The sequence below is a fragment of the Pelecanus crispus genome, chromosome 1 (genome assembly GCF_030463565.1).
Source record: "Pelecanus crispus isolate bPelCri1 chromosome 1, bPelCri1.pri, whole genome shotgun sequence".
Classification (NCBI taxonomy): Eukaryota; Metazoa; Chordata; class Aves; order Pelecaniformes; family Pelecanidae; genus Pelecanus; species Pelecanus crispus.
Window position 1 is genome coordinate 38,703,065 of NC_134643.1, and position 119,956 is coordinate 38,823,020.

General features: G+C 41.5%; 4 protein-coding genes, 1 long non-coding RNA gene and 1 other non-coding gene across 9 annotated transcripts; 2 read left to right on the forward strand and 4 right to left on the reverse strand.

The window, feature by feature from the left end:
* Nucleotides 1-3,869: 3,869 nt before the first annotated feature.
* Nucleotides 3,870-13,099, reverse strand: KICS2 (KICSTOR subunit 2). Of its 2 annotated transcripts, none has more exons than XM_075718533.1 (3): nucleotides 13,024-13,099; nucleotides 10,413-10,701; nucleotides 3,870-5,517 (listed from the first exon to the last, which is right to left on the reverse strand). In XM_075718533.1, the coding sequence occupies exons 1-3, from the start codon at nucleotides 13,097-13,099 to the stop codon at nucleotides 4,701-4,703; spliced, it is 1,182 nt and encodes a 393-aa protein (XP_075574648.1). In that variant the 3' UTR covers nucleotides 3,870-4,700. The 2 variants fall into 2 exon arrangements, with proteins under 2 accessions (XP_075574648.1, XP_075574638.1); XM_075718523.1 differs by having other exon boundaries at nucleotides 12,865-13,099.
* A 1,590-nt stretch (nucleotides 13,100-14,689) lies between these two features.
* RPL18A (ribosomal protein L18a) lies at nucleotides 14,690-18,361 on the reverse strand. Its single transcript, XM_075713975.1, has 5 exons — nucleotides 18,314-18,361; nucleotides 17,701-17,880; nucleotides 16,962-17,091; nucleotides 15,266-15,375; nucleotides 14,690-14,832 (listed from the first exon to the last, which is right to left on the reverse strand). The coding sequence occupies exons 1-5, from the start codon at nucleotides 18,329-18,331 to the stop codon at nucleotides 14,740-14,742; spliced, it is 531 nt and encodes a 176-aa protein (XP_075570090.1). The 5' UTR covers nucleotides 18,332-18,361; the 3' UTR covers nucleotides 14,690-14,739.
* LOC142597208 (small nucleolar RNA SNORA68) lies at nucleotides 16,156-16,287 on the reverse strand. The gene has a single exon (XR_012832025.1). It is a non-coding gene; the product is annotated as a small nucleolar RNA SNORA68 (small nucleolar RNA).
* Nucleotides 18,362-19,936: 1,575 nt separating the features above from the next.
* Nucleotides 19,937-49,157, forward strand: XPOT (exportin for tRNA). Of its 2 annotated transcripts, XM_075727780.1 has the most exons (25): nucleotides 19,937-19,972; nucleotides 23,525-23,658; nucleotides 25,452-25,534; nucleotides 26,670-26,726; nucleotides 28,289-28,358; nucleotides 29,535-29,753; nucleotides 30,321-30,505; nucleotides 30,874-31,042; nucleotides 32,354-32,590; nucleotides 32,915-32,953; nucleotides 36,167-36,229; nucleotides 37,218-37,342; nucleotides 38,227-38,371; nucleotides 38,526-38,645; nucleotides 38,825-38,919; nucleotides 39,721-39,790; nucleotides 40,237-40,475; nucleotides 40,967-41,252; nucleotides 43,118-43,307; nucleotides 44,525-44,641; nucleotides 44,727-44,842; nucleotides 45,343-45,390; nucleotides 46,888-46,959; nucleotides 48,074-48,130; nucleotides 48,620-49,157. In XM_075727780.1, the coding sequence occupies exons 2-25, from the start codon at nucleotides 23,599-23,601 to the stop codon at nucleotides 48,644-48,646; spliced, it is 2,889 nt and encodes a 962-aa protein (XP_075583895.1). In that variant the 5' UTR covers nucleotides 19,937-19,972; nucleotides 23,525-23,598; the 3' UTR covers nucleotides 48,647-49,157. The 2 variants fall into 2 exon arrangements, with proteins under 2 accessions (XP_075583895.1, XP_075583896.1); XM_075727781.1 differs by lacking the exons at nucleotides 19,937-19,972; nucleotides 23,525-23,658; nucleotides 25,452-25,534; nucleotides 26,670-26,726 and having other exon boundaries at nucleotides 28,299-28,358; nucleotides 29,656-29,753.
* On the reverse strand, nucleotides 43,651-50,307 carry LOC142597166 (uncharacterized). 2 transcript variants are annotated; one of them, XR_012831992.1, is made up of 3 exons: nucleotides 49,660-50,307; nucleotides 47,718-47,853; nucleotides 43,651-43,997 (listed from the first exon to the last, which is right to left on the reverse strand). It is a non-coding gene; the product is annotated as an uncharacterized LOC142597166 (long non-coding RNA). The 2 variants fall into 2 exon arrangements; XR_012831991.1 differs by lacking the exon at nucleotides 43,651-43,997 and adding an exon at nucleotides 46,941-46,969.
* A 6,766-nt stretch (nucleotides 50,308-57,073) lies between these two features.
* On the forward strand, nucleotides 57,074-88,362 carry TBK1 (TANK binding kinase 1). Its single transcript, XM_075717106.1, has 21 exons — nucleotides 57,074-57,128; nucleotides 60,872-60,992; nucleotides 62,625-62,765; nucleotides 63,568-63,697; nucleotides 64,298-64,479; nucleotides 65,309-65,469; nucleotides 67,985-68,095; nucleotides 69,903-70,082; nucleotides 71,600-71,796; nucleotides 73,034-73,092; nucleotides 74,271-74,362; nucleotides 74,791-74,892; nucleotides 78,363-78,441; nucleotides 79,321-79,442; nucleotides 79,570-79,646; nucleotides 80,000-80,039; nucleotides 83,365-83,466; nucleotides 83,556-83,652; nucleotides 84,547-84,653; nucleotides 84,961-85,032; nucleotides 85,802-88,362. Exons 2-21 carry the CDS (start codon nucleotides 60,906-60,908, stop codon nucleotides 85,851-85,853), a joined length of 2,190 nt encoding a protein of 729 aa, XP_075573221.1. The 5' UTR covers nucleotides 57,074-57,128; nucleotides 60,872-60,905; the 3' UTR covers nucleotides 85,854-88,362.
* Nucleotides 88,363-119,956: the final 31,594 nt, after the last annotated feature.

Below are 119,956 nucleotides of genomic sequence, written 5' to 3' on the forward strand. Positions count from 1 at the left end.
GCACTGGACTCAAACAGGCAAACTCTCCCAGGAAAGCTCCAAAGCAATTACAAAAATAAGTCAGGCAATGTCTTGAAACCACGCAGGCACCAGAGAGGACAAGAGGCAGTTCCTGGAGGAAAATGATCAAGTACTTAAACAATTTCATGGCAAAAGAATCCATTACCTTTATCCTCCAAAGGAGACTTTATCTTTAAATCAGCCCCTTGCTAGCAGGAAAAGGAAATCAAAGTCCATTTCCATCTTGCATTTGACTACTTTATTTCGTGTGCCTGCTCTGCAAAGCATTACGCTATTGCTGTCCTTTGTCAGCACTCTTATTTCCAGAGCCTCTCCTGCTTTTCCCAGAAACAGCTCCTGCCTTGACACAGTCGCAGCCCAAAGGCCATCCCTGCCGAGCAGCACAACAGTTGTCCCCAGCAGGCAGGACACTGACTTACTACTCCTGAGGCTCAGGCAGAGCCCGAGCAAACAAGCAGTGCTGGCCTCAGCTGCGTCCACCCCGGCAGGGCTGGCTTACATCTCCAGGAGTCTGAAAAGAGGATTTCTGGAGAAAACAGGGCAGAAACACCAAAGTTTCAGCCAAGCTAGTTAGCTGAGTGCCAGCGCTTCTGGAAGCAATCACAGAGCTAACCACAAGCCCAGGGCCAGCCACGCTGCATGACACTCTTCTTACTACAAGATGAGGGGTTGTAGATATTGGGACAAAAAACGGGACTTGAGGAATGAAGCATAGCACATTGCTGATTTTCTTAAGCAAAGCTGGGTTACAAGGAGATCGGGACCCAGCGCAGTAAAAGGCAGCAGGCGTCACAGGCATGTGCGCAAGGAAGCCTCAGATAACTGATGTCAAACAAAGAACAACCACTACAGCAATCACAAGTGTCTCAGAAAGCTCATCTATGAAGAGTGGACCAGAGCAATAATTAACTGGGAGAGTGCCATAAAATTATTTCCACTTACAGCACAGACTTCTTTTTTTTTTTTTTTTTTAAAGTGAATTAGATAAACATTGAGTGTTAGTATTCAAATAGATACCAGGAACGTATGTTACTTTTAGATCATTAAAACCTGAATATTAGGTGCATTGTGCATATGTTGCAGTCCTTTGCAGCACAATACAAAATATATTAATAGTTTCCACTCCCTGAGTTATGTCTTCATGCAAAGGGGGGAGAGAAAAGGAAAGATGTTTTATTCAAGAAAAAAAAAAAACCAAACTACTGCAAGTAAAAGAAAACAGCTTACAAGACATAAATATAAAATATGTAAGAGATCTGAGAATACATTTGCTGTCAAATTCATTTCCAGGCAAAGGATACTAAATGAAATGTTCTGCCAAAATCCTCACGGACTCAAGTGATGAGGTATACAAAATTTGCTACAAGATAAGCTTCCACATTGCTATTCTATGCAATCTGAGCAGTAACCAAGAACATTAAATCACAGTACCTGTTTTAAAAACTTTTAAATATGTCTGGAAGTGTTGGTTTTCATTATGTTCTCATAAACATCTTTACATCTTGCATTTAAAGCAGTCATTTATACAAGACTTTTAAAGTGCATTAGTACATTCTATCTTGCTTATCTAAATTGGTGGAGAGGAAAAGCTGGCAGACAGAATATCACCAGCTCAGCAAAAGTGCATTTGTTCTCCAATTTTTATGGTAAAGAGACTGATCAATCTTTCCAGTACTGAAGTTATTAATGAATATATTTTTTCCAGTTACTGAGTTTCTGGCCACCTTTACTTACTCCACATACACGTTCCCCCCACCCCCTTAATTTTGCAGGTTTTCATTACTGACCTAGCCAATTTTACATCGTAGAGAGCTCATTTTTCACTTCAAACATAAACTCCTCAAAGTATCAAATAAGAAACTGTGCCATAAGTCTGCATGGAGCTAACAAATCTGCAAATATTAATTCCTCACACATGTACTCACAGCCCCCACACACTCAGTTTTTGGTCATAGCACACCTCAATTCTGCAAAACTATTTGATACTGATTCTAGTGTATTTACCTCTCTTTAGCTTCACCCCTGCAGCTTTCATCCAAGCCGCTTCCTACGGCATGGATTTTCTGCTCCCCACCTTGTATTAATTTAAGGCTGAGATTTTGCAAGGAGGGCCTTGGGGACAGGACTCTCAAACAGCTCCACAAAAGTTTCTCTCTCCAGCACCCAATTCTCTCCCACGGTTTGCACATCTCTCCCATTCCCTCCTTTCTCACACCATGGGACAGTGACGCTTATGGGTCCCTTTGGTTCTTCATCAGCCTAAATATTCAGAAATTCGTACCCACAAGTCAGATGGCTCCTCTGGCTGCCTCCCCAGGAGCCTCTGGAGAAAACTGCAGCAAACCACCCCACCACTGGCAAGGGACAAAGCAAGTTTCACCTCCTCCTGCACAGAAACATCACCTAGCATCCCTTCCCCATTCCCAGAGACAGTACTTGCCAAGAACAGCGGCAGAAGCATGCAGCAAACCACCAGGTCTGATGAACAGAGTTGTCTCCTTTTCCTCGCCCCATAAAATCCACCAGGAACAGCCTCCAGCCTTTTCAGCAAACTGTAAAAGCTGTTGGTTTTCCAACACGCCCCCTGCAACTCAGGAATCAGCAAGGTATCTGTACCCACACGCGGTCTCTCCCCCCAGCCTCCTCTCCCCCTTCCCACAGACAGCTAGTACAGCAGGGAAATACTGTAGAGGCAGGCAGACAGAATTTGTGCAACACTTTATTACACTGCTGAAGACTGGGAATCAGTTCTGGTGACAGCCTCTTTTCTGTTACTCGGGCTGAGGAAGTCAATAGTACAATGTGATTACAAGGTCACTGTCCCGCAGAAGGAAGCACACAAACTCTCTCAATACTGTAATTTGCAACTTTATCCTGTTAAAAGGACAACTCAAGCTGCAAAGTGTAACACTTAGAACCAGGTGCCCTTCAGTTGCTAGCATATTTGCAACTCCTGTTATTTTCCAAAGGCAGAGAGCAGCCTCTAAACTTTTGAGAGTGATACTGCAGTCAGACTAAGACTTCAGGTGAAAGGCAGCAGCACACATACTCGCAACAGACAAATGTCATTATAGCAAAGCATGGAAGGCTCTATTTGGCACAAAGTGGAAAGTCAGAACTTACATCTCAAGAACAGAACATGCTTATGTGATTGTAAAGAAATCAGTACGTGCAGTAAAAGGCAAGACAAGTTACCATAACCTTTTTTGGGAGAGAAAGGGAATCAGTAAAAGCCATGTCCACAATGGCATCTTTTATATTTCAGTCTTAACAGAAACCCACAGTTTGACTTAAAGTCCCTTTTAAAACAAACCTGATGATGTACTTCACACAGTGTCAACTAAGGATCTAACTTTACTACACATTTACATCATACAGCAGACCCATATCAGTCCTCCTGAACTCCCATGAAAGTGCTTGCACAACTGCATAGCTAATGGTCAGAAGAATCATGCAATACAAGGCTACAGGTACAGCCAAATTGCCCCTTTTATTGTATTTGGAAATATTGATTTCCAAAATAAAGCACTTTCAGGGTAACTAGCAAACATACTTTTTCCAAACCTGAAGCCTAGAAGTTAGTGGTCAAAGAGACATATTAGAATGAGGTAAACATACTGCATAGGCTAGATATTTAAATCCAAATTCCAAAAGTGATTTGGCTTCATTATGAAATTATTTCAAACTGAACAGAAAGAAAAAGCTATATACTTACAAAAACCTGAAAACAAATCCAGGTTGACCCTAACAGCAAATTAGAAAATAACTCATTTACAATGGGCATGTCCTACGGGGTTTTTTTTTTGGGGGGGGGGGGGGGGGTTGGGTTTGTTTGTTTTTTTTTTTTTAAAAGATAGCTAGACAAAAGCACAATTTGAAAAGAGCTTTGCTTTTTCCATGGAGCTGTTCTTTCTAGAATACCTGCACAACCTCAGCTTGTCTCCTTCAGTTAATTCGAGCCAAGCCTGGTACTGGACACACAATGTCACAACACTCAGTGAATACTGGCCTTCCAGCCCATGCTGCAGCTTTCCTTGCCCCAGCCTGCATTCTGGACCGATGACAAAATTTTACGACACAAGGTGTTCAGAATAGAGACTGGCGCTTAACAGAAAGTGTCAGAGACCTTAGTTATAATTTTAAACCATTTGAAAACTAAGTTATAATTAACAATAGTGCCTTTTAGGATTCTTGCATTTTTATTTAAAATTGGTTCTTGCAGGTTCACTTTTCTAATATTCCCTTGTATCAGTGTATAATTCCCAGAAATAATTCCTGTCAGGCAATGCAGTTTTCTGAAAAGATAGTATCTTCCATCCTCACCACATTTTCAATAAACTCTGCAGAAGTCAGTCAATGATCAGACTGTAATAAAGTGCATATATTCCTTTCTGATACAGGCAACAAAGTTGTGGACTGAAAAAATAAATCATACTGAAACCACACAAAGAAAAAATCCTACATTTAGCACCCCACAAGTAAGTTGTCCCACTGAGTACTGCCCAAAAATACTTTTCTTCAAGTGTCTGTTAGCTTAAAAAAAAAAGGAACTTACAACATTAAAAATAATGGTTCCTTTTTAATTAGACTCTGAGAATCATGAATTTATGTAATCCTTGAAAGCTACAGCTCCCCCAAGGCTGGCATACTGCCTTGACAACTTGTAAGTAGTTTGTATTTTACCCTTTGGATCCAGGCTTCAAGCTTGCAAAAGCTTTGGAGTTTTTAAGGGAATGTGAAATTTCATTGAGAAAAGAAATAAAATGATAGTCCCTTTCTGACTTCTTGGACTCAAAAATAACTACAATGGTAAAGTGAGGTTCAGGGCGAGTCAGAAAGTACGTGCTTTGGACTTTGTCATCATAGAAGTGAACAACCTTCTCCAGACTGTTGAGGTCAGAGGTTCTGTCAGTCATAATCATGATTACATTGGGCCAGTGCATAACAGGCCTGTCGCTGGGCAGAGACACCACTGCAGGGTACTGATCCACTCCTTTGGGGGCTTCCCTGTAAGAGTGAGGATGATGATAACCGTGTCCCTGAAAACTCTCCGATCCACGATTGTCAAAAATTAGGGAAACATTGACGGCATCATACTTCCGGATGAAGCTGGAAATTTTCCCAAAGTAATCAGGATTTGTTTTAGCAGTCAAAGTTTTCATTTCAGATGCTGTTGTTTGTCGACTAAGGGCCTCGTGAAAGTAAAAGCTAAACTTGGCAAGGAGAATGTTTTTGAGCTTCATCAGCCAGAGGAAGAGGTGCGGAGGTTGTACAGCCTTCTGAGACTGCCCTCCAAACAGATGCTTCTTGGTCTCTCGTTGCTTCTCAAAAATTTGGCCCCAAGTCTGTAGTTTTGTGTGAGCAGTGTGCAAGTTGACCAGGGATGGAAGGAACTTCCACTCTGAGATCTGAGCCTGAGCCTTTAAGAGATGTGCAAGCACATCTACTTCCAGCTGGAAACTGCTTTCAAGAGGACTGAGGATTGGATGATGAAATCTAGAAAACATAACATTATTCAAGACATGAGAACTGCTGCACACAACAGCGAAATAATCAGATAGTATTTGTCAGTTCACAGACAGAAGACCAAACAGCAGAGTAAAGTGTAAATCAAAAAATAACCTTGTTAATTTTAAAAAACATTTTTCAACATAATTAGGGAAAATACTTTAATAAGCATACAGCACTCTGTATTTGACAAAACCACCTGTCAGACATTTCTCTATCAAAGCAAGGGAGTTATATTTGATCAGTTCAACAATAATCACTGTTCATCTTGATCCATGAACTACTATAGCACCATTTCTCTTTAAATTCAGGTGGGTTTGTTCCAATTTGAAATCCCTTCTGGTGGTAAAATATGTCTGATAGTTCTGGAATAGCAGTAAAACATTAAGTTAAATCAAAGGAATTATGTTATAAATTTGCTGTTTGTCTAGGGAAGCTATGGGGAAGCCAAGCTGAGCTTTTTTTTTTTTTTTTAAACTCACAATAAAATTGTGATGGGAAATTAGTCAATAGAACCAAGAGTAACTGTATTTACCAATGAATCAGGTCTCAAACTCCAAAGCTTGGTGTACTAAAAGCAATGAAGGGGAAAAACATTTGGCAGGATTTCATCATATGTAACAACCAATTTCTCTCCCACTAAAAATTCAGGTCAAGATCAGCTCTCAATTTAACAGATTTAAAAAAAAAAAAACAAACCAAAACAAAAGAAAACAAACCAAACAAAAAAAAAACACCAAACCAAAACAAAAAAACCCACCAAACCAAAACAAAAAAAACCCACCAAACCAAAACAAAAAAAACCCACCAAACCAAAACAAAAAAACCCACCAAACCAAAACAAAAAAAAACCCAACCACCCCATCTACCAGGTAGAAATGCCACTGCACATCTTATTCACAAGAGTGGTCCTACTACTAAAACAAATCTTGATGAAATGGAATTTTATAGATCCATTCTATAGCTTTCCCCTCTCACTTTATTTTTCTAAATGTCAGGAAAAAAGACAGATCCAGCCTACCACCCTTCCCTTGATATTCAAATTACTTGTAAATTTATAACATCATCATCAATAAATACATACTTAATTCAAACTGTGCAAAACTGTTCCAGTTACAGAAGCTAAATGTGTAACTTTAGAAAGAATTAGTCTTCAGCAAAGACAGAAGTGGCCTTTTTAGTAGATGCGTCCCCTAATAGGCATTTAGGACTCTTTAAGAGGTCTCCAACAAAGAACAACCAATAGTTCAAAGACAAGATTTGATGAGGTTACCACTTAAGCAAAGACAGATTTATCCCTTCACTACAGAAAAATATCCTGGGTCTTGTTATTGCTTTAAAACAAAGACGTTTATACTGAATCCTTCCAACCTTTAACAGCTCATCTTCAGTCAAAGTGGAAGTGACTCCATTATTCACTTCAGCTTCCAGAACACAATACATATAATCAGTTTTGGAAATACTTGGTTCAAAACGAAAACACTTCATTTTGTTGTGGACCAGAAGAGAGAATGAGAATTTTAGGCTTTTCATCCCCTCTCCTTTGACTATTTTGTCTTTGACTTTCCATCGAGCTCTTGCCAAAATATTAATTCTTAGGCTTGTGAAAATTGTCTAAGAACTTTCTCACTATTTCTAAGCGCCTCTTTTTTTGACAGCCACAGGTTTTGCTATTAAGACGCAAGTCCAAATTTATTTGAAGAAAATGAAGTGATGAATATCATAAATCAGTTGATGCACCATGTTCTGCAAACAGGCTAGGCTGGGTGCCCAGCCACCTTCTGTACACAGTACATGTCAGCAACCATCATATCTACCTGCTATAGCACAGACACAGCAATTACTGGCTACTTTGGTGAGCTGAGAAGTCCAGAGTATATTTACATTTCTTTGAACAAACAAGAGTCAATTAAAAATAATATTCTGCTAACAGTCAACATTATCTATTTCCAATGGTTTTGGTATTCAGCAGAAAACCAGTTTTGTTGCCATGTATTAGAGTGGGGAAAAAAAAGCATTATGCAACATTATTTATTCCAAATATTCCCATCAAGTGCACACTTAGCACAGCGTATTCAACACACCTGCAGTCAGACCAAGAAGGTTATTCTTCAACCTTAAAAGCAATTAAAAAATTCCTACTAATGCAGCACTGCCAAGTCTCCTGGATTAACATTATGATGTATGGCTTCCCACTTCTACTTTGCTTCATGGCTCATAGCTATTTTCATGTTCCACTGCACAGCAGGATTTGCGAAACTGTTTTCATCCAGAAATACACACCTCAGCCACAGCTGAGAAGCTTGATATGGTCACAGAGTAAAATAACAGGTTATGTACTCAGTAGATCTGCTGCAATTAACTTTCATAACACAGAAGCATCTGACTGAGCTCAGTATCACTTAGACAGGTTTTTACAGTATTTCAAGAAGCCAGTGTTAAGAACTTAAAAACACACTGGAAATTTTTTTTTTTCCCCCCCAATCATTCTCAAAAGCAGAGGGATGCTAGAGTTTTGTTTTGCAGACTATGAGGAGGCCTCATTTTTCTACAAATTTTTATTTCCTTCCATAGGTCACACATGCATGCATTTACAAAATGCTGGCTAGATGAAAAACATTTAACACTTAAAAATAATTACATCAAAATAGGTTTACTTGTTACTTATTCATTTTATACTAAGCTTTTAAAGGATCCTGCTGTTTTAATTATTTCAGTTAAGATTCCACCCAAACCAACAGTTAAAAAATTCAGGAAAAGTTACCTCTACAGCTGTGTTCTATAGAAAAACAGAGTAAAACACCCTAGTATTGGCTGTGTACAAGTCAGCAATAAGTAGCAACAAAATAGCTTTGAACTGTTCAAGAGTTAATGATTTTTCAGATACAGACAATATGACTTGACTGTTGACAGTCAATTAATTCTCTCATTCCTTTACCAGCAAGCACTTACTTGCTCTACATTATCTGAACAGCTATTTTTAGATGTAAAGGAAAGAAACCAAGGCCAGAACCTATCTACAAAACGGATGCCCTGTCTGGCCTTAGCACAGCTAGCTGAAATAATGGCACGCATCCTCAACTACAAATGAGAATATATTGACAGAGGGAAGAGACTGGGTAAAGACAAGTTTATTTGACCTTTCACCTGAGAGGGTCAACAGACTGTAAACCAGAAATGCCTTCCAGCCAGCACACATCAACATAACAGCCCCCAGAAACTGATCTGAGATATGAAGAAACTAAAGGAAGGACTAAAGGAAAAGATCATTCTCCCCACCTTTTTCAGAAATGTTCTGTACATGACTGGGGAGGACCACACAGCAGCTACTGAATTAGCTCTAACAGCATCTTAGAATGTCTCCATCTTAAAGCCTGCTCATTAACCCAAAGCACAATTATCAGTACTTTTCCCAGGGAGACATTCTGCTTATTGTTTTTAAAGAGGTTATAATAATGCCTTAGAAGTACAGGCATGTCACTGAAATTTATTAGCGTAGTAAAACATTCCATATGTAACAGTCTCCAGTCACTTTGTCAAGGTATCAGTTTTGGTTTTCAGATTTTTAACAGTACTGTTGACTCAGGACACGCTCAGAACAAATGGCAATGGTTAGTGTACAACCTAAGTCAACTTTTCAAAAAAACCAAACAAACACACACACAAAAACCCCCCCCAACCAACCAAAAAACCCACAACAAACCACCACCTTACCTCCCTTTACTCTTTAATGTTTATCACACCAAGGAAAAAATATGTAAGTTTCATTTTTCATTGGACTAACAACCCTGATATTGTAAGGATTCACAAACCAAGAACTGCAAAACTATCACTAGTAAGACCATATCGACTAGTTTTGATTTTCAAATAGCAAAATTATGTAGCAATTCACCTAAGTTATTCCTAAAAAAATAAGGGAGTCACCTGTAGTGCTTAGATTTGGAATGTCAGAGAGCAGCACTGAATTCTTCTGATTTTTCCTAGGTGTACACTTTAAAAGTCATAACTGAAAAAAATAAGAGCTCAGAATATTCTCCCTAAATGTCGTCTTAGACACTATTTCACCATGAAAGATTTAAAATATTAAACTACATTTGAAAGTTATCTTCCTACAATGGCTACCTTGTTTTGCTTTATTTTAAAGAGCTAGAATTTGAGTCTGTTGACAAGCATTCAAAAATTCTCTCTTTTTTAAACTGCCATCACTTTCAAGGCTCATGTGTTAGGTGTGAAATATCCACCCCAGAGTCATTTAGAAACATCCTAGGATTCTTGTAACAGGAACTATTAGATCTGAACTTCAAGAAACCACAATGGCAGGGACCAAAGGCTCCTTCTACTGGCTCCAATACCTCTCAAGAGAAGCGATAACAGAGTAAAACCCTACTAGGTAGGCCAAATAGCGATGGTGTAACTTTTAGAATTAAGCAGACATATATTCTAGTCAAAGTAAAATTGTCACACAAATATCTGTTTTATTTACATATCAATTTTACTGAAGTCCATAAGGATTTAAGTCTCGTTTCCCCTCCACTCCTAACGAAAAAGCACAACAAGTCTTACATCTTTTATAAGGAAAATGACCCCTCCCCGCTGATGAATATGAATGTGCAGAGTATTAATTAAGGAATAGGGAAGATGGCTCCTAGAACACGATGAGCAGAAACACTCTCCCTTTTTTATTTTTCTTCTTCTTGAGAGTCATATTTTGAGACTTCACACATCTGATGCGGCTGACCAACGTTGACTTCATGCATGAATTCATGCAAGGGGCTGTGCTGCTCAGCAGTCAAAGGACAGCAAAGTAGGCTTGCTCTGAACCTCAACATAATTTATTACAGATCATATGTCTGAGTACTTACTGCCAGCAAATAAGCACTGACCTTGAGCTGTATTTCTTTAAGATGGATTCCAAAATGTTTACCAGTTCCTCAGAGTTAATGAACTTTTGGGTGCTGAGCGTGTACATTTTTTCATAGAAGTCAGCAATTTCCATCCGAGCCTGAACAAAAAAACAGAGCTGTTCAGACAGGTGAGAAAGCAGCTCTTCCAAGTGAGGAGCTGTTCCTCCTAGTGCATTGCGACCCGTCGCCACCACCTTCTTCAGCTCATTATGCAGAGATGTGTAGATGGTTCGGATGGAGTCCTTTCGGCTGAAGAATGACTGACCACCTGTTCAGATAAATATGGAGGTATTACCAAAATCCAGGGACAGCAAAGAGAGACAGCAATACTGGAAAATTGTATATAGCCACGCTTGTTTTCCCCTAGGTGTTCCTAAGCACTGTTTGATCACAGCATTTTTTTTTTAAATCAAGAAACAGATTTCAGTGTATTATTTTGCAAGTAAATGAACTACACATAGCATATACTCAGAAGCACTTCATGTAATTTCACCGAAGTTACAGTTGTCCCAATTCATCTCTCAGCAGCCAATGACTGCTGCAAAACTTCAACTCCCTCACATCTGCCTCAGTTATGGCATGACCTTTCAGAAAACAAGGGTTCAGCTAAATTTGTACATGTACTATGACACATGATCTGGAAATACTGATACCTGTGGAAGTCAGAAGAATCAAGCCATCGCAAAATTTTAATAGCCTCCACTCCTATTAATAACTCTAGATCTTTTCAAGAGAATTCCCCTAACAATCCCTCTTCAATCATGAGGCACTCAAATTTGCAAAGCAACCTTTAAATGGGAACCATGTGACATCTGTGTGCACAAACCAAATGTTTCCAGTCCCTACACAATCTTAGTATAAACCAGAATTCAAAGGGAAAACAATCACAGTTTATCTCAGTGAGACCACAGCACAGGTTAATCCGTAACTAAAACTGAGGGGAAGAAAAGAAAAGAAAAAAAAAAAAAAGTAGTCTCTGCTTCTCTCTACCTGCTCAACACTATGAGGAATTTAAAAAAGAAAAAAAAAGAAAAAAAAAAGACAAAAGTAGAGGGTCAAAGTACAAGATATTTAACTTTGATGCTACCAAAAGACTGTACAAAGGTACTAACCTTACTTCATAATTTCTATTTACAAATGGCCTTATGTGCTGCTGTGGCACTCAACAGCTGCAGTAGAGCAAGAATCACAGGGACTGAATCTGCAGAACTTCTAAAGAGATTCCAAATTTAGGTTCCACTTTGAAACTGCTTACAAATTTTGTAATGGTGGATAGTCTTTTTCACATCCATTTTACACATATAATGTTCAAAAGCAACCTTAGCAATTTGAGGCAGAAAGGCAGAGAACTGGTTATCATGGTGAAACAGCTACCTTCCTAAGCCAAGAGTTGCCCCCAGGTCGTGGGCAGGATGAATAATCATCTACTGTTGTTGTTCATATAGTATATAAACAAACAAAACTTTGTCCCTTCTGTTGTCAATTTTATCCTTTCTGCAAGCACCAAATTCACTTTTTAAAGTCAGTCTTACAGCATTTTGTCTGTAAAGATCTTATAAAATAGTTTCAAGTCACTACTTAAACACCAAAGCAGAATTTTCTTGATGCTTTACTGCATTACACATCAGACTCATATCCCTTGATCCATTTTCCATGCCAGTCTGCAGTTCAAAGAGAAAATAAGCAGCTTTGCCCAGAGGGCAACATGATGACAGCTCATCCTGTGCCAGTTTGGGATTTTTCTATTCACGTACTGAAAGAGAGAGAAGCGGCCAAGATTTTGGCCAAAACTTCCTGAGATCCTGCGGAGTCTACATGAATAACAATTCTTGGGACACTATCTCCAGCCCTGAGTACTTACACACATGCAGCTCTAATATTAGGCTGTGGAACTGTGATGTGAAAAAGCTTTAACCCTCTGAGCTCACCTTTGCCGGAATCTCAGCCAGAGCATCCCAGCATAGAAACACCTCTGGCTAAGTCATGGGAACGGTACGTAGGTAGCCTACCAGCCAACACAGAGATGCACCTATTTGCACAGCCATTGTGCCACCTGCACGGCACCTGCGCTCTTATTTATTCTTTAGGGGTAACCCAAACGGCACAGCCGGTTTCTCACCGGGCCCACGGACACTTGCTGACCCAGCACCTGTGTTTCAGACACGCCGGCACGCACCTCACCGAGGCCAGGGTCCTCAGGTACCTAGCACCACGCAGCTACCGGCTGACCGATTACCTCCCAGGGCTGCGGCAGCCGCCCGTTCCCTACCGCGCCCGTTCCCTACCGCGGAGCTAAATCCGGGGCGGGCCGTGAGCAGGCACCGCCAGCAGCGACCTCAGGCGTGAGGGAGGGGCGGCCCGGAGAGGGCCGGGGGGAGCAGAGAGGGATCCCCCCCTCCCCGTGGCGCGATGGGCGGCGGCCCAGCGGTACCTAGCTTCTGGCCGAGGAAGGTCATGCTGTGGTAGGCCTTCTCGGCGGCGGCCAGGTGGGCCAGCCCGGCCAGCAGGGCCAGCCAGCTGGCCCCCGCGCTCTTGTTGGCCTCCCGCTCCTTCTCCACATTGTCCTTGGCCTTGTCGTAGGAGAAGATGCCCAGGTGGGAGAAGAAGGTCTCCAGCACGGCCTGCTCTACCGGCACCGGCGCGCCCAGCGGGATCGACTCCCCCATCCCGCCCGGCGCCGCCGCCGCCGCCTCCACAACGGCCGCTACTTCCGGGTCCGGCGCCGCGGCCGCGTGAGGGAAACGAGCTCGCGCCGCCTCTCCCCCGACGCGCCTGCCCTCGTCACGTGACAAACGAGGCGGGCGGAGGGGCGGGGGGAGCCGGCTCCGGGTCACGTGAGGGGCTGGGTCTCGCGCGGCGCCGTTAACGGCCCGGCTAACGGCCTGCCTCGCCGCCAGCTGTGGGGCGTTCCGGCGCCATCCCCGCCCGGCGGAGCGGGCGGCCCCGGGCCCTGGAGGCCCCGAAGGCAGCGGGCAAAAGTGGAGACTCGCAGCCGCGCCCGATTCCCTGCTGGCGGGGCGGCCGGTTCCCTGAGCCGCCTCCATGGTGTTTTCAGGTCGGCCACGCTGGCAGCGGTTCCCGTAAGGAGTTTTCCTCCGCCCTGCCGCGCTGGTTTTTACGAAACTTCAATCTGGAGCCCGTTTTCCTGCCTAATCGTTCTTTCAATTAAAATGTTCCAAAATGCACGGTCTTGCAGGTGACCTGGGTCCCACCCTGCAGCCGCGGAAGGGGGGCTGCGGCGGCAGTGCTGGGCCAGCTCTGGCCAACAGCCCCCCCCCCCCCGCCTTACGCTGAGCAAGGCTCTCCCCTGACACGGAGAGGCAGTTCCTCTCCTGGTCGAGTTGCAGCTCTCCAGCTGCCCCAAAACTAAAGCATCCCCAGTTTCCTCTCTAGACAGGATATCCCTGCACTCTACTCGCAGTTGCATTTGGTCTTAAGCTGACACCTAGACAAAACACGGCATCAGTTCTCTAACTCTGGGCAAGACCCCTATACTCATTAAACTAGCTGCCTACCCCTTGCCCAGCAAACACTCAAAACATGCCAATTTAAAATAGGTACCAGATGCAAAAAATTGCTTTAGGTGTGAGGCAGCCTTTTTAACCTTAACTACACAGCATCTGCAATGTTTTGGTTTTTCTTTTACTGTAGCATTATATTGTACATAGGGTAGCCTAAGGATTGGGTTTAGATATAAAAATTAGTTTTCATCAGAGCAACTGCTCTACTATCAAAGATAAGTCTGCCAAGCCCTGCATCACTTTTCATTCCCAAGCGCAGGCACCTCTGCATGCATACATGAATTAATTCAGAATGGTGCATAACATCCGTGAAAAGGTTCACATTACAACTACAGTTTTGGCTTTAAATGCTTAAAAAACTTGAAGTAGCTTAACTGAAGTTAGGAGGTCTTTATTCTTACAGCTGACAAGTTTGAGTTCTGCAGGCACAAAAAAGCTGCCTTCTTCCTGAATTCTACTATGTTTACCTAGCTGCCTAAGGCACAAAATGAATGTAGGATTTTATAGCTGCTTGACAATAGACTTGCTCTGACCTGGAAAGCTGGTTATTAAAATTCTGGTTTATTGATGGGATATTTCAGTAATTTAAGTCAGCACCTGAAACATTCACCTGTTTCAAGGCAATCACAGCTGTAAACAGTAGGCTGCCAGTAGTTTACAGAAAACAAAGAATAGGAAGGGGGGGCTCCTAGGTATCCAGGACACTGTTTCCAGAAGACAAGTGGGAGTCAAAGGTTCAAATAAGACCTTTATTACAACACAATGCTGATAGCATGTTTTTGTATTTAAAAGAAAGTGTTTGGTCTCTTGGTGGTGAAACGTGGTTTGTGCTGGCGACGCAGAACTCTGTGTGGCAGAGGGAACTTGATTTTGGAATCCTGCAAGAAAAATGTTTCCACATTAACTGGTACTAGATGAACAACAGAAAAGAATTTGCAATAAATAGCTAAGCCACATTCAACTGCTAACTTATGTGTAGAGAAGTAATGCATCCACAGATTAGCTATACTTCATAGGAGCTAACAGATGCCTTAGTTTTGCAATTCTTCTCAAAAGAAATGCCAGTTAAAGGCAAGTTTTCTGCAACATGGTACATACTTGGTTTAGTTTGACTTTCTTTCAAACGGTTCTAGCATTAAAAGTCTTGATTGTAATATAACATAATTGTAAACCCATGCATGCAAGTTTGGTTCCCTATTTTTGCCTGTATTTTTGCCTGCAAAGCAAACCCGTACTGGACAAGAGAGCTCCCCGCTTCCAGTCCCAAGTTAGACCAGGACACACCAGCCCCTGCAACATCCCTTCACTTACATGGAACTGCTTGACTGCTGGTCTACGGCACTTGCTAGCAGCAATTTCCTCAACTTTCATGATCTGAATAGAGTGAGCACGGGCACGATGACGGGCTCCCATATCGCGGTCTGTAACAAGGGAACTCATTAAAAATAAATCTTAACACATTTTCAGTTCAAAAAAATCTCACCACCACCTTTTCAGGAAATGTTTATAGTACCATCTACAACTTTTAACTCTACTTCATCACACTGGTTTTAGTACCTAAAGTGATGGCAGAAATATCACAGAACCAACATGCAGCAGCAAATTCTTCCTGGAACTCATAACCGAACTCCTCCAAGAAAGTGCCATCTTATTCTTCTTGAGCGATTTCAAGAAGGTACACAGGTACAGAAGTAATCTACGTGGGACTATTTCATTTTTTGCACACGAAAACTGTGATTCAGAATCAACACTGAAATATAATTACTGGAAAGACATGTGAACTTCAAAAAAATTTCCCTTTGAAAGGAAGGTGTAAGTAGAGGTAGGATCTGAGATTGTCTTTACTTTTCTTAAAATTGACAAGTGATAGAAACGTGAACTGATATTAAGTCCACATATTAGGCTCTCAGAACAGGAGAAAGCCATTTGTACATGGGCTACCTGAAAATTCTTCCCTGCGGCTGTGACAATCACTGCCTTCAAATCATGATGTCCATAGCTAGTTCCACACGATATGCCTGTTGAAATACTATTGTGCTTACAATGCTTCCCATGAAGATCTAAATATACCTATTAAAAACTTACCTGTCAAAAGTATTCTTGAACACAGAGGTATCAAAGTCATTGCACCATGACAAATTAAGTTTTCAGGTCTCTTAAGCAGTCCTTCAGTATGTCAATTAACAGGCGTTATTGTAAATTAATGTAGAACCTTAAATTTCACTTTCAACAGCACTTCAGCTTTTGAAAGGCGACAAGATACATTTAATATTTGCACACATGACAAGAATATCATTATTAAGAACAATATTCTTTGGGTTTTTATGTGCATTCTGTAGTGTTACTAACACTTCTGGATTCAAACATCAACAGCATCAGCTATACAAATGGTCTACCCCTCAAGTACTTCACATAACAGACTGAAATTAAAGGTCTTCAATTCTCCCTGAACAGAGGCAATGAGATCCTGGAGCAACATAGATTATTTTTACCTGCGAGGTTTTGGTTTTGTTTTTTTTTTTTTTCCTTTTTTACTTGTTCTCCAAAGGACAGATGCTAGTTATGTTCCACATGATATCCAAACTATTCCCTCCACAGGACTTAGGAAGATATACTCCATTATTTTAAAACAATAAATATAGTGCAAGAAATATATACAGCACCTTCCAGTCATGAAACTCTCAAGTCTGTATAGCAAAACTCATTACTAGAATTGTAGAAAGTCACACCCAGATGAAGTGGGAATATTTTCAGCTAGAGAAACTGTATAAAGAATGGTAACGAATATCACACACATCATACATAAACATCTATGGACTTCTCCAGGAACTCCCCACTTTATTTTTTCAGCGTGTCAGTTATCTTATCATGGATCAAGTCAGCACGCTTTATGCCCAGTTTAAGATTTAATTTTGTGCTCATATACTGATCCTCGCATATATATAAATGTGTGTGTATATATATATTTTTATATATATAAAAAAACCCCTCAGTCACATATACTTACAGCACTGAGTGACAGCACCAGCCGTGGTCAAATCCCTGTACTCCCTGTACATGTTGTGAGTTCCACTACGAGAATCGTAGCGCAACCAAATACCAAAATTTTTTACCCGCAGAGGGGACTTCTCATACACCTGGAATTACACAAGAGCACAAAAGTAGTTAGAGACAGTACCTCATCAGCATTTTACAAGCTTAAGAATAAATATTTTAGAGCCCTAATGAAACCACTGTGGTAAGTTTTATTGTCAAAACCAACTATTTACTCTCTTTTCCCACACCAACATAGCTACATTCAAGTCATGGTAATTCAGAGTGAAGAGTTTTAGTAATACAGCGCAGGAAGTAAAACACACACAAGATTTCAGCTCTAAAGAATGTCCTTTAAGCATCAAGGCAGAAGAGTGTAAGCATACAAATATCTACTTTCCAAGGATTATGAATGTCCAGATGACTCTTAAAAGGTATATTCCACAATGAAGCACACATAAGAACCAGGGAACAACACTGACTAGTAGCATAGTTCATAACTCTGAAGCGCTGGGAAGTTAAGTTTCTTTTTAGTTTACTGGACATATACTACCACTTTGAGAAACTAATTTGTCACTCAACTTCACAGCAACTGAAGGATAAATTCATTTCAACCTCACTCCCAATAACAGCGCTTCATATAAATTTGTTCCACATGTACCAGCTGGAATTCCTTACAAATCTCCCACTTTTTTAGGTTTCTAATCCCGCACCTGGCCACAGTACACAATCTCTCCAGAAGACTTCTTCATCTTCTTCAGCTGAGAAACGAAGTACCAGAACCGGGACTTGGCGACAACATGGTTCGGAGCGAAGATGCGCATGCGGTACAGAGGAGGGGTCGTGCATTTCGGCGTGGGCAGGCATCGCCCGACCACCTTGTACTCCCGCAGCTGGAGAGACACGAAAGGCAGGCCGCCCGCAGCGTGAGCCCCTCCGCGCCAGCCTGACCCCGCCCTGCCGCGGGCCGACCCCCTGGAAGGCACGGCAGCTCCACGTACGCACACGGCGGCGAGAGCAGGCCAACCCAGGGGAAGAGAGAGCCCACCGGCCCGGGCGGACCGCCCCGCGGGCCCAGCTGCGCCGCCCGCCGATCACGGCCCCCCGCCCAGGGGCGGCGCGGCCTCCTCACGCGTCTTGCGGGAGCGGCGCCGCCGCCATGTTGGCCGCTCACCTCCCTCAAGGGCCGGGCAGGGCCGCTGGGGCGCGCAGAGGCCGCTCTCTAGCGCCGCAAGCCCCCGCCACCGCCCTCCCCACAACCACCGTCTCGGCCTGGGTCCCGGTCCTGGTCCCGGCCGTGCCCGCCGCGCCCCGGCCTTCACTCACGGTGCCCGACGCCTTCATGGTGCTGCCTCCTCCGCGGCCCGCAGGAAAGGAAAGGCCGCGTGCGCCGCCGCCTCCCGTCACCCGCCCGCCGGAAGCCCCGCCCTCAGGCGTCCTCTCCGCCCATTGGCTGGGAGGAGAGCTCGATTGGAGGAGGCAGCCGTCAGTCTCGGCCCGCGGCGGCCGGCGCTGGGTTCCGGTCCGGCGGGGGCCGCGTGGCCTGTTCCGGGCCCGGCGGTCGGACAGGCCGGCCGCAGAAGCTCGTCCTCCCTTGCGTACCGGAGCCAGCGGTGCCGCGGCCTCCTCTCTTCGTTATCGTGGCCGCGGACCCGCTTGGTCCCGGTACCGGTAGGAAGAGGGCCAGCCTTGCGTTGCCGCGGAGGACGTGGCGGGGAGGCCCCAGGCGGAGGCAGCCAGCTCCGCGCTCCCGTCGGGGCGGTAGCCAGGCACGGAGGGCTACCGGAGGAACATTTCTCACCCGTGGTGCCGTGGGAGACCGGGGTTGCTGGCTACCGTGAGGTTGCCCCTGTGCGTCCCCCTACACGCTCGGTTTGGTGGGATCCTCCTCTTCACGGCTGGCCCTGAGTACTTGCACCCCTGTGCACCACGACTGGGAAACGGTTCTGCAGTAATGACGGGCTAAGGTGTCCCAGGTGGTGTGCGCCTCGTGCTTTTGAACGCTGCGCTGCCGTTGCCGTGAGATGTGAATGTTTTTTGCCTCGCAAGATACTGTAACAGCAACGCTGCTGTAACGATGGTGTACATAGCCGCATCTTGCTGCTGCAGCGATTTGCGTTTAGTCTTGGTTCTTTAAGCCTGATCCTACAGACGCGCAGGCGTCGAAGCACGCAAAAACCCCCGCGTACGTTGCTTCGTTGCAGAACAACCTGCGGAGGAGGCGAATGTCGCGTTTGCAGCCATCAGCTGCCTTACTCCTCACAGACACGCCCGTGCCGATGCTTCTGCCGCGCGTAAGCCCGGGCCCGTCCCTGTGCCAGTCGCCCAACAGGCCACTCCGGTCGCCACTGCGGAGCTCGCACCAGCGGCACCGAGCGTGCGGCCGGGCCCCCCGCCTCCCTGCTGCTGACAAAGCACCGTTCCCGGATCCCGGAGGGCGTTTGCGGGCGGAACGGCTCCAGTGCCGGTTTATTCAATCGGTGCAACTGTTTTTACGGTGCTGCTGGTAGCAGCGAGGAGCAGCCACGGCGGCAGGCTGCGCCGCGGTCCCGGCGGGGCCGGGGCGCTGGGGGCGGGACGAGGGCTGGCCGGGCGCCGCGGGGCCGGGGAGGCGGCACGTCCCGGCGCGCCCTGCGGCTGCCCGGGCCCGCGGGGAGGAGGAGGAGGAGGCGGCGGCGGCGACGAGGGCGGGCGGTCCCGCGGCACGCCGGGAGCCGTAGTCGTGCGGCGCGGCGGCCCCGCGGAGGGGCGGGGGCAGCGGTTGCGTCCCTGCCCGGGGGCCGCTCCGCACGCGCGAGGGCCGCGGCGCCTCCCCTGGGCGTCTTCCTCCTCCTCCTCCTCCTCCTCCCCGCTCCTCCTCCTCCTCCTCCTCCTCCCGCCGAGGCGGCGCGGCCTGGCCCGGCCCGCTCCCTATGCTCGTGGCGGCCGCGGAGCTGCGGGGGTGGGAGCCGGCAACGCCGCCGCGATGGAGGAGTGACCGGGAAGGTAACGGCGGGGGGCCGGGGCCGGGGCGCGGCGCGGGGTGACTCAGCCCGGCGGTGGCGGGGCGGGGGCTGGGCCTGCCTGGCCGTCGGCGGGGAAGGGGCGGTGTGGGCGCCCGCGGGCGGCGCCGCTGAGGTGGCGGCGGGCTCCCTCGGCTCAGCCGGCCGGTTCCAGTCAGCCCGGCGCCGCCGCCTCCGCAGCTGTGAGGCTCCGGGGGAGCGGGGGAGACGCCGCTGCCTCCCCGGCCCCGCTGCTGGGGGAGCGGGGTTGCCGCAGTGGAGCGGCCCTCCGTGAGCCGGGGAGGGGCCGGGGGTGCGTGCGTGCGGCCGCGAAAAACACGGGGATTTTTTTTTTTTCCTCTCGTAATGCGCGCCGTAGCTTGCGGTGCGCTTATGTTCGCGTTGCGGCGGGAGCTGCTCCGGTGGGGGAAGGAAGTAACCGTAAGCCCTTGGGCTGCAACGTGAGGGGAGGGCCCTCCCCCGCACCTCCATATTCCGCTGCTCTGGGCGTGCTTCAGTGCGGTGGTTCCCCGCCGCCGCCGCCGGAGGAGGAGGGAGTGCTTTGTCACTCTGCGGCGGCCCCGGGCAGGCCCCGAAGGGGTTAAGCTGGAGCCCCGGTGCCGTCGCCGCGGCTGTGGGGGCGGCGGGGCGAGAATGGCCGCGCACCCTCCCGGGCCCCGCCGTGGGGTCGGCTCTGCGGCCAGGGCGGGCCGGGCTCTGCGAGCCAGGCCGCGGCGGGGCAAGAAGGCCTGACCCCTCACGGGGAGTTCCTGGCCGGTGAGAACGTGGCTGAAACGAAGGCCTGAGATGCCAGTCGCAGAAAGAAAAACTTTCTAGGCCGGTGGAAAAGTTCTCGAAGTAGCTGCAATTGCGTAGCTGTTCGTTTTAAGCGCGTGTTAGGTCAGTGTAAAAGCTCTAGAGCCTAAGAGTCTGTAAATACATTGAAGATTTGCAGCAAGCAAAAGAGAGATCAAAAAAGAACGTGGAAGATGATCTTCTGCTGTCTTTATTAGAGAGAAAACAGAATTAAAATGAAGCATGTCACTGGCTCCTCGTGTGTTCTCAGGATCTTGTAAATACCTAAAATGAGTGCTGTAAATGAAGTATTCTTTCCATAGTAGTTAATAATTGCGTCGGCATCTGTAGTTAAAAGTGCTCTGAATGCTTTCATTATTAGGGCATATGTGGACCCAAGTCACACACCTCTGACAATATTAGTATTGTTAAACTGGGCAATCTTCCCCACTTGAAGTGTGACTACCATTTTTTTCCCCCTGCTTTCTTGTATGAAAGCAGTCTCTAGTGTCAAATGCATTTATAAGTATTTAATATGTAAAAGGGAATAAACTACCCCGATGAGAGGTACGTATACCTGTATGACTTCACTGCTAAGGAACTGCACCCTCCTAATTATAGTAAGATCAGTTTGCCACCCAACATGGTGCACTGCTTAACAAACAGAGCGTCCCTACATAAATCAGACAATACTTTCTACGCAGCTGCATATTAACTATTAATGTTATTGATTATTTTTATAAATAAAACTTGCTTTAATGACATACTTCATGTTATAGCTGAGTACATCTGCAGTAGATTTTGCGAACTGTAAGTACTATTAAAATTGCAGTTCGATTTTGCTCTTGAAGTGTAACTGGCTGGTAAAATAGATCTGTGGTGGAAAAGCTACCTGCTTAACTAACATACAGCATGAGAAGCTATTTTGTTAGCTTTCTCAAAAGGCTCATTCAAATAGTCTATCTCATTAATTGTCTTCTAGAGTTGGCTAGTCAAGCTGAAACTCTTAGAAAAGGATATATGGCAGAAGATGAAATTTTAAGTATGCTCACGTAGCATATACAAAATTAGTAGAACTGGTTAGTATTGCTGTTAGCTAAACAAGTGGAGAGAATACATGTTTGAGACAGGTTATTTTTAATAGCAAAGCTTGTCACCCAGCTATAGAAGATTACTACCTTTTGGCCAGATAATGTACTGGTATCAGCAGGAAAAGATGCCAAAAATATGCTTCTGTATATTAAATTGTTTTACTTGTATAACTCTGGACCAGACCCTAATTGAAAGATGCTGTTAATAAAAAAAAAAAAATTTCCCCACAGCATTTTACCTTTATTTTAATCTGGCTGGTTTGGATGTTGAGTGTGGGGAAAACAAGCTGGGGGCTGGGGACGCAGACAGAGAAGACTCAGCAGAGCAACTTTAATCCCTAAAGGTTTAAACCCTGAGCGGGATTGCTCTGTGTCATAAGGCAGCATGTGAAGCTTGTTTTGCCACGAGTCATCGCTTTGTTCCAGATTTTCTGGTTTCTATACTGCCACAGCCTGCAATTTTTTTTGGTACGAACTCAATTTTTCTTACTAAATTGCTTTTCATGATGCATTTTGTTATAGTGTGTTCCTTGACAAGTTTTATAGAAATGTCTGCCTGTTACCATGTTAAATTTTGGGCTCTCCTTTTCAGGCATGCTTGCTCTCAGTTGTCACTGTGCCACCTTTCTTCCAGTGGGGGAGGGTGAACATAGAGCATGCACAAGACACGCAATACTAAGAAATCAGAAGTTCTACCTATAGGCATGTAGGCAGCTTCAAACCACAGCTCCTTTGTATTTCATCTCTTCCTCTTGTCTATCTTCCTTTCCCCTACCTCCTACATACTTATGTAACGAGGCCTTATTTCAGGCCTAATTAACTGTGTTACCAAGGTGGGGGGAGGGGCTTTGAAGGATAGATGGATTTTTGTCCCCTCTTGCTGTTTAAAACCATCGTAGTATTTGACAAAGATTTTTTTTTTTTTTTAATCCACTGTGTTTTAGCAGAGCATTGCAGAACAGCCTGTAGAGGTGCATCATCTTTAGAACATTTGTCTAGCTTGCTTGTTAATTTTACGATGAATTTTCTAAATAAAAATCATTGCTAGTAAATCAGCACCCATTAGCAGGAACAGAAAACTTTGTTAACAACTCAGTACGATGTATTTTGTGGTTAATTTCTAAGACACTTCTCTTGTGTGTGCTTGCTTTAGAAGAAAGACCTCCTAATGGCTTTGCCCCCCTAGGGGAAACACTTCGTAAATGGGTTTATGAAGCATCTTAACAATATTAGAGATTTTTTTTTACAGTTGTGAAGTTTGTGGTGGGAAAAAAAATACAGTGGTCTATCATTTAAATAGCAGATTTATGCTTATGTCATATCTTGCTGAAACCTTCTCTGCATGCTTGAAATTTGAGTTCAAGCCTTTCAGTTGAATAGTACACATCATGCCATTTCTCTGTTAAGATTATATTAGCTCTTTTCAAGAGAACTGAAATATATGGACACTTCAAATTTTCCTTATTAAATAAAAAGTTTAGTACTTTTAAAAACTGATTAAAGGACTTGGAATTCTGATAATTTGTATCGGAAGTATGCACATTCATGTTCTGGTGGAGTACATACTATGTGTTTGAGGTTTGTGGGCAAACTTTTGTGGCTGTTGCTGTCCTGCTTTTAATTTTTGTTGTTCTGCTGAGCAAATACAGTTTCTCTTTCTCTATTTGCAGATGATCGTAGTTTCCCCTCTTGAAGAAGTGGGCAAACCAGTTGGGAGTAGGAAGCAAAGAGTATAGCAATAGAGATGGATGAGCAAGCCCTTTTAGGGCTAAACCCAAATGCTGATGCGGACTTCAGACAAAGAGTATGTAATTAACTTGCTTATCTCTCTAATAATTGGGGGTGCAGTTTCAGTGCAAAAGTATCATATTGTCTTGGGGGGGGGGGGTTCGGTTAACCAATACATAGGGTTCATGGTGGCAAGTACAAAGCAAAGTCATGTTGCAAGTATGTAAGCTGAAGGTTGTGTGCCACCAGTTCTGTGAAATTACACTTAACGTGCATAGTATTTGTTTTTCTGGGCTCTGACTTTTTCAGTCCTTTTGATTCTTTGTACTGTTGCTCAGCTCCTTACATAGGTTCCCATAGAATGAAAAGCAGGACTACAAACAATGAGTTGCTTGCAATTGCCCTTTTAATTCTTGGGGGGGGGGTGTGTGGTATTTCAATGGATTACCTACCTTTAGTGTCTTTTAATGAAATGTGTGGTTTTTAACTGTAGTGAAGCTCGTATTAGTGTAGAGTAGGTTAAGAAGGTAATGGTATGTGGTTAACAGTTACTTCATAAGAGAGAGATGTTCCTATGAAAAGACATTACAGTTTATATAACTACTTAAAGAGTAAATATTTATTCTTACTGAGTGATTATCAAGTCGATTCAACTGTCTACAAGATAACCTGCAGCAAAATCTTTCAGAAATGAGGGTGTTAATACCTTGGTTCTGTGTTCATAAAACAAATCCTGGAATGTATAAGAAAGTTAAAAATGCAGTTTGATGCAGCCTAATATTGCTAAGCAGCCTGTTAAATGCCTTGGTTCTGGGTATTTGTCCTTTTTGAAAGGATGTATATAGCTAATCTTTAGTGTTCTGTTAGTAGAATATCACTAAAATTGGAACTTACAGATTTATTGACCTTTTAACGATGCAGTCTGCAATATTTTGAAATATTTTATAGTAAAAGGTGGCTTACCTTTCACTAATCATGTAAGATGTAACATGTAAAGGAAGTATCAAACAATTTCTAGTAAAACTGTTCAGTATAAGAAAATTACCAGTACAACCTACAGGAAATGAATTCTTGTTTTAAGAACTTATTTCAACTCACTGAATAATTACTTTGGTGAATGGAAACAATTATGAACTAATGCAAAAAACAAACCCCCAAAAAACCCTCTTGAAATACATGCATTCTTAGAATTGAAATAATGTTGTTAATCTAATCTCTGTTTCAAAAGTTATTTTACTGTTTTGTATAGCAGGCCACACTAAATCGTAAAGCAATTAGATCAAGTTAACTCTTGTCAAAAAGCTATTTAGAAGTTCTGATAAGCAACTTGATTATCTAAAATTTGATAGAAGTTTTTTCCAGTCTCTGCAATAGATTCATAAACTGACAATTGTCAGGTGATCATTGTTTGAATGTTTCTTGAGCTTGAGGTGTAGACTACAGCCAAAGTGGTGCAACAAAAATAGTGAGTCGTTTTCAGTGAAGAACTTTTTCTCTTTAGAATTTGTGGAAGGGATTTTAACTTGAATGTGAACTTCCACCCAAATGAAAAAGCCCTGAGCAACTTCCTTGAGTCAACCCTGTCTCCAGAGGTCCCTTCTAGCCTCAACATTTCTGATTTTGGCTTTTATATTCCAGTAAAAAAAACTTTTTATTGAATGTAAAGTGGAAATGGGAACTTATGATACTAGCATTTGAAGAAACACTCTTGTGTTATGGTAATTAGGGAGTCATACAAATACTTGGATGTATCCAAATAGTTTGGTTTTTTGAAGGAGAGCTGTTTAAATGTGAGTGTTAAGTGTGAATGAGATGTTTTGCTGTGTGGTTTGTTTTTTTTTTTAATGAAACTTACTTGGATGTTTGTAGGCACTAGCCTACTTTGAGCAGCTGAAGATATCTCAGGACGCTTGGCAAGTCTGCGCAGAAGCGTTAGCTCAGAGTATATACAGGTAATGTACATAAGAATCATTGCTTATTTTCATTAGTAATATGTTTGGGTCTGGTTTTAGCTCTACAGCATATTAGGCAAACTAAATTGCTGAAAGTTAATATGGTCTTCATACTATTTTTAGTATCGTAGTTGATCTGTGGCTTCTGTATAATGCCTTTCAAGGAAGAGCAAGGTATAAATAAAACTCTATATTAATTTAGTAGCTAAAGATTGCTGCTTTATGAAATCCAGGGAAAAAGAAGGAATTCCAGTGCTATTTTGGGGGGAGGAGTGCTGAAAATTCCCTATTGTGAGACTACAGGCTTTATATGCAGTAATCGCAGTAGTTCCTTGCCCCTGTTCTGTGGAGTAGGCCATCCCATTTTTCAAGATGCAAAGAGCGTGTAGTCACCACTGTTTTTGCACAAAGTTGTGTATTTAGATCTCAAATACTAGGCTGTTGCTGTATCACAGAATAATTTAGGTTGGAAGGAAACTGAGGGTTGTTTATCTCCTGAATAACCAGTGATTTATAGTGAATGCTTTTTTGTAAATTATTATCAAAACTTCTGGCTCCAATGGAGTATGCAGTAATTAACAAAAACTCACAATTTGAAAACAGCATTTTATAATCTTTACCAAAATAAATTATGATTGTTACAATTTTTAGATAATAAGATAAAAAAACTCGTGTAGGTTATATTGCATGTGGAATGTCCTTTCCTAATCTATACCTCGGTTTGTCTTTAGCTTTGCACTTTAAGACACAATGTACAACTTGCACTTAGCATACTAATGGACTCCGAACGTATTATTGGAGCCTGACAGATTTTTATAAAGGCAGGATAGAATAGGTATTATAGTTTTGTATGTTCAATACTGAAATCAAAGCATAAAAAATTGGCGGCTATAGAAAAAAAGATCATAATATCAAACATAAATATTAGTTTAACAGTTGCTCACTTCTAGCAAATGAACTGCTTGCGTATTGGTCGGTTTTGCTTTGAAGTAATAACAGTAGCATTTTTCTCTGGTGCACAGTAATTTTTGATTTGCCAAAGGGACGACCTGGTTGTAATATTTGAGGAATTTTTTTCTTCCCAGAGAAGTGTACCATATTGCCACTAGTAACGGAATTTTCTTTCCTTTTCTAGTGATGATCACATCAAGTTCTTTTGCTTTCAAGTTCTGGAACATCAAATTAAGTTCAAGTGAGTAATCTTTCTTGACACCAGCCATATACATCCCTTTAATTTTCCCTTTTTATTCTGCTTGCAAAGAAACTTAAAATGGTATCTGTCCTCTCGGTGTGGTTGATGAGGTGGCTTTAATCCGGTCCAGAGGACTTTCTTGTATTTCTTCACTTTTTCCTGGGACAGGAGTAGTTGGGTTTTGAGCAGCATGCTCTACTTAGCTAGTCTCACACCTGTGTATGGCCCAACACAGACCGGATTACCAAGGATTGCTTGAAACTTACTTAGTCATTCCTTTCTGGAGACTCAAGCCTTACTCTGTAGTCTCACTGATTTTTGCAGAAGAGAGCCCTGCAAGCAGTAGCCTTGCTCAGTGCAGAGTCCTGGACTTCAGACAAAGCCCTATTCATTCAGTAACCATGGCAGATGTTAAGAAAAAGTAGTCTTTTCACCAAGTGGTGTTTTCATAGAATCATAATTTTAGGAAAAAATACTTTGAAATAATATAAGTTTCATTGCATGGAACTGTATTTTTTTCACACTTTGGGCTCCTTTGGTCTGGACTCGAACATCCTGGTAGAGGTGTCCGCCTCTTGGAATACCATTGTGACTGGTTGCAATACACTGAACATGTGGGTCAGGCTTTAGATAGGAGTAAAGATGTATTTTTGCGTCTGATTTTCACAATTATTCATCAGAGTAAAAATGAAAGACTTAAATTTCTGTGATTTTATTTACCTGATCTTACCTCATTGTCTGTTTTCCCCTGCTTGTCCACTCCTGCCACCTGCTTCCTGCAGTATGTTTTCTCTTGTTTTCCTGCTTCTTATTTTCTTTGAGTGTTTCCAGCGTGGTTGCTTTTTTCTTCTCCTTAATGAATAGTTACTTGTGACAGGAACACTGGAGTCACATTCAGCAGTCATTCCTGTTAAGTGCTGTACCAAACCTATAGCTAGCTCTATTGCAAGGAGAGTGTTCTCAGCTTAGCTAGTCTTGGGAAGGAACGTGTTGTGTGGGTAGTATTTGAGGTGGGCTGGGTATAATGTCAAATTTTGCCAAGACTATATGTATGACATAAAGCAGAATTACTTGGTTGCTTTTTTTGTTTTGACATATGTCTGATAATAAATGTACTGTAGGTCAGATCACTGAAGGACTTCCTTGTGCTCACTATTGACAGTCTTCAACATGTAGTAAACAAGTTTGAGCATATACAGATGTCTCTTCCTTCTCCCCATGGCTTGTGGTCAAATGTGTATTTTTATCAGGGTCGTAAGTCCTGTCCCCGATAGAGCAGCCTTCCTGCAAAATTTCAAGCTCCTACTCCAATATAGGAGGCAGCGATGCTTCAATATGTAATCCATTAACGTGAGCAAAATGTTTTTCTTTTATGTCTTTTATGTTATTTTTATGTCTGATTCAAAATTTTACCATGCAAATAGCTGTGTAAATTTGTTTTCTAGGAACCTTTCATTTACATTAATGTGCAGTATTATGTGCAGTATTAGAAGAGTTTTTGCCTTACTGAATGTTGCGCTTGTCATGAAGCAGTTGTATCTTGATCTCATGTTTTGTTTCAGATACTCTGAACTTACTGAAGTCCAGCAGCAGCTAATTCGGGAAACGCTCATAACATGGCTGCAAGCACAGGTAAGTATGTCCCTTCACAGCAGTCTTGCTTGTTAGTAGGCTAACATGGGGCATTGAATGTGGGCTAAATGTTTAATTGGTCATTTTAGTTTAAAGGTGGCTTCCTGAAGGTATAAGGTATCTGATGGTTAAAAGCTTTTAACGTGCTAATCTTTATTACAACATCTGATTTAAAGAATTTCTAAAGAAGTCTGTGCTTGAACTTATTACTAAATATTACTCTTATGTCAGATGATGATTGTGGTCTAATCAGTTGTGTGTGAAATAAGGAGTATTAAAAGTTTCCCTTTAGAGAGAGATAATCCAGATTCCTGATGTTCCTGAGTGTCTAGAGGAGGAGCAGTAGTTCTGTTTTTAAGACCCTCCTGGCCTAACTCCTGGTTATGAATGAACAGCATCACTCCTCTGTTAATACTGTGGCACTGTTGGCCACTCTTTCTTGTGAATTAGTTACTGTAGCTGAACATGTATCAGCTGGACCCAAGAGTTTGCAATCGCCAGAACCATCAAGTGGGCTGATACAAGTCTTTGCCATTATCTAGTTATCATTCTGCTTCTGCACTGGCAATTAACATAGTTGCTTTGTTTGCAGAAAACTTAACAGTAGGAAATGGAATAAAATACAACTTGAAAAAGAGCAGATCATTGTGAAATGGATTAAATTGCTTTTAATTTGTTTTTGTGACAAGCTGTTTCATTTAGGAGGAGTTTACAGAAAACGGGAAGGAGAGAGAGAGGGAGATTTTTAGTGACAGATTCCCACCCCACCCCCCGCTCCCAATGAGCTTAGATTTAGAAACTTCCTTTGCTATTCTTAAAGCTAGCATCTAACGTAGGCACAAGCTAGCTACAAGAGCACTGTAACTTGTTTTCTGGAAGTTCTTGTTTACTCCTTTCACCAAACTGACAAATTAGCTTTTAGTCTTCGAATAGTACACTTAATGTCTTAGTAATGAATTAAAGGCTTAGGACTGTATCACCCAGAGAGAATGTTTTCCATGTTTCATTACAATTTAGCTAAATTTTTCTTCAAAATCCTTGGAAAGGTAAGGCGCTTTATTGATCTCAACCAGGAAGAGAGGTAGTACATTAATCACTATACAGAGATCAACAAGCACATACAATGCTTCTCTAATGTAGTAAGAATATAGAAATAAAATATTTTGTTTCTACCAGATGCTGAATCCCCAGCCCGAGAAGACTTTTATTCGCAACAAAGCAGCACAAGTCTTTGCATTGCTTTTTGTTACCGAATATCTCACAAAATGGCCCAAGTTTTTTTTTGATATTCTATCAGTAGTTGACCTTAATCCACGAGGTGTGGATATGTACCTCAGAATCCTGATGGCTGTTGATGCTGAGCTGGTAGACCGGGATGTTGTTCATACATCAGAGGCAAGTTACTATTTTGCATTAACGTTTGTTTTAAATTTCCAAAAAGTTCTCTTACTTTAATTAAAGCAGAAGGCTTGTAGAGATATTGTTTTTTCCTATGGCAACTCTGCCTTAGAGACATTAGGATTTAGATCCAAAAGCCATATGTTGTTCAATGCTTTTTATGATTTCATACCTTTCAGTTAGTTGTATTTTTTGCTAGCAAACAAAACCTAATGGACTGAGTTAGCCAATTTAATGTTAGACTGACTAATTATAAAATGTTAATTTCTCCTAGTGCCTGTTTTAAGGAGTCCTAATATCAAAAATCCATTTAATGATCTAGAGGACTCTTCTCCTTTGTCTGCCTTTCTTCAGTGTTTGGGCATTGTGGGAGAAAAAAAGAGCAGAACCTAGGGTGTTTTGGTTTTATTTCTTGCAAGAAAAAAAAGTGCTCTCAGGGTTTCTGATTTGAATTACTTATCTTGCTAGGACAAGCGGTGCCTGGTAGTGGATACAGAAATGCTACTAATTAGGCAAGATGCTAATCTGTGGTGAGACTGATTTATCCCTTTTCTGTGTTGATAGGAGGCTCGTAGGAACACCTTATTAAAAGATACTATGAGGGAACAGTGCATTCCAAGTTTGGTGGAATCGTGGTACCAAATCTTACAAAACTATCAATATAATAACTCAGAGTTGACATGCCAGTGCCTTGAAGTAGTTGGAGCTTATGTATCCTGGATAGATTTGAGCCTGATAGCCAATGAAAGGTAGGAGGTTTTTGATGGAATATATTTGCAAAAATAACCTTGATAGCGTGCTGACTGTATTTCTATGAAACAGAATAAAAACTCATCTTTGAAAAAGGACTTTAACTATATATAAACCTTTGGAAGTTTTGGGGTTTTAGTAGAGTGGTTGACTTTGCAAACCAAGCCGATATAATGGCCAGAATAGACACTACACAGTTTGCTGGGTTCTCCTTAAAATGTACAAAATGTTGGGTTTAGTCAGTACAGTAGACTTTAAAACTGTCTTAGAAAAAGAACCCATGGTAAATATGCACACAAATAATATAAAGCTTTGATACAATGCTACTGTGTACATATAAAAATAAACTTTTTTTTTTTCTCTGAAGGTTTATAAATATGCTGCTAGGTCACATGTCTGTGGAAGTTCTCCGGGAAGAAGCCTGTGATTGTTTGTTTGAAATTGTAAATAAAGGAATGGACCCAATTGATAAAACCAAATTGGTTGAGTCATTATGTCAAGTATTGCAGTCTGCTGGCCTCTTCAGTATCGATCAGGTTTGTATATTGATTTTTACAACAGGAGTGAGTTATAGGCTTCTGACAGTTCTTAAATAAGCGAATGAACAGAAAACTATAAAACTAAGTCCACAGATCAGGGATAATTAGTTGTGCTTCTGTTGTGCTAAACACTTCTCATACTTAAATTAACAGCTTGTTATTAATATTCCTTATTCATTTTAAACACGCTGCATTTCATTCGTCCTCAGCATGAGTTTTTCATTTTAGAAGCAAGGTATTATGTAAAACTCCTCTGTTCCTCTCCTAAAGCATGTTGTGCTTACTGTTAATGCTGCTTCAGTGTTTCATTGCCTTGAATCTTCTCTTCTGGATGATTCTGTAATAGGTATTGTAGCCAAAGTCAAGTTTTCTAGGGTGAGGCGTTAGATCAGCTGTGCATAGTTAGGTAGGGGAAAGAGCTTTCTTAAGGGCACATATGCTGTTCTGCATGTCTGCACCATCAGACACAAGGCTTGAAATTCTTATCTGTAAGCTGGAAAAATACACGTACTAACCAAACACACATTCCCTGGCAGTTGCAGTGTTTAAGGAACAGCTGTTTGCTACCTGCCATGGAGAAAGAGGAACCAGTCCTTATGAAGCTGTAGTCCTTGGATTGCAAAGCAGTGATTTCTTAATTTTTGAATCCTTTGTCAAATTTGTATTCCTACTAGAATGCAGAAAATGTGCATTCATCAATTCAGGAAGTGTCCCTCTAAGAATCTTTCCTCAGTTTGTCTGAGGAAGACTTGTTATTCTTCTGCTTTTGTACAGTTATGGCAGGGAGCAAAGCATCTGTTTGGGGCGACTGGTCTAGAGATATTTCTCAATTCTGATCAATGTATTTCTGCAAAAGCAAGCCATAAATACTTAATATTAACTCACTCTTACAGGCAGTACTGAAAGTTACTCGTTATCAGTATTTCTGAAGTGAGCTACAGCTGTTAATTCTTTGAAGTTTTCCCATAAAAAGATTTTCCTCTTATACAGCCTAAAATTTATGGTAGGTATGTGCTTCTGCTTTTATTTTGAACCTGCTTCTTGCTGTTAAGTAAAAAGAGAAACAAACTAATCTGAAGAGGTGAAGCAAGCTACTGTTGTATAATGGAGGACAGCCAAATCTGGCATTGCTTTAATTTTTCTCTCTCCATTCTCCGGGGAAAACGAACCAGGCAATTGTACTTTCCACCTCAGAGACAAATGTTGGTTTTACTTCTACATACTAGACATGAATAGTGTAGTGTGTAAGCTCATGCCATTTAAAAATGAGCTCTGCTAGTATTTTTAATCGGATGTCTTTTCTTGCAGGAAGATGATGTGGATTTTCTGGCCAGGTTTTCGAAGCTGGTCAATGGGATGGGGCAAGCATTAATAGCTAGTTGGACTAAACTGGTAAAAAATGGTGATATGAAGAGTGCTCAAGACACTCTGCAAGCTATTGAAGCAAAAGTGGCCCTAATGTTGCAACTGCTAATTCATGAAGATGATGACATCTCATCTAATATCATTGGCTTTTGTTATGACTACCTTCACATCTTGAAACAAGTAAATATGTCTGGCTTCAATTCAACATCACTTTTTGGCATATGATTTAGTTTGGTTTTTTGGGGAATATATGAATCTCATATTATGTGCAAGCTGACTTGCAAAGTAGTCTTTTTGACTAATTAGCATTCAGTATCTTTAATGGCTGTGGTCATGCTATTTCTAGAGTGTTTAGAAATCTGAAGGAATTGGATTAAATCTTGCATTAAGTGGAAAGAAGGCTTGCAGATCATATGGCTTTTAAAAAGCAAACCTGTCTTTTCCTATTAGACAGTAATAAAGGAGTTACTATACAAAAAATAACACTTGAAATTTATTTTACAGCTTTCTGCACTTTCAGACCAACAAAAAGCTAATGTAGAGGTAAGTATTTTCTTTTTACTAGAGATTCTTCTTTTCAAGAACACTTTGGGTCAGAATCTTTCATTTTGATGAAACAAATCATGTGTTATTTATATGCCTTAAAATGTGCATGTGACAATAATTAAAAGGGAAGACTTAAAAGTAAGGACAGTATGTTCCATCTTCTGCTAAGTAAATACAGCTGTTTTTTTAAATAGTAAACCTATATTGAATTGTGTATGAAGATGAAAGCTATTTTAGAGCTGGTCTTCCCAAGCAACCCTTAAGCATATGTTGGTAAGCTCCTGTACAGCCTGTACTGTTGATAGAATGTTCTTAAATCAAAATAGAAGAAAAGGTTGGGTTTTTTTTCCAGAAGCTTTGTATTTTTATTAAAACTGCTCTAATTCCAAAGGATTGGAAGAAGTATGGGAAGGGTTGTCATAAAATTCAACCCTTGATAGTATCATAAGTTGAACTTATGAACGAAGCTGCAATTTAGACATGACAGTTGTACTTATAATGAGCATGTTAAGCTCAGAGATGCTTAACATAATATGTTAAGCATTACACTGAACTATACATTAAGCCTAAGTTTAAGCTTAAGTTTTTGTGCTTGAGTTTATACATAAGCTTAAGTTTATATATAAAGCATTAAGTTTAATAAATAAGGTTTATGTCCAGTTTTGGACATAGTAAACTTGTTTGTTTTTCTCAGCACAGTCTATTTTTAATTTCTTTTCCCTATGACCCTTCTGCACCAATGTGGATGTACTGATTTAGATGTTGAACTGGTTAGACTGGTGCAGGTGTTTTGTAAGTTCATACAGCTGACAGCTGTGATTCTTTTCCTTTACAAAGAAAATTGAGTTCTGTACCTGTTCTAACATGAAAAGTTGAATTTGGATAACTGTGGTCTAGATTCTCTTTATCTGGTTTTGTCTAATGTCTGTTTAAATTGGATGAGGTAAAACAATGAGAAGTTTGATAACATCACTGAATCTTTTTATTTTTGTTACTGTGTCTCTCTTGTTCTTATAACTGGATCAAACCAAATTACTACCGCAGTGCACTTAAGACACTTAAAATCTTAAGGTGTTGCTGTCCCAAAATCTGTTGTTTTGTTAAACTTGCTTTCATACTGAAGAACATTGTGTTATAATTATATCTTAATTTTACCGAGCACTTCTTGAAGATTTGTGTTAAACTGAGAAGTGGTCATACCAATCTTTCTTCTTTCATCCAACTCGTAATAAGAAAGTATTTGGAAATAGTCTAAATCTTACTGTTGTCTGTCTTAAGCTTTAAGTTGTGTGCTTAGCAACATTCCTTTAAAGTTTTGCACCTAAGAAGTTCTTGCTTTCAACCTGTTCATTATTTGAACAGGCAAAAAGGGGATCTTGTTTCTTGTGCCTTTGAAGTGCCAAAGTTTTTTCTCATCAGCAGGATCACATTTTCAATTCTCAAAATGACAGGTATTTCTAAGCATTTCTGGCTACAAGCATATCACATTAATGTTTTGCAATTCTTTTAATTCTTTAATATCACTTCTTACAGAGAAGCAGAGACTTCCCACAGATGATGCTGACACTTGGTGTCAATAGAAAGCCTAATCACATTAGCACCACGCTCTAACCAACTGAGCACATTCTTGCTATGTGACCATGTTTTTCCTTGAAGTATTACAGATGTCTGTTTCTGCAAGATCAAGAATGTCACCTCAGTAATCTAAGTTTAATTCATTGGTCCATTTCAGTGTTAAAGAACTTCAGGTTTTGCACTTCAAATGAAAAATACGTATTCATTTGTCAAAGGTTTTGGGTTTTTGTGGTTTTTTGTGTGTGTGTGTTTTGGTTTGGGTGTTTTTTTTTTAAATTTACCTTATTCCCTTGTTTATTATTTGTCTGAAATTTGTGGCTATCCTCATTCAGAACCTCCAGTACTGGAAGAGAATCGCAAAATGCTAATCAAGTTCTTGCTGATATGATCAGCATTTTCATTTGCTATAGTTATAATAAAAGCTGTTGGCTACTGAATTTAACCAATATGAAAAAAAAAAAAAAAGGCACAAGTTTGCTTTTCTACCTGGTCATAGGTATAGGGACGAGGTGCTCTGTATTGCTGATCAAATACCTGTCATAGTTCTACTGAGTCTTCTCCAATATTCAGTGAAGCTGTTCCTTGTAATACGTACATGGATATGTCCTGCCCCATTACTTGTTGATACTTAATATTCGCTTGGACTTCTAATACTTTATTGTTGTCATAGAAATAAAAATGGGCTGCGTCTGATTCAGTTTTAATTATTCAGAATAGCTTTCTGCCCATTTGGAATATTTAGATTTAATACACATTTTTGTAGCTTCCCCAGAACAAACTGTTAAACTGAAGTGAAAATTAAAATATAATAGATTTTTAAGCACTTTTTTTTAGCTAACTGTGTGTGTCACTCCAATTTCTATCCATCCTGGAAAGCATGAATGGAATTGAGTATTCTATGTATTTTAAATATTAAATCAGAGTTCTAAAAACATGCACTAGTAAATGCTTAGTAAGATCAAAGAGAGACATTTAGAGTTTGAGATTTCAGTAGAGATGAGATCAAGACTTTATTCCTGGTTTAGGACTTACCAACAGTCCCTAAGGTGAAATTGCACATCAGTGCTTTAACTGATCTAACAACTTGCTGCTGCTGAAAAGGGAAGGTTTTGCTTTTCTTACTCTTGTTTGCTGCTCCTGGCTCTTATTCTTGGATTCTTTGCTGAACCCATTTGGCTTGTTAACCTCTCTCAAAAAAACCCTTTCAAGGTTGTTGAGCTATTAGAGAACTTAATGTTATGGCTAAGCTGACCTGCCCCTTTAAAATAGGATCTTGGACAACCTGTTTAGCTTCCTCTGCCTAGTTCAGTCATCTTAATTGTTGTTTTCGGTGTGAACCAAACAGCACAGACTACAAACAGGAAACAAAGCCAGATAATACTGGCAGAGACTGAGAGCTCCAAGTCATCTATGCTGTGTATCTGGAATGGCATCTGTGTATTGTTTGGATATAATTCATCTGTTTTAATTTGGACAGTTACTTCTGTGAAACCTCTGAAAATAACAATTCAAATGCGATTTAAAATATTTGTAAACATTTAACACTTGCTTTAATGTTTCCTTTACTGTAGGATTTTATCTGGTGCTTCTTATCACTTGTCTGCTTCTATGCTTACGGTTCTGTTTTTATCTTAGGCAATCATGTTGGCTGTTATGAAGAAGTTGACATATGATGAAGAATATAATTTTGAAAATGAGGTATTGTGTTGTATGAATAAACAGACAAATGCAACTTAAATTACATGTAGTAAAACTTGCTCATGCTTTTAAAATCCATATTTTTCATAGACTAAGGATTTGAAGGTAGGAAGCAAAGGTCTGCAGGCTGAATTTTTTTCCTGTGTAGGAAGCTTTTTTAACCTCTGGGCATGTCTGCATAGGACAAAACAACATAGTAAAGGGATATCCAAGCCAGTTCAGTTAACAGAATATTTCTGACTGCATTTGTGCAGAACTACTCCTAGGCAAATACAGCTCTGCCGTTAGCTAAACATAGCTGTTGAGCTGACTTGTTCAGTGTGAATTTGCGTGTTTCTGCACACCGCTTCTGTGTTGCAAAAAGATTTGAGGAACATAATGTAATGAAACTCTTAAAGAGATGCTGCTTGACCTATGTCAGATGGTCAAACCTCTGCAAAAATAAGCTAAAGGAGGTGGAAAGTCTTTGATACTTTCCTCCCATGCTTACATCTCTTGTCGGCCAGCAATAATGACTGAATATGTTAGGCAGACTTACTTTTGCTCCAGGCTGTTCGGAGAGCTACAGTCTTAAAAAGGTTAACTTAAACTGTATGCAGTTCATCATAAATGTTTCTGTCAGTTTAATTTTAAAACGAAGCTAGATGCTGAGAAAGAACATCTTTGAGGAATGAGTCAATTTTCAAGAATTGGGTCAATAAGGCTTTGCCAAGAGCATTTTCTTTCTTGTGCTTTTGGCTAGTTTTCCATTTGGAAAGCCTTTTTAATATGTTTCTGGACTGAATGTAGTGGATCTCAACATATTACAACCAGCCAAAAAAGGAGCCTGCTGTTATGTTGCAAGAGCATAGCGCGAGCATTATTGAATTCTCTGAGTGTGGTATACTGTTCTTGTATGTACACGTTTTTGTTTTAGGTGTAATTGCCTAAAACGGTTGTAGATTAAACATGAAAATACGAACTTCACTGACATGTGAATGTTTTGTAGGGTGAAGATGAAGCAATGTTTGTGGAGTACAGAAAACAGTTGAAACTGTTGCTGGACAGACTTGCTCAGGTCTCGCCAGAGTTACTGTTGGCATCTGTCCGCAGAGTTTTTAACACTACACTTCAGTAAGTTGGGCTTTTTTAACTTGCTTACACAATGCCCTTGGCTTTTTTTGCCTTTTGTAACTGTCAGAGTTTGTAATGAGCATGTGTGATATAGCAAGGCAAAGCCAATTGTTAGAATGAGCTTGTTACAACTTCACGATAAATATGACTTTGTATAATCTTTTACTCAGCTGCTTAGAAAGAAGAAGCTTTCTTTTTGTAACCTTAAATGGCAGCTAATATTTTTTTCCTAGAGATGTTTCTTGATCTTTGTCATTTACCTACACAGCAACAGCCATTTGGACAGGTGTTCACTTCACACCTCAAGGAAATACTTATGAGATCTGGCAAATAATTTTATGTATTACTGCTATCAGCAAACCAAGGTTGGATAGGGAAGAGAAACAAAAGTGAAGTATTTTTTACAAAAAGAGCTGAACCAATCCTGGAAACTATGCATGTAAATAAAAAAACATTATTACTAGTTGCCTGACTAGGAGGACAGTTGTGTGTATACAAACAGGAATCTAGTATTGTGGGTGGCTTCCTTGTACCTTGCTCTTTAGTGGGCCCTCTTTTTAAGTGAAGCTGAATAGCTTGTCCACGCATCATAGTTAGGGGGTTTTGTACCTAAATAAGCACTTCAAGAAATCTGTAGCTTTCAAGTTGAAACTGGTGAAAGAAAATTGGTAGCACTCTGATGGAGAGGTGCTGCATTTGTGGATAAAGTTTTCCAGGAGCATCCTGAAATACTGCCTTGGTCTTACAGTGTTTTTCTTAGTTTAAATCTGCTCTTTGTATACTGTGCATCTGAAGAAGGCTCAAAAGAAAATACTACCACAGTAGAACTGTGATTATTTCATAGGCTACTACAGACTAACATGATCTTCCTATTCTTTGTCTAGAAATTGGCAGACTACACGATTTATGGAAGTAGAAGTAGCAATAAGGCTACTGTATATGTTGGCTGAGGCTCTTCCTGTATCTCATGGTGCTCACTTCTCTGGTGATGTTACAAAAGCTACGGCTTTACAAGACATGATGCGAACAGTAAGTGTGTGTTGTGGGAGCTATTTAAAACTGCTAATAGAGACTGGAACGTTCCAGTTCGAATCGCTCATCTTCATTACCAGCATGTCACCCACATTGTAGTTTGGTGTTATAAATGGCTAAAGTACTAACTTGCTAATGCTTTTATTTTTAGCTGGTGACTTCTGGTGTTAGTGCCTATCAACATACATCAGTGACCCTGGAATTTTTTGAAACAGTGGTTAGATATGAAAAATTCTTTGCTGTTGAACCTCAGCACATTCCAACTGTTCTAGTAAGTTTCATCTCATTTACATTTTCAACTAGATAAGACTGGGTAAGTTCTTTAGACTTAGGAAATTTTCTTATTTTCTGAAGGTCACTAAAGAAGCTGGGTTTCTTAAGTTTTTGGATGATTAGCTTTTCCCCGTCTTGTTCAGGGATTCTAAGACTGAGATACTTTCTTGATTGCAGATGGCATTTTTAGATCACCGTGGTCTTCGCCATACAAGTCCCAAAGTACGAAGTCGAACAGCTTACCTCTTCTCCAGATTTGTCAAGTCTCTTAAGTGAGTAAAACTGTTACAAATGTATCCAAATTGCACTGAATTTACCATACATAGCCCTTCTGTACATCACGGTTGTCACTGAAACAGGCTGGGCTTCAAATGGACTGCAATGAAGTAATATATCAAAACAGTGCTCTAGCAGGGTTGTCCTACTGTGTAATACTAAGGTAGCAGTGGAAAAATTTGTCACAGAACAAAGAACTCAAATACCTATGCTTAGCTTATTTTGATTAGATGTTAAAACTGATCACAGTGTAAATGTCTGTCCTGCTTTTCCTCAGTGAGCAGAGCTGAGAGTGAGTGGATGTGGAGACTCCCAAGAGTAATAACTCTTACCTGACCAAATTCTGAATATTTACAGAGTTTGTACTGATAAAGTTTACTCAGCGTATTAGAACCCTTCAAACAGTACTGTCCTGTTGGTCTTATTTCACAGGCATGTATTTAACGTAGAGGCAGGAGAAGCTCCAAGCTGGTTCAGATTTCAGAATGATCATATTTCTCAACTGTTAATCAAAATATTTCACTTGGATGAGTGAGGCTATTTATGCATGTTTAAAAAAAAAAAAGAGGGAAAGAAAGATATGTTTATTTCCCACTGTGCCATGTATCTATTTGGCCTGCCACAAGCACCATATCCATAAGCCAGATTTTTCTACAACAGTGCTTTGATATTTAAAGGGGAGTTCTATATTGAGAAGGTAGTTTAGTGTCCAGCTTTACAGCTTAAATAAAATACCAGGAAACCTGTCAAAATGCACACACTTCTAAACAGTGTTATGTACTTGTGTTTTATTTCAGTAAGCAAATGAATCCCTTTATTGAAGATGTTCTGAATAGAATACAAGATCTGCTGGAACTTTCTCCTCCTGTGAGTATTTACAGCAGGTTTTTGTAATTAATAAGGCTTGCACTTATTCATTGGTGTGCCTGAGTACTTACTGAATTGTAAGCTTAGCACACACAAACATTTAAACACAAATAATTGTCTTTGCTTTTTTGGTGTGAGATCACTCTCATGCTTACATTTGTACCTAATTTTAATAATCTTGCTTATGTGGGTTTCTCAGAGTATAGGCTAGAGATAGGTATATATAGAAGGCTATCTGTCTGAATTGTATAAAAATAGTTGTTCCTTCAACTATGTTTTTACCTGTTTTTACACTTCTACTTAAGTAGGAAGAGAATAAAATTAGTGTAAATGTACTATAGAGATTACTTAGGCATGATTAAAGACAGAGTAGTATCTTTAAGCTTTGAGAAGACAACTTTGATAAAGGATATGTAGTGAATTATGCCTGTTATCTTCCATTTTAGGAAAATGGTTACCAGGCTCTGTTAAGCAGTGATGATCAACTTTTCATTTATGAAACAGCTGGAGTATTAATAGTTAACAGTGAATACTCTGCAGAAAGAAAACAAGTTCTAATGAGGAATTTGTTGACTCCACTGATGGAGAAGTTCAAAGTACTGTTAGAAAAACTGATGATGGCACAAGATGAGGACAGACAGATGGCACTGGCTGACTGCCTCAACCATGCTGTTGGGTTTGCTAGGTAGGTACAGCACAGTGACTCTGTGTGTGGTTCTCGTTTGAGTAAAAGGGAAAAATAAAGAATTTATTGGGAGGAGGGGTTGAGTTTCTACCTGTGCTTTATTGACCTAGAAAATTGTCAGTGGTTGTAGAATTTCTTATGGTAGCCTTATGGTCCCCTTACAAAAGGCTGCTATGGATGTAGGTACAGAGAATATTGAGCAAGTTTATAATGAACAAGCATCTATTCCCTTCCTCAAAGAATTGCATGGAGCTATTCTAATTATATGTTGTTTGTAAATTGTTAGAATTTAATTCTCCAAAATCTGCCAAAGTGTAGCTACTTCATATCAAATAAGTCTGTTCATTACTTCCAGTGTTTGGCTCCCATTTCATGAAATCTAATATTCTAGTTTAGTGCATGGGTTTTAAAGCATATGTTGTTCTCTGCTACTGCTTCTTCATTGTAATGGAATGTGAGCTTATATAAAACTTGGTGTATTGCTTTTACAGCCGAACCAGCAAGGCTTTCAGCAATAAGCAAACTGTAAAACAATGTGGCTGCTCAGAGGTTTATCTGGACTGCTTGCAAACGTTTTTGCCAGCTCTCAGTTGTCCATTGCAAAAGGAAGTTCTGAGAAGTGGTGTCCGCACTTTCCTTCACCGCATGATTATTTGCCTAGAGGAAGAAGTTCTTCCATTCATTCCTTCTGCCTCTGAACACATGCTTAAAGATTGTGAAGCAAAAGATCTTCAAGAATTCATTCCTCTTATAAACCAAATAACAGCTAAATTTAAGGTATGATATTGCATGAGCTTTTCAGGGTCAAAGTGTTGCTGGTATCGCCTCTTTTCTGGTTCCAGAAAAAAATTAGCTATGTGCCAGAACCTTATGTCACAATTAATAAGTAAGTATATTTCTAAGGCTGCTACTGGGAAACATAGTCTTCAACCACAGTCGTACATTGCTGGACTTGCAGTGATTAAATGAGTGTTTTTCGTTGATTAGTCTCAGAATTTTATGTTGCTTCTAAATTTTTGGGTTTAATATTTTAAAATAAAATACTACTTGCAGCACAATTTTTTTTTATTGACACAATTAACTTCATGCCCCCCAGCGACGTGTTAAGCTAATATTACAAACTATGCAAGCTCTGAAGTTAATTTTCTCATTTCTTATAATGGGATTTCCAGGAGACACAGAGATACAGAAATACCAGATGTGCTTATAGGGAGGAATATTGATTTACAAGATCTTGATGCAGTGGTGTTGCATAAAAATGTACGCTGAGGCTTAATCCATTATTATTCAAAATAGGTTGACAAATATGGAGGTTTTGAAATGGAGGCATGAGATATGTATTAAGTGGGAGTAGGGCCATCAACTGACTATCTAGCAATGGTTCTTGAAGTATAGCCTTTGAGAGCTTCCTAGTTTCAAACAGTTCAAATGCAAAGAAGTGAAATATATGAAGTTACTAACCTGTTGTTCGTGGTTTGTTCCCTGGAGCTGCCACAAGAATATTGTGCTGTTGTGAATGGGATGGGAAATTCGTTGCTGTATGAGAAGGTTAAGAAACCCTTTAAGTAGGCTTAAATAAGTCTTTCAGCAGAATGCAAAATTAAAATTACTAAAAGTGAAGTGCATTTTGTGAGCCATGGAACAGAGCCGTAATGTATCTATGTGGATCTCTGTTTGGAATATCCCATCTGCAGAGCAGAGAGAAGGAATTTTGAAAAATCAAGTATTTCTGAGATAAGGGAGGAAGACTCATTACTCTAGTCCTTTTAGCAAGTTATGCTAAAAGCAGTTCAAGGTAACAGTAGGTAATAAATAGTCTGTGTAAGGTAAAGAAGGGTAAAAAAAAAAAAGTCACAGGAGCAAGACTAGACAAATACCATGTTTAGGTGTAATGTTTAATTTTGATACTGCACCATTCTTATTGTAATATGTTAAAGAAAAGATTCTAGCTTCATTAGTCTCACCTTGAGTATTTTCAAGGTTTTATCTTTAATCTTCTCTTTACTGTACTTGCTTAAGCATTAAGAAATGAACATCTCAGTTGCCCCTTCATGGAACTCTATGGTGTGGCTGAATAGCACACACCTTCAGTTTTTCAATTCATAAGTGTTCAACTCGTTTAGTGCCCTTACATATATTTCTCACTGCAAGTAGGACATAAATGACAAGTTTATTCTGTAATGCCAATAGTATTTCAGCCCAGGAAAGCTTTTTTCTTTAAGCAGTCTTTAAAGACAAGTGCTACAAAAGGTGGTCTGCTGTCAGTTTTAATATCTTAGGTCCATTTCCTGTAACTACAGTGACTTTACAATAGCCCTCCTGGATATTTCAGGGAATTTGAAATAGTGTCTGTCTGAACAGAAGGATGAAAAATGCTGAAAAAGCTTCTGTTCCTACTCAGAATGAGACTAGATAGGACTGGATATTTTTGTACAAAAGACTTGAAATAGGTGACGTGTAGGTCAAGATGCAGTCATGTTCATGGTGACCCTGATGTGATTCACTCTAAGTAGTTGATACATGGAAATACTAAGTTTAAAGGTGAATCAAAGCTGAGAATTGTAACAAGCCCATAAGTCTTAACTTCTAAATATTCAATTTCTATAACTGTTTGAGTTGATACCCTCTTCCAATCTCCACAGACACAGGTTTCACCTTTTCTGCAACAGATGTTTATGCCACTACTTCATGCTATTTTTGAGGTGTTGCTCCTTCCAGCAGAAGAAAATGACCAGTCTGCTGCTTTAGAAAAACAAATGTTACGGAGGAGTTACTTTGCTTTTCTGCAGACAGTAACTGGCAGTGGAATGAGTGAAGTCATAGCTAATCAAGGTAAGTAGTTCAGTTTCTCAAAGGATAGTACTATGGTTATTCTCATTTAAGTTTTGTCTACTAAAATCATTAGCCTAGATCCTGTCAAGTACTATTAACTATGTGAAGGTAGAATGGACTAATGTAAATACAGTATTCAACTTACCTGTTGCACAAGAATTCGGGTTTGTGAAACCCAGCTATAATAGGCATATTCTTCCTATTGATCTTTTTAGCTTATATGTGATCGCTGTGTCTATAAGGAGAAGAATGGTGTATAATACACCCTCATGCATCATTGTATTTGATTGGTGAATCGTAGATTACGCAATATATAACAATGTATAGCAATGTTCGAACTGTTGGGCAAGACCACTCACAGCTGCCAGTATTTATCGTGGTGTTTATTTTCTGAAGGACATACCAGTAACTTCTGTAATTTTTTATTATTATCACCTGATCTTGTTATCTATGGTAGAAGGCATCATATGACTTATATATGTAGTTACTAGGTTTTCCTCACCCTTAGTGACCAAATGCAAATTAGTGCTTTTCATAGCAGAAATTTGAAGTCGAATGTCCAGTTGCTTTAAGTAATTCTCTTGGTTTGTATTCCATCGAAACGGCTAGGGACTTGAAAAGCTTTAAAGTGACTCACCTGATGCATCCAGGTCAGAGTTCCTTCCCCCCATCCTAAAATGATGGCAATACCTGTGGGAAAGGAAAGCGTGGCATTAAGTAGTGAGAGCTTTCTTGAAAGAGTCACTTTGGTAGTTGTAATGGGCCGAGAAATTTTTAAAGGAATCAAACAGAGATAAGTAAAGATGCAGCACAGAAATTTGAAGTGTGATAAAAATATCTTTCCATATATTGGAAGATAAGCGAACTACTTCGGTGCCACTGAGTTTTAATTAACTCTACCAGGTTTGGGTAGAGAGGGGAAAACTTGTATTTGTAAGCAGGTCAAAGCACACCCCTTACCTTTGTGTGTATTAAAGGCCAGAAAAGCAATTAAAATCTCCAAACTTAAATAATGAAAAATAAACAATTATAACCTAAATAAGAGTTGTCTTGCATCGTAGGGGAAACTTCCCAAAAATATTTGAGATTTGTGCAAAAAAGAGCTATTTTGAAGTTGAAGCATGTCTTCCAGGTCAGTATTTATACAAAATAGTGTCAGAGTACAGAAACACTTTGGCTGCAAGTTGAAATGATGAACTCATTTTAATGTGTTTAAGGTGCAGAGAATGTGGAGCGTGTGTTGTTCACTGTCATTCAAGGAGCAGTGGATTACCCAGATCCTATTGCACAGAAGACTTGTTTTATTATTCTTTCTAAGTTGGTGGAGCTTTGGGGTAAGACTGTCTTTCCATAATTTGTTTGCAGCTGCTACTAACCATGAAGCAATAATAGAACATGGAATGTTGTTTTTCTTTTCAGGAGGTAAAGATGGACCAGTAGGTTTTGCAGACTTTGTCTACAAGCACATTGTTCCTGCATGTTTCTTAGCACCTTTGAAGCAAACGTTTGACTTAGCAGATGCCCAGACAGTATTGGTGTGTATTACGGACATTTGGTTTTGCTTTCATTCTTGTGGGGCAGATTCAAGCTGAGAAACCTCCAGTGGCCATGTGGTATCAAAGATGGTTGTCTCACAAATAAAACCCCTTACATTTTTTTATTGAGGTACCTGAATGATTACTTATTGGATATAGTGGTGCTGTATTCTGTAGTTCACCTATACTCAAAATCAAGCTAGAGAATTGCAGATCTGAGTATTTAACGTTGGCCTATATTACTTATTACCTAATGTTCAGTGAAAGTGAACACACACAAGTGGCTGTTCTTTCATTCATTTTGGGTTCGGCTCTGACTATTTTTTCTGGTCAGAGCAGAACAAAAATTGGAAGGTTGAGGCTGTTATCATTGTGTGAGGGGAAAATGAGGGAATAATGGCATGAACTAGCCCTTGTTTTGGGCCTCGTTAGGTTCTTTGGCTTTAAATACTTAACCAGTAGACTAATTGAACAGTCTAACGTTATGTATTACATTGCAGGCTTTATCAGAATGTGCAGTGACATTAAAAACAATTCATCTCAAAAGGGTAAGCTTCATAATAGTTTGCAGAGAATAACTCTTGCAGGCTTCTTTCTAGTGCTTTTATCAATTTCTGAAAATTAGATACTTACTAGGATGAATTACTACTCTACTCTTATATAAAAATAATGACAATGCTGTGTAGGGATACAGGATCCAGTAGTTCTACCTCTTGATAAATTACTGCAAAATACTGACTCTCCATTAAGGAGAAAAATCTGCTCACTTACTGGTTGTTACTGTGTTTAATTGATCAGTTGCCATTCTTTCACTTCTCAGTGTAGTACTTAAACTGACACAAAAGAGCAATTAGAGATGTACTATAGAGTACTTCTGTGAAAACTAAAGGTATCTTTTGGTGTGTAGGAAACTAGATTGAATAACATATATGGAAAAAAAATTAATTTTGCATTATCTAATGGCCAAAACACTATAGCATATTTCCATTTTTAATGGGAAATGAAATAGTTTCTATGTTCGTGTTACTGTTTCCTGCTACACCCTTTAACTGGCTGGCTAACTTTTCTGTCAAATGCAAGTAAAAGTCACAACTACACAAAAATTGTAAGAATTTATAAACTGACAGAGAAGCAATTGTATTTTAATTGACAAGAGCGGCTGAGTTTGCTCCTTTTTCCCCAAAAGCAATGAAGAGAGAAATCTGTAGGAAGTCAAGCTTTGGTAAATGAAAAAACTTCCTATTACAAATACTGTTTCTTTTAACACTACCGATACAAATATGGGAAAATGATCTGAAATCTTTTCCCCTCACATGAACTGTTCTAGTTCTAGGGTAACTTATGTGTGAATTACTAGAGTTGACTCACTTTCCCCTGGTAGATGTATTGGGTTGTGTTTGTATACTGCCAGTGTACAGTAATCCCTCTTGTGATGAGGGGTATCTGATAAATGCAGATAAAGAAAACAAAAACTAATGTGTTAATCAAAACAGACCTGTTTGCTTCTCTCAAATGTTTGAAAGTTCCGTTTTATTACTGTGTAGTCCACCGCAAGTTACATGGTCAATGTTACAAGAAGAGAAACACTGTGTTCAGGGGTACTTGGCTACTAAATTTCACAATGGGAGTGATATGGTAAAGCAGTTGGCAGATATTAATTGCCAATTTTTTTTTTTTCTTTCATATGTCAGATAGTGAAATTAGGGCCGTCTTCTCATTTAACTGGCTTTTTACAGTTGACGTGTCACAAACTGACTGGCTGTATTGTAATACTTATTTCAGTGCAATTTTCTTTGCATTCTTCTGCTGTGTAACAAAAGATACCAAATTGCAGTAGAACCCTTAATGCCAAGGTTGAGAAATCTTTTTATTTGCCAACAGCTGAGAATAACATGAGAATCTGGTATTTGATATGCATAAATTCTCTGTAAAATAGTCATGTAGACCACCTGTTTTCAAACTCTTCTGTGCCATACAGTGTAGGGCTATGACTTCCCATTTGTATGAAAATATGCTTGAACAAATTATGTACTGCTTTTCTTTAGGGTCCTGAGTGCATTCAGTATCTTCAGCAAGAGTATTTGCCTTCTTTGCAAGTAGCTCCTGAGATAATTCAGGTAGGAATTCCTAAAAAAACATTTGGAAAACTCTTAACAATCATAAATGTTAAATGGGAGCAAAGTGAATATTGACAAAGTTAACCTCCTACCATCCCTCAGTAAAACTTATTCTGATATTGCATGTCAGAATAGGATTAATTTAGCATAAGGAGTACAGTTACTGCAAGAGTACCTTGCAAAAAAGAATCCAGTGCATGTGACTGTCTAAGCCATCTTCCTGCTTTAACTCAAATTTTAAAATTTAAAAGGTATCAGAATACTTAGAGTAGTAACTCAAAAGTAGCATGAAGAATGTTGAATGTATAGAAAGTGTGATGATAAAGGCTGTATTCAACACTACAGAAATTTAAGCCACAGCACTGGTTCTGTGGTCAAAAATGATATACAACAAGTGTGTGCTTATTTTGGAGTAGTGTAAGAGGGTTCTCGAAAGTGAAACTTTACACCTGACCATTGTCTCAACGTTAAGCATTCCTGGCCATATGGTAAGCATTTCCACAAAGAAATTGTTAGATGAACACTGACAACTTAATTGCAACTAGTTTGAATACTATAATAATTGGGTTTGCTGCATTAGGAGACAATTATACTCATTATAAGACTTAAGCTGTAGAACTTTTAAGTGGTGTTAAATATACGTAAGGAACAAGTATTATCTCTTGCTGGTGCCCCAATGTTTTCTGATCTAAGATTATAACTTTTTCAAGTGACAGAAATGTTCTGCTGGAGTCACTTAGTGTGTACATAATACTTACGCGTAAATGTTTGTCTGAAGTGTTCATTTAAAGCCACCAAAAGTTACTGGAAAAGTTAAAGGTTTGGAATCTCCTTGATTGCAGTCTTTGTAGATAGTTCTGTTTCTGTCTATTCAGCGAAATTGAATGGGATATCCTGTATTTGAAAATACAAATTTTTTTCACCCCAGAATGCAGTTGGCCTGTCATAGCCTATTACAAATTTTGATCCATAACATGCTCTTCTTTCGTTGCACATTAGGGAAAATACAAACTAATATCAATGGATTCACATACAAAGTATTCTGTATGCTCCTATCTCAGGTTGTCTTGTTGCTTCATTTAGTTATTTAATATTTCTTTATTCTCTCTTACAGGAATTCTGTCAAGCACTTCAGCAGCCTGATGCTAAAGTTTTTAAAAATTACTTAAAGGTAAAGATTTTTTTTTTCTTTAAATAGCTTTTAATTCCATTTGAACTTTGTCACACAATTCAGTCATGGTAGAGACCTGAAGTAAATTGAAATATTGAAATATTGAATTATTTAATAGTTTTTAGCTATAGAGAATCCCCAAGTAGTAAAAGCAGTTATTTAGAAAGAAGGAGCAAACAACAAACCTACACCTGTAGAACTGTCACTTATCCTCAGCACCTTGCCAGTTCCTCAATAGCTTGATATTCTTGTGGCTTATGCTTAATAGATGAAATAGCAAAAAAGTGATGCTATAATTGTAGAGAATGTGTCAGAATGCTTCATTTTTGATGGTGTGAGTATAATTGAATAGCACAAGTCATGTCCTTGAACTGAGTGTGTTAACCAGTAAGTTAAACAAGAAAATGAGCTCTGTCAAACTAATTATCTTACACCTCAACCGTTCCATGTCTTATGTCTTAAAATGTTCTTTTAATAAATTTTTAACAGGTATTCTTCCAGAGAGCGAAGCCCTAAGGAAAGTACTGGAATCTCGTGTACCTGTTTCCATAATCCAGAACTTTGGTTGTTAATTTATGAAAACGCTAACTCTTGTGCCATTCAAACTGGTTTTGTTTTTAAGAAATGTTGCTTTGTGCTCACATCAGTACATATTTTAGCCTTTCGCAAAAGAGAGAAATGCAAATCCCCCACCTGTGTCTCAAACATGAAGGTATGTGACAACATTGAAAGATTATCTGTATACCTACACAAACTTTTATTATGTATAGGATGATTTAAGCTTATGCTGTAACACGTACAGCAATTAAATGACACTTATTTTTGAAATTAAATGTAAAAATCCCTTCAGACCATAGCAATGGTTATTAAAATGTGTACATTTTTGATACCGAGTAAAATGTTTTCATAAGACATAAAATTCATTTGTTCATGTATGGTGACATGAAAATAAAACAATCGAAGTCATTCTTGTAGATAGTCATTTCATTGAAGTTGTCTTAATTATAAAATATATATATACCTCCTATAAAACAGATTGGTTTAATAAATGATTTCATTTAAAAGTAGCATCTGGTTCTATCTTTTTTATAAAAAAAAAAAATAAAACTTTATCCAGTGAAATGTTAAGTCTCTTCGAATCATTTTGGTTGAATCTTTAGAAGCTGCAGCATTCTTTAACCTTCTGGCTCTTACACTTGAGTAGAACCTGGCAATTTTTCTGATGTGTGGATAATAAATTGTATTGCAGTCTTGCATGTAGAAGATGCTGGCAGAAAGGAAGATTTGCATTTGCTGCAATATTTCAGTAGGGACAAAGGTCTATACAAAGATTTTAGTAGAGTGTTTAGCTGCTTCTGTCCCAAAATGTTATCAGTTGGTCAGTTTGTTTCTTTGTGTATTTTCTTAATTTATGACATTACAGTTTTTGTAGCTATTTTATAGGGGCAGGGGAAAGCTAGGAGTCATCCTATGCATGAGATTTAATACTTTGCTCAAGAATGGATGTCCATAGTAAAAAGCTGACTTACTTCTAGCATAATCAGATGAGCATTTTTCTGGACTGTGTGGTGCTAGGTTCTTCATCCCATTTAAATGGAAAATAAATGAGCAGGTGGATCAGAAACAGCAGCCAGGAGTGGAGTGTGGTGATGTTTTGAGGATACTCACTGCCATTGCCTCCCTTTTCACTGAGGGAAGAAAGTAGAGGGCGCTTAGCTTTACTACTCTTCAATAGGACAGTATCACTTCAATAAGATTTTTGTTCCTGATTTTTGCACATTTAATCAAAAGTTTCTTGTTACTTGATTTGTTTTATGACAGATTAAGTACTTGGGGTGCTTTTTATACTTCCTAGTCTCACAATCCCCTTTCCCTCCCTTTTCTGCCATACCAGTGCTAGAAGTCCCCTGGGTCCAATATCCATTTCGTTTTCTCCTGTAGCGCTAAGGAGCCTTCCATCTTTGACTTGGTGCTTTGCATATGCTGCTGCATTCTGGCACCTCCCAGCTGCCCCTCCCCAGCTCAAGGGGCTGCACCCCTGGCCGCTGCAGCTATTGCGGAGTGTTTGCTGTCAGTCTTCTCTGCATTTGGCTTGGTCTCCTTCCCCTGCAGCTATGGCAGCTTTGTCACACGGAGGGAAGAGCTCTTCTGTCTTTAGCAAAGTTTTTTTGGTTTTAAAAAATTACAGTGTCATTGTCATGGAGTCACCCTTAGTTTTCATACATGATTTAGACTTTTGCTTTCTGAAATAAGGGTAGTACTGCTGCTTGTAGTACTGCGTAAAAGCAGGAAAAAAGCCTACACTTATTAGTTCTGTTAGTATAATTGGCTGTGTCATTTGTCTTAACAGAGCATGATTTAGCTATTATCAAATTATACCCTCATGAGAAAAGTCTGTAAACTGACCACTGCCAAAAGAGGCTGCTCTCCTTCCTCATCCCCACCCATCCCCCTGTAGCTTCTCCTGTGCCAGATCTGGTGTTCATCTAACCCCGGAATGAGCTATTCGGGAAGCTGAAGCGGCAGAAACGCTTCCCCCTCAAAGCACGGCGCGTGCTACAGTGGTGTCAGGTGAGAACGGATATAAAGGAGAGTTCAGAGCATGGGAGCGAGCTGTGCGTCACAGCCATCGGCCTGGCTGTATTACAAACTTGGACCCTGACCTTCCATCCATGACTGAAAGAGTATCCTGTAGGAGAAATGGTTAGGTAGTCTGGATCTTCGGAGAAACTAATTTGGTTCAGCCTGAAGAATTCAAAAAGGATCATTTACTTTCCTATGCTTTGACCCTGTTGAATCAGAATAGTGTACTGCCAGGGATTATGCAAGGTGTGAGCTGTAAAACAGCATTTGTGGGTTGGTTTTTGTATCTTTAGATAAACATGTAAACACTGATTCTGGCTACTGGTGATTTTTTCTGCAATTTCCTTCAGTGGTGCAGAGGCCACAGGTCTGCAGCTGTTATATTGCAGTTGGGTTATGTGGTGGGCATGCAGTGCCTGGAAACTATCTTTGCAAAGAATCAAGGTTTAGAAAGGCAATTGATGAGTTTCTACATCTTTACTTTGAAGAGATGGATTCCTGCTTTGTGCTTTTTTTTTTTTTTTTAAATCTGGACTGGAAAAGAAGTGCATGTTACTTGTTATCTCTGAAGAGAAATCTGGTGATGCAACATGTATTCAGAGTGTGAACTAGACTCTCCAGGAAGTGTTTAGATGCTTTGAATGTATTACAAAAGCTACTTCTTGTGGGGTAGAAGAGGAGGAAAAAGATAGAACGCTGCACTGAGAGATTAGGTTGACATTCACATGCTTTCCTCCTTCAGACAATGGAAGATCTTCAGATTTAAAGGCTGCACCAAACACACCTACTTGCAGCTTTCCTGTATGACTTACCATTGCTGTGTACCTGCACTGGTCAAAATGCCCCTGTCGAGACTGAAATTGCATGAAACATCATCATAGTGGTAACTCCTCCTTTTGTGCACAACAGAATTTCCTCCTGTAAAGTGTGTTTAAGTAGGAAACACAGCTGTAAGTCTTTAATCAAAAATACAAGGCACCCTTTGCAGAGAGATAGTATCTTTTATTTACAAACTGATGTAATGTTTAACTTGCTTAGGAGTTTCTAGAGTTACTGTTCTCACCTGACTTGCTGGTAAAGTTAGCAGTTGTCCTTTTGGTAAGGTTGGTAAGATGCAATTTCTCACTCAAAACTTTTAAAAGTCAAATAATTCAGTTTTGGCAAATGTTTTTTCTTGACAAATTCCTACTGTGTTTGATTTCCACTCTCCCTTGTTCTTATCTTCGTTGCTAGGTTGCCCAGAGGGTCCCAAGAAAAAGATTAGAAGAAGATACTGTATTTTGCCTGTTTTAATGCTCTCAGCCCCAGTTGACTATGCTCAGTTTGACTTTTTTTCCCCAGCATCTTTTTCTTGTTTGAGTTCTGGCACTCACAGCTACACATGTGAGAAGACAGTATGCAACGTGCCAGCTTTAGCTGCAATTCCTACAGCATATTGTTAGGATGAAGAGATGTAATAGTATACAGCTACAGGCTTCTGAATTTGTGAACACGAACAAGAATCCAAATACAAGAGAGGTGAGGAATCACAAAAGTTTTACTAATACATTGAAAAGAAGTGGAAGGAAGCGAAGTAAAAATTTCTAGAGTGAAACTGTAATGACACTTTCCTTTTTGGTGTCTGTTTTTCCTATTCTTATATATATATATATTCAACATACTGTTTTCCTGTGATTCATACTGTGAAACATTTAAAGGCTGGAGGAGATCCTCCTTGCATAAGGCTCACTGATTATGTTAGAAATATACCCTAAAAAATGGACAATTTGAATCATACGAACCCATATGAATCGGATTCGTCAATTCAAGACCTGGGGAAAGCACAGGGGCTGGTAACTGCAGGGAGAGCGGTCTGTGGCCAGACCCAGGCGCAGGGCAACATTGGAGCCGAGATGTTCTAGGTCTTAAGTGAACAAAGTCCTGGGGAACCTGGTCTGAAGTCGGTGCTGACCCTGCTTTGAGCAGGTGGTTGGACCAGAGACCTCCCGAAGGTCCTGCCCAGCCTGAGAGAGAGGGATTTAAAATGGCCAGTTCCAAAACTTACTGAACTGACAGCTTGCTTTTATTCAGAAGTGGAAGCAAGTACACATTCAAGACACAAAGAAAAGTTCACTGGCACTTTCCTGATTTTGAGAGGGCTTTTGTTAAAATCCATATGAATGATCTGATGAATATTTCTGAAAAAGACAAAGCTGACTTTATGGGTATCCACCTGATGAAAAAAAAAAATGGCTTGCAAAGCTGGGTACAGAGGATAGGGTAGCAGAAATAAACCATGTACTTCTGAGGAGCATTGCAGCGTTTTGAAAGACATAAGGACAGAACACAAATGTGGCGGGTGACTATTCCCTCTATAATGCAGAAGCATTGTGAAATAAAGCTCAGATGCCAACAGTTGGGGAATGTGTTAAGCATTTATATCAACAGCATAAAATGCATCCAAGTCAATTTATCAGTTTCACTAAGCAGAATTTTGGAACAAGCTTAGTGCCCTGTAGCAAGTGAACCAGCAGAAGTTTGGACTTGCGATAAAGCTTAAGAGAGGTCAGATAGTAACAATAAACAAAGCCTGTAAGTAGAAGGTTGCTGCTATCTTTTATGTGTCCGTTCCTCAAGAGAATAGGCGATTCTAAGATTTGGGAAGATGGTAATTCCAAACAGGAAATGGAGAACATCAAAAAAAAGGATAGTCGGAGGGAGGGAATACTTTTGACTATTTTCCTAATGTAATTACATTTAAATTAACTTTATGCATAAAGTTATTGATATTTTTCCTTATACAAGCTACACAAACCATTTATTGGAACAGCAACATTACTGGACAGACAAAAAAAAAAAAGAAGAGATAAATCAGCAAGGAACTTTGCTTTAAGGCATTTAAGTAAAAATGAGAGCACAAATCGAGACCACAAATGAGAGCATGAATCTCAAAAAATCAAGAGCATGAATGTATGAAAAATACCAAGACTTTGTGAGGTTTAAAAAGGGTGAAACTGAGAGAAATTACATGGGTGGGGAAGCATTTCTCCTGGATTGTCACAACAACCCCATGCAGCGCTACAGGCTTGGGTGATGCTAAGCGGAGGGGCAGCAAAACTATTACCATGGACTTCCGGAGGGCAGACTTTGGCCTCTTCAGGACCCTGGTTGGGAAAGTCCCTTGGGAGGCAGTCCTGAAGGGCAAAGGGGTCCAGGAAGGCTGGGCCCTCTTCAAGAAGGAAGTCTTAAGGGCGCATGAGCGGGCTGTCCCCGTGTGTCATAAGACCAACCGGCGGGGAAATCGACCGGCCTGGCTGAATAGGGAGCTTTTGCGGGGACTCAGGGAAAAAAGGAGAGTCTACCACCTTTGGAAGAAGGGGCGGGCAACTCAGGAGGTGTACAGGGATCTTGTTAGGTCCTGCAGGGAGGAAATTAGAAAAGCAAAAGCCCAGCTAGAACTCAATCTGGCCAGTGCTGTAAAAGACAATAAAAAATGCTTTTATAAGTACATCAGCAATAAAAGGAGAGCCAAGGAGGATCTCCATTCTTTGCTGGATGTGGGGGGGGAACATTGTCACCGAGGACAAGGAAAAGGCTGAAGTACTTAACGCCTTCTTTGCCTCTGTGTTTAACAGCCAGACCGGTCATCCCCAGCGTCATCCCCAGGGTACTCAGGTCCCTGAGCTAGAGGATAGGGATGGGGACCAGAATGGAGCCCACATAGTCCAGGAGGAAGCAGTTAATGACCTGCTACGCCACCTGGACGCTCACAAGTCTATGGGGCCAGATGGGATCCACCTGAGAGTACTGAGGGAGCTGGCAGAGGAGCTCGCCAAGCCACTCTCCATCATCTATCAGCAGTCCTGGTTAACAGGGGAGGTCCCTGATGACTGGAGGCTTGCCAATGTGACGCCCATCTACAAGAAGGGCCGGAAGGAGGACCCGGGGAACTACAGGCCTGTCAGCCTGACCTCAGTGCCGGGGAAGATTATGGAGAGGTTCATCTTGAGTGAACTCCACAGGCAAGTGCAGGTCAACCAGGGGATCAGACCCAGCCAGCATGGGTTCACGAAAGGCAGGTCCTGCTTGACCAACCTGATCTCCTTCTATGACCTGGTGACCCGCCTGGTAGATGATGGAAAGGCTGTGGATGTCATCTACCTGGACTTTAGCAAAGCTTTTGACACCGTCTCGCATAATATCCTCCTCGGGAAGCTGGCAGCTCACGGCTTGGACAGGCATACTCTTCGCTGGGTTAAGAACTGGTTGGGTGGCCGAGCCCAGAGAGTTGTGGTAAATGGTGTTAAGTCCAGTTGGCAGCCGGTCACGAGCGGTGTTCCCCAGGGCTCTGTTTTAGGGCCAGTCTTGTTCAATATATTTATCAATGATCTGGATGAGGGGATCGAGTGTGCCCTCAGTAAGTTTGCAGATGACACCAAATTGGGTGGGAGTGTCGATCTGCTGGAGGGTAGGATGGCCCTGCAGAGGGACCTGGACAGGCTGGATCGATGGGCCGTGGCCAACTGTATGAGGTTCAACAAGGCCAAGTGCCGGGTCCTGCACTTCGGTCACAACAACCCCATGCAACGCTACAGGCTTGGGGAGGAGTGGCTGGAAAGCTGCCTGGCCCAAAAGGATCTGGGGGTGTTGGTAGATAGCCGGCTGAACATGAGCCAGCAGTGTGCCCAGGTGGCCAAGAAGGCCAACAGCATCCTGGCTTGTATCAGGAATGCTGTGGCCAGCAGGAGCAGGGAGGTGATTGTGCCCCTGTACTCGGCGCTGGTGAGGCCGCACCTCGAATACTGTGTCCAGTTTTGGGCCCCTCAATACAAGAAAGAAATTGAGGTGCTGGAGCATGTTCAGAGAAGGGCAACAAGGCTGGTGAAGGGTCTGGAGAACAAGTCTTATGAGGAGCGGCTGAGGGAACTGTGGTTGTTTAGCCTGGAGAAGAGGAGGCTGAGGGGAGACCTTATCGCTCTCTACAACTGCCTGAAAGGAGGTTGTAGTGAGGTGGGTGTTGGTCTCTTCTCCCAAGTAGCTAGCGATAGGACGAGAGGAAATGGGCTCAAGCTGCGCCAGGGGAGGTTTAGGCTGGAAATTAGGAAAAATTTCTTTACGGAAAGGGTGGTCAAGCATTGGAACAGGCTGCCCAGAGAGGTGGTGGAGTCACCATCCCTGGAAGTGTTCAAAAAACGGGTAGATGTGGCACTTTGGGACATGGTTCAGTGGACATGGTGGTGTTGGGTTGGACTGATGATCTCAGAGATCCTTTCCAACCTTAATGATTCCTAGTTTTTACTTTCATTAAAAAATAATCCAGCCACCAAGCCAGGAAACATGAAAATATTGCTCTCCCCTTAATTGGTTTAGCGGTGGAGTTGGTAGTGTTAGGTTAATGGTTGGACGGGATGATCTTAAAGGTCTTTTCCAACCTAAACGACTCTATGATTCTATGGATATCCCTTTGGAAGCAGTCGGCGAGGTGAGGTGAGGTGATGCTCGCCCAGGTGAGCGCAGCTCTGATGGTTGCCGGGCAGAGGGAAGGCCGGCAGCCCTGCCTCAGGCGGGGAGCGAAGAAACTCAACCACGGCTGAAGCGGTTACGCAGCAAAAAAATAAATCGCCGTGGAACCGCTCTCAGCTCGTTTTGAACATCACGCCAGCTAAAATACCCGGAGTGACCATTTTTAAGGCACATCCTACAAGCACGTTTCCACCTTCCCCAGTTTCTCCGTCCCCTCGCCTCAGGGGCCGCGGGAAGCGTCGACGCCCGCCGCCATCATCCCGGCCCCACAGGCCACCGCCGAGCGGGGAAGGGCTGGCGGGGGGCGGCCGGGAGGTAGCGGGCGCCGAGGCGGTGCTTCTGCCGCCCCGCCTCCCCAGCGCGGCTGCAGGAAGCCGGAAGCGGCCGGGGCGCTGGGCAGGCAGGGCGAGAGGCGGCTCGGTGCGTGGGGCCGGGGCCGGTGGGCAGGGCAGGGTGGGTGGATGGAGGCCGCGTCGAGCCGAGCTGAGGTGGGCGGCGGCGGCGGCGCGGAGGGAGCCGCTTCCCCTTAGGCAAGCGGCTCCCTCCGCGCCGCCGCCGCCGCCGCGGTGAGGTGGTTTCGGTTTCCCGGGGCGGTGGCGGGGCCTTCCCGGGAGCTACCGGCTCCCGAGGAAAGTCGTGGGCCTCGGCGGAGCCCACCTGAGGCAGCGGCGGGCCCGGCTGTGCAGGCCGCCCCGCGGAGCGTCCCCGCCCGCTGGGCCGGCCTGAGGCCTCGGCGGGCGTGCCTGGGGCTCGTCCCCTTGCCCCCGTCTCCCTGACGTTTTTATCCCCGTGAATGTCGCGCAGGTCGCAGTTGATGCTGTCAAAATTACTTTTGTAACTGGAAGGGAAAAAAAAAAAAAAAGCGCCAAGAGAAGCGTACGTTGTCCAGCGGTTCGTGTGACGCTTTCCTCAGGTAGTGGCATCGCCTTCGTGGTTGTAGAAGTTGTTAAACTTTTACCTCAGGAAGAATGCCCTGTTGTGGAGAGGAGCTCCAGTACTGTGCCCTCCGTACCCCACGTTTTTGAGTGGGGCTGGCTGGGTCGCTGAGGCGAGCCCCTGGCCCTCCATGGCTTTCCAGGAGCTGTCATCCCTGACAGAGGCCGAGTCCTCTTCCTCCATTAGACTGGAAACGCCGAGAGCAGTGGTGATGAGCAGGACTGGAGCCAGGCTCGCCATTTGTTTTGCAGGCCTTTGGGAGCGTGTGCTGCTTCGTACAGGTTCAAGCAGCAACCTTCTGTGGGCCAGGGCAGGGTATTTTGATAATTCAGGTACTAGCTGTTGGACTGGAAACTCCTGGAAGGAGGTTAGGTGAAGAAAGCAGGGGTAGGAAGCAGGAACTTCAGGGGGAGAAACTTCTTTTCTAGGTGTTAAGAGAGGGCATACAGGAAAGTATAAAACCTTCATATTTACCAGACCGTAACATTTATTCAGAACCTCAGTACCTTGCCTGTCGGCTTTGGTGGCATATAGGATCTTGCCTGTAGACAGAGCCTTCACTTCATCATCTGTCCCTACTTGCCTGGTGAACTTGTACGTTGCAGCTGTTAACAGGGGAAGTACCTGCTCTGTGTGCTTGTTCCGTGTGCCTGAGGTAACAGCAAACTTCTTCATATTAATTAGAAGCAGTCAGTACTCCTGCTTCAAAGCACTGGGAGTTAAAAAAAAAAAAAATCACATTAGCAATGCAGTCTTTTTCTATTACAATCCCCCCTGCTGACAAATAAAGAAGCAGAAAAATATTAAAAATATTAAAAAAAAAAAATAAAACCAACAAGCAGTCCCCAAACCCTTGAAATGCTAATGAGTCCTGGGGGACAATAAATCAAGCTGCTGGTAGGAGAGATACCTTTAGATATATGTGAGGAACTTCTGACTCATCTAGTATCAGACTTAATGACCATAAGTGAGATGTGAAGACATAGAAAGTTCAGCATTAAATCTAGTGACAGGGCCAATCGTACAGTTAGAGGTTTTGGGGTTTTTTTTGATATGAGACTCTTAGTGAATCGATTTAGGAAGATAATGGAAGATATGCAAAGAAAACTGAACATGCTGAGTTTAGCAATGATCAGTTCTGAATCAGTCTAAGGAAGGGTATTAAATCAAAGGAGGTCTAGCATGTTATATAAGTTATTGACTCAAGTTATTATAATTTGAAGATTAAAATTAAAGCTGAATAAGGCTTTCTGCCTTAAAAGTGAAGACCCTGCCAAAAGAGTGTAGACTTTGTTATTATTATAAAAATACTGTTGTGACAAAAAAAGTGTAATAGTGCAACACTGACTTCGGTTTGGCACTGGATATGTACCCTGGGATTAATACTGGCATAATTATGTCTGTAGTTTTACGAGTGAAAAAAACAGACCTTGAGAAACCATTAGTGACTTGCTGGTTTTTTATTTTTTTAAATCCATTGAATAATATTCAAGTTCATCTGTCGCAGACGTGTTCTTTTGTTTTGTTTTCACCCATTAGCCTTCATGCAAATTTAATTAGAAAGTAAGAAGGTAAAGGAAGAGAGCTGATCTCATGCATAAGCTACCTCATCTTTATCACTTTGGGCAACATAATAATTCAATCTCTGATAGGCTGCTAAAATTTTTAGTATTTAAATAGACATCGGTGAAGAAACTGCTTGCTTGAGCCTTCTGCGCACTTTCTGTCTGGTTAGAAAGGATTCGTTGTGTTTCTGCGTCTTGGTGTGAGTCTAATGAATGTTACTTTGAAATAAATTACAAGATACGTGTTTACTCGTCATAAGCCAGCTGACTTGTTACAAGCAGGGTTTTAGTTATGAGGAATTTTTTAATTCAGAGTTTTTACAAGTGGTTTACAGAGTGGGCTATGCATTATTTCCTTGCAGACCTCTTCCTTACCTTCTGTGTCTGCATCATAGATAGATAGCTCTTTGGCATCTACAGTAATTGCCAGCTGGGAGAAGTTATCTTATTCTACTATTGCAAATTGTCTTGTCAGAGTTAACTGAGAATTGTAGGGTTTGGGTTGTGGTGTTGGGTTTTTTGTTTGTTTGGATTTGAGATAAAACCTTTCTTCCCTTCTCTGGGAATTAAGAACTTTATCTAGATTTTACAAATGGTGTTGCTGCGTGACTCTGAATTTAGTTTAGAGTGACGTCAGGTCTTTGCATTGTGTCGTTGCGTTTTGTATGCTACATGTCATTGCCTGGGTGTTTTGGGACAGCTTTGCAAGAAACTCTGCATCTTACATGAGCAAGTAGCTAAATGAAAGCGTGAAATCTGCAGTCGCTACGCATAGAGAAACATGTTCAAAGTCCTGAGAAAATTTCCGTCTCTTTGCAGCGTGGTGCGGGTACGATCAGGAACAGTGCAAAGGCGGGTGCTTGAGCTGGCTGCTGGAGCGGGACGGGCGAACGGTGCTGCGGTGGCGGGCGGGCAGCTTCCTCCGCTCTCCTGCGGTGCACGCCGTGAGGCTTCTGGTGGTGTCATCTTGGGCACCAGGGAGCTCTCAGAAGGTGCCTACAACCTTCTCATAATAAACATGAACAGGAAATTCTGTCATGCTGCTTCTTCCAGTAGTTACAGGAAAGGCTTTTTTGTTTCTTTTGAGTATCAGTTAGCTGTTTCTTGTCAATTAACACAGGCAGAGGCAGGGTCCCCTGCCAGGCTGTGAGGAAAGGCTGCTGCTGTAGGACCTTCCTCTGGTCCAGTTGCCGTTTTGCTCTTAGTATTCTTTAGATCCAGGAAGCTACATCTTTGATCTTAGAGCCTTTCTCTAGATTTAATGGCGAAAATAAGTGCTTTACTTAAACCAAAAAGGTAAGGGTATTCACCTGCAGCTCCTGCTGTTTTGGCAAGGGGGGAAATCTGGCAGTTATAATGGGGTTTTTAATCGTTTTAATTTAATCAAACTTCTTTTTCTGTTTCTTCTGAATCTGTGAAGACCTGAGTGTCTAACAGTTTACGTTTCAGGAAGGGTGGGGAACCCAGACTGTCCCTTTAGAAATGATGTGACATAACAAATGTGAAATTTTAGAAATGAGAGAAATGTCCCTTGATTTCTTCCGGTAGTAATTGGTGGTTCTAGCAAGTAGCTGAAAATACTTGTGTTACTTGTGACTATCTAGCTGAATCAAAAATAGCTTTTTGTAAGTAGTTAGTCCAGTTCCTTTACAGTTGTACTGAAGTGCAGCTTCTAGCTCCAAAGTGATCTAAAAGATCTGTATACATATCTGCCAGCATCTCTAATGTCTGTTCTTTGGCATGTATACCAAATAACGGAATTTGATTACAGTTCTTGCTTATTTTCAGAAGACCTTGTGCACGTGTTTTTGACTCTTTCCTATAGTTTTTGTTACTGTATCATTTAAACACCTGTGTACAACAGAAAAGGGATTATAAAGCTTTCACTTTTCCAGTTGTTTTTTCAAACAAAGTTTGGGGAGTAAGGACCTCAAATGCAGAGAGGTGTTGTGTCTATGGCATTAGTTTTGATTGTTGAGCTTGGTTTTGTTTCTTTGTTTCACCTCTTATTCCTCTACTTGGTTGTTCTTAATTATTTCTGTATGTCTTTGGAGTTGTGGTTGTTTTGGGTTTTTTTTTCCTTCTAAGTAAAGTAAGTCCCTTTCATGTATTTTACTAAATTATAACTCAATATATTTAACCTTTTGTTTTTAAGGTGAGAAAGCAAGCTGTCTAATCAAAGAGCAAAGATGCAGAGCACTTCAAATTACCTCTGGCTGTTATCTGACATTCTAGGGCAGGGAGCTACTGCAAATGTTTTCCGGGGACGACATAAGGTTTGTGAGGAATTACTAATCTAAGTAACATGTAAAACCAAAATTTTTTCATATGTGAGTAGCATCATGAAATCAACAAAAAACCGTTCAAGATTTAGCAATATATCAAGCAATATAGCAAGATATAGCAAATATATCTTTGTAACTGCTCATACTTAGGTTTTAATTTTTAATACTCATCCATTAAATTAGAGTTCCATGCAGTTATTTCTGAGGATTTGTTTTTAATATTGTATTGTTTGTCCTTGTAAAATATTAACTGTTATTAATTCTTCATTCCTCCATTCTTCAGTTTTCAGAATTGAAATCGGAATAAACCTCTGATCGGTTTTTATTACATGATATGTTATTTTTGTCTTTGTTAAATTCTCTTTTCATAGGGTTTTCCTGTTCTTTTAAAACCCATTTTTTGTGATTTTTATGATTTTGTACCGTAAGTGAAATATTCTTAACATATTATCGTATTTGATGAAGCTGCTGTTAGTCTTTGTCCATAAGTCAGTGCTTCATACACGTCTAGGACACCATCTTCTTGGTGACATGCCTTGAGTAATCAGTACAAAATAGTACATCTTTGAGCAGTTTTGCCGTGTAAATGATACACTGATGTGTTTGTTGTAACCTGAGTGAGGGGCTAAAATGACCTTACTTGTGTAGGTCATTCAATTCCTATGAATTTCACGGGACATCTCACAAAATGAAGATAAGCCTAGTTATAACCATAGTAATGACAGTCTGTCTGAAATCAATATGAAATTATATATAAGCTACAGTATTTTCTATGTTCCACATTTAACTGTGAAGCAACACTAAGCAATAATTTAGTAGTTAATGTGCTTTTCTGGGTGAGTGAATGTCAACACAGAATGATTCCCTGGAAAGCTTATGGGTTCATGGTTGCACCTCTCATCACCCTCACGCAGGGAGGTACTTTTCCCTAAGAGGGACAGGAATTGCACTCTCAGCTGGTGCCATGGGTGCCTGAGCATGTTGGGGCTTAGTCCCACTTGAAAACTTAAGTCTCTGATTAAGATCATGACTGTGCTCCTGTTTGCTTATTATGTGGGTTTGAATTGCTTCGGGATTTTGCATGAGTGGTATGTAGTGCTTAACACTGCCTTCTTTGAAAAAACAAAATACAGCTTTATCAGTATAAACAGAACAATAAAGAAAAAGAACAATGTTCAGCTTCCGAAAGTTGTCTCTTAACTTAAGCAAGCCAAGATTCTCAACTGTAGTATGTGCGTGTCTCTTACTGATTTGTGCAAGTGGCTTACCTCTTGCTGAAAAAATATTTTTCAGATTAATTTATGGGTCATTCTTAAATGCATAGCCTTTCTTATGCTAACTGTTCTTTTTTTCAAAAGCACTTAGATTTTGTGGGCTAAAGTTGCATTTCCATTCTGCTAGTCTGTTTGCTTCTAGTCTATATTAAACTAAACTGATATATATGTAATTTTTTTTTAGTAGAATCTTAATTTCCACCTAAAACCAAAATACTGTTTTGAACTATTTCTAATCTGGGTATGCTCATATGCACAACAGAAGATCTCAAAATGCTTGGATAATGGGTATGTGTACATTTACAGTCTTATGCTTCTGTTTGATTAGTGATTTGTTTGTTTTGAACAGAAAACTGGGGATTTATATGCTGTCAAAGTATTTAACAGTATAAGTTTCCTTCGTCCTGTGGATGTTCAGATGCGAGAGTTTGAAGTATTGAAGAAACTAAATCATAAGAACATTGTCAAATTGTTTGCCATCGAAGAAGAGGTAATGAATTGTTGTAGTTGTGAGCTGAGATGTATGGTAGTAACCATAGTAACTGTCTTTTTGCTTTATCCTTGCTATAGAGGATAGTTACGTTTTTAAAGAATAGTAACATATATGTTGATATAAATACTCTGACCCAGCCACCACCTGGTTTTGTTTTTCTTTTTTTTTGTTGTTGTTGAAAGAATATGCTTGCTTTCAGTGTTTAGGCACAGGTTATGATTCTTCAAAGCCATCTCGAGAAGCCACTGTCCTAAGCTTTATCTTGAACTAGGATTTTTAAGCTATCTGCATGTATGAATATTAAATACATAGTGATAGTTGGAGGTGTTTCAATGCTCCGGACAATTTTATGCTTTTGCTTTGCAACCAACTAAAATAATGACATAGGACCTGTAGAACTGTGTGTTAATATCGATTGCAGTAGTTGTGCTGAAGCTGAGACTGATCAGTTGAAATGACCCAGATACTGAGATTAGTAAAGAGGAAAGATGGACAATTGTTGCTCTCTGCTCTTCTGTGCTGTAGTTTCTCATTTGTCCACCTATCGATACTGCTGTCAATCCTCTAAATGCCTAGAACTTGAGGCTTTCTTAATTTCCACCCCCCTCTCCAAGTTAGAATACATGAAACAGTACAAAAATTCACCTGCACTTCTTTTGAAGATCACCAGAATGGGATTTATGATCTAGCTACAGATTTTCTTTTTCTTTTTTTTGAAAGTAAGATCCTGTGGTTATATGTAATTTCTGACACTGTTTTCACAATAGTCACAGACTTATCTTTTAAATTTTTTTTCCAGACAACGACTAGACACAAAGTACTAGTTATGGAATTTTGTCCATGTGGGAGTTTATATACAGTTTTAGAGGAACCGTCTAATGCCTTTGGTTTGCCAGAGTCTGAGTTCTTAATTGTTTTGAGAGATGTGGGTATGTAGACTTTGCTTTTTAGTCTAATTCGTTGACTGAAATGAACTCACACTTGTTTTGTATATCTTGAAACAGCAAGAGAGGAGGAATTTGAATGACTGTCAACTGATTGAGCAAATTAATATGGTCATATCGAGTCACATCTTTTATTTATGCCTATATTGGTATAGATAGCTGCAGTAAGAAGCCATTTCTGTTTAAAGCATTGCTATAATTCTTTTTTGTTTGTTTGTTTGTTTCAAGATTATTTGTCACATGTTGGACTGATTCCTAAAGATAATTAATCTCAGAAGAGTTAGAAAAATAATGAAGTTTACCTGTGTCTGCCTGTTATAAAATTTTCCTCCATTACTTTATGGGAAGGATGTTGCTCAGAGCAAGAAATACCGTAATTTAGCTGTTGGAAAGAAAAAAAAGGCAAAAATGCTAGAATATTCTGTGGACCTGGTCTTTTTGTTAATTGAGTGTCTCTTCTTGTTCCCATTTCCCAGTGAGAAAGTAAACACACATGTGTTCCTAGCCTCAGTTACGATTCAGCGCTTGCGCAGTCTGTGTCAAGATGTATACATAAATTCTGTATTACTTTTTTTCTTACTGAAGTGGCTGGGATGAATCATCTCCGGGAGAATGGAATAGTTCACCGTGACATCAAACCAGGCAATATAATGCGTGTTATAGGTGAAGATGGTCAGTCTGTTTACAAACTTACAGACTTTGGTGCTGCAAGAGAACTTGAAGATGATGAACAATTTGTTTCTCTCTATGGCACAGAAGAGTATTTAGTAAGCCCATATGATTTCACTTTCTGTTGAAGAAATGTTTGAAGCCCGGGGCCTTTTGTGTTGAGAGTTGAATAGTTGAAGGTCAGGTTGTTGGGAATTGGTATTTAAACCTTTGTATTCTAATTGTTTTTATTACTTTCCACCTTTTTCATCTTGGGTCATGCCAGTTCTTCTGCTGATCTGAGCACCGTAGCCTTTAAATAATTTCCAGGTCCAACTTTCACTGTTGCCTTGTGTGAAAGGAGGAACAACAGTATTTTAGTTATGAATGTCTTTGCCTTTATCTCTGTAGATATTTTTCAGTTTGTATTTGAGCTACTTGGATGATGTTAGGTGTAGTTAAGATCCACTTGACATCTTAGTTAGCCAAAGAGAGGCAGGCAGAGAAGCATCAGTACAAGCATCTTAGGCATAATTTTCTTCCTGCCATGTTTTCCCATGTGTAGTATCGTAACTGATATTCTCCTCTGCTATGGATCTTTTTCCAATTTGGTTTCTGTTGTTTCAAAATAATCTGGAGGAATACTGGCTTTCTCCTCGTCTTTGTGTTTTATTCTAGTAGTCAATCTTTAGCTAAATTTTAAAATATTTTTTCCAAACCTTTAATAAAAGTGTCTATTGTACCTAGGAATGCTTTTGTGGTATTCTGTCACAATAACTTCAGCAAATTCTATGATACAAACTAACTTTGCCTTTTGATTAAAGAGCTGAAAGTTTAGAACGACAAATGATCTTGCTGTGAAATGGTAGAATGATAGATGGGGGTTTTGTTCTTTATATTGTTCATAAAGCAATTCTAACAACTTTTTCCCCATTGTTTTCTCTTTAGCATCCCGATATGTATGAGCGAGCAGTTTTGAGGAAAGAGCATCAGAAAAAGTACGGAGCAACAGTTGATCTGTGGAGCATAGGGGTGACCTTTTACCATGCTGCGACAGGGAGTTTGCCTTTCCGACCTTTTGAAGGACCTCGTAGAAACAAGGAAGTGATGTAGGTAATTTAGAGGGAGGATTTTATCTGTTTGTAAATTATGTCGGTCGATGAAATACTTTTTATCAAGAAAACCTACGCACATATAGTAAATGTTAATATAGTGAAAATATTTAAGGAAAAACATTCTTTAATTTTGTTGTGGTTTAACCCCAGTAGGCAGCTGAGCACCACACGGCTGTTTGTTCACTCCCCCACAGTGGGATGGGGAAGAGAATTTGAGGCGTAAAAGTGTGAAAACTCGTGGGTTGAGATAAAGACAGTTTAATAAGGGGGAAAAAAAAAAAAAAAAAAAGCCCCACCCCTGAACCCAAAGGAAAACAAAACCAAGAAAAACAAGTGATGCAAAAAAACTCCAATTGCTTCACCCACTAGCCAACTGATGCCAAGTCAGTCCCTGACCAACTGCTGCCCTGGCAAATTTCCCCACCCAGCTTTTATTGCAGAGTATGATGTCATATGGTATGGAATATCCCTTGGGGTCAGCTGTCCCGTCTGTGTCCCCTTCCAACTCCTTGCCTGCCCCCAGCCTACTCGCTGGTCGGGTGGTGTGAGAGGCACAAGAGGCCTTGACACTGTGTAAGCACTGCTCAGCAATGGCTAAAACATCCCTGTTTTACCAACAGTCTTTTAGTCACAAGTCCAAAACACAGCACCCATATGGTGCTACTATGAAGAAAATTAACTCTATCCTAGCCAAAACCAGTATAAACATTCTGCTTCAACAAGGATTTTACTGTGTGGCACCTTAAGACATGAATTAAGCATCAGAGCTCCCCCAAAATACTGATGTGAAAAACCACCCATCTTTCCTTCACCATGGCACTAGGCTGGTCTGTTGCAGGGTGGTGTATATAACTTGGATATTCAGGCAAAATTATGGTATTCTGAAATGGGTTTTCGGTGCTGCAAATTTTTGTTGTCCTGTAAATGACTGTCTTCCCAGGCAGTCTTGAAATGTGTGCATTACCCATGAGACTGACGGTTTTTGAGTAGCATAGTTGTGGACTGTGGCTGAAGATAACAGGGTGTCGTGGTTTAGTCCCAGCCAGCAACTCAGTACCACGCAGCCGCTCGCTCACTCCCCCTACCCTGATGGGATGGGGGAGAGAATCGGAGGAGTAAGAGTGAGAAACACTCCTGGGTTGAGATAAGAACAGTTTAATAATTGAAATAAAATAAAGTAAAATAATAATAATAACAATATAATAATAATAGTAATAATAATATACAAAGCAAGTGATGCACAATGCAATTGCTCACCACCCGCCGACCGATACCCAGACAGTTCCCGAGCAGCGGTCGCTGCTCCCCGGCCAACCCCCCCCAGTTTATATACTGAGCATGACGTCATATGGTATGGAATAGCCCTTTGGGCAGTTTGGATCAACTATTCTGGCTGTGCCCCCTCCCAGTTTCTTGTGCGCCTGGCAGAGCATGGGAAGCTGAAAAAGTCTTTGACTAGCATAAGCAGTACTCAGCAACAACTAAAAAACATCAGCATGTTATCAACATTCTTCTCCTACTAAATCCAAAACACAGCACTATGCCTGCTGCTAGGAAGAAAATTAACTCTATCCCAGCCGAAACCAGGACACAGGGGTAGCTCCTGAATAGGCAACAGAAGTTGTGTCTATGACATCCTGGTTGTAATTGATTCCTGTTTCACCTTAGTCCTATTTTGTTGTTGTTCTGTGTGTTGCATTTAAAAAATAAAGCAAGGTGGTACTTGGGAACTCTAATAGGCCAATAACATCTCTATTTTGGTACTCCTTCCGAAGCTGACTCCGATTTCCTTAGTTTAAGGAACTGCCCATCCTGTGATTATGCCACAGGCATTCTTGTTGTTGTATCTACTTGAGAGATAAGCAAGGAACATATGTTTTTTATGTACTTCGTCCTCCATAAAGAGAAAGCACAACTGAAATTTTCTGTTGCAAAAAGCCTATTGCTCCTGATTTATTTAATGAGAAATTTGAGAAATACTAGCCTGTTCACTACAAAGTTAGACAAAGCCAAATTGTATCCAAATTGCTACATGTTTACAGGTTAAAGTAATTTCTCAAAGCCCACATCCTGTTCTTTCTTTATCTCCAAGTGACTGTGTGGTGGCTAATTGTCATCTCTTGCCATGGAACATGCTAGAGGTTAGTCGTGTAAATGTCTAAATTGAACTGCCTTGGAAATCCAACTTTGATTAATTAACACTTGTGAAAAAACTTCAGCTTCCTTCAGTGATGTCTGAAATATCTCCTAAATTTTTCCCAAACCTGAGGTAGAGAAAGGTGCTTCTCCAACATAGCCCAAAGTGTTTCCTTTTCTTTGTTTACTATTTTAGCACCACTCTCTGTCAGCTTGTAGGTGAAGCTTCCTGATTATTGCACTACCTACAAATTTATGCCAACTTGTTGTTTAGATTTATATTATTGATACCCCTTTGAGGATTAGTTACTAGACCTGTGTATGTATAACAGGTAGTAGTTGAAGTCTCTAATATTTTTATAATGTATCGCAGGTATAAAATAATCACTGGAAAGCCTTCTGGTGCTATTTCTGGGATACAGAAAGCAGAAAATGGACCAATTGAGTGGAGTTGGGAGATGCCTGTTTCTTGTAGTCTTTCAAAGTAAGTGTGAACTTCTCACAAAATGTTTCAATGCTACTTGATTGGGCTTTTCCAGCTATTCTCTCAGGATTGGGTCTTTGGAACAGAGATCTGACTGTTGCAGTTGTTTTCTTTGAACGTTTCAGTAGATCGGTAGAGTCTACTATTAGGTTATCAACTGTTTTTTCTTCCCATCTGTCCAAATAGTTTTATGACTGCTAATTTACAAATGAGCGCCTGAGAATCTGAAGTGGTCTGAGTAGAAGAAAGATTATTACTGTATTTTCTCCACCCTCAGGAAAGAGTATGAAGATTTAATAAACTTTGAATTGACAGCCACCCTGTCTTGCAAGAATGTGACTTCAGACATTACAAAGGTTAGGCAGGAGGAAGGAAATGGTAAGAAAAGACAGTTCAGAGAATTGCATTTTTGCTAGAAAAAAAATCACATCAGCACATTTTAACATATTCTTAGTATCTTTTAAATTTGTTTATCATCATATTTTTGCTTCATATGTCATAATACTCAGTAGGAAGAACCATGGAAGATATAACCATGGAAGATATATATATGATCTTAAAAACACCTCCCATAACCCATTCACCTATTTATCCTCCTGAGACTTATTCAGTACTTTGAAGTTACTACTCTTTCATGGTAAAGGGAGGAAGAAATTGTTCTGTGAGCAGACTCTAGAAACAAACTTTTCTGAAAGCCAAATATGTAGATCCATAATGGGTGTAGAGTGAAAGTCTGGTTTATATCAATTCATTAGTTTATAGTGCGCAGAACTTGCAATTTATATATATTTTTCATGATACTGCTCAGTTGTTTCCTCTGCTTATTCCATATAATTGAAGTGCTCAAAATAATAAAGGAAGCAGATTTTTTCATTAAACATCTGTTTACAGTAATATTTTCAAGTAGCATTTAAACAGTATTTACTGTTACAAGTTTAGTACTAAAGTGAGTTTGAGCACAGCATCCACTGACCTCTAATGGGGCCATCAGTGTGCTTGTAAGCCACTGCAGCTTGCTTCAAAATGTTAGTGGTTTTACCGCTAGATTCATGTTTGACGTGTACATAATGTTAAAACTTGGAAGAAGTTGTTTGTGATAGCACAGGAGGAGGATCCATAAAGTTCCTTGCAATTCAGATTCTCAAAGTAGAAATACAAGAAATTTAAGCTGGCCTTTCTCCTAGAGTAGTAATGACTGTAAGGCAATAGTTGCACGTTTTTCTTTGCAGCAGTTGAGCTGCATGCGTGGAGTACTTATTTAGCCCCATCTCAATCAGGATGAATTCTGTCTGTGTGGACAATTTAAATAGCAAGTCTTTGCTAACCCAGCTGATTTTGATTGAAAGCAACATAGTGTGCTCACACAAGCAGCTCAGCCAGCAAACCATAAATGGCAGTAGCTTCCTTCAAAGTGATAAACTCTGGTAAGTGTGTAGGGTGAGCTGGGTAAAAGACTACTGCCCAGCAGTGGTAGAAGGTGGCCTTAGCTCTACAATGTAGACTTTTTAAATTGCATGCCATTTTTCCAATGCCCATGAAATTTGTCAAATACCAAGGAAAAAATATTTGATAGTTGGGCCTAAAAAGGAAAAAGATGAAGTATGTGTATTAATGAGAAACAGTGGATATTACCATTGAACATTTTGTTGTTCAGTAGAGGGGGGACTAAAAAAAAGCACTGGAGTATTCTTCAAGGGATAATAGATTTGCATTCATGAGACAAGTCAAATGAAGTTTTGCAGTTGGTTACAAAGTGAAAAGATCCAGGTAGATTCAAGTTGTCTTGCCTCTTCCTGATGTCCTCTAGGGGTCTGCAAGTACTGCTCACACCTGTCCTTGCGAATATTCTTGAAGCAGACCAGGAAAAATGCTGGGGATTTGACCAGTTCTTTGCAGAGACAAGTGACATACTGCATCGAATAATAATCCACATCTTTTCACTACAGCAGATGACCTTGCACAAAGTTTATATTCACAGCTATAATACGTGAGTGTTCTCTCTCTCTATTTTCATTACTTTGCTATTCTTCAGGCAAACAGTACTGTGACCTCATCACCAGTGTTACAATTTCAATGACCTTTCCTTGGTGGTTTATCTGAGGAAGTGAAAGGTTGTAATTCTGCTGTGTAGTCACAGTGCACAGAAGCACACTGACCAAAAATAAAAATAAAATCATTGAAGGTCAAATCAACTGATCTTAAACTTGGTCTTAATCAGTGACAGAACACAGACTTAATCCTTGACGTATTACAATGTGTCCGTGTTCTTGATGGGTACCAACTCATCCCACATTTGTATATGTTACTTATGTACAAAGTAGTTTTCCAGAGACTGTGTTCAACTCTTGCTTTTCTTATCTTGTCCTCAAGAATACAAAATGTGCACATCATCTGTGTCTGACATAAAACTCTCACAGGGGTTCTGAAGTTGTAATTGGTGCAGTTTAGGATACTGAGTTACACAGAGTTCATTTATGGCTATTAAGTGCTGATGTTAAAAGCTGTAGAGTCTGTTTTGCAGCTTGATAAAAAAATGTGTCTTTTCTCTGCCTTATTACAGATAGTATAGAGCATGTGTTATTATCTAATATGCGAACAGATATAATTATTTCATCAAATGTGTAAATACAGTTCTAGCCTCTTTCAATTTTTCTTTTCTATTCTGTCATTTGCATTTTGAGAGAGCCCAAACACTCTTTTTGCAGAGAAATCTTGCTTGTAGCTCAAACTGCTATTTGTACTTTATTTTTTTAAAATTTATTATTATTTACCTTTATGATTATTTATATACTAGCTGTAGTATTAAGAAGTGACAGTGTGCTAGTGCTGCACAGGGGGCAAATTGGTCCTTCCTGTTAGTGTGCTTAAAGTTTTTCTTCTTTGTGGGAGGTTTTGTTTTGTTTCTTGTTGGGTTTTTTTTTTTGGGGGGGGGGAAGGGTGTTATATATTCTTATGCTTTGTGTCCATTGATTGCTGGAAATAAAATACCAAAGTATCTTTGGTCTTCCTTATGACTGCTGTTTTAGGAGGTAATCTGGCTGTCTGTTAGCTTACAGGCTGAATTTAAGATGTGTGCTTTTTGACATGTAAAACATAAGACTTTTCTCTTGGAGAGACCATCCATCTCCTTTGAAGAAATGGGTATGCCTGAGAAAACTAAAGTGTGCTTCCTTCCTGTCATCTGGTGTTGCCTGTTTTTACTGACCTTCAGACTTCAGACCAAAGCAAGTTTGTTTACACAGACATGCTTTGGTGGAAAATCAGAGGTAGAAAAGGAAGTTTGATATTTTGCAGGAAATAGCATTTATTTTTGTAACAGAGCAACCTGGAGCTTTAGGCAGTATGCTGCTTTTTGTTCTGCTTATAAGTCAAATGCTTTATGTATAAAACCATTTCTTAATTAATCAGAAGTAAAAGAGATTTTTATTTAAGTAATACAAAATCTGAATTGTTGAACTATTGTAGTGAGTCTAACTACTACTGAATATATTGTTTGTATTATAGAGCTGCTATATTTCATGAGTTGGTCTACAAACAGACAAAAATACCATCTCAAAATCAAGAACTGATATATGAAGGTCGGCGTTTAGTACTAGAGTCTGGCAGATTGGCACAGCACTTCCCCAGAACAACTGAGGAGAATCCTATCTTTGTAGTGAGCAGGGAGCCTGTGAACATTGTCGGATTAATCTATGAAGAAGGTATGTAAAAGTCATTTCCCCTTTCTTATAGCTATCTTTTGTCAATAGTTTGGGTTATTTAATTATCGTTTCATGTCTGTTATGTCTTAGAAATAGTGTTTGAAAATTTTCTCTGTTGATGCCTGAAGTTCTAAGTGTGCGGTCCAATTTCTTTCAAAAATGCTGAGTGTCCAGCATATTTTTACAGAAAGAGTAGCTGCTTGTAGTGTTCATAGTGCTGTGAACCTGAGCATTTGTGTGTTAAGATGTAGTGGTGCATATGGAGTTCTGAAATTTTTTGAAGCATGACACTTGTTACAAGTAGAAAGGAGCATTGCAGAATGTAATTCAAAGCTGGTTCTTTTGTTCCATTATTCACTAAGTGGAAATTCAAGTTTTGCTTTTTTTTTTTAGTTGTCATGAATGTGGTTAGCCTTTCAGTTAACAGAGGAGGTCTTAACACCTTAACCTTTGCTTAGAAGATAAGGTAATGCCATAACAGAAAAAAAAGAAATTAATTTTTTGCATTTCCATTTATCATTGAGAGACTTATAGAGGGCCCTGTGCCAGAGCCCTTTTTTATAAGGTATGAGCTGGAGGACATGCCTCCTGTTGAGAGGTCAGTGTTGCTTTTGTCAGTATGTCCTGACTGCTCGGGCCAGCTGGCACTCACACAGAGGTGCTGAAGGGTGTGGGTAGGTGAGCTGTTTGTGGAAGGATCAGCAGGGCCTTTATATTGTCTCAGAGCTTCCCGAAGGAGTCGATGAGCATGAGAACAAAGGAGGTTCAGCTGATAAAGGCTGCGCTTGGTTTTAAAAGGCTGTTTGGTGAAGTCCTGCACTTAAGAGTCTAAATGAAACTAAGCAGCCATGAGATAAGAGGAAATGGTCTCCCATGCTGGCAAGCATAGGGCTGAATAACAGAAATAAATGGTTGGCTTTCTCAGCGGAGAGAGATCACTAGTGGAGACCTGCATGAAATCTGTACCGCGCAGCATGTTCAAAAGTGAGTCTGGAAAAGGAAGTGAAGGACAGTTTGCAGAAGATATCAAGTTATTTAAAGCATTAAAGACAAAAGTTGGTTTTGAAGGTGTGCATGAGAACCACACAATATTAAAAGGCTTGGCAGTAACAGATTAGATGAAAATCCATGTAGATACACATAAAAATAGTGTACAGGGTGGGGAGGGGAAACAGTCTGAACTTTTGAAGTCTCCTATGGAAAATAAGAAAATACAGATGTTTGTTTTATGTTTCAGTTTTACTTCCTAAAGTACCTCAACGTTATGATTTGGATGGGGATGCCAGTATGGCTAAAGTGAGTAATTATGATTTTAATTTATATATCTGTCTCAGATAATGATAGTGAAATAAAAGCTACTTGATTTTCAGATTAATAATGTTAATGAAACTATTTTTAACATGCTAGTGAGGATTCTGATTGACAGAAATGCATTTGTTAACAAGGGCCCCAAAAGTATATTAAAGCCATACTTTGTATACAAAATATGTTTGTATATTTTTTTAAAAAAAGAACAAACCTAAAAAACAGCCTTCTGAAGTCCAAGTGCTTTGTTACTGCGTAATTCACTGATGGGGGGAAAGGAGCCTGCCACTATGGAGTACTGAAGTTAGCTAGAAGATTCATAACATCCCCTGTGATGGTGCAAAACTTAATGTAAGAAAAGTAACTTTCATCTTTCTCTCAATAGAGAGGAGTCTCTAGGCCTCTGCAGAAGAGTGGAATTTCTGTTGCCTCTCTTGCAAATTTTCAGAATCTGTGGGAGACAAGTAGAGGATGTTTCATTCTTCTGGTCATTTTTCTAAAACTACTGAATGTATGCATTGCCATGCTTTGACTTCGTGACCACCATTTGTATATGTCTATAAAATACTGGCTCCTGAGGAGCCTCGTATTCAAGCATGGCAGTCCTGAAAGCATATGTCTCTGAATATCAAAAGTCTTTAAATTAATAAACAGAAAGTCATCAGTTGATATTAATTATTTAAAATATTGAAAATTATAATTTCTGAAACTTTGTTCACAATTCTAAATAATGCAGCAAACTTGTGTCATTAGGTGAATGAAGAGAGTCCCTAGCCTTAGAATTTAGAAATATGTCACTTTTTACAAGTTTCTTTTAATGTATGTGTTTAATTCGTAAACTACTGAAGAAATGTACTTGTGACTTTCCAGAAATTAAAGTAAATCCTGAGAGTAAGTGGTGTCACTTTTGTTTGTAAGAAACTTATTTTCATCCCTAACAGATATTTCAGCATAACTGGAAAAACTCACTACCATGTTTAGCTCTGCCTCCATAATGAGTGTTTGGTTATCTCCTGACTAAAGTTTGGGCAAGTTATGCATTTTAAACTACCATCTTCATGTTGCTCTTTCTTTTATTAATCTGTGTTGCTTTGTTGTGATTAATTGACTTGAAACAATTGTTAAGAGAATGCCAGATTAGTACTAATGTTGTTTGTTTTTTCCACCAGGCAGTAACAGGTATCGTATGTTATGCCTGTAGAGTTGCCAGTTCTTTGCTACTTTACCAGGAGCTGATGCGAAAAGGAATACGATGGCTAATGTAAGCAATTGATTGAATTTAATTGCGCTTTTTTTTTAAATTGAGATATGCGTTGATTATCAATACGTAATTCTGTGATCTCCTAGTATCTTGGGAGGTTTTCTTTACTCCTTGAATATTAATAGGTTTTCTGAATTTTTCCTTCTTTCTGTCGTTAGGGAAACAAAAATAATTTTTTCTGGCAATAAGGTTTAGGTATTTGCAATTTCGCTTTCTTCTGTGGATAATTTAAGTCTAACCTCTGGTAATGTGCAGGTACAATTGAGCAGCTTGCGCAATATAGTTTTACGTGAGGATTATACTAATGCATCTCTAACTGAAAGCAGTTCTTACTAGCAGTTATTACTGTAGGTATATTATCATATTACTGATTGCTGGTAAGATGACAGTTGAATACTTTTGTTATAGAGTAATGCTTCTTTTTTTAGTGAAATAATCAAGGATGATTACAATGAAATGGTTCACAAAAAGACAGAGGTTGTCATCAGGCTGGATTTCTGCAGCAGAAACATTGAGAAAGCTGAGAAAATGTGAGTAGAAGCACTACACTGAATGCATTGATTTTTCATTATCATCTTTAATGACAGCGGTATTTTAAGTTATGTTTATTTACCGGGGTTTTGCATATAAGAATTAAATTTGAATTGGCACGTTTTTGCTCATGGCAGTGACTTAAGCAGATTTAGTAATATGCTTTACTCAAATTAGAGTGTTAATTTTGCTGCTTAACCTAGTGGGAACAAGTAGTTACTACTGAGTAGTAATTGTATGTGGTGTTTTCTCTTTTTTTCTCTGACTCAGCTCATTTGCTGTTGTTGACTTTAGAAACTATAGTAAAGCCTGGACAAAGAATCGAGTAGCTTTCCTTTCATTAGTGCTTTAGTGCTTTCCTCACTGAGTTTGCTTGTGTGTTTTTACTAAGGATGACTTTAAATACTGCCCCTTTCACAGCTTTAAGACCGTAGCATTTTCTGCATGGAAAGAATTTTAATGTTGAAATATAACATAAAGCAGCTGGGGGGGGGGGTGGGGACGGACCCAACCCAAAAAAAACACCAAAAACCAAAGCTGCATTAGGATATCACTAGATCACAGTGTGCATGCACATAGGGATGCCAAAAGTAAACTGCACAGGAAATTCTATTTCTGTCATCTTTTTAAGAGCCTGACTATATGTTATTTTTGTCTATTTTGGTTAATTCAAATGGCAGATGTCTGTATCACAGAATCTCACTGTTGCCCATATGGACCCATTTAGATCTATATAGTAGAAAGTTTTTTAGAGCACTTCCTTTAAAACTGACAAAAATTATAATAAGGAGCAACTAAAGTATTGTTATCTTTTAGCATAGGAGACTTCCAAGTTTCAAAGACCACAGAAGACACGTATTTCTCTTGTCTTCCATTGCAAGGTAGCAAATGTTTTCCAGTGGTCAGACTCTTCTGCCTTACCTCTTCCAGTCAAGTGCTGTCTGTAGCAGATGGGATCGTACCATTGAATTCTCCCTCCAAGTTTCATTTTTTTCTCTCTCTCAATCTTTGTTTCGTCTCTGAGTCCCGCTCAATGTCCAATTCTCAGTCACATTCTTTTCCACTTTTAAAGTGTCCTTGCAGTGTTTTGTTCAGTCTTTCCACAAACTAGCATTAGCTCCATCTTTAAGGTGTGTTATTCTTAAGCAGACTGATACAAACTTTAAACCCCAGCTCTTCATAGGATTCCCCTATGGGTAGTTGTTTTCCTATTCAACCTACTGCCAGTCTCCCCCAAATGCTGTCTTGGTCATAGGATTCTCTAAACTTGCTTCCAGGCTGCACTGAAAATGCAGATGCCCACAAGATGATTAATGCACATATGTAGAGCCATGGGTTTGCAGCATAGACTTAAGAATAGACTTAAGCCATGTTGGAGCTGCTATGCATGTGCGAATTGAACAGCTTGTATGTAGTAATTATGGATACCCAAGGATTTGTCAGATTTGCTGTGTGCATGCTAAACGTGTACAAACTGATACACCTGGGCTTTAAGGTACTCGCTTAAAAAAGCCAAACCAAACCAAACTAAACCCAACAGTGAAACTAGCAAGATAACAGTATGCCTGTGTAGCCTAGTTACAAATCATCAGGGTTATAATCCAAATTCTCCTTCAAGCCAGTTTACACTAAGTGACAGGACTGGCTCTTGTTCATTCTGTGTTTGGTCCAGATAGATTCTTCCTGCATTCTGCCAGGTCCCCAAAGAAGAAGGACACTTAGAGCTCAGAAGAAACCGCAGTAGATTCTGATTTGTGACTCTAGTACATTCAGCAGTATCTCAGAGCAGCAATTTGAACAAAAATTATGTTCACTTGTGAACTGGAGTAGTTATGTGAACAGAAATTTGCTATGTGTTTGCACATGGTCTTTTGGCCTCTTACGAAGGGGCAAGGTTTTTGGTTTATTTGACTTCAGAAGACTTTTATGGAGTTAGCAAAGGACATGTCCTCTTTTTTGTCCTCCCTTTTCAAGGCTGTGCTTCAAAGCATGACAATGCAAAGCTTTTGTTTGAAAAGGTAAACAAAGTATTGAACTTGGGCAAAGTATGTCTTTTTTGAAAGCAGCTGAGCTGGCTTTGATGGTATTTTTAAAAATAAAATGTGCCTGAGACTGAACAGGAAAAATATCGTCCCAAATTATTTACTTGGCGCTTGAGCTATGGTCATATGGAAAGTATCAGTATGAACGGATGGTGCTAGTAACCCAGCCTTTAAGGTTTTGGTAACTCAGTGAACCCAAGGTTTTGGTAACTCAGCCTTTCCAGTAAGTATCAGTATGAACGGATGGTGCTAGTAACCCAGCCTTTAAGGTTTTGGTAACTCAGTGAACCCAAGGTTTTGGTAACTCAGCCTTTCCAGTAAGTTTCCACAGAAAAGCATTTTGGTGCACTGAAGTATTAGTTTGTTGTGTGTCATTGACTACTTTAAGTAACTTTAGTTCGGTAACCTTCTAAAAACTATTTGATAAGAGGAACTAGTTTTCCACTGTGTCCTGGTTTCAGCTGGGATAGAGTTAATTTTCTTCCTAGTAGCAGGTATAGTGCTGTGTTTTGGATTTAGTATGAGAAGAATGCTGATAACATGCTGATGTTTTAGTTGTTGCTAGGTACTGCTTATGCTAGTCAAGGACTTTTCTCTTCCTAGTAGCAGGCACAGTGCTGTGTTTTGGATTTAGTATGAGAATAATGCTGATAACACACTGATGGTTTAGTTGTTGCTGAGTACTGCTTATGCTAGTCAAGGACTTTGCAGCTTCCCATGCTCTGCCAGGTGCACAACAAACTGGGAGGGGGCACAGCCAGAATAGTTGATGCAAACTGGCCAAAGGGCTATTCCATACCATATGACGTCATGCTCAGTATATAAACTGGGGGGGTTGGCCGGGGAGCAGCGACCGCTGCTCGGGAACTGTCTGGGTATCGGTCGGCGGGTGGTGAGCAATTGCATTGTGCATCACTTGCTTTGTATATTATTATTACTATTATTATTATATTGTTATTATTATTATTTTACTTTATTTTATTTCAGTTATTAAACTGTTCTTATCTCAACCCAGGAGTGTTTCTCACTCTTACTCCTCCAATTCGCTCCCCCATCCCATCGGGGTAGGGGGAGTGAGCGAGCAGCTGCGTGGTGCTTAGTTGCTGGCTGGGGCTAAACCACGACACACTGCCTGTTGAGTACAAGTAATGAGAATAGAATAAAGAAGTCAGGAATGGAAGTTTCAAACTTCTTTTCAACAGTTCAAATGTTGTAAAAATTTCAAGGAATTTTTTTTCATAACTAAACTGTTTATATTATTAATTGCCATTAACGTTTGTCAGTATTTCATGGTTGCTACTTGATAGATACTGTATTTCATATAAAAGAAAAGGTAGTTATTGTTAATCTAGAGATTCAAGGAATATTTTGAGTGTATACACTGTTTATTTATTTTCTTTTTTAACTGTGGGTTTTTTTGTGGTCAGATATGAGAATTTGATGCAGATCAACTTGGAAGCATCAGAAGTGGATGAAATTTCAGAGATACACACAAAACTGTTGCGTGTAAGTATCTTACAAAGCTCGTGTCATTCTCAAAATGGTGTTTCTAAAGAAAAAGCCAATAGACGGTAACACAGATTTTTCTGTGAATAACAACTCTGGATTTTCAAAGTCATTTCTAGACTGCTAAAGGTTGTTAAAAAGCCCATACTGAGATGTGGATATCTTTCTGAAAACAGAGTAAATCCTTTTATTAGCCCAGTGTAGTGAAAATTAAATAAGTTGTTCCTGAAAATACAGTCTCATTTTCTAAAATACTCAAGTAAAAAATTATAACGATGAAATACATTTTACTTTGAAGGCTTTTTCCCTTTCCTTAAAGAATTTTAAACTACTTTGTTGGCTTTCTAAAATGATACATACACAAACACAATTCAGAGTGATCTGCTTTGAAATTTGCATCATGTTTCCAGACAAGTAAGGAAAAATTGAAAATAACTTTACACACTGGTGTCCTGGGAGCAGGTGTAAAGTTCTCCATTCTAAAAGCAAAAGTTGATTAGTGCATTTTTGTTTTGAAGATTGTATGAACTACAGAGAAAGGAAGGTATGAATTATGTGGATAGTCATTATACGAATTCTTAACAAACCAAAAGAACAAGTGTAGAAGTAAATAGGGAATATATGAAAGGTAGAAACTTACTGTTGAGGATGCTGAAAGAAAATAAATATTAACTAGCTAAAATGCCAGCATCAAAGATGATTCTTTCTTTAATAATACCATGTACTAGCAAAGCCTAGGCAGATAATCAGGCATATTTCTTTAATGAAGGTCAGTGAAACAAATGGGTCTATAGTATTAACATGCTTAGTCTGTTTTCAGCCTCAAGTAATTTTTTACTTTACCCAGTGGTAAGATTGAACTTTCTTGCTCTTACGTAGCTCTCCAGCTCTCAAGGCACAATAGAAACTAGTCTTCAAGATATCAAAACCAAACTTTCTCCTGGTGGTTTACTGGCTGACACCTGGGCAAATCAGGAAGGCATGCATCCAAAAGACAGAAAGTGAGTAGCTGTATTAATTGTTTTAATAGGTATTGAATTCTACATTGAGTTGTAGTTCATAAAACTCATTAATTGGTACTTAAGTTTATATATAAAATACCTCATTTTCTTCCTTTTGTCACTCTAGTCCAGAAAGGCTGCAGGCGCTGCTATGTTCCATCACAGATATTTATTACCAGTTCAAAAAAGACAAAGCAGAACGAAGTAAGTAACTTACTTGATTCACTTTTAACATAAACTATAATGTAAAGGACAAGTCAGTCCTTGTTCCGCTAGGATATTTGTGGTAATGGAGAGTTAGTCAGCAACAGTGAATATGTCTGTAGATCTTTCTTAGTGAGGTACCGTCTTAAAGGCCATATCAATGAAACACCACTATTCATTTCATAAACTTGAATTGCAAGACTGGAGAGGAGAAAAAAAAAGTAAATGACCACTTTTACCTATCGGGATAGGAGAAGGAAACCATATAGGAAATGGGTAAACTTAGTGGAGTTTTACATAAATACAACTAACAGAATTAAACTGGTAATGTCTGTCATCTGCTCTGATCCTAGGGCTTCCTTATAATGAAGAACAAATTCACAAGTTTGACAAGTAAGTTTTGAAGTTACCTTTGGGAAGTAACATGATTGCTTTCAGGTCCTTCAGGTGGTCTTGCCAATAACCTCTTCTGTTGATTTTTATTGTAAATTATAACATCTTTAGGATTGCTTTGTAAAAAATTTCCTTTACCTTAAATACATAGGGGTGCCAGCATATGATAATGAGGTGCTTTCTGGCAGTGGAGTTTCTTCACTGGTAGACCTTCTAAATGTAGATGTGAAATACCTGTTTGTTATCTGGGCATAACTGTCTTATAGGAAGTACATTTTTTGTCCTGTTTTTTTAGGGAGGAAAAAGCCCTCAGTAACAGTAAAGTGACTTTGTAACTAAGGCAGAGATAATTTTCTACAGATGAATAAAATATGGGTACCTGAATGACATTCTAGAATGACTTAATCTTCCAGGAACTATAGCACGCGAAATAAATTTTAATGCAGTACTCCATGCTTGTTTAAAATTGTCACTTATGAGAGGTGGCCACATTAAGTGTCTGTATGTAACCCGGGTGTCTAGACTCCCATTAAGCTCTGGTAACTCTGCTTCTTGAGCAACTGTAAACAGCTGCTCTCCTCATGCTGCTGTACTTGTCTCAGGATCAGTTCAGTTCCTCATATGCAGATGCCTAATAGTATTTAAGTTGCCCTACGATTAAAAACTGTCTGGATGGCCAAGCCCAAAGTGTTGTGGTGAATGGAGTTAAATCCAGTTGGTGGCCGGTCACAAGCAGTGTTCCCCAGCGCTCAGTATTGGGGCCAGTTCTGTTTAGTGTCTTTATCAATGATGTGGATGAGGGAATTGAGTGCACCCTCAGTAGCTTTGCAGACGACACCAAGTTGGGCAGGAGTGTCAATCTGCTGGAGGGTAGGATGGCCCTGCAGAGGGATCTGGACAGGCTGGATCGATGGGCCGTGGCCAACTGTATGAGGTTCAACAAGGCCAAGTGTCAGGTCCTGCACTTGGGTCACAACAACCCCATGCAACGCTACAGGCTTGGGGAAGAGTGGCTGGAAAGCTGCCCAGCGGAAAAGGACCTGGGGATCCTGGTTGACAGCTGGCTGAACATGAGCCAGCAGTGTGCCCAGGTGGCCAAGAAGGCCAACAGCATCCTGGCTTGTATCAGGAATAGTGTGGCCAGCAGAACTAGATTGTCCCCCTGTACTCGGCAGTGGTGAGGCTGCCCCTCGAATACTATGTCCAGTTTTGGGCCCCTCGCTACAAGAAAGACCTTGAGGTACTGTCCAGAGAAGGGCAACGAAGCTGGTGAAGGGTCTGCAGCACAAGTCCTATGAGGAGCGGCTGAGGGAACTGGGCTCATTCAGCCTGGAGAAGAGGAGGCTGAGGGGAGACCTTATTGCTCTCTACAACTGCCTGGAAGGAGGTTGTAGCGAGGTGGGTGGTGGTCTCTTCTCCCAAGTAACAAGTGCTAGGACAAGAGGAAACAGCCTCAAGTTGCACCAGGGGAAGTTTAGATTGGATATTAGGAAAAATTTCTTCACAGAAAGGGTTGTCAAGCATTGGAAGAGGCTTTCCAGGGAAGTGGTTGGGTCCCCATCCCTGGAGGTATTGAAAAGACATGTAGATGTGGTGCTTAGGGACATAGTTTAGTGGTGGAGTTGGCAGTGCTAGGTTAATGGTTGGACTCAATGATCTTAAAGGTCCTTTCCAACCTAAATGATTCTATGATTCTAAGGTATCTGAGACTGGGAGGTAGGACAGAAGACAAATGGGAAATCTACACCTTTCTGGATGGACAGTTGGAAGCCGGGCAGGATATCCTTGTGCGTCTCAAATGATGCTAAACACTTGTGTTTAAGTAATTAAGTTATTCTCCTAATGGCCGCTCAATTGCGTGGTTCCCTAGACTTTGCAGAGTGCTATATGAATTTAGACACTGCTTCTGTAATTTTCTAAAAATTCTTGCTGTTGCTACCACAAGTGTGGCTTCACTGACAATTAGAGATAGAAAGCTAACATGTAGAAGGCACTGGTATTCTCACAACCATGCTGCTTGATTTTCCCATAGTGAAAGACTGCCAAGTGGAGAGGAGATTGCCTTTAAGATGAAGGACAGTAGGGGCAGGAAACCTGCAAGACAGGTCTTGGTACACCGAAAGAGACTTGGACACATCATTGCTCTGCAACAGCAAGGGACTGAAGTTAATGTGGGGGATAACGTGAGCGATAATTTCGTCGTATGTTCTTAAGGATATGTTTGGAAAGCAGACAAATATTGGGACACAATCCATAGCTCATTTTAAAACTGCACTCCCTTGGGCAGATTAAAGAAATTTTATGGCTTTTTCTACAACTCAAACTGTGTCCTTGCATTAATATGTGAATAACTTTAAATAAATAGGCTTCATTTTCATGGTTTTGAATACTGGTGTATTTTCTACCACAAGTGTCTCCTTGGGATTGTTCCAGTATTTTTGAGATCCTAACTACATCTTATTTTACTTGGTTCACCCCAGAGAGAAATGGCAGTGTTTTTTGTTAAGAACTGTGTGCCATTAGCAACAGAGGCTGGCTGGCCTTTGTAATATTTGCCACTAGATAGACAAGGGAACAGCACTCAATTCAGATTTTTTCTGGCTGAATGACAGGTATGCATGCCTGATGACAATCCAGCTACACTCCAGCCAGAATTTGATTAGCCAATAGCTATCATGCAAGACTTAATGAAATACCAGAAGCAGGTGTTAGACTGTAGTGTCCCAGTGTCCCTTAGTTTCACTTACTGGTGCAATGCATAGCATGGCAAGGCAGTTACGCTAGGACTACTGTCTGCAACACTAACCAGAATTGGGTTTTTTTTTGCTTTCCTGGCCTTAGCTGCTTGCTTTTTTCTTTTGTCGTAAATTTAAGCTGACACAAAAATCCTGGTTTTATCTTGCATGTATCTTACTCAGCACAAAGGATTATTTATATATGCTGGAAGTTCCAAGTATCTGCAGAAGGCAAATAAATAATAAAGATTTCTGTCCTTCCCATTTAGAATCCCTTTTCCTTAAATATACCCGCTTGGATAAATACTGACTCAGAGAAGACATTTGACCATTTGTTCATATACAGATTATTGCAAAGAAATGCTTCAAATAATTTTTTTTCCTCCCTGCTAGGGAATATTTTTGAAACATAAACTGTCAGCTCATGCAGTGTGTTGAATTCTTACACGTTACAACAGCATGAATAAAGTTGGCTGAAGGAATTTTAAGTCGACTTAAGTACCACCTCTTCTCCAAGCTTCAGAAAGTAAGTTAGAGGAACAGGGTTTTGAAAGCTGTTTAACACTGTTCCGATTGTTTCTGTGTTGCAGGCAGAAGCTGTATTTGCATGCTACAAAAGCCATCGTTCTATTCAAAGATGAATGTGTCAGCAAGTATGATACATTTTTGGACAAGGCTGAGGACTGGACAAGGCAAGCTATTGATTTCTTTAGTATTTGGTAATGTTCACTGCACCACTTTTATAAAAGGAAGGTCTTAAAAGAAAACTTTTTTCTTTTAGGAAGATGCTTCACACAAGGAAGCAGTTGCTGGCTCTCACCAACCAGTGTTTTGATATTGAAGAAGAGGTATCCAAATACCAGGACTATATAAATGAGGTAGAATGCTTCAAAAGTATGTGAAGTGTTTGCACAGATAAAAGACTGTTCCACATTGTTTAATGCCAATAGTGTTGTTTATAGTGAGTCTTACATTAATGCAGTTGTATTAAAATATAGGGCTGCGTGGTTGTAGTGTTTGGTCTATAGTAGCTTCATTGCTGATATCAGAGTGGCGTAGAGAGTGGTGTGATTTTTTGAATCCTGACTTGATTTTGGAGTTATCATAATGGTATCTGAGCACCTAGAGGATTATCTTAATACCCTTATGAAGTATAAAAACACTACTCCCATATTCAAGATTCGGGGATACATGCTTAAGGATACATGCTAAATCAATGGTGCTAGTGACATGAAAGAAAATGCTTTGTTAAAATTTGGATGGTGACTCTGCAGTACACAAACTTATTTAGAATCAACTCAAAATTGAGAGAATAAGAGCAGTTTCATGCAGTAAAATTATTATTCTTTATAAAGGAAATATAAATGAAAGAAAAGCACCTGGTAGGTGTAAAAGCAATTAAGGAATGGTGGAGAGCAGTATTTTACTTGTTATTTGTTTGTATTTTAGTAGCACTACTGCAGTCAGTTATTGATTAGGGTCCTGTTGCCTTAGGATATCTACAAACATAACATAGATAATTCTTCCTTTTGAGAGTTTATTATCGAATTTTAAGACAGTTATGAAGATGGAACAAATCAGGGAACTATAGATTGGTCAATACAAAACTTACCATGATGATCTCAACTTGGGAAATATCAGCTGTCTTACTACTGTAATGATTTTATGAGGCATCATAGCAATGAAGAATTTAAAGAAGGATTTTAAGGTCAACATAAAGATACATATGACAACTTATATTGTAACTTACATTTCCTTTTTATCTATTGCAGTTACAAGATGCTCTGCCGCAGAAAATGTTTGCAGCTTCCAGTGGGATGAAACATACAATGAATACAGTCTACCCAAGCTCAAACACATTAGTGGAAATGACTCTTGGGTGAGAATTTGTTAATTGAATTGATGTAATATTCTATACCTGTTGTACAGGCGCATTGAAAAAAAAAATTACGGTTGACTTAGTGATTGCTGTATTAAGACCAAGAATTTTGTACTGCAGAAAAAAACTTTATATTGCTGAAGTGGTGGTACAGATTTGGAAGCTTTTAGTAAATAACCAACCTGTTATCTGTCCCTTATTTTGTATGTAATGACAAGTTGCTGAAAGCTTTGTGGTGGTGAGTGATCATAGCAGATAACTGTCCCTATAAAAATTTTAACCTGTCATTCGCTTCTTGTTACTACAGTATGAAGAAACTAAAGGAGGAAATGGAAGGGGTTGTTAAAGAGCTGGCTGAGAACAATCACATTTTGGAAAGGCAAGCAGTTATTTTACCTTTTTGGGCTGATACTAGGAACAGGCTTAATTTGGTACATTTTGTAGATCCAGAACTTAAACTAAGGGACAATCTTATAACCTCTTTAACTGTAAATATATTTTTGAACTGTTGATCTGAGGTGTAAGAAAAAAAGAACGTCTTCAAAACCTTGAAACGTTACTGTAAAATCATTGACACATCAATCACGGCATTTTTGTTTCATATGTTTAGCTGATAAAAATACCTGTTGCACAGACAGATTAATTCTGAATTTAAACACAATCCTTTTGGAGCAATCCAGTGGTTCTCTTAACTCCTCACTTTTAGACATAATTTTTAAAAACTGTGGAATTACGTGAACATGAATGAATGTGTTTTCAGTTTTCAGATTGCTTAAACGAAGTGAAGAGAAAGAGGCTAACATATTTCTTACAATCCTGAGAGGGTACTGTTACTATCACATACAGACTGACTTTACTTTTTTTCTTATGATGATGATAAAATACATACAAACAATGATCTCCTGAAAGCTTCAGAGCTGAACTTAGCTTCAAGCTGAATTGGTTTTGTTTTGTTTCCCACCCCTAGTTCCGTACTTGGAGCATAGGATCCTTTCTTCTGTCTTCTTTTCACATACAAAAGTTAGATACAAATGCATGTGTTGGCATGTGGCAAGGGAAAAGAAAAACCCATAAATAAATTATAATGAATTAAGGATTGATTCTATAATTAGTCAATCACCTAAGAATGCACTGCTTTTTCATTTTAGATTTGGTGCTTTGACTATGGATGGTGGCCTGCGGAACGTGGACTGTATCTAGCTTTCAACGGAGCTGAAGAGGACTTGTAAATTTTTTCAAAGGGAAAAAAATGCTGTTGGGACATTTAAAGGCAGATAATAAATCTGTATCCAGGTTTTTTTTCCCCTCTACAACTGTAGTATTAAAAAAATGTAAATATGTATAATATGTAAATAGAAAAGAAATATATATCTTTTTTTGGCCAATGTTAGAATAGAATTACTCCTGGCAGGGAATTTAGCCCCTTGAAGGATCTCTGGTGAAGTCCTAAAGGCAAAAGTGTTATTGATGAAATCGACATTTGTTTGCTTTGAATATTGCCCATTTTTCAGAATGCAATTTAGTCTTTATTGCAAGAGGACTTGCAGAACTCCAAACATTACGAATAGTCCTTAAAGGTTGTTTTGGATTTCCTTTAGCCACCACTATTATTCTGGAGTCTAGCTGAATGACTCTGATCATCACAGAACATGACGACTGGTTTAAATGAGATCTTTTTAAGGAAGTGTGAAGAGGCACTAGAAGTGCAGATAGGACAGAGTAGAAATGCATTTCTCTTTCCTTCCCATCCAAATGGTTAGTTCAATTCTACTTGAGAAAACAAATTAATGATTTTTTTTTTTAAGTTCCTCTCCATACGTGGTGCCATGTTGTCTGTAATCGTTTGACTGTTCTGTATATGGAAGTTTTGCACTCCAAGTTGTCAAGTCTGAATGTAAAAATTCCTTTTTTAGAGTACAGCATTTTCAGAATTTCCCTGAAATCTTGTTGTTCACCACAAGAGAAGTGGGTTCTTAAAACAAAATAGCTTTTTCAGAATCCTGTTTGCAGGCATAATTTTTAAAAAAGGTTAAAAATCGGTATTAGGAGAATTTGTGGGCAGTCAGTAGACTAGATAGCATCATGCCGGAGTGGTAACTGAATATTGGAAAAATAAGTTGCCAGTCTAGATCTTGAAAAGGGACTGCACCCACTGCTGATTTACAACTGAGATACCAAACTCAGGTGGAAAGTTTAGTAAGACTATATATTTATTTTCCAGTATCAGTAGTTACTACTTTTAGTACTACATGACTGGGTTGCAGAAATGCAGAATGAAACAGTCTGCTCCAAAATATGTAGGAGAGGAGAAAGAGAAAACAAACAAACAAAAACTCAGAAAACATACCTCACTTGGTTTGGATACTACAGGAGTACTACTTGTTTCAGATGAAGAGCACACAAATATTGCAGGACTCATTCTTTCCTTGTGGAAACCTGGCCATGGATGTTCAGCGGTGTCCAGTAGCACTCCTAATTGCTATATTACATCTGTAAGAAGAGCTGGACCAACTGTATTTAGAATTTTCTGTAAGTAATGGTGAAACATTTAGGTATAAACTAAACAGCGTGATAGCATCTGATAGTTTTGTGATGCTTATTCCTTGCTTATCTGTCCAGGTCAGAATACAAAACATTTCCATTGCTTTTTTTTTTTTTCTTTAATATTTGAATAGAAACTTATGAAATTTACAATTGATTCTTTCATTGTTAAAAGAAGAGGAAATTCACTGCCTTCATGGCCAAGACCTATTTTCCAGTGTTCTTGGTGAGAATCAAATATTAAAAGGGAATTCAGATATTTACGCCCACGTGAGCAGCTTCTTTCTTTGCAAGCTTTGTCCCCCAAAAAATCTAGCTATGCAAAAGGAGTGCAACAGTTTGTTAGATGTTTTTCCTTGGTTAGCCATGGCTTTGTTAAATGCTTGTTTTAAAATACTGGAATCACATCTAACTGGAATGTTTTAATGCCTGCTTGTACGTTTGTTCTTTCATGTCCACAGTCTCACTGAGTGTCAGTAAAACACATGCATAAGTGGTAAAAGAATCGGGCTCTCAAACTGTGCATAAATTGTATTTTTTCCACTATTATGTCTGTAACACTTTGTTGTTTCAAAGGTTCTTAATTTTGAAAGAAATGAAGTGCTAGTTGGAATATATCATTTCCAACTTCTTTATACTGAAGCAGTCTGAAAAAGAAAGTTAATTGTAGCAACAGTATAGTCTGTATATTGAAGTATGTGCAGCATTCTTTTACATGGTTGAAAATGTTTTGTTACATTTTATGTTCATTTTAAACATTGCTGGTTTTAGTGTTGCTAAATACATCAGTAATCTTAATCTTGTTAAAATTTCTTTTTCTAAAGCAATTTTAACTAAGCAGTAGCTAAGGAAATTGAAGTAATCAGTACATAATCTACTGATTACGTTCTTAAGAAGCAGATACATTTTTCAAGTCAAAGCATAAGGTATAGTACCATCAATTTTTGTCTCAAACTAAGTGTCCTGATACTATCAGTCATGCTACTGATTTGCCAAAAGAAGTAATAGAAAGTAATATATGGTTCTTCCTCCTGAAGCTGGTTTACTGTTTTGGAGGGGTTAGCTTAGTATATTAATTATCTGTTACTTGAACAAACCTGTCTTCATATGAATTGTGAAAATGCATGAGTGAATGACTTAATGGCATAAATACATCATCAACCACTTATCGTACGGTGTGTACTTACTTCTGTGTCTCTCCATAATTTCACTTTCTGTTAATTTTAGTATTGCCTTATAATTTCTATTTCCTCGTAAGTACAATACAAAGCCTGAAATCTGACGTAGCAAATTGGAGCTTAGCTTGCAATAGCCAGCTGTCCAGAAAACGTGTCCCATACAATGGAATCACTAGCATAGGCTATATGGAAAAGCCACTAATCCGTTCTATTTATTTTTTAGCCACTCTGCTGACGTGTGTTCTGAACAATATTAGTTCTCTGTAACGGTGGCAAAATGAGTCTCTGCTCGGTGTGAAACAGTCCACTGGTAGAGCTCAATCAGTACTAGCTTAGTTAATCACTGTAGAAGCAGTAATCACAGAATAATTTTGGATATAATACTATGGTAAGGATTAGAAAGGCTGAATGGAGGAGATTACTTCTTGCATTTTTTAAGCTTGAAGCCTAGAAGAGGGGAGATGTGGAATAAACTGCGGTTGCATAAACTCGTTGGGGTAAAATTAAAGGCAGAACTGTTACTAAGTAGTTGCATCGCCTGCTGTTCCTGTGAAATCCCTTCCAGGGAGGGCACGGTAGTTGGTTTGGGTCGCCCCTTTTGGTTCGCTAAACCAGTGACGGCTTCTAGCTAGGGACCTGAAAATCAGTGGGATGGACGCCCACCCCGCTCTGTGCAGAGGAAAACTTGGCTTACCTGGGAGCAGCCCGAAGACGAGCACTTTTAAACTGGTTTATAAAAGTTAAAAAAGATACTGGCCACCTGAAGATAAATTAGGGGAGGAAAAAAGAATGGCTAGCGTCTGGAAAACTCACCTGAGGGGGACTGGGAAAAAATGAGATGGTTGGCTGAAAGAAGATTGGAAGAAGGGGGAAGCAAAAGTCTTCAGTCATCTAGAGGCTGTGACAGAAGATCAGCACTCACCACCATGTCTGTGCTGAAAGGATTAGATTATGAATATAAATTGTAGTGCACGAAACAAAAAAATCCAGACTACGAGTTTGGAAAAATCTTTCTAATAGTAGAGTCAAGTGCCAGAACAGATTGTTCTGGGAACTGAGCATTATCGACTGAAGAGGGGTTTTAGGAACAGGTTAACTGTTGGGAGCTCTTGTGGCCGATTCTGCCATTGGCAGGGCTGCACGACCTTTTAATTTTCTGTGCTCTGAACAGCTTTTCTTTGTTATTTGTTCCATTGATCACAAAAAAAAATATGGTAAGGGTAGTATCCCTCAGTGGAGTTCGCTGTTTTGACACTGGTACAAGCCCGGCCAGCAGTAGCTGTACTTGTAGACGCGCATCTTTGGGAGAACTTTGCTTCCTGTTGGCAAGGAAGACTGACAGCACCAAGGAAGACTGACTGCTGGCGTGCTGCAGACACGGGCGTACTGCAGTTGTTCAAAGTCGTATTCTGCTCCTGAAATCTTAACGCAAGCGTCCAATGAAGTCTGTGACTGCCCAGGCTTCCCCAGCCTTCCCATCAAGGCATGGGTTGTGTCACCGCTGCCTGGCCACGGGAAACATTTCCCGGACGAGATGCTTTTAAGTCACTTAGATCATTTTAATGAGAACCTCCTGAAGTGCAACGCCGGCTCTTGCCAGCTGCCCCTGCGCCAGCATGAGGGTTGGTTCAGCATCCACAAGTGCATTTATGCCGTACGACGCCGGGTTTGTCAGCAATTGCAGAGCCGCTTGCGAGCAAGCGCATCCGGCTGTATAGCCCTGCACCGTGCCGGCGGGAGCCGAGCTCGGCAACTCGCTACACGAGCTGGTAGCTTTGCTTGGCAGGCACATTTGCTAACTCACAATGAAAGAAGATGACGCTGGCACAGTCGTACTGCTGCTCCCACGGTGGCGGCCATGGGAGGCCTACAGCAGTTCCAGATTTAGGCGGACGGGAGCAGTTTACAATCTTTAAAGGAATGAGGTGAAAAGACTTCACTTTCTTCTTTGCACTTTTGTTCCGCGGAATCCTCTGCGTGAATGCGCAAATTGTTCATAAATCCTGTATCTCCACAGCCTGAAGACGCCTCACAGCTGGGCTACATGCCACTGCATAGCACTTAAAATGTGTGCAAGGCTGCATTAAAACAGACGATGATTCTAACGCCCAGGAGACGCGACAGTCCAACGTGCCGGTAAGCTCACCGGCAATGCTTCCCGAAGCTGTAGGCTTGACAGATCCGGGCTTTACCTCGCTGCCGGTGCTGCGGCTTGCGGCCGGCCTCGCTACAAGGCGGGAGGCTGGGCTCGGAGGGGCGGCCGGCGGGGCCGGGGCTCCCCCTGCGCCCTCCCCGGCCCTCGCTGCCCTCCGCGGCCGCCGCTCGCTGCGTTCCCGGCCCGGGGCGGCGGGGCAGCGGCGGAGCTCACGGCTCTCACCCGCCGCGAAGGGCAGCGACTCCCCAAAACGCTTCCCGTGGAAACTTCAGCGTGGGAAACAAACAAACAAACAAAAACAACCCTCCACACCAGCAAAGTCGCCACAAGCAGTGTATTATTAGGTTTTAATTGTTTTATCTACGGTAGTAGCACGTACCCCCTGGAAACGCTTCGCACCTTCCGTTCGTAACACGCGTTATTAGCGAATGCCTTGAAGGCGGCAGGGAGAAGCGCTGGCTACATCAACTACTTCCCGCGGCGGCGGGCCGAGGCCACGGGGCCGGCGGGCGGGAGCGTTTCGGGGCTGTTCCCCCCCCCCGAGAGGTCTCACGGCGAGCGGCCCCGGGGAGCGAGGCGGCGGCTGGGGGGAGCCGGCGGCGGCCGCCAAACCGGGGAGGACGCGGGCGCGGCGCCCCCCCCTCCCCCCCGCCGCCCCCCGCTCCCCTCGCCCGCGGCTGCCGTGTGCGTGAGGCGCCAACCGCCGCCCGCCGCGGCCGCTCGGCGGGGACAGGCAGGCGGCGGCCGGCGCTCCGCGCTCCGCATGGCGGCGGCCCCGGGCGACGGGCGGGGGAAGCCGCCGCGGGGCCGGGCTACCTTCCCGCAGCCGGACGCGGCCGCCGGCGCCCCGGGCCCCGCGTACGGCGCCCGCCGCCGCCGCCCGCCGCGGCCCCGCCACGTCCGCACCGTCTTCGAGGCGTCGCCGGAGCCGCCGCACCGCTTCGGGCCGGCGGCGGCGGGAGCGTGGTGCGACCGCTGCTGCCGCTTGGTCCTCTGGCGGGGCCTGCGCTGCGCGGGTGAGCGCCCCGGCGGGGCCGCCCGCCGCCGCCGGCGGGAAACGGGCGGCGGGGTCGGGGGAGCTGGGGGGCGCCGCGTTTCACAAAATTGAGGGTTACGCGGCTTGGGGGGGGGTGGTGGTGTCTGTCGGGTGGGTCCCGGTCCGCGGCAGCGGCGCTGGGAAGGCGTTCCTCGCCCGGCCCGGACGGGAGCCTGGGTTTCCTTCCCCTCATGAAGCGTTGGAGCGTGAGGGCTGCCGGCCGGGTGCTGTGAGCCGTGCCCTTCGTGCTGTGACGTGATGGCGTGGCGTGGGGCGACAGCGTGGCGTGGGGCGACAGTGTGGCGTGGGGCGACGGTGCAGCGTGGGGCGACGGTGCAGCGTGGGGCGACGGTGCAGCGTGGGGTGACAGCGTAGCGTGGGGTGACGGTGCAGCATGGGGTGACGGTGCAGCATGGGGTGACGGCGTAGCATGGGGTGACAGCGTAGCATGGGGTGACAGCGTAGCATGGGACAACAGCGCAGCAGGGGGTGACGGCACAGCATGGGGTGATGGTGCAGCATGGGGTGACAGCGTAGCGTGGGGTGATGGCGTAGCATGGGGCGACAGCGCAGCGTGGGCCAACAGCGCAGCGTGGGGTGACAGCGTAGCGTGGGGTGACATCGTAGCATGGGGTGACAGCGTAGCGTGGGGTGACGTCGTAGCATGGGGCAAAGGTGCAGCATGGGGCGACAGTGCAGCATGGGGTGACAGCGTAGCTTGGGGTGACAGTGTAGCGTGGGGTGACATCGTAGCATGGGGTGACAGTACAGCATGGGGCAATGGCGCAGCATGGGGTGACGGCACAGCATGGGGTGACGGTGTAGCATGGGGTGACAGCGTAGCATGGGACAACAGCGCAGCGTGGGGTGACGGCACAGCATGGGGTGATGGTGCAGCATGGGGTGATGGCGTAGCGTGGGGTGATGGCGTAGCGTGGGGCAAAGGTGCAGCATGGGGCGACAGTGCAGCATGGGGTGACAGCGTAGCTTGGGGTGACAGTGTAGCGTGGGGTGACATCGTAGCATGGGGTGACAGTACAGCATGGGGCAATGGTGCAGCATGGGGTGACGGTGTAGCATGGGGTGACAGTGTAGCATGGGGTGACAGCGTAGCATGGGACAACAGCGCAGCAGGGGGTGACGGCGCAGCATGGGGTGATGGTGCAGCATGGGGTGATGGCGTAGCGTGGGGTGATGGCGTAGCGTGGGGCGACATCGTAGCATGGGGTGACGGTGCAGCATGGGGTGACAGCGTAGCGTGGGGTGACATCGTAGCATGGGGTGACAGCGTAGCGTGGGGTGACGTCGTAGCATGGGGCAAAGGTGCAGCATGGGGCGACAGTGCAGCATGGGGTGACAGCGTAGCTTGGGGTGACAGTGTAGCGTGGGGTGACATCGTAGCATGGGGTGACAGCGTAGCGTGGGGTGACGTCGTAGCATGGGGCAAAGGTGCAGCATGGGGCGACAGTGCAGCATGGGGTGACAGCGTAGCTTGGGGTGACAGTGTAGCGTGGGGTGACATTGTAGCATGGGGTGACAGTACAGCATGGGGTGACGGCACAGCATGGGGTGACGGTGTAGCATGGGGTGACGGTGTAGCATGGGGTGACAGCGTAGCATGGGACAACAGCGCAGCATGGGGTGACGGCACAGCATGGGGTGATGGTGCAGCATGGGGTGACGGCGTAGCGTGGGGCGACATCGTAGCATGGGGTGACGGTGCAGCATGGGGTGACAGCGTAGCAGGGGGTGACGGCGTAGTGTGGGGTGACAGCGTAGCATGGGGCAAAGGTGCAGCATGGGGCGACAGTGCAGCATGGGGTGACAGCGTAGCTTGGGGTGACAGTGTAGCGTGGGGTGACATCGTAGCATGAGGTGACAGTATAGCATGGGGCGACGGCACAGCATGGGGTGACGGTGTAGCATGGGGTGACAGCGTAGCATGGGGTGACGTCGTAGCATGGGGCAACAGCGCAGCATGGGGTGACGGCGCAGCATGGGATGATGGTGTAGCATGGGGTGACATCGTAGCATGGGGCGATGGCGCAGCGTGGGTGCAGTGTGATCCAGGTGAAAGCACTCCTCCACCCAACGGGAAGGTAATACATGTTACAGGGGGGTGTAGGTAGCGCTGCTCCGGAGGGTTCTTGTGGGCTCCCACCCCGGCAAAAAACACTCAGTCTTCTCCCTGGCCTTCAGGCAGGAGGAGGAGGCAGTGTCTTGGAGTATCGCACGTCCCATGTACACACCACGTACATGTCCTTTCGCTCTCTGGGCTCCGATTCACAGTAGGCAAAGGTGCATTTTCCTTTCCCTGCGGAGAAAACTTTTCTGCTTTTCAGCCCTTCCATTACGGCTGCTCTACTCAGTGATTTCATTCACCTGGTAGCTCCTGTTCTTTATGGTAGGAGAACACACATAATCCAGTGCCGGTGAAAAGTCCTCTTTTGCCATCCCTTGGTTTGATAAACATTTGGCCACATTGTTGGGTTTCATGGTGACCCCGAGAGTGGTTTCAGCGTGGAACCCTGTGGGCGTGCTCGCTTCTCTGGCTGTTCCTCACCCACGGCTGCTGTGCTGCTGCACTTTTTAGGACAATCCAGTGCTATCCCCAGTGGAGTGACATGTTAAGGTGTGTGGTTTGCTTTTGATTTACGTCACCGAGCCTTTGTCTAACAGATGATGTTTGAAACCCAAGGTGGGACAGAAAGGTTGTTTTGTTCTGGCTTAAGGAGATAGAATAACCTCATACTGTCCTCTGCTGAGATATAACATTTCTGTTATGATACAATATTCTCACTGTTATACTCACAGTAGCTCTATTTTTACAGTTACTAGTTGGAACGGAAATACTTTGGCTGTGAAAATGAAATACTTTTTTATTCATCATTTAAGTTAGTGCACCGTTTGTTCTGACAGGATGTATAGTGCACTGATGTGAAAATAGACCTTAAAAATCGTATTTTTTCTTTTATGATCAAATGCTCCGTAACAAGAACTTCAAGTGTCACGTCGGATTATGTATCTTCCAGCGATGTTTTCTCAGAACGATGACAGCTTACAATGTTTTTCCTTCTCCTCCATGACAAGCTCCGTTTTTATGAGGCGTAGTACTTCAGGCTGGTCTCTTAAATTGCTGTTTAAGGACCAGAGGAAGCATTCAACATTTATGCCCTAGCATGAATATAATATTTAAAAGCTGTAAAGTGGTATGGAGATGAAGGGAAACAATCCTTGCACGCAAGGATTGCTGCAAGAACCTCTGTTCTTTCCCAGTTCGCAAGCACACCAGCCAGGCAGACTGATGAACAGATCTGGCTGAAAAATTGGCTGAGGGCAACGAAAGCAGTGGCTGCCTCAGGAGAGCTCGGAGGCGTGAGGGAACGTGTGGCCGGCTGCCCTCACAGCTCAGAGCTGCTAAGTCCACTCTGTGGCCAGACATCCGTCTGCACCCTTAGAATCATAGAATCATAGAATCATTTAGGTTGGAAAAGACCTTTAAGATCATCCAGTCCAACCATTAACCTACACTACCAAGTCCACACTAAACCAATCAAGGGTAGACTAGACTAAACCATGTCCCCAAGTGCCACATCTACCCGTTTTTTGAACACTTCCAGGGATGGGGACTCCACCACCTCTCTGGGCAGCCTGTTCCAATGCTTGACCACCCTTTCCGTGAAGAAATTTTTCCTAATATCCAACCTAAACCTCCCCTGGTGCAGCTTGAGCCCATTTCCTCTTGTCCTTAGTCACGGGCTGTTCTGTGAGTAAGTGAATACAGAAGATGTCCCCCGCTTCGGAAAGCCAGCAGCCGCAGCTGCGCTCAACGTCTAACGTGTGTCTAAACCGGCCTTGACAACTGCAGCAGATACACCCAGGACTACAGCTGGGTTTGTGGCCACTGCGGTAGCCTCTGCTGAAAATGCCACCGTCCCCTTTGGGTATCCACTTGTGAAGCAGAGATTAGAACTAAAGTTACAACTGCAAGTACCTTTCAAAGAATTTAAGCTGCCTGGCAATTTGTGACGGTGCTGAAAGGTTCCCAAATAACTCTGTTTTCCAGAGGCCACAAGTGGTAGGGACTTATATTTTACGTCATCTAAAAAGCAAGACACAACAGCATCTTCCAGATGGTCCACTGCCGATGAAGAGGGAGATACACACTGAATTGTCATGGCGATTCTGAGTCACAAAGACATAGATATTATATTTATTTAAATTGCCCTGTTTTGAGTATTGGCTGAAACCAGTTCTCACTAGATCGTTGCCCTCAAACCAGGTCAGAGTCAGAGCTGCTGAATTTGCTGATAAGAATTAGAAGGCATGAGAAATTCCCTCCGGGATAAGGAAGCAGTCAAAGGGCACAGCAAAAGAGTAATTTTAAAGTGTTTAGGTGCAGACTTTTTTCTGTCTAAGGGAAAAGATGTGTGGCATCTTTATGGGAGTGGGGGTTTCCTTTGAGTGTCTCTGTCCTGCCTTCCCCACAGGGATGGGGGAAGATACCTGAGCTCAGCTTCAGTAGAGGCTAGAATTTTCTTTCCTCATTTCGCAGTGGGGCTGTGGTCATCTTGGGTTTTTGTACACTCCTTGGTACACGTCATGAAGTGAGGTGGGATCGCTGGAGTGAATAAAGAACTACCGAGAAAAGGTCTTTCTGCCTTTTGTGAGATTTTTGTCTGTGATTCACAAGTTTGTTTTCAGGCTTCTGTTAAAAAAAATTGAAAAAAATACTTTCATATAACTCAGGGGAGAAATATCAGAATGGAAAAAAAAGAGTTCAAGGAGGTGAATGATCATCCATTTCAATGCAGTGCACAAGGTGCACGTTACTCAAGCAACTTATTTCTTGGGGAAAAAAATGAGGCAATGCTGATATTTCTGGACCTCAGCCCAGGAAGAAAGCCAAGTGTAATGAAATACCTCTGAAAAGGATGCTTTGTAGTATCTTGAGCTCTTGCTGTTGTTTGGATTCCTTTTCAAGAGAGACTTAATTGGTTTAGCAGTCCAGACTTGCTCTGCTATTCACCTTTTCACCTCTATTATTTGGGGTAAATACGTGGTGATACTGTGCAGGTGCAGAATGCTGTTGCCTGGCCTGACTTCTCTGCAAAGTCATTTGAAACAGAAGCAGTCGGGATTATTCCGGTTTATACCAATGAAATTACATACAGTAAAGAGTGGTTTTTCTTTTCCAGCGTTCAATTTTTCTTTGAATCTGAGTGTGCTCTGGAATGGTAATTATCAGTTTCTTATATCATATTGATGGCTTCATGGTGTGTAGCATTATGTAGTGTAGCAACCCTGGAGTTTTTGCATTGTTTCACTGTACTATTTGGCATTTGAAAAATGAGGCATTTCTTATGGTTTTAGATGAGAGTCTATACTGCCAGGCTTTGCAATACAGTGTCTGAACAGTTTTACTTTCCCCTCAGCCCGGTCAACAGATGGGGTGTACATAGGTGGTGGGGGTGTGAAAGGAACTATTTTGTGGATTACTTGCTCTGGACTTCCTAGTTCATTTCTCTAACTTTTCTTTTACTTTGCATTCTGACACTTTCATTTCAGATGCACTTTTTCATTGAACCAAACACGAATGTTTCTAGGCCTTTTCAGAAGTGTTATTATTCATTAAAGAGAATATAGAGAAATTATAAGTCCTACATGACTCTTGGTTCAAACTTTCTGAAGATACTTTAGCAGCTGGTGTTTAGAGGTACCATGAGAAACAGGTTGTTTCTTTCCAGTATTAAGCAATGGGACACAACTGCAAATTCACGGATGCTTTTGTTAAAAGCATGACCTTGATGAACCAATACTTATTACTCTTCCCAACTGTACATTGCCCGTGCAACAACATAGGTATTGGTGTATGTATTTGGTTTATGTGGCAAGGTTGGTGCGGCTGCAGGAGTGAGGAGACCGGTACATTGTAATACTGTAAGGACCTCAGGAAGCAAACAGAGGTTTGTGAGTATTTGTTAAGTTGCCTGTAAAAAGTTGCCTGCTAAAGGAAAAATTAGAATACCTCTGTCAGATTTCTGGTGGTTGGAGTCCTTTATAAAGGTGGAATTGATGAGCATTGGGTCAGTGGTTATCCTTTAAATACCAGTTGGAAGAGATGTCCCTCAGTCTGTTTCCTCCTTGCCTATAGTGTTACTTTCTATACCTGTGGCATTACGCCTGTGATGTTACCTGGGTGTAGCGTGATCTGTGCACAGGCAGACACCCCTGTCCCGGCATAGAGGCCTCTCCAGTTGCAAGGTGCTCTGCAGAGGTGCAGAAGCCCATGGGAGCAGATAAGACTGCAAGCGTCCTCTTCCTCTCAAATCTACTGGGCAGTCATTTCAGCTTTGTTCACTGAATCTTCTCTACATCTTTTTTACCCATTTTTCAGACTTTGTTTTTTGAGCGACCTTCCCTTGTGCAGTGTATAGCACAGTTTCAGGGCCTATCAGGGCCTTCTGGGTTTCTTTTTCCTGCTGAAATGGGTGTTTTGGTGGGGGCCTTGTTCAATTTCTAACATTTTTTTTGTATTGGCTCTGAATATTCAGTAGCTGACTCCTGCTTTAGTGCAGTTAAAGGACAGAGGTGATACATTTTGATATGTGGTATAACTCTCTTACTACAGGGCTTTTTAAGTATCTGTAAAAACAAACAAAACCCAAAACAAAAAACCAAGCCCTCATCCCCTTAGAACAAATGAGGGTATATTATCTAAATGCCTCCTAACTGTCAGGAATGGTAAAGAAATAGATTCCCCCTTACAGAAATGAGGGTAAAATGTGGAGGGAAGGAGCAAACACAGGGATTAGTGATTTTTTTTTTCCTTCAGAAGGATATTTTTTTGACCATCAAATTTGTGTAACATACCTTTTTCATGTTTTTGAAGAAGAGGATAGATATTGTCCACTATCTCTGCAGTAGGAATATGTTCATATTTCATCACATGTAATGAGGGGGTTAAGTTGCTAAAGCTACTTCTAGAGTCACAACTTGAATTACCAGGGGGTTGAAGGAGCCTCTGAAAGTTTTATCTAAAGAGTGAGAACTGGGGGGTGGATTAGAAATAGCGGTGGTGGGAGCTTGCTCTTCAAGAGTAGTGCTTGCTGTCTTCCTCGGTTTCTCTCCACCTCCTGGGGCGTTTCTGTGGTCTCCGCAGCCACTGCAAGGCTCCCACCGCTGCAAAGCTGAGCGCTTTCCTTCCCCTGTTTGCAGAGAACAGTAACTCCTCACAGAGTTCCTTGGTTATTGTGGGTCCTGTTTGCTTGGCCGCTGACATGTTTTTTCCTGTGTGAGGACCATCTTCCACCCCTAAGCCATACATTGTCATATGTAGAGCCTTTCACCCATTCTATGACCATCTCTTTCTTTGTTCTCATTTTCACCATCTCATGAAATTATTAATTATGGTGTCCTTCAGAATTTGGGTGTCTCGGATATAACCCTAGGAGACTACAGAGAATACAAGCAGTTGTTATTCAGGTTGCATAGCAGTGAAGAGAAAAATTTTTAAAAAATCACCCCATAACTTTCAGACGCCAGCACTGGAAAGCTCTGAAAATGCTGTGTGGTTTTCCCACTTGTCTTCCTCATGTGCTTTGGAGCCGCTCTGTAGGGAGCTCCTGCAGAGGTTGTTGCGAGTGGGCAGGAGCCCTCTCTGCCCAGGGCATCTTGACGTGGAGGTACCCTGTGTTTCATTTCACACGCAGGGTGCAAGGAAGCCAGATGCTGTAAGGCTTGGTTTCGAACAAACGGGTATTTGAGAGCTGGTACGGGGGTAGAAAGGAGTCTGCTAATGAAAAAGTGATAAAATAGGTATTTCTGCAGGCAGTGTTCATAACCTAGGATGTCTTCAAGATGTGTAATAAAACATCACAGCAATGATCTGTTTACAAAAGCAAAGAGGCTCTTAGTAATAAAAACTGTTGCCATTACTCACCAGCACGATACCTCCTGATGGTCTGCTTGCTGAGAAGGCCTTGGGGAACCAAGGAGAAACTTGACCATGTCACGTGAAAGCTTTGGAGAGCTCGCTGTGTCTTGATGCTCATTTTATACAGTCCTACCGTGCTCAAAGTTCGACAGGTGGTTAGCACTGCTTGGCCAGGAGTTTGGGGCATTGTGGGAAGTAACCATACAGGTGTCTTTTAAATTACATTGTGTTACATTGCTTGCACACTATTTACGTATTGCTAGTATCTGTGCTTTTAATACACAGGGGAAAAAGATAAAACTGAAATTTTTACTGGATAATGTGTTTTTTGATAAATTGATAACATAGTTCGTTGCTACAGGGTTTTTTCTGATTTTTTTTTTGTTGTTGTTTTTTGCATTTGCTGTTAGCAATAGGAGCTGCTGGCCACACTAAATCCTTAATGGCATGCTTGCACAGAAAGAAGCAGCCACTGGTCTGAAGTGCTACGAGCAAAACAGCCACAGATGAAAGCACTGAGAGTTGAAATGACTTTTTCAAGGTTACCTGGGAGGTCACTGGCCAAGCCACCATTAGAGCTCAGCTCTTGGCCAGGGACCCGTAGTCATCTCTTCTTTCTGTTGCTAAGTAGCATTGACCAGAAACCTCCAGCATGATTGGATGGATCTCGTTATCCAGGCAGTTAATGCAGGTCAGCAGTGTGCACAAGAGAAAGAACATAATGATGCTGGTTTTGGCTGGGTGGCTTTATGAGCTGCTAGACATGTCTGTTTTCTCCACACCGTACTGAATACTGATGACTGCCTTTTTGAATTTGCTCGGTAAAGGAAGAGCCCGTCATGTATAGTAGCTTGGGTACAATAGCCTGACAGTGAGTGTAGGAGCTTGGGAGAAAGTATGAAGGGCTGCAATGAAAGTTAAGCTCTGCAATATCTCTTTTGTGTATTTTTCTCTTATACTCCAGTTTGAAATATTAGTCTATTATCTAATAGCTGCCATGGCTAAAATAAGAAACATCCTGCTCATCTAAGACAGAATAAATGTACAAGGTGCACCCCTGTTAATCTTCAAGTGCAAACAGCATATAATCACTCACACAACACGGAAAGATCTGAAGAAGGATGTTTACAGCTTTCTTGTACCCTAACAAACAATCAGGCTGATTTTGTCTTAAGCAGACCAGATTAGGATGAATAAACTTACTGTTTTAGCAACGTTTAACACATTTTTTTTTCCTCCCCCAATCTGATTTCCTTTAGTGGGAGTTCCATGCAAGCTCTCACTGAGAAGTCTACTAATTTTGGCGCAAAGTCACCCGATGCCCACAGGCAAGTTGGTCTATCATCCACTGAGTCAAATCCTATGTGTCAAACCACGTTACAAGGCAACTCGGTATCTTCTCTCCAGTTTTAGCCTTGAGTTTATTTTCCCTGTACACTAAAGTGTAGCTGTGTATGTACAAAAGTGGTTTTCCTGAAGATTGTTCAACTATTTTCCTGAGTTTGCTGCTACTAGTATAATATCTACTACATAGCTACAATTAACACTAATCTGTTATTTTCACATTGCACTACTATTCTCTGCATTTAGCTTTTAGAACTTATATTCAACTTTAATTTTTATGCACAAACCTACATACATACATACAGTAAGGCTGTAACCAAACTACGTTAAAAATGATAACGTGCATCATGTTGTACCATCAGCAGGCTCTGGGAAGTAGTGCATTACCTTCCCGATGCTCAGCTGGACCAGCACAGCAATGCACTCTCTCACACACTTTCATCATGGTGTTGTGCCAGTCCTGTCTGCCTTTGCACATTTCCAGCATCTGGAAAAGAAAGTAAAGCAAACTACAACAAATTTCACAGGTTGAAGTATTCAAAACGAATCAGGGAACAACTGTACAGTACGATGGATGATACTGAAAAGAACCAAGCAGAAATATTGCTGAAGTACACGAAGAGATGTTCTTTTTCATGTAACAATGTATGAAAATATTTAATGATAGTGTAATATATTGTGGAGTGAAATAGAATCATAGAATCATAGAATTGTCTAGGTTGGAAAAGACCTTTAAGATCATCCAGTCCAACCATTAACCTACACTACCAAGTCCACCTAAACCAATCAAGGGTAGACTAGACTAAACCATATCCCGAAGTGCCACATCTACCCATTTTTTGAACACTTCCAGGGATGGTGACTCCACCACCTCTCTGGGCAGCCTGTTCCAATGCTTGACCACCCTTTCCATAAAGAAATTTTTCCTAATTTCCAGTCTAAACCTCCCCTGGCGCAGCTTGAGCCCATTTCTTCTCGTCCTATCGCTAGCTACTTGGGAGAAGAGACCAACACCCACCTCACTACAACCTCATTTCAGGTAGTTGTAGAGAGCGATAAGGTCTCCCCTCAGCCTCCTCTTCTCCAGGCTAAACAACCCCAGTTCCCTCAGCCGCTCCTCATAAGACTTGTTCTCCAGACCCTTCACCAGCCTTGTTGCCCGTCTCCGAACACGCTCCAGCACCTCAAGGTCTTTCTTGTAGTGAGGGGCCCAAAACTGGACACAGTATTCCAGGTGCGGCCTCACCAGCGCCGAGTACAGGGGGACAATCACCTCCCTGCTCCTGCTGGCCACAGCATTCCTGATACAAGCCAGGATGCTGTTGGCCTTCTTGGCCACCTGGGCACACTGCTGGCTCATGTTCAGCCGGCTATCTACCAACACCCCCAGATCCTTTTCGGCCAGGCAGCTTTCCAGCCACTCTTCCCCAAGCCTGTAGCGTTGCATGGGATTGTTGTGACCCAAGTGCAGGACCCGGCACTTGGCCTTGTTGAACCTCATACAGTTGGCCTCGGCCCATCGATCCAGCCTGTCCAGGTCCCTCTGCAGGGCCATCCTACCCTCCAGCAGATCAACACTCCCACCCAATTTGGTGTCGTCTGCAAACTTACTGAGGGCACACTCGATCCCCTCATCCAGATCATTGATAAAGATACTGAACAAGACTGGCCCTAAAACAGAGCCCTGGGGAACACCGCTCGTGACCGGCTGCCAACTGGACTTAACACCATTTACCACAACTCTCTGGGCTGAATTTGTGTTACGTATATTGTTTTGAATAAACAGCACTTAAGGCCTGAAGAAAATGAACCGAAATCCCACTGTATTTGGAGAGTCCTTCTGTGTGTTTATTTCGGAGCTCTGAAACGAGACCTGCAGTTGTTGGTTTTCTGCTCTGGGTTCAGTCAATCTGGGTTCTGTCCTCCAACCCTGACAGAGATGGCACACCTGAAAAACCTCAGGGATTTCCACTTAAGATGTGCTCGGTGTGCCATAGAAGGGTGAGGACACCGCTTCTTGTCCCTACTGCTGCGTAGAGCGAGCACTGGCAAGGCCTAATACTCTCCCAGCCTCCGATCTGCTTTCCACGGTGGCATCCTGGCTTCTGCAGAAACTGTGGAGGGCACAGTTCATCTCATGGATTTTAAAGCTTTACTGCAGGATGGGAACAAATTATACCCAAAGAGGCGCTGGTCTTTCTCTACTGCCTGTAAAGGAAGGCGTGACAGCCAGCTCAGCTGCAGACATCTGCATTCAATTAGATGAAGCCCAACTACCTGCTCCTACAGAGAGACTTCCGTAGCTCCATGAAAAAGGGTTGAAACTGCTCATGCTCGTTTAATGCTCATTTGCTTCCTCTCCATTTTGGATGAGTTTCATCCAATTTCATGCGGTTTTACTTAAAAAGTCATTCTAATCATAGAAATGTATCTGGACTAGAAGCATTTTTTGCAGAAAAAAATGTTGGATGGTAATTCCTAGTGATATAGATCTGGTATTGGTTCAGTTTGATGTGCAGCAAGGTTTGGGTTGCGTGATCTTTTTACAGTATTTTTGTCTCTTAGCATAACTGTCATCTGTAGTGCATTGTGTAAGGTTTTCAACATTCTTGCCCTTCTCTTTTGTCAGTTTTCTTTACTTTCATATCACATTTATTACCTATCGGTGTATAAATTATTGGGAGCCTTGATAACAGAGGATTGAACATGTGAAATACCTTTGATGTCACAGCTAAAAAGGTGTCTATACAATTCTATTTTAACCTTCTTTATTTATCTGCAAAGTAATAGATCATTAAATCTGATAACAACCGTGTTTTACATCAGTTTGTGTACTACAGTTCTTCAGTTTCCATCTTTCAAATGGGGGCAAGGTTTTGGAAGTTGCAGATTGCCAGTCACTGGTTAATTTTTAATCCCTTCTTTTTGTGTATGTGCAGCTGCCGAGAATCAAAAGTTTTTTTAGAAAGCTCACAAATATAGCTACTTATTTGGAGTAGGGAGGGATGAACAGCTGAGCTGGAAATCAGAAGTATTATGCTAGTTTTGCTGAACTAAGCTCACATGCAGCAGCTTTTTGTTTCTTTACTTTTAGTAGTTGTATTGTGTTCTTTATAAGCTTCTTAGCATCTGCATAGCTTTGTCACACATGGTGATGTTGTAAATTATGTTTTAGTATGAAATCTGTGATACTGCATCTTGACAGCGTTATGCAAATGCAGCAGTGCTGAAGCCCAGGGACTAGTTAACTAGTTAGGCAGGACGCCTCTCTAGCTCCTTGGATAAAATTTACACTGACACACAGCTGAACAGGGTTTAAGGAAGGTCACAGCTTTTGTTTATAATTTCTAGATAAATAGGTTTCACACATTCAATTCTGTCCAGTGCATAGATACAGTGTTTCTCTGCATAACCCAGTTCTGGATTGCCAAGATCTTTTAGTCCATTTCAGATCTCTGTCAGGCAAAAAGTGAAGGGAAACAGTCTGTGGAGGTCTGGAAGTCTCTTCCTCCTTCCCTGGAAGTTCGAACTCCATTTATATGGAAAATATCCTTGTGAAGACTGGCTTGTGAATACCTCTCCACACTGAACTCTGCCTGTCAGTGTGGTTTATAGCACAGTGTCACATACCCACACTGTGACAGGTTGGAAAGACACCGCCTTGTTTTCCAAGTACATTGTTGTCCCTACAAAGAAAGCAAAAACCCATTTTGAGCTCAGCTAATAGGGACATTTGCTAATGCAGGCAAGCAGATATTCCTTAATATGTTTAGCTTTTCCTACACACAGTTCCCACTGTGAATAGGTGTGTGGGGATCTTTGTTCCTGAGACCAGACTAAATGGAGAAGTTCCAGTTAAGTCAAAGCAAATGAAATCCTTTGCTCATCCCAGTCATTTGCTACCTAAGAGCTGGCAGGAGTGGAAATGGCAGTAACTTCTCAGTGAGGAAAAATACTCTTCTGCCCCAGAGCAGAGAAAATTCTGCATCTGCCCCCCATCTGGTGCCACTGCCTGTGCTCCTCCTCCTCGTTAGACTTCATTTTTATGGTATCAGCACTGCTGCATTGCTCTAACAAATACTTATCAGCAGAGAATTTGCTTTAAAACAGTATAAACTCAGCACACTCCGAGAGAATATTCCCAGTCAAACACCACTGGTTGTTTACAGTTCATCATTTAAGAGTATTTTATGTAACAGCGTTGGTTTGTTTGGGTTTTTTTTTAGTTTTCTCAGCTCCAGCAGTGGGCATGGGATAGCTACGGTAAGGCAGCCACTGGGTCGTTGTGCAGCTCTGTAGGGCGGGGTAGACAGGGACGTGTCTAAACCGCTGGGTGTTTCACGAGCACCCCTTTGCTTTCCGACGGGCGTGCACAGGTTTCCGTGTGGAAAGCGGGTTGTTGGGGCAGATGCTGAGAGCAGTATGGTGCGCCCAGCTCTCCTGCCAAGGTGGTGACTTGCCCCGCATCCCGGCCCATGGCTGGAGAGCACGTGGGCTGGGCAGCACACACGTGGAGTCTGCGCCTGCGGTTTCTGCCCTTGGCGGAGGCCTGCTGCGATGCGACCTTTGCACCGTTGCGGGGAGGTAGGAGGTCAGAGGCTGCCCGCATAGCAGAGGCGACAGCTGCTCACCTCCCCTCCCAGGCAGGTGGGATGGCAGCACGGGCAGCAATCATTCCCTCCCCTCCTCCAGCACGCTGCTTAGAGGAGCAGAGTATGACCTGGGGGTTGAAATCTGCTGCAGGAAAAAGCCTTACACGGCTTTTTTCCTTAAAGGGAGGCAGGGATCAAGAGTGTGACTCTGCTCGCATTTCAGGTCCTTCCGTCCTCCTTGGAAAGCATCTCCGTGCGCTGTCTCTTCATCAGGGTAGATGGAAAGGTACACATGTAGCCCCGTGTAGTACCTTTCTAATGCAGTGAATTCTTAACTTCAGTAATGCTTCGGTGTAATGTAAGCAATGAGAGTTTTCCTAGGAGGGGCTATGTGAACTCTCCCTAGCCCGGCTGATGTGGCTGATGCAGGCTGACAGCGGTTCGTTGCTGTGCAGAGCACAGTGGCTCATATTCTCAAAGCTAACCGTTCAGGTTGAGAGGAACCCTCCTCATCATCACAGACCCCTCATCCGTGAGCTGTGGGGGACAGGCTGTCACCCATTAGCTCTACATTTTGGCCTACCTAGGGTCTAGAAATGTGAAGTGATGGAGGAGTCAGGAAATTACTGCAAGGCTAACTACCACTGCTGTTCAGTTCAGCTTGAATTCAGGTCCGTGTTCTCATCTGTATTAGCTGGTTTGTTGCATAGCATAATTGTCAGATCCATCGAACTGACTTGTGTTGTATAGAACGAGGTCTGTTTCCCTTAAAGTAATATGCAACATTTTATGCTCTTGCCTATTTTTTGTTCCAGTAAGGCACTAAACACTGTAAGGTGTAAAACTTCACAGGTTTGTTATTCTTGTCAGTGAACTCAGCTGACCCCTTTATATTGTTATATTCTGATGTGTTTTACTGAATATTTTTTTAAGCCTCATAAAATACCAGAATAACAAAAGTACTGTACTGGCATTTTCTGTTAAGTGAAAAAAAAAAAAATATTCTTGTGCCCTTCATATCCTGCTAGAGATCATATATATCTGTATGGATTCTTTATCAAATTGTAAAACTAGTCGTCTTAACATATATTCACTTATGGTCTGAAATAGTATAGGGTTTTTTTAATGCCACTTTGATTTTAATTAAATTTTTATATGTATGAATTTCAGAACAAAAAATGTCATTGTTTGATTGGGTATTTGGCAGATGCTCTTAAACATTGAAACCCATGCTGTTTCCTGAAAGAAGCAAGCTAGCTGTTGGGCCTTTAACTCTGCTCCTTGCATGTGCTGAATTGGGTGGCAGACCTCCTACTTGTGCTAAAACTGTCACTTTGCTACTAAATTCCTGCTGGTATGACAGGGTGGAGCTCGAACAAGAGACACGTCTGGTGGCCTGGGTCCTGCCTTCTGCTCTTTCATTCACACTGGCTGAAGAATTGTGGCAGATACAGTATAAATGGAAATGTTTATTTGTTTTCAGAGACATATTGACCAGAGGAAATGCAATCTATCTATCTTGGTCCTGAGAAGCAGCAGTATGTTAAAAATGTCGGATGTATAAAATGGGGTTAAATACTTCACATATTTTAGCGTAGAAAAATACATTGTGAGTTCTAGAAGAGTTATTAACTGCATGCTGTGAACGTAGCTGGTGTAACAAAGCCCTTGCTTTCTGTAGCTTAAAGGTTGATATAAAAAGATCTTTGTTTTGTGATGACATTAGTCTTGATTTTCAGTGTTTTCTACCATTCAGATCTAGCAGAATACTAAAAATCAAATCAAATATGAGAAGCTGAAGAGAAACTTGTGACATAGTCGAGGAAATCATACTAAGCTTGTGAAATGGTTAAATAGACTTGTTGTTAAAAAGTGTATGCTAGAATTCGTGATAAATGTTGTGTGGGGCATATATTAGTTCGTAGCATCTCTGGATTTACAATTGAATATGTCATGCTTGAAGCATGTGTCGTCTAAGTACTGAGATGCTGTTAATTTCTTTGGATAGCGATATGTTGATAGATGCTCAATTCTTAAGTAAGCTACGGGAGTGAATGATTTGACTGTTATGTTGGCCTTAAAATCCACTGAGAGTGAAGTCACATTTTAGCACCCTGCGTATGTGTAGAAATCTCTGTTAAATTTAGTGCTAAGAACCTTCATAAGAAGGTCTTTGAGAAACCCTCTCTCTAGATAAAATCCTGTTGATTTAAATGAAGGGCTTTTGAAAGGGGACCTGTCCCTGTCAGTTTTGGGGTTTATTTGTTTACAGCCTAGAAAAGGTAGCTAGAGATGAACAAATGAGCCCTTCAAAACCGTTCTGTGGAAAACATGTCTTGTTTTGACATCATTGGAAACACAGTACCAGGTTAAGACTCTGAAGCATTGGTCTTTCTTTAGCCGAAGCATCTATTAATATAGCTCCTTCTTGTAATAACGAGGGAGGTCTGGAGGGCTCGGAGCGGAGTGACGGAGAGGGAGGGGATTTAGGACTAACAGGTGGTCCCGAGACGTGCTGGCTGACGCTGAGCTCAGAGCAAGCGCACTCTCTGTGGGCATTCATGGGCTTTCCTCTCTCCGTCTGGATACATGTGTCTGTTGTTCCTGGTGTAGCTGTGGAGCCCTTTCAGCTATGGCAATAAGAAATGACTTGAGGAAAACTATCAGGAGGATAGCACGGTTTTTTTACTGGTTTCCTAAATCGTTGAGCAGTTCAAGGAGGCGAACAGTAAAACTTCTCTGGAAGTCTGCTGGTAAGTCTGCTGCTATGTTTCTTAAGACATTTTTTCCTGCTAAAAAGAAATTCAAAGGGAAAAATAATTTATTTCCGTTCAGCTGGTTAACTTTTCCAGGCCAGCATTGTTTGCATTTTTCCATTCTCTGAGGCTCATTAGGCAAAACTGTAAAAATGTTTTGGAAATGCAATAGAAGGTTTGTTAGGCTTCCTCAGATGAAGAATCCTCTTGCAGCTGTATAACTTATTCATATTAATATTCATGTCAGTTGATATCTGATGTCTTGTTTTTGTAGACCTTGTTTCTCCCTTAGGTATGTATATAGGAGCTCTAATATAGCTCAAATACCTGCCAGAAAATTATTTGGAATTGCCTTAATCTGTTAATTGATCTAGAAGGCTGCGTGAAGACAGAATTGACAGAAGACCTTAACTCATCGTACCAGTGTTCACACAAAGCAATGAGCAGCTTAGAGAGGGCTTGTGTTCAGCAGTGATGCACTGCCCTTCCTTTCCATTTTATCAGCTGAAATGCAGTACCGCTCAGCTCACCAGTTAGTAAAAGGCATTACTCCTAACGACGACTCAGTGCTTTGATCCTTGTCCAGTCCTGGCAGAGAAGCGTTTGCATTTCTCAGATTAACATTCTCATAAACACCATGAAAGCCCAAAGGCTGTTGTGTCCCTCTAGAGTGGTCTGTTAAAGCTGGGGCTGAGGTATATTCTCAGGGGCGGGGGGGAGTGGAGGAACACGCACTGCTATAGCTTAGGAAGCTGAGTTTATTCTGTTCTTCTTAAAGGACTAATAATACAAGACTGGTTTTCTTTTGACGAGGACTGTTTTGACTGAAGTGGTGAACTCGTCAATTCTGCAAGTATTGCAACATTAATACCAAACTTGAATTTGCATGGGATGGGATTTGGGTCAGTTCTGCAGCTGAGCAATTTAGTGTTGTATTTCGAATAACAGATTTGTGACTCTGGGAGGGGAAGGCCAAGTTGGACCACCTGAAATCTGTCACAGAAACATTGTTGGGCCACATGTCTAAATGACATGTGACTAATTCCCATGTGAAGGAGTCCATGAGTTTCAAACATCCAGAGGGAAATCCCAGCTCACTGAAGTCTGTGGCAAAACTTTCCTTGACTAAAACTAGAGCTTTAATTAACCTCTGTTTGAATATTGGTAATCTCAAGTTCTCCTAATACATCAGATCATCTTGAGTCCTCATAACAATCAGATCATTCCTGCATCTCTTTTGTTACTGTAAAAGCCTAAGTGGCTAAAAAGCATTAATAAATGTTATTGAGAGCTTGAATTGCTAGCTGAGTTACACACATAAGAAATCGTGTACACGCCAGTTATCTTTTCCCTCAGTTCTACAAAAGAATCATTACATCCATGACTTGTAACAAGAAACAATGTGAACTTTGAGTGCTTTAAAAATAAAACTTTTGTGTTTTTTCTTCCATCTGCCTCTACATCTAATGGTTTGAATAGGATTTGCCTTTCTACCCTCGTTTTAATGTATGTATTAGCATCTCTTTTGAATTGAATTTGTGAATATTGTCAGAAGTGCTCTACATGTCCTTTTCTACCTGTGCAATGAGAGGATTTTCATAAAATTGTGGTTTCGGTGGAAATGGGAGATTTTAGCACAAGGTTGCATCTAAGCAGAGAAAAGCTCGGTGTGAAAATTCAACTCAAACTGCTCATAACTTTGCAGATGTCAATCTCATCGAGTCTGTCTGTAATAAACTGGAAGCTGAAGCCCTGATGCTCTTCTCACATGGGAGGGGATACAGCTCCTGTTTGCACGGACAATTTCCTTTACAAAGACAGCAAGTGGTGTGGAACCTTAGCTACACTGAAGGCCATGAACATTTCTGCCTTTTTCTTGAGTGGCCAGAATTTTGCTTGGGTGCTTAAGGAATTACCAGATTACTCACATGCTTCCTTAGCTCCAAACCACCACATTTTTGTAGCTTTTAACCAAGTTGCTCTTCTGTCCTTCTGAGAGAGTTCTCCAACACATAAGCCTAGTCTGAGCAGTACTGACCATCTAGTTACCTTGGTACGCACAGAGATTTACCCTTGCCTCCAACATACTAGAGTTTTCAACTTCTTTACCTCTGCCTCTGTCTTTCTGCCAGTTTTTGCTCCTGTGTTGGCACTAACACAATTTTCTGGTTGGGTCAGCCAGGATGAGCCAGCAGAACGATTCTGCATTACTAGGCTTGTTCCACAGATGAATAATCCAGCTGATAATTAAAGCTTTCAATAATACTTACTGGTAGTTTTTAGCCACTTATGCTGTTAACAAATAAATTAATGTTTTAACAACAACAAAGCTGAAACTTTCATGATGTGGATGTGTTAGGAAGAGTAGAGATTACATTCTCTAATACGCTTTGTCATAGATTTTATGATATCATGTATCATTTGAACCAAGAGATGGGCACGGGTACCCTCAGACTTGTTGCTTTCATTCTGCTTCTGTCACTCCATGTCTTAGGATGCCTTGTCCTCTCTGCCAGACCCAGAAACAAAATCTGCCAAAGCACAAAATTAGTTCTGAAGTATGACAATTAATTTAGTACTGTTGAAGGTCACTGTGTTCAGAAAGTTGCATCTGATGCCATTTTAGAAAGAGCTATCAAAGCATAATTAGGTTGCTGTTCCTAAAAATACTTAGTTTTCCAGCCTGTCCTTGGACAGATACTTTGGGATTGTTGGCCACAGACTATTGCCGACAGCTAACATGCTCCTTTCTAAGCTCTAAAAGAAGGAAGAAAATTTGAGGGTGCTCTTTAGCAACTAGTTTTGATTAAGTTACTTACTGAAGGGCTAAAATAATGTCTTAGATGTGGTTCTGAATATACTAAATGTAGCTGATAATATTTTAATTGCCTTTAGTTTAATCATGGGTATATAACATTCTATATGAGGCTTAAACTGAGGGATGCGGTATTTAGGGTTTTGTGGCCTTTATTTCTCTGATATGTGTTTGGATTTTTTCCTACACCATCTTCATAGAATTTGTGTTGACACGTCATGTAACTAGAAGTTTTATCATGATAAAGTACATAACCAGAAGTCAGGGAGGGGTACGGAAACACAAAAGGAATTAGAAGAAATTATCATAGAGGGCCATGGTAAGACTATAGGAAGCAATGATAAAAAAAATCAAAATAGACAAGTAGCTCCTATTTTCTCTGTCTTAGAGCGGGGTAATAAGGTTAGGGGTGACAAATGTAAAGCAGATAAAAGGAATTTTTTTTTTTATTTTTTATTCAGCATGTAATTAAATTGTGGAACTCATTACCAGAGGATGCTGCTGAGGTCAGGAATGTAACAAGATTTAAAGAGGGTCTGGAAGAATAAGAATATTCAATATTATGACAATTGAAGCTACAAGGAAAGCTTTGAAAGAGACATACATTTTCTTGCTTCAGGGTTTAAGCTAATTTTTAACAATTAGGGATTAGTTTGAGATAATTTTGTGGCTCAGATCCCACAGCTGTTATTTTTTCTTGCAGTTTCTTCTGAAGTAACTAATGCTCACCCCTGGCAGAGATGACCTTATGATCTGCATTGATCTAAACCTTTGTGACATTTTTCAGGCTGATACAGGAGAAAACCAGGTTCGAGACCTGTTCAGAAAAGCATGCCATAATATCCTGTGGAAAATGTGAAAAGCACAATGCTTGCTGTCATTTTTTTACGTTGACAAAACTGCCCCAGTGGCAAACCCTGCTTGCTTTGAAGCTATTATAATAAATAAATAAATACAGCAAATTAAGTCAGTCTGAGGTGGGCGATTTTGTGTAGTCATGTTTCTTGCCAAATCCTACTGGCTCATGAAGAGCTTTGTTCTCAGCTCTCATCTGGGGAGCGTTCTCATCAATTTGAGCTACTGTCCTACTAGGTACATTGGAAGACTCTTTCAGAGAGCAGAAAGTGAGAATTTATTGACAAAATCTTAAACTAACTGTATTTCACACAGCCTGAAGTTGATTTTTACCCTTTGCTGTTGGTTGGGGTTTTTTTTGCGGCTTTTCTGCTCTAGTGTGTTACCCCTTTAGTCCTTGTCTAACAGTAAAGTTAGTATTTGTATTGATTTTAAAAGATTTTTGGTCAGAATGGCCAAGCGTCCACTATAAAATCACATTTATGTAAGAATATGTGTTATGTGAAATAAATGGAAACCTGCACAGAGGTATGGTGATATCCCTTAAACTTGCTACCTCCTAAAAGAATTTACATATAAAGGTTTAACTGATCAGACAAAGAGAAGGTCAACCTTTGAACTCTCTCTCCAAAATATAACCAGCTGACAAAATAAATCTATGACACATATGGGAAGGGAGAACATAATTTCAGTGTGATACATCAATTTAGAATGGCGTTCTCTTCTGAGGGTCAGCTGTGCTGTGCGTAGGAGCAATGCTGTGTGGTGTGATGGATGTGTCAGGCCAAACGAGGGCTTGCAGAGCTTGCAGAGGGGTACTCAAAAGGAGAGCATCCATCTGTGGGAATGGCGCAGAGAGTTTTGGCCCAACACAGATGATAAATGGAGTGTAGGGGCATTTGGGAACTGTGGGTCTGGAGCATTCAAGCTCACATGGGTGGACAAGATGGTTGCCTCCAAGGGAATATCATTTGAATGATTAATTAGCTGTGTTTGGGAGAGGGAGCGGAAGGATTACTGTCTCAGTGGAGCCAGCTTGGGTGTAAATCAGTTGTATTTAAACCTAATGTGGTAGTAGACAAGGTGAGCTTATGACTGCCGGTGGCTGTTCTGGAGCGTGGGTCCAGCAACTCAAGGTTGCATCTCACTGGGACCTGCTGGGGTGGGTAACCAAAACTTCTGATCCAACTTTTTCAGGCTGCTGTATCTATTTATTTCCTGAATGTCTAGTTCATGGCTATGATTTATATAGTGTTGGAGCTGGGTAGGATACTGCAACAGTTTGGAAGCAGGTAGGAGATGATGGCCTTCTACCTTCAGACTATACATACAGGTTTTCTGCCTGCATTGGGACCGGGTGCAGTCCCTTCAGATCATATTTGTTCATCTGTTTTGGGCATTTCAGCCCATTTGATTTGAATGTTCTTTATCATCATTTAATAGCCTGTGTCCAATGTCCATTTAAGAATACATAGATTATTAATGGAAGTGTGCCATTTAAAGATCCTCTGTGTTGTGAAAGCATGACTTTAGTTTCTAGTTTCCTTTTCAAAAACAACTCTATATGTGCTTTTCCTATCTCTTTTCATTTAAAGTATGTATATATTTAATTTTTCTTGTATGATTTGCTTACAAGTGCACTTACCTAGTTCTAGAGGAAGCTGTGCCGGCATCTGTCATAAAAAAGCATTTATTAACAAAATGAAAAAGAAGATGGGTGCGGGATGTCAGTGTTAACAGGTCATCAGGGTAGTTTAAAGTTAGCTGTAGAAGGCTGTAGAAGAAACACATCATACGGCATGACTGGGCAGTAAAACATAATTCAGTGTTGATAAATACAAACTAAACCATATGGGGAAAATGCTGAGTGCACATATAGAGCAGTGGCTTGCAATTTAGTTTTTGTGACTTGGAAACCAGAATTAATCATGTGGATGGTTCTCTGAAGAGATTCTTCCCAATGTTCAAGGTAAAAGGGAACTGAATATATGGAAGTATTAGGAAAGAAATACAGTGAAAACCCAGAAAACTGTGCTGTGCCCACATGTCATATGAAGCAGTTTGGTCATCCCGCCCTCTTAAAAAGGGTATAGTAGTATTTGAAGATACAAGAAAAGACTTTGGATTATCAAAGAGATTAGTAAACTCCTACAGACCAGGGCTTTTCCGCTTGGTGAGAGGCAGCTGCAAGAGAATATGCTTCTGTACTAATAAAAGCAGTGTGGAGAATTGAAAACAGCATAGTTATTTACCATTTCTCATCATGTAAAAGTCAGGGCCATGCCATGAAATGGCCAAACAAGAGGCTTAAAACAAACTACTCTTTCACATGCATACATATGCACATAATTCAGCTGTGGAACTGACTAACACAGGATGTTTAGGAGACTAGGAACATAAATGTATTCAAGAAAGGATTACATAAATTCATGGAGGAAAGAGACATCAAGGGATATTAAATAAAAAGATGCAGATACAGCCCCTGGCTCATTTGTTTTATGTTGCAGATTGCCAGAGAGTAGAGGGGAATAAGGGGGAAATATCATTCAAAATTCACTTTTTTCTCATATATGTTCCCTAAGCGTCTGCTGGCAGGCTCTTCCCAAGACAGGCTACTGGCCTAGATAGATCTTTGGTCTAACCCAGCCCATCTGTTCTTCTGTTTTTCAAGTGCAATACTGGTAGAGGCTAAAGAATATGAAAACCTCTCTCGCTGTTGTTGATTTCCGTGTAATTCTCCACCCATTAAATAAATGTTTAGTTTTTCCCTTATTTGTGAATCTGTATTTTTCCAGGGGAGATGCATTCTGTTAGTGTCCAGATAATCCATGATATGTTTTTCTCTATAGTGGTTATCATTCACAACTCTTTCTTACCAGTCATGTGGCATCTGCAAATTGCATCATATGTTGTTTTATTCCATTTCTCAGATAATTGGATGAGACGAATGTGGCATCCCACTAAATTTCTTTTTCATTGGCTCTACCAGTTTTAAATGAGACAAATCTCTTTGCTTACTCTGACTCATTTCCAAAGGAAAATCCTGATTTGTACCCTGAGAGTTACTAAAATTTTCAGAAGCCTGTCATAAATGTAAGAAAAAAAATCTGTTCAGAGACTGAACTTCATCTCATGGGCCCAATCGCTGCTTGGATCAGGATTACTGAAGTGAACATCCGTAATACATGAGAGATGTCAGCATCACCAGGAATTGCAGTACTGTGCCTATTGTGGGCTTGTTTTTCTGAAGTACTTTGGAAGATTTAATTTTACTTTCTGTTTTTCTGCTGCTGCATTTTTTCTTTCCTTTGCCAATGTCAAGCAATAGGTGTTGGAAGATGCTGTTTCTCTCCACTGCATCTCTTTACTGCCCTGGGAGCTCACAGGAAGACAGGAGGAAGAAAAGAGGATGACCAACTGTGTACATTAAACTAAGCACCTCCCCAATATATTTGTTTTGAGGTCTACTATCAGGGTGGGAATGATGACCTATAATATCTGAAATAAAAGCTGTGGATTGGCCATTTATGAAGAGGAACATTAATAAATTGGTAGTGTGGAATTACCTGTTTTAAAGAGATAATGCAACATTAGAGCCTGATATGTAAACGTAGACTGAGCTGGGATGCAGCATGCAAAAGCATCCTCAGAACTGAGCTGTACTCAGCCTTAGAGATGATCAATACAGAATACTCTGCTGCTTTTCCCAACAAGCACAGGTATTTTTGTATTAAACCTCATTTAATTTGATGGGTTTGATTCAACTTTTTTTCCCATCTCACATTTAAACATAACAGGCTGCAGGTTTTATTTAGCAGAAAGTTCAAGTATTGAAATTGCACATGATCTGTCAGTTAAAGGCCTGGCTTTGGTCCTGCTAGGATATAATTGCTATTTTTATCTCAGTAGAGCGATCATTGATCCTTCAACAACGATTCAGAATGAACCTGGCCCAATGTTGTGGCCAAGTAAAGCAGGTAAATCAGGTCTCTTCTGAGCTCTTGGGACCACTTTTCTATAATCCGTCCACTCCATGAACTGAAAGTGGTACCTCTTGTCCGCTATTAATTCCAGCAAGAAGAGGGACTTTATTAACTCAGGTCTGGTCATGAACTCACAGCTCCTCAGCAGCACTCGCAGCTCAACCTAAGCCATACTTTTCTTTCTAGTTCTTACTTTTTGGTCAGGTTTTTTCTAAAGGAAAATGAAAGCTAATTTATGAGTTAACTGTGTGCTGGCTGTTTTGGGGGTTCAGCAATAGAGGGCACTAGAGCAAACGCTTTCAAAAAGCAGTATTTTTATTGGTTTTGCATACAGGACAGAGAGCTTACAACTCTGGGCTCTGGGCTGCTGGGTTTTCTAAGTTGCCTACAAAAATTTAATTTAATCTCCTTCTGTGACAAGATGACCCACTTAGTGGATGAGGGAAAGGCTGTGGATGTTGTCTACCTGGATTTTAGTAAAGCCTTTGACACTGTTTCCTACAGTGTTCTCCTGGACAAACTGGCTGCTTATGGCTTGGATGGGCATACTCTTCGCTGGGTGAAAAACTGGCTGGATGGCTGGGCCCAAAGAGTTGTGGTGAATCAAGATAAATCCAGTTGGTGGCCGGTCACAAGTGATGTTCCGCAGGGCTCAGTACTCGGGCCAGTTCTGTTTAATATCTTTATCAAGGATCTCGACAAGGGGATCAAGTGTGCCCTCAGTAAGTTTGCAGATGACACCAAACTGGGCAGGAGTGTCGATCTGCTGGCGCGTAGGAAGGCTCTACAGAGGGATCTGGACAGGCTGGATCGATGGGCCGAGGCCGACTGTATGAGGTTCAACAAGGCCAAGTGCCGGGTCCTGCACTTGGGTCACAACAATCCCATGCAACGCTACAGGCTTGGGGAAGAGAGGCTGGAAAGCTGCCTGGCCGAAAAGGAACTGGGGGTGCTGGTCAACAGCCGGCTGAACATGAGCCAGCAGTGTGCCCAGGTGGCCAAGAAGGCCAACAGCATCCTGGCTTGTATCAGGAATGCTGTGGCCAGCAGGAGCAGGGAGGTGATTGTGCCCCTGTACTCGGCGCTGGTGAGGCCAAACCTGGAATACTGTGTCCAGTTTTGGGCCCCTCAATACAAGAAAGACCTTGAGGTGCCAGACCATGTCCAGAGAAGGGCACTGAAGCTGGTGAAGGGTCTGGAGCACAGGCCTTATGAGGAGTGGCTGAGGGAACTGGGGTTGTTTAGCTTGGAGAAAAGGAGGCTGAGGAGAGACCTTATTGCTCTCTATAACTACCTGAAAGAAGGTTGTAGTGAGGTGGGTGTTGGTCTCTTCTCCCAAGTAGTTAGTGATAGGACGAGAGGAAATGGGCTTAAGCTGCTCCAGGGGAGGTTTAGATTGGATATTAGGAAAAAATATCTTCACAGAAAGGGTTGTCAAGCATTGGAACAGGCTGCCCAGAGAGGTAGTTGAGTCCTCATCCCTGGACATATTTAAAAGAGGTGTGGATGTGGTGCTTAGGGACATGGTTTAGTGGTGGCGTTGGCAGTGCTAGGTTAATGGTTGGACTCGATGATCTTAAAGGTCCTTTCCAACCTAAATGATTCTATGATTCTATGAATTTAGCACCATCCTGGGCTGGTTTTAAGCAATTTGTAGAATGTACTGGGTCCAGTGGATTACGTTGGTAGTTAGAGTCCAAATGCCAATGGGCAGATTTGTCAGAGGAAAGGGGCTGTAGCTCCTATTTTACCATCATAACCACTCTGCTGCCACATTGCTGCTGCAAGCATAGCTCAGTGCAGCACTACGGCTCCTCTCTGGCTGCTTGGCCTCATGGAGGAGGTGGGAAAAGGCAGAGAGAAGCAGCCGGCACTGGCTGGGCAGCCGCTGGTGTCCGTCCCTCTGCCCGCTTCCAGCCCGGCTCCCGGAGCTGTGTGTTGCACATCGCAGGGCTGCAAGCCAGCCGCCGGCCGGAGCTCGGCCTTATGTTCTTCCTCCAGGCCGCTCAGTGATTTGAAGAGATACCTGATGACTACTGCAGTCTTACACAAATAAGCATAAAAGGAACAATTATTAGTTCTGTGGGATATCAAATGTAAATAAGTTATTGTAAGTTGCTTTCCAGGGCAGGTCGAATCTAGGACTTTATCTACAGGGCACTTTTTTCTTGTTGTGGCATACCTTTGCTGCAGTTTGTTAACATCAGAAACAGAGAATAAGGTTTATGTTTTCTGTTCCAGAAACTTAGTCCGTTTTCTCTTGAACTGAAGAAGAAATGTAGCTGCTTTGTGCTACCTTGGTTTTGTCACTGCCATATGTGGTCAGTAAAGCCTGTCACTCTCCAGGTCCATCAGATGTTTCGCTGGCGTTTTTTCCTGTGAGCCTGGGTGTGATGGGTGCGTGGTTCGCTGTACCAGCAGTACAAAAGCACTCTCTGAAGTATGTTATGAAAGATTAGATAGACAAGGTGATACATCAAGATATCTGCCACGTTTTGTCTCTTAATCCCTTGTTTGAAGTTACTGCACAGAGGAATTTGGCCTCCCTACCCCTAACTGGTGTGGAGAAATAGGAGCTGTAGGCTCTGTCTGCTGGCTGGGACAAGCAGTTACCTCTCTGAGGTCTCATCTGCAAAGGTGCTAGTGGGAGCTGAGCACTTACTCATTCCCTTCATGTTCGCTGCAAAGCATGAGCATGGTTTGCTAGCCTTTGCATTTACTAACAGGTTGCTATTTTCATGTGTGGGGCTTTGGAAGACAGTAGGAATTGCAGTGCTACAGGGTGTTTAAGAAATCTGCTAAATCTTAAGGTTATCTTAAGTTTTTTGGCAGAATGTGACAGTGTCCCTAGAAGGGGACCTCAGAAAACTAGCCTGGTACATGGGGAGGAGAAGCTTGCTTGAAACCCCCTGTTCCCAGTTTCATCATTTCATGTTTGGTCTCAAAGCTCAGGGCAGAAGGAAGGTTACCAGTCCAAGGAGCTTGTTTCTCAAGGTGTGCATTGCAATTCAGGCCATCTTTTTTGGAAAGGTGTAACAAGCAGAGTCAGCTTAAAGTCTGGAAGTTAAACTAACTGAAATAAATGGATGCTGGTATATCAAGAGGACCTAAGGAGGAAGGAGAAATGAGGTTATCTCCTCTCCTCCACACACGGGCATTACTGTGTGGCAATCCCATGCCCAGTTAACTCCAGGGGAGCCCTTCCAGGGAGGAGGAATTTCAGGCTGGGGAAGGAGAGCTCAGCCCTGCACCCCTCAGCCTCCCTCCTAGAAGCAGGTAGATCTAAGAGCCCCCAAAAGCACGGTAGCCCTGGGGTAGGGGAAGGTGGGCTGGCTCTCCAGCTAGATGTGATAATGAAACAGGTAAGGGAGATTGTGAGTAGTAAATATAATCTAAACATGTATTTTCTTGTCTTGTGTTTTGCTTCTTAAAGTGTTTCCACTATTGCAAATTTACGTTTTAGCCCTTACCTTGATTGAATGGCAATGAAAAGGTTTTCAGCCTTGTTTGCAAACAGATTTTGTGATTATTTCAGGGTGGTCTGGCAAACCCTGGGTGTTCCATTTCTGCAGGAGTGGTGACTGTAAATAGGACTGCACACGGAGCATTATCTGCCCAAAAGAGGTGTAGGAGTATTCAGGAGCATCGCCCTGTTTATAGGCTGGTTGTATAGGATCCCAGGTTTGTGCAAGAGTCTCCTGCGACATGTCTTAGCTGGAGCTTGTTGGCAAGCGCTGGAAGGGGGGAAGGGACCTGAGACTGAGCTCGTCATGTTGATAACAGTACGAATGGGCTTTACAAACAGATTAAATTGACTTTAATTCTTTAATAGCTCCAGAGTAAATCAATGGGATTTATGTTCCTACCTTACTTAGGGCCAGGTGCTCAGAGACATTTAAACATCTGAGAACCAAGGTAGACTTTAGTAGCTGAAGATAGGCATTAACCCTTCCTCGCGCACAGTTTTTGCAGTCGCTGCCGTGAAGAGTGGAGAACCCTCCTGCAGCGGTCAGGGACCTTCTCTGTAGTGGCTGGCAGCAAGCTTACCTGGCTAACAGTGGTCACTCAAAGATGCTTCATCCATGCAAACCCCTACATCCCAGTTCTTCAGC

Bases quoted from the DNA above. Each gene is read 5' to 3' on its own strand.
- XPOT (XM_075727780.1), top strand. From the start codon at position 23,599: ATGGATGAGCAAGCCCTTTTAGGGCTAAACCCAAATGCTGATGCGGAC. The intron at 25,535-26,669 runs GTAATGTACATA...TTCCTTTTCTAG, and splicing joins TTAGCTCAGAGTATATACAG to TGATGATCACATCAAGTTCT. The intron at 40,476-40,966 runs GTAGGTACAGCA...TTGCTTTTACAG, and splicing joins CATGCTGTTGGGTTTGCTAG to CCGAACCAGCAAGGCTTTCA.
- TBK1 (XM_075717106.1), top strand. From the start codon at position 60,906: ATGCAGAGCACTTCAAATTACCTCTGGCTGTTATCTGACATTCTAGGG. The intron at 79,647-79,999 runs GTAAGTAACTTA...CTCTGATCCTAG, and splicing joins AAAAGACAAAGCAGAACGAA to GGCTTCCTTATAATGAAGAA. The intron at 84,654-84,960 runs GTGAGAATTTGT...TTGTTACTACAG, and splicing joins TTAGTGGAAATGACTCTTGG to TATGAAGAAACTAAAGGAGG.
- KICS2 (XM_075718523.1), bottom strand. From the start codon at position 13,099: ATGGGGGAGTCGATCCCGCTGGGCGCGCCGGTGCCGGTAGAGCAGGCC. The intron at 10,702-12,864 runs GTACCGCTGGGC...TTATCTGAACAG, and splicing joins CTTCCTCGGCCAGAAGCTAG to GTGGTCAGTCATTCTTCAGC. The intron at 5,518-10,412 runs GTCAGTGCTTAT...TATGTTTTCTAG, and splicing joins TTAAAGAAATACAGCTCAAG to ATTTCATCATCCAATCCTCA.
- RPL18A (XM_075713975.1), bottom strand. The intron at 15,376-16,961 runs GTAAGTATATGT...CCCTTGTTACAG, and splicing joins TGGTGCTGTCACTCAGTGCT to ACCGCGATATGGGAGCCCGT. The intron at 14,833-15,265 runs GTAAGTGAAGGG...TTTTTCTTGCAG, and splicing joins CAGCAGTCAAGCAGTTCCAT to GATTCCAAAATCAAGTTCCC.